Source organism: Paramisgurnus dabryanus, chromosome 15 (genome assembly GCF_030506205.2).
Source record: "Paramisgurnus dabryanus chromosome 15, PD_genome_1.1, whole genome shotgun sequence".
NCBI classification, from domain to species: Eukaryota; Metazoa; Chordata; class Actinopteri; order Cypriniformes; family Cobitidae; genus Paramisgurnus; species Paramisgurnus dabryanus.
In genome coordinates, this window is record NC_133351.1 from 9,424,730 (window position 1) to 9,568,908 (window position 144,179).

Genomic DNA, 144,179 nt, shown 5'->3' on the forward strand with positions numbered 1-144,179 from the left:
CATGAATTAGCATGAAGCTAGCACGATGCTAACATGAATTAGCATGAAGTTGGCACGATGCGTACATGAATTAGCATGAAGCTAGCACGATGCTAACATGAATTAGCATGAAGCTAGCCCGATGCTAACATGAATTAGCATGAAGCTAGCACGATGCTAACATGAATTAGCATGAAGCTAGCATGAAGCTAACATGAATTAGCATGAAGCTAGCATGATGTTAACATGAATTAACATAAAGCTAGCATGATGCTAACATGATTAGCATGAAGTTAGCAAGATTTATTATGAAATTAGCATAAAGCTAGCACGAAACTAGCATGAAGCTAGTATGACTTAGCATGGAGCTAGCATAAGGCTAACATGACCAAAAGACCCAACCCCCATGTCTCTATGATGTTCGGATCCAGAGATATAAGGCTTTGTTTATTATGTTGCTAGGGTGCTCATATTTGGTTGCTAGGGGCGTGGCTTAATACCTCAAAAAGAATCCTCCGAGACTGATTGGATGCCTGAGTAAAATGAGCCCACCCCCATGTCTCTGTGACACTGTGCTGCAAAGATATCCATCCGGGCATTTTATAATGGCAGTCTATGGGATATGTTGCTAGGGTGCCCAAAAATGGTTGCTAGGGGCGTGGCTTAATAGCTATGGGGCGATCCTGAGAGACTGATTGGATGCCTGACTAAATTGAGCACACCCCCATGTCTCTACGACACTCTAAAGTGAAGATATTCCATCTGGGACGCTTTTATTCCCTTATATGGGCATGTTCCCTCCCCCATTATAAGTCAATGGGGCAATTTGGGTGGTCCTTACGCCCCAGGGGTGAAACTTACACCCCAATGTGATGTATGTTCTTACACAGTCTGCCAGCCTCTTCAAATGTGGTAACCCACAAGTTTCTACAAATTTCTCGCTTGCAGCTATGACCCGTCAAAGTTTGTCGCAATGTTAAGTCAATGGAAAATTTGGGGTGTTTGAGCGCCCCGTTTAGGAATTCGGTAGGTCCCATCAGTTAGAAAAGTCATAGCACCCATCTACAGACCAGTCTTAAAAGTTTTGTAAAGTTTTGTGGGTGTAGCTTGAAAGCTCTAGGAGGAGTTACAATTGGTAAAAAGTATGAACAGAAGAAGAATAATAACTAGATAGAAAAGTTTGAAGACAAACTTTATGTTGGCTTGACAAAGCCTAGCCTGAACGTTTAATTTAAAACAAGTTTAGTTTAGTATTATAACTTTCCGTAAACATGATACCAAAAGTTACCATGTTAGCATGTTTAGCACTAAGCTAGCATGATGTTAACATGAATTAGCATGAAGCTAGCATGATGTTAACATGAATTAGCATGAAGCTAACATGATGCTAACATGAATTAGCATGAAGCTAGCATGATGCTAACATGAATTAGCATGAAGTTAGCATGATGTTAACATGAATTAGCATGAAGTTAGCATGATGCTAACATGAATTATCATGAAGCTAGCATGTTGCTAACATGAATTAGCATGAAGCTAGCATGATGCTAACATGAATTAGCATGAAGTTAGCATGATGCTAACATGAATTAGCATTGTGCTAACATGAAATAGCATGAAGCTAGCATGATGCTAACATGAATTAGCATGAAGCTAGCATGATGCTAACATAAATTAGCATGAAGCTAACATGATGCTAACATGAATAAGCATGAAGCTAGCATGATGCTAACATGAATTAGCATGAAGCTAGCATGATGCTAACATAAATTAGCCTGAAGCTAGCATGATGCTAACATGAATTAGCATGAAACTAGCATGATGCTAACATGAATTAGCATGAAGCTAGCATAATGCTAACATGAATTAGCATTGTGCTAACATGAAATAGCATGAAGCTAGCACAATGCCAACATGAATTAACATGAAGCTAGCACGATGCTTACATGAATTAGCATGAAGCTAGCACGATGCTAACATGAATTAGTATGAAGCTAGCACGATGCTAACATGAATTAGCATGAAGCTAGCACGATGCTAACATGAATTAGCATGAAGCTAGCATGATGCTAACATGAATTAGCATGAAGTTAGCATGATGTTAACATGAATTAGCATGAAGCTAGCATGATGCTAACATGAATTATCATGAAGCTAGCATGTTGCTAACATGAATTAGCATGAAGCTAGCATGATGCTAACATGAATTAGCATGAAGTTAGCATGATGCTAACATGAATTAGCATTGTGCTAACATGAAATAGCATGAAGCTAGCATGATGCTAAGATGAATTAGCATGAAGCTAGCATGATGCTAACATAAATTAGCATGAAGCTAACATGATGCTAACATGAATAAGCATGAAGCTAGCATGATGCTAACATGAATTAGCATGAAGCTAGCATGATGCTAACATAAATTAGCATGAAGCTAGCATGATGCTAACATGAATTAGCATGAAACTACCATGATGCTAACATGAATTAGCATGAAGCTAGCATGATGCTAACATGAATTAGCATTGTGCTAACATGAAATAGCATGAAGCTAGCACGATGCCAACATGAATTAACATGAAGCTAGCACGATGCCAACATGAATTAACATGAAGCTAGCACGATGCTTACATGAATTAGCATGAAGCTAGCACGATGCTAACATGAATTAGCATGAAGCTAGCACGATGCTAACATGAATTAGCATGAAGCTAGCACGATGCTAACATGAATTAGCATGAAGCTAGCACGATGCTAACATGAATTAGCATGAAGCTAGCACGATGCTAACATGAATTAGCATGAAGCTAGCACGATGCTAACATGAATTAGCATGAAGCTAGCACGATGCTAACATGAATTAGCATGAAGCTAGCACGATGCTAACATGAATTAGCATGAAGCTAGCACGATGCTAACATGAATTAGCATGAAGCTAGCACGATGCTAACATGAATTAGCATGAAGCTAGCACGATGCTAACATGAATTAGCATGAAGCTAGCACGATGCTAACATGAATTAGCATGAAGCTAGCACGATGCTAACATGAATTAGCATGAAGCTAGCACGATGCTAACATGAATTAGCATGAAGCTAGCACGATGCTAACATGAATTAGCATGAAGCTAGCACGATGTTAACATGAATTAGCATGAAGCTAGCACGAAGCTAACATGAATTAGCATGAAGCTAGCACGAAGCTAACATGATTAGCATGAAGTTAGCAAGATTTATTATGAAATTAGCATAAAGCTAGCACGAAACTAGCATGAAGCTAGTATGACACAGCATAGAGCTAGCATAAGGCTAACATGACCAAAAGACCCAACCCCCATGTCTCTATGATGTTCAGATCCAGAGATATAAGGCTTTGTTTATTATGTTGCTAGGGTGCTCATATTTGGTTGCTAGGGGCGTGGCTTAATACCTCAATAAGAATCATCCGAGACTGATTGGATGTCTGAGTAAAATGAGCCCACCTCCATGTCTCTGTGACACTGTGCTGCAAAGATATCCATCTGGGCATTTTATAATGGCAGTCTATGGGATATGTTGCTAGGGTGCCCAAAAATGGTTGCTAGGGGCGTGGCTTAATAGCTATAGGGCGATCCTGAGAGACTGATTGGATGCCTGACTAAATTAAGCCCACCCCCATGTCTCTACGACACTCTAAAGTGAAGATATTCCATCTGGGACGCTTTTATTCCCTTATATGGGCATGTTCCCTCCCCCATTATAAGTCAATGGGGAAATTTGGGTGGTCCCTACGCCCCAGGGGTGAAACTTACACCCCAATGTGATGTATGTTCTTACACAGTCTGCCAGCCTCTTCAAATGTGGTAACCCACAAGTTTCTACAAATTTCTCGCTTGCAGCTATGACCCGTCAAAGTTTGTCGCAATGTTAAGTCAATGGAAAATTTAGGGTGTTTGAGCGCCCCGTTTAGGAATTCGGTAGGTCCCATCAGTTAGAAAAGTCATAGCACCCATCTACGGACCAGTCTTAAAAGTTTTGTAAAGTTTTGTGGGTGTAGCTTGAAAGCTCTAGGAGGAGTTACAATTGGTAAAAAGTATGAACAGAAGAAGAATAATAATAACTAGATAGAAAAGTTTGAAGACAAACTTTATGTTGGCTTGACAAAGCCTAGCCTGAACGTTTAAAACAGATTGAGAGAAATTTAAAACAAGTTTAGTTTAGTATTATAACTTTCCGTAAACATGATACCAAAAGTTACCATGTTAGCATGTTTAGCACTAAGTTAGCATGATGCTAACATGAATTAGCATGAAGCTAGCATGATGCTAACATGAATTAACATGATGCTAACATGAATTAGCATGAAGCTAGCATGATGCTAACATGAATTAGCATGAAGCTAACATGATGCTAACATGAATTAGCATGAAGCTAGCATGATGCTAACATGAATTAGCATGAAGGTAGCATGATGCTAACATGAATTAGCATGAAGCTAGCATGATGCTAACATTAATTATCATGAAGCTAGCATTATGCTAACATGAATTAGCATGAAGCTAGCATGGTGCTAACATGAATTAGCATGAAGTTAGCATGATGCTAACATGAATTAGCATTGTGCTAACATGAAATAGCATGAAGCTAGCATGATGCTAACATGAATTAACATGAAGCTAGAATGATGCTAACATGAATTAACATGAAGCTAGCATGATGCTAACATGAATTAGCATGAAGCTAGCATGATGCTAACATGAATTAGCATGAAGCTAGCATGATGCTAACATGAATTAGCATGAAGCTAGCATGATGCTAACATGAATTAGCATGAAGCTAGCATGATGCTAACATGATTAGCATGAAGCTAGCATGATGCTAACATGATTAGCATGAAGCTAGCATGATGCTAGCATGATTAGCAGGAAGCTAGCACGACGCTAACATGAATTAGCATGAAGCTAGCACGACGCTAACATGAATTAGCATGAAGCTAGCACGACGTTAACATGAATTAGCATGAAGCTAGCACGACGCTAACATGAATTAGCATGAAGCTAGCACGATGCTAACATGAATTAGCATGAAGCTAGCACGACGTTAACATGAATTAGCATGAAGCTAGCACGACGCTAACATGAATTAGCATGAAGCTAGCACGACGCTAACATGAATTAGCATGAAGCTAGCACGACGCTAACATGAATTAGCATGAAGCTAGCACGACGCTAACATGAATTAGCATGAAGCTAGCACGATGCTAACATGAATTAGCATGAAGCTAGCACGATGCTAACATGAATTAGCATGAAGCTAGCACGATGTTAACATGAATTAGCATGAAGCTAGCACGATGCTAACATGAATTAGCATGAAGCTAGCACGAAGCTAACATGAATTAGCATGAAGCTAGCACGATGCTAACATGAATTAGTATGAAGCTAGCATGATGCTAACATGATTAGCATGAAGTTAGCAAGATTTATTATGAAGTTAGCATAAAGCTAGCACGAAACTAGCATGAAGCTTGTATGACTTAGCATGGAGCTAGCATAAGGCTAACATGACCAAAAGACCCAACCCCCATGTCTCTATGATGTTCGGATCCAGAGATATAAGGCTTTGTTTATTATGTTGCTAGGGTGCTCATATTTGGTTGCTAGGGGCGTGGCTTAATACCTCAATAAGAATCCTCCGAGACTGATTGGATGCCTGAGTAAAATGAGCCCACCCCCATGTCTCTGTGACACTGTGCTGCAAAGATATCCATCTGGGCATTTTATAATGGCAGTCTATGGGATATGTTGCTAGGGTGCCCAAAAATGGTTGCTAGGGGCGTGGCTTAATAGCTATGGGGCGATCCTGAGAGACTGATTGGATGCCTGACTAAATTGAGCCCACCCCCATGTCTCTACGACACTCTAAAGTGAAGATATTCCATCTGGGACGCTTTTATTCCCTTATATGGGCATGTTCCCTCCCCCATTATAAGTCAATGGGGAAATTTGGGTGGTCCTTACGCCCCAGGGGTGAAACTTACACCCCAATGTGATGTATGTTCTTACACAGTCTGCCAGCCTCTTCAAATGTGGTAACCCACAAGTTTCTACAAATTTCTCGCTTGCAGCTATGACCCGTCAAAGTTTGTCGCAATGTTAAGTCAATGGAAAATTTGGGGTGTTTGAGCGCCCCGTTTAGGAATTCGGTAGGTCCCATCAGTTAGAAAAGTCATAGCACCCATCTACGGACCAGTCTTAAAAGTTTTGTAAAGTTTTGTGGGTGTAGCTTGAAAGCTCTAGGAGGAGTTACAATTGGTAAAAAGTATGAACAGAAGAAGAATAATAATAATAATAAGCTTAGATCGAAGAACAGTATGTTGGCTTTGTCAAGCCAACATAATAACTAGATAGAAAAGTTTGAAGACAAACTTTATGTTGGCTTGACAAAGCCTAGCCTGAATGTTTAAAACAGATTGAGAGAAATTTAAAACAAGTTTAGTTTAGTATTATAACTTTCCGTAAACATGATACCAAAAGTTACCATGTTAGCATGTTTAGCACTAAGTTAGCATGATGCTAACATGAATTAGCATGAAGCTAGCATGATGATAACATGAATTAGCATGAAGCTAACATGATGCTAACATGAATTAGCATGAAGCTAACATGAATTAGCATGAAGTTAACATGATGCTAACATGAATTAACATGAAGCTAACATGATGCTAACATGAATTAGCATGAAGCTAGCATGATGCTAACATGAATTAGCATGAAGCTAGCATGATGTTAACATGAATTAGCATGAAGCTAGCATGATGCTAACATGAATTAGCATGAAGCTAGCATGACTTAGCATTAAGCTAACATGATTCTAACATGAATAAGCATGAAGCTAACATGATTTAGCATGAAGCTAGCATGATGTTAACATGAATTAGCATGAAGCTAGCATGATGCTAACATGAATTACAATGAAGCTAGCATGATGCTAACATGAATTAGCATGAAGCTAGCATGATGTTAACATGAATTAGTATGAAGCTAGCATGATGCTAACATGAATTAGCATGAAGCTAGCATGATGCTAACATGAATAAGCATGAAGCTAGCATGATGCTAACATGAATTAGCATGAAGCTAGCATGATGCTAGCATGATTAGCATGAAGCTAGCATGATGCTAGCATGATTAGCATGATGCTAGCATGATTAGCAGGAAGCTAACATCATGTTAGCATGATTAACATGAAGCTAGCATGATGCTAACATGAATTAGCATTGAAGCTAAAATGAATTAGCATTGAAGCTAACATGAATTAGCATGAAGCTAGCATGATGCTAACATGAATTAGCATGAAGCTAGCACAACGCTAACATGAATTAGCATGAAGCTAGCACGACGCTAACATAAATTAGCATGAAGCTAGCATGATGCTAACATGAATTAGCATGAAGCTAGCACGATGCTAACATGAATTAGCATGAAGCTAGCACGATGCTAACATGAATTAGCATGAAGCTAGCACGATGCTAACATGAATTAGCATGAAGCTAGCACGATGCTAACATGAATTAGCATGAAGCTAGCACGATGCTAACATGAATTAGCATGAAGCTAGCACGATGCTAACATGAATTAGCATGAAGCTAGCACGATGCTAACATGAATTAGCATGAAGCTAGCATGAAGCTAACATGAATTAGCATGAAGCTAGCACGATGCTAACATGAATTAGCATGAAGCTAGCACGATGCTAACATGAATTAGCATGAAGCTAGCACGATGCTAACATGAATTAGCATGAAGCTAGCACGATGTTAACATGAATTAGCATGAAGCTAGCACGATGCTAACATGAATTAACATGAAGCTAGCATGATGCTAACATGATTTAGCATGAAGTTAGCAAGATTTATTATGAAATTAGCATAAAGCTAGCACGAAACTAGCATGAAGCTAGTATGACTTAGCATGGAGCTAGCATAAGGCTAACATGACCAAAAGACCCAACCCCCATGTCTCTATGATGTTCGGATCCAGAGATATAAGGCTTTGTTTATTATGTTGCTAGGGTGCTCATATTTGGTTGTTAGGGGCGTGGCTTAATACCTCAATAAGAATCCAAAGAGACTGATTGGATGTCTGAGTAAAATAAGCCCACCCCCATGTCTCTGTGACACTTTGATGCAAAGATATCCATCTGGGCATTTTATAATGGCAGTCTATGGGAGATGTTGCTAGGGTGCCCAAAATGGTTGCTAGGGGCGTGGCTTAATAGCTCTGGGGTGATCCTAAGAGACTGATTGGATGAATGAGTAAAATGAGCCCACCCCCATGTCTCTACGACACTCTAAAGTGAAGATATTCCATCTGGGACGCTTTTATCCCTTATATGGGCATGTTCCCTGCCCCATTATAAGTCAATGGGGAAATTTGGGTGGCCCTTACGCCCCAGGGGTGAAACTTACACCCCAATGTGAGGCATGTTCTTACAGAGCCTGCCAGCCTCTTCAAATGTGGTAACCCAGAAGTTTCTACAAATTTCTCGCTCGCAGCTATGACCCGTCAAAGTTTGTCGCAATGTTAAGTCAATGGAAAATTTGGGGTGTTTGAGCGCCCCGTTTAGGAATTCGGTAGGTCCCATCAGTTAGAAAAGATATAGCATAAATCTACGTACCAGTCTTAAAAGTTTTGTAAAATTTTGTGGGTGTAGCTTGAAAGCTCTAGGAGGAGTTACAGTTAGAAAAAGTGTGGACCAGAAGAATAATAATAATAATAATAACTAGATAGGTACATTTCCTGAAGAAAATGTGAGTGGTGCTTGCCGTGGCAAAATTCTGGGGAACATATATTATTATACTCCAAGCCAAAAGTAAAACAATCCAACTCCTGTGTCTCTACGATGTTCTGATGCGAAGATATTAGGCTTTGTTTACTCTGTTGCTAGGGTACCGTATTTGGTTGCTAGGGAAAAAATTGGCATCCCATAGTGATTACACTCTGAGTCACGAGTCAAACGGTCCAACCCTTGTGTCTCTACAATGTTCTGATGCGGAGATATAAGGCTTTGTTTACTCTGTTGCTAGGGTACTGTATTTGGTTGCTAGGGAAAAAATTGCCATCCCATAGTGATTACACTCTGAGTCACGAGTCAAACGGTCCAACCCCCGTGTGTCTACGATGATCTAATGCAGAGATATAAGGCTTTGTTTACTCTGTTGCTAGGGTACTGTATTTGGTTGCTAGGGAAAAAATTGGCATCCACTAGTGATTACACTCTGAGTCACGAGTCAAACGGTCCAACCCCCGTGTCTCTACGATGTTCTGATGCTGAGATATAAGGCTTTGTTTACTCTGTTGCTAGGGTACTGTATTTGGTTGCTAGGGGCGGGGCTTGGGAGTGGCCAATGATGTGACCAGTTGCTACACTCCGAGTCACAAGTAAAACGGTCCAACCCCCATGTTTCTACGATGTTCTGATGCGAAGATATAAGGCTTTGTTTACTCTGTTGCTAGGGTACTGTATTTGGTTGCTAGGGGCGGGGCTTGGGAGTGGCCAATGATGTGACCAGTTGCTACACTCCGAGTCACAAGTAAAACGATCCAACCCCCGTGTTTCTACGATGTTCTGATGCGAAGATATAAGGCTTTGTTTACTCTGTTGCTAGGGTGCTCACATTTGGTTGCTAGGGGCGTGGCTTGGGAGTGGCCAATGATGTGGCCAGTGATTACCCTCCGAGTCACGAGTAAAACGATCCAACCCCCGTTATTCTACGATGTTCTGATGCCTAGATATAACTGTTTGAATTTTATGTTGCTAGGGTGCTTAAAAGTGGTTGCTAGGGGCGTGGCCTAATAGCTCTGGGACTATCCTGATAAATTGATTGGATGTCTGAGTAAAATGAGCCCACCCCCATGTCTCTACGACATTGTAAAGCGAAGATATTCCATCTGGAACTTTTTTATTCCCTTATATGGGCATGTTTCCTGCCCCATTATAAGTCAATGGGAAATTTCGGGTGCCTCTTACACCCCAGGGGTACAACTAACACCCCAATGTGATGTATGTTCTTACAGAGCGTACCACCCTCTTCAAATGTTAGAACCCACATGTTTCTACAAAATCCTCGAGCGGAGCTATGACCCGTCAAATTTCGGTCCAATGTTAAGTCAATGGGATTTTTGGGGTGGTTTTTCGCCCCCCTTTCGGAAATCCTGCACCCGATCGCTTATAAAAGTCATAGCACACCTCTCCTCAATAAACCGGTCAATTTGAGCCCTCATTCATGTGTCTACGACAAACCGTGCGGGACGAGTTACGCGCCGAAATTTTGTCCAGATATAAAAATAATAATAATAATAACTAGATAGGTACATTTCCTGAAGAAAATGTGAGTGGTGCTTGCCGTGGCATGTTTCAAGGGACAATTTATGATTATACTCCAAGCCAAAAGTCAAACGATCCAACCCCCGTGTCTCTACGATGTTCTGATGCGGAGATATAAGGCTTTGTTTACTCTGTTGCTAGGGTACTGTATTTGGTTGCTAGGGAAAAAAATTTGCATCCACTAGTGATTACCCTTTGAGTCATGAGTCAAACGGTCCAACCCCCGTGTCTCTGCGATGTTCTGATGTGGAGATAAAAGGCTTTGTTTACTCTGTTGCTAGGGTAATGTATTTGGTTGCTAGGGAGAAAATTGGCATCCACTAGTGATTACCCTCCGAGTCACGAGTCAAACGATCCAACCCCCGTGTCCCTACGATATTCTGATGCGGAGATATAAGGCTTTGTTTACTCTGTTGCTAGGGTACTGTATTTGGTTGCTAGGGAAAAAATGGCATCCACTAGTGATTACCCTCCGAGTCATGAGTCAAACGGTCCAACCCCCATGTCTCTACGATGTTCTGATGTGGAGATATAAGGCTTTGTTTACTCTGTTGCTAGGGTACTGTATTTGGTTGCTAGGGGCGTGGCTTGGGAGTGGCCAATGATGTGCCCAGTGATTACACTCCGAGTCACAAGTAAAACGGTCCAACCCCCGTGTCTTTACGATGTTCTGATGCGGAGATATAAGGCTTTGTTTACTCTGTTGCTAGGGTACTGTATTTGGTTGCTAGGGGCGTGGCTTGGGAGTGGCCAATTATGTGCCCAGTGATTACACTCCGAGTCACAAGTAAAACGGTCCAACCCCCATGTCTCTACGATGTTCTGATGCGGAGATATAAGGCTTTGTTTACTCTGTTGCTAGGGTACTGTATTTGGTTGCTAGGGGCGTGGCTTGGGAGTGGCCAATGATGTGCCCAGTGATTACACTCCGAGTCACAAGTAAAACGGTCCAAACCCCGTGTCTCTACGATGTACTGATGCGGAGATATAAGGCTTTGTTTATTCGGTTGCTAGGGTGCTCAAATTTGGTTGCTAGGGGCGTGGCTTGGGAGTGGCCAATGATGTGCCCAATTGTTACACCCCTAGTCACAAGTAAAACGGTCCAACCCCCGTGTCTCTACGATGTTCTGAGGCCGAGATATAACTGTTTGTATTTTATGTTGCTAGGGTGCTCAAAAGTGGTTGCTAGGGGCGTGGCTTAGTAAGTCTGTAAGGATCCTGAGAGACTGATTGGATGCCTGAGTAAAATGAGCCCACCCCCATGTCTCTATGACACTGTGGTGCAAAGATATCCATCCGGGCATTTTATACTGGCAGTCTATGGTATAGGTTGCTAGGGTGCCCAAAATGGTTGCTATGGTAACCTTACACCCCATTGTGGGGGACGTCCTGACAGAGTCTAGCACCCTCTTCAAATTTAGTAACCCACATGTTTCTATGAAATCCTGACTCGGACCTATGACCCGTCAAAATTTTTGCAATGGTAAGTCTATGGGATTTTGCCCCATTGACTTTTCATTGGGGCACTTTTGGGCACCTCTTACACCCCAGGGGTACAACTTACACCCCATTGTGATCCATGTTCTTACAGAGCCTACCACCCTCTTCAAATGTTGTAACCCACATGTTTCTACAAAATCCTCGAGCGGAGCTATGACTCGTCAAAGTTGGGCGCAATGTTAAGTCAATGGGATTTTTTGGGTGGTTTTTCGCCCCCCTTTCGGAAATCCTGCACCCGATCGCTTATAAAAGTCATAGCACACCTCTCCTCAATAAGCCGGTCGATTTGAGCCCTAATTTATGGGTCTACGACAAAGCGTGCGGGACGAGTTACGCGCCGAAAAAGTGTCCAGAAAAAGAAGAATAATAATAACTAGATATTAAAGTTTGAAGACAAACTTTATGTTGGCTTGAAAAAGCGTAGCCTGAACGTTTAAAACAGATTGACAGAAGTTTAGTTTAGTAGGCTATCTGGCAGTTAGTATGTTTAAGTATGAAGCTAACATGATTAGCATGAAGCTAGCATGAAGCTAACATGATTAGCATGAAGCTAGCATGATGCTAGCATGATTAGCATGAAGCTAGCATGATGCTAGCATGATTAGCATGAAGCTAGCATGATGCTAGCATGATTAGCATGAAGCTAACATGATGCTAGCATGATTAGCATGAAGCTAGCATGATGCTAGCATGAAGCTAGCATGATTAGCATGAAGCTAGCATGAAGCTAGCATGATGCTAGCATGATTAGCATGAAGCTAGCATGATGCTAGCATGATTAGCATGTAGCTAGCATGATGTTAGCATGATTAGCATGTAGCTAAGCATGATGCTAGCATGATTAGCATGAAGCTAGCATGATTAGCACGTTGCTAGCATGATGCTAGCATGATTAGCATGTAGCTAGCATGAAGCTAGCATGATGCTAGCATGATTAGCATGACGCTAGCATGATGCTAGCATGATTAGCATGAAGCTAGCATGATGCTAGCATGATTAGCATGAAGCTAGCATGAAGCTAGCATGATGCTAGCATGATTAGCATGAAGCTAGCATGATGCTAGCATGATTAGCATGAAGCTAGCATGATGTTAGCATGATTAGCATGAAGCTAGCATGATGCTAACATGATTAGCATGAAGCTAGCATGATGCTAGCATGATTAGCATGAATCTAGCATGATGCTAGCATGATTAGCATGAAGCTAGCATGATGTTAGCATGATTAGCATGTAGCTAGCATGAAGCTAGCATGAAGCTAGCCTTATGCTAGCATGATTAGCATGAAGCTAGCATGATGCTAGCATGATTAGCATGAAGCTAGCATGATTAGCATGAAGCTAGCATGATGCTAGCATGATTAGCATGAAGCTAACATGATGCTAGCATGATTAGCATGAAGCTAGCATGATTAGCATGAAGCTAGCATGATGCTAGCATGATTAGCATGAAGCTAGCATGATGCTAGCATGATTAGCATGAAGCTAGCATGATTAGCATGAAGCTAGCATGATGCTAGCATGATTAGCATGTAGCTAGCATGATTAGCATGTAGCTAGCATGAAGCTAACATGAAGCTAGCATGATGCTAGCATGATTAGCATGAAGCTAGCATGATGCTAGCATGATTAGCATGTAGCTAGCATGATTAGCATGTAGCTAGCATGATTAGCATGAAGCTAGCATGATGCTAGCATGATTAGCATGAAGCTAGCATGATGCTAGCATGAATAGCATGAAGCTAGCATAAAGCTAGCATGATTAGCATGAAACTAGCATGATTCTAGCATGATTAGCATGAAGCTAGCATGATGCTAGCATGATTAGCATGAAGCTAGCATGAAACTAGCAAGATTAGCATGAAGCTAGCATGAAGCTAGCACGAGGCTTGCATGATTAACATGAAGTTAGCATGAGAATAGCATGATTAGCATGAAGCTAGCATGATTTAACGTGAAGCTGGCATGATTAGCATGATGCTAGCATGATTAGCATTAAGCTAGCACTATTTAGCGTGCAGCTAACAAGATTTAACATGAAGTTAGCATGATTTAGCATGAAGTTAGCAAGATTTATTATGAAATTAGCATAAAGCTAGCATGAAACTAGCATGAAGCTAGTATGACTTAGCATGGAGCTAGCATGAAGCTAACATGACCCAAAGACCCAACCCCCATGTCTCTATGATGTTCAGATCCAGAGATATAAGGCTTTGTTTATTATGTTGCTAGGGTGCTCAAATTGGTTGCTAGGGGCGTGGTTTAATACCTCAGTAGGAATCCTAAGAGACTGATTGGATGCCTGAGTAAAATGAGCCCACCCCTATGTCTCTATGACACTCTGGTGTAAAGATATCCATCTGGGCTTTTTATAATGGTAGTCTATGGGAGATGTTGCTAGGGTACCCAAAATTGTTGCTAGGGGCGTGGCTAAATAGCTTTGGGGAGATCCTAAGAGACTGATTGGATGACTGAGTAAAATGAGCCCACCCCCATGTCTCTACGACACTCTAAAGTAAAGATATTCCATCTGGGACGCTTTTATTCCCTTATATGGGCATGTTTCCTGCCCCATTATAAGTCAATGGGAAATTTGGGGGGCCTCTTACACCCCAGTGGTATAGCTTACACCCCATTGTGATGTATGTTCTTACAGAGCCTGTCAGCCACCTTAAATGTGGTAAGCCACAAGTTTCTACAAGTTTCTCACTCACAGCTATGACCCGTCAAAGTTTGTCTCAATGTTAAGTCAATGGAAAGTTTGGGGTGTTCGAGACCCCCGTTTAGGAATTCGGATGGTCCCATCAGTTAGAAAAGATATAGCACACTAAGTCAGACCAGTCTGAAGGTCTGTGGAAAATTTGGTGCATGTAGCTTGAAAGCCCTAGGACGAGTTAGTTGCCGAAATTTTGGGGGGAGAAAAAGAATAATAATAATAACTAGATATTAAAGTTTGAAGACAAACTTTATGTTGGCTTGAAAAAGCGTAGCCTGAACGTTTAAAACGGATTGACAGAAGTTTAGTTTAGTAGGCTATCTGGCAGTTAGTATGTTTAAGTATGAAGCTAACATGATTAGCATGAAGCTAGCATGAAGCTAACATGATTAGCATGAAGCTAGCATGATGCTAGCATGATTAGCATGAAGCTAGCATGATGCTAGCATGATTAGCATGAAGTTAGCATGATGCTAGCATGATTAGCATGAAGCTACCATGATGCTAGCATGATTAGCATGAAGCTACCATGATGCTAGCATGAAGCTAGCATGATTAGCATGAAGCTAGCATGATGCTAGCATGATTGGCATGATGCTAGCATGATTAGCATGAAGCTAGCATGATGCTAGCATGATTAGTATGTAGCTAGCATGAAGCTAGCATGATGTTAGCATGATTAGCATGAAGCTAGCATGATGCTAGCATGATTAGCATGAAGCTAGCATGATTAGCATGTAGCTAGCATGATGCTAGCATGATTAGCATGTAGCTAGCATGAAGCTAGCATGATTAGCATGAAGCTAGCATGATGTTAGCATGAAGCTAGCATGATGCTAGCATGATTAGCATGAAGCTAGCATGATGCTAGCATGATTAGCATGAAGCTAGCATGATGCTAGCATGATTAGCATGTAGCTAGCATGAAGCTAGCATGATGCTAGCATGATTAGCATGAAGCTAGGATGATGCTAGCATGATTAGCATGAAGCTAGCATGATTAGCATGAAGCTAGCATGAAGCTAGCATGATGCTAGCATGATTAGCATGAAGCTAGCATGATTAGCATGAAGCTAGCATGATGTTAGCATGATTAGCATGTAGCTAGCATGAAGCTAGCATGAAGCTAGCATGATTAGCATGAAGCTAGCATGATTAGCATGAAGCTAGCATGATGCTAGCATGATTAGCATGAAGCTAGCATGATGCTAGCATGATTAGCATGAAACTAGCATGATTCTAGCATGATTAGCATGAAGCTAGCATGATGCTAGCATGATTAGCATGAAGCTAGCATGAAACTAGCAAGATTAGCATGAAGCTAGCATGAAGCTAGCACGAGGCTTGCATGATTAACATGAAGTTAGCATGAGAATAGCATGATTAGCATGAAGCTAGCATGATTTAACGTGAAGCTAGCATGATTAGCATGATGCTAGCATGATTAGCATTAAGCTAGCACTATTTAGCGTGCAGCTAACAAGATTTAACATGAAGTTAGCATGATTTAGCATGAAGTTAGCAAGATTTATTATGAAATTAGCATAAAGCTAGCATGAAACTAGCATGAAGCTAGTATGACTTAGCATGGAGCTAGCATGAAGCTAACATGACCCAAAGACCCAACCCCCATGTCTCTAAGATGTTCAGATCCAGAGATATAAGGCTTTGTTTATTATGTTGCTAGGGTGCTCAAATTGGTTGCTAGGGGCGTGGTTTAATACCTCAGTAGGAATCCTAAGAGACTGATTGGATGCCTGAGTAAAATGAGCCCACCCCTATGTCTCTATGACACTCTGGTGTAAAGATATCCATCTGGGCTTTTTATAATGGTAGTCTATGGGAGATGTTGCTAGGGTACCCAAAATTGTTGCTAGGGGCGTGGCTAAATAGCTTTGGGGCGATCCTAAGAGACTGATTGGATGACTGAGTAAAATGAGCCCACCCCCATGTCTCTACGACACTCTAAAGTAAAGATATTCCATCTGGGACGCTTTTATTCCCTTATATGGGCATGTTTCCTGCCCCATTATAAGTCAATGGGAAATTTTGGGGGCCTCTTACACCCCAGGGGTATAGCTTACACCCCATTGTGATGTATGTTCTTACAGAGCCTGTCAGCCACCTTAAATGTGGTAAGCCACAAGTTTCTACAAGTTTCTCACTCACAGCTATGACCCGTCAAAGTTTGTCTCAATGTTAAGTCAATGGAAATTTTGGGGTGTTCGAGACCCCCGTTTAGGAATTCGGAAGGTCCCATCAGTTAGAAAAGATATAGCACACTAAGTCAGACCAGTCTGAAGGTCTGTGGAAAATTTGGTGCATGTAGCTTGAAAGCCCTAGGACGAGTTAGTGTCAGAAATTTTGGGGTAGAATAATAAGATATAAGTTTAATAGCAATAACAATATATTGGCTTTTTCAAAGCCAACATAATAATAAGTTTAATAGCAATAACAATATATTGGCTTTTTCAAAGCCAACATAATAATAATAATAATAAGTATGCAAGATAGTAATAGTGATGCTTTGCATAAATGCAAGCACCACTAATAAGCTTAGATCGAAGAACAGTATGTTGGCTTTGTCAAGCCAACATAATAAGCTTAGATCGAAGAACAGTATGTTGGCTTTGTCAAGCCAACATAATAATAATAAGCTTAGATCGAAGAACAGTATGTTGGCTTTGTCAAGCCAACATAATAATAATAATAAGCTTAGATCGAAGAACAGTATGTTGGCTTTGTCAAGCCAACATAATAATAATAATAAGCTTAGATCGAAGAACAGTATGTTGGCTTTGTCAAGCCAACATAATAATAATAAGCTTAGATCGAAGAACAGTATGTTGGCTTTGTCAAGCCAACATAATAATAATAATAAGCTTAGATCGAAGAACAGTATGTTGGCTTTGTCAAGCCAACATAATAATATCCCTGAGGAATAGTAATAGTGATGCTTTGCATAAATGCAAGCACCACTAATAATAATATCCCTGAGCAATAGTAATAGTGATGCTTTGCATAAATGCAAGCACCACTAATAAAAAGCCCAGTAAGAACAGTACAGCGCATTTTCAATGCACTGTAATAAAGTATGTAATTGTTAGTATGTAAATATCCTTCTTCTAAATACATCATTACCTTTTATTGAAAGGTCAGATAAAAAAATAGCACAGATAACTACAAAATTATATAAAAAACATATTTTGCTTATTTCCATTACTTCCCTTATATGGAATTTTGGAAAGAGAGCCTGTAAATTATAGGAAGCTGAACGGAGTGGGTGACAGTGAAATGCAGACAGAAAGAGTAATCACTGTTATGAATCAGCTCTCCGAGGAATGACATTGGAATGACGTGAACTAATTAAATGGATTTGAGTAATAATCTAAAGATGTCCAGAACTATTCACTGCACCAGCACACGCACCACTGTCTATTTCCTGAGGGATGGACTGCTTGAACGCCTCATATATGAGGATCAGAGCAAGACAGATAAATGTGTGAAATTGACTTTAGAGACGGGTCTCCTAATACCCACGATTTCTGTATGCATTAATATCTCGGCATCACACAGCTAATGGTATTCCTGAACCATAATGTGGTGTGCCAAATAATTAAAGGAATATAACTTAGTTCACTCCAAAACGAACATTTTGTCATCATTTAATCAGGCTTATATTGTTCAAAATCTGTGGGATTTGCTGCCTGAAACAGCAAGAAATTATTGGGAATGTGTGGATCTGTTGTTGTTTTTAGAAAAGTCACATGGAGTACACGATGATAGGATGATAGAATCTTCAGCCGTAACATGCTTGCATCGATTTGCAAGTTCAATGTGGGCTTTGTTTTGACCAACCAATTTCTCGGAGATCTCCTGTTTAAGACCAAAAGGATTTGGTTTTGAATTGGGTAAATGCTCCCCCTCCCCAGAATTGATCGATGCTTTCTCAGAACTCACATTTAAACTCCTCTGGGGAAATGAACCGACGAAAATATCTTCTATGACCTGCAGTTCAAGTGATGCTGTTCAAAAAAACTCTGAAGATAGATGCAGCTTTTATCTTCAAAAATGATTCAATTAATCATATAAGAATGAATTAAGCTTTAACCTGTTAACCCGAACATCCGCTTAAAAAAACAAAGAAGAAATGCCATAGCCAAACTAAAATAGATGCAGTTCATGAAGCCTATAAAAGAATAATTTGGTCTCATTTGAAAGAAAACACTTGGTAGTCAAATTTATTTATTGTATAATTAATTAAATTATAAAGAGCTTAAAAATGCATTTCTAATTACTTCACAAAACATATATGAAATATCTTTATAAAAAAAAAATGAAACTGTTCTTGTATCAAAAAATGCACTGCAGATAAAGCCACAGGTCTGACCATGTTCTGGTTAAAAAATTAAGACATTAATGTCACTATAGGATTTTCAGAAAAAGGTAAAAACTGAAAACTGAAACTTAAGTCTTAGATCTTTTTATGATGTATTGTTGTTTGAGGTAAGTACATTTAACTCATTCGGCGCCAGCTATTTTTTTTTTTTTTTTTTGAAAAGTTGCCCGCAAGTCGCCAGCATATTTTCATAAAAGTTTCACAAAATGCATTCCAGTGAAAATTTATTCTAAAAATATATAAACATACAAATATATAAAATGAAAGAAGAGACACTTTGCTTTCAAACAAACAATAAACAAACAAACAAAACGGGAACAAAACGTTTCATCCTATTTATATATTTTTCTCTGCTTATAAACGCTTAAATGGGTAAATTTCTTTGAAAATATTTTTTTAGCAAAAAGCTGAAATAATTGCATTCATTTTGAAATAAAATTCATTTTGTGAAGGAATTTTGTTAGAGATCAGATTCAGAATGATTATCAAAACATACACAGAGTTTAAAATTACACTGAAAAAAAATGATTAATTCAATTTACTCATTTTTTTAAGGTAAGTGATTGCAATCAATTTATTTAAGCTACATTTTAACAAAAGTTTTTTTATTTTATTTTTATTTTACTAATCTTTTTTTGTTTAAATGTTGCTTAAATAAATTGATTGCAACCACTTACCTTAAAAAATGTAGTAAATTTTCAGGGTATTAAAAAATGTGCTTTGGTCTAGTGGACAATCGCGGTATTACAGATTAACATAAAACCTCATCGGGAACACATTTTTATGGAGATGTTTCTTTTAATTGACGAGATAACCTCCGCACTCAGATAACTTGTCAATGGTGGGGAAAGAGTTAAATTAAAAGTACTTTGAACTAACATTAAAAGAAAATGCTTCAGGATGTCCTTGTGTAGGTTACAAGCGGAGAAATGTGTCATTCTCCCTCTCTCCCCTTAGGTGAAGATTCCTCGACATGTTATGGACTGTAAAATTGTCTGCCCAGTTTTCAAGCAATTTCAGATGTAGGTAGAATTCAGGTAAACATAGACACAAGGTTGATTTAATCAACTTTTTGATGATATTCTAATTATGTATATTTAAAACTATATTTAGTAAAACAGGTTCATTTAGAGCAAAAGCATTTAAAAAGTGTGTGATAAATGAATATTACTACTGTAAAATGCCTACATTATTTGATTAGGGAATGCAAATTATCATCGCAACGGATCTGAATTTGGACACTAAGGCTTAGTTCACACTGCAGGTCTTATTGCTCAATTCAGATATTGCTGTGCGAACCCTATACGGCTTTGAATTGACCTGCATGCGCAGAAGCTGCCGTAACATCATCTTCCAGGCTCTTGCACAGAATTGTGACAGATTTATGTTGCATTTCAGTGACGACAAAGTCAGATGAAATGTGAAATGGTCTTCAGACTGAAGTCGCATTGGGAAACATCAGATATGTTATCGATTAAGGACCAAATACAAAAGTGGCTCAGGTCTGATTTGTGCTGTTCAGACTGTCAAAGTAAATCATATATGGGTCACGTTTGGGCAAAAAAGTCATATTTGGCCACTGCATTGTGAATGTAGCATAAGCGCTGAAAACTCTGTGGGCGCTATCTTGTGTATGGTAAAGGCTAGCCAATCAGTGTACATGCGTTATTGCGGTGCATTATGGGTTTGAATAAATGCACTTGGTTATATCCACTATAATTTTGACGCAGCATCAAAGTGTGCCCTATTAAAGGGTGTAGGGGGCTATTTTGGACGCAGGTGTAATTTGCAAAGCATTATGGGAGCTGCTGCTTAGCTCTATTCCTACAGTTTCCATTTCCATACAATGACTTGTCTGAATGGCAGTCTCCTGTTTTTGAGTTTCAACATGGCCTGTTCAATATGTAAGGAATGATAAGTGTTGAATAAGATTAGGTGTTAAATAAGATTCAAAGCATTAAGATGCATACAAATATTTGCACTTTGAGATTAGACTCGATTGCAATGCTTCATGGGAATGGATTGTCACTGCTATGCTCTTTTGCAGCTATTTTTATTTCCATGGTAACAGCTGCTCTCTGTTTGGTGAAACAAGTAATCTCACTGTTTATTAAAAAATGAAGGTGTCACACAAACATGTAAGTTCTGCAGAAGAACCTTGTTTCTTACCTTACTACAAGTCTGCCATGAAAGGTCTGTTCAGTGTTCAGCAAAATATTAGCTTAGATCATTTTTTTATGTATTTGATGTTTGAGGTTTTAACCATTACTGCATATACTGCTGCATAGTGTATAAAACCTTGTACTACATTTAACCTCTATACTGCTGCATTACATGAAATGTGACGTTGCTCTTGTGTTTGGACATTTACATTCAGCACCAGGATTTATTCATATAGTCAAAATAATTATGAACCCACAGCACAGCCCCCATTTCTCTCGGTCTATTAGTTTTGCAGAGAAAGCAGAGGAAGTTTTTCTTTTGAAATGCATCAAATTGGTTTCCAGCTGCTCTGCCTTCACGCACGTTTTGCATGCAGCAGCAACAAACAGCCAGCAGGAAGAGCTGCACGTGTGTGCAGGAAGACTTGCAGCCTGCAATGCTAAATTATTTTTGAGACAATTGAGCAGCTGAGTATGAAAGATCTCACATAAAAACCTATGGGTTGGGTGAACAGAGTTTTGGACCCTCATATTAACATTCCACAGACTTAAAGGACAAGTTCGGTATTTTAGACTTAAAGCCCTGTTTTCAAATTGTTTATGGTGAAATAGAATGGTTTTGACTGAAATTTCGACATTTGCGGGTGCCCTGAGAATTTTGAGAGTTTGTGTTTCAGCTCAGACATCTACAATGGGTTTAATGGTGCACTGGAACAATCCTTCCTAAAATGCATTAAACTTTCGTTTACAAAGACGTGAAACTCACCGAGTGGTCAGGGGTGTTCACTGATATGCTCACACAAAAATCGCTGCAAAAGATGCTTTCCAACAGCTGTTTTAGCATTCGTTGTTAACTTGTGGACCTATTTTTCCAAACGCCTCACACCCGTACATTCTTCCGCTTAGAGCTTGAATAATAGACACTCCAGCCCAGGTGGTGGCGCTAATCCGCCTTTGCCAATTACAAGAATAGAAACAAAGTTCCCGGCGCGGAGTAATACCGTACCTCACAGCACAACTAATACAAGTCCATGGAGCTGGTAAAAACTACGATAAAACCTGTTGGAATGCGTCTTTTGGAGCGATTTTTGTGTGAGCATACCAGTGAACACCCCTGACCACTCGGTGAGTTTCACGTCTTTGTAAACGAAAGTTTAATGCATTTTAGGAAGGATTGTTCCAGTGCACCATTAAACCCATTGTAGAGGTCTGAGCTGAAACACAAACACGCGAAAATTCTCAGGGCACCCGCAAATGTCGAAATTTCAGTTAAAACCATTCTATTTCACTATAAACAATCTGAAAACAGGGCTTTAAGTCTAAAATACCGAACTTGTCTTTTAAAGGAAAGGAAGTTGGATGAGAAAATCAAGATTGCGTGGACAGAGGATTAAATTGATAGCTTATATTTCTCCACTTTCCATAAACACTTAAAGGGATAGTTCACCCAAAAATGAAATTTATGTCATTAATGACACATCCTCATGTCGTTCCAAACTTGTAAGACCTCCGTTCATCTTCGGGAACACAATTTAAGATGTTTTATATTTAGTCCGAGAGCTTCTTGAGCCTTCACTGAAAATCTATGCACTGTATGTCCATGTCCAGAAATGTAATAAAAACATCATCCATGTGACATCAGTGGGTCAGTTAGAATGTGTTGAAGCATTGAAAATACATTTTGTGTCCCCACATTTAGTCCTTGAATTTGAGTGCATTGGACCTGGAAAGCCCTTGAAAAGTCCTTGAATTTGAAGTTAACTTAGGTGTGGGAACCCTGTCATTAGAATGCAATGTTTAGGGTACATGTAAACTGTACTGTTGTGTCCTGCAAGCGGATTAAATTCAGTCGGATTGACAAAATTTTGTGCATTTAAACAAGGGCATAGATAGTATACATTTGTATACATTTGGTACCAATATGTGCATTTAAGGTACGAATATGCCCTCATCCCAGTGACAGCTACAAGTAGGTACCATTTTTTATTATTTTATTTCTGACAGTGTCAAGAAGATAGTCCCTGTAAAACAGAAAATGTTTAAAAATAACGTGGCACACATAATATTTATATATAAATATAAGATTAAACGAAAGTATAACGTGTACTCATACCAAAAACAAAATAAAAAATGTCAGAAAGAGACATATCCAGGCAAAAAGGAAAAATCAATTTTACAGGTGCTTGTCTATAAAGCACAAAACATTCACCACGCTGTTGCTCCTAGAATTAGTTTGTTACCTCTGAGAGCAACAGTTTGTTGACTTTGTGCTTTTTCATTCAGTAACGGCTTTAACAATTTGTTCGGATAAAGTGGGTATATAAAGACAACACACAGATGTTTTTTTGCACACAGGTTCATTTCTGCAATGGGGCTTTTTATTAATCTCATGCATGCAGAAGCTGGGTCTGTATATCTTAACACACACTCAAAAAATTGTTGGGTTTAATTAAAAATATTATGTCAACAGGTTTCACGCAATTTGTTTAATTTGTTTAATCTCAACAAACAATAATTTACTTCTTTTTACAAAAGAAGTTTGAGTAAACTCAACAAACCTTAGTAGAGTCAACAAATAAAAATTGAGTTAATTGTACATAAAAAATGTAATTAATGATGACAAAAATTTGGAATAATGCCATTTTATAAACTCCACCCCCTTTAATAATTTAATAAGTCCATAACTCCCAATAAAATCAATCAAAGTGCAACTGCTCAATACAACTTATTAAATAAACCTTTTTTTAAAATACAGTTAATCAAACATATCACAAACATATTTGAAATGCAATGTTGCATTCCAAACTGTTTGTTATATCAGAACAAGTTAATTAACTCATTCTTGGCCACTTATTACTCATGTATCTATCTAATGGTGCTACACTTCTGCAAGAGGGTGACAGAACCACAATAACCCATAATACACTGCAAAATCCTCAGCCAATGAGATGCAAGTTACTATCTAGTTACTTTTATGCAACAATGATGCAACAATGTTATGTTGCCTGAAGAAATAAGTTTTAAGTAAAGCTGACAAGACACACTTTTTTGTTGAATGAACTAGATTAAATTAAGTTCACATTGTTAAATAGATTTTTTTAAGTTATCACAACATGAAAGAATTAAGTAAAATTGGCAAAAGTGAAAGTGCACAAAAAAAAACAATCAATGCACATCTGCAATAATTGAATAACACCATTCCCACACTGCAGACTAAAGGCCAGATTTACTAAATGGAGGAAATTAAAAAAAGGCTGATGGGAGTGGTCATATCTGACGGTAATTTACTAAAATGGCATATATTAAATAACACAGACGCAACAGCTGATTTTCATAATGACCGATTTCAATTTACTAAGAGCGGCACAAATTAATTCAAGGTCAAAAATAATCAGAGCTGATGAGTTGCGGGTGATCCACTAGCGCTTAATGCCCTTAAGTTCAGCACCACGGACATCCCAGCTACTGTAACAAAGCCATAGTACTCTGAAAAGAACTGGAGGACAAAAAGATGAAGGTTTACAAGAATTTTTAAAACATCTGTTATTGTGTGACTTCTCCTAGTGTCTCTTATTTTATTTCATCCAGCAAAAAATATATATATATCATGGCTGGACAAACAATATTTTTGAATAATATGTTCCTCTGGCATTCCAAATAAACTGTTACCTTCGGAAAAAAATCAACAAGCATTCTGCTATCAACAAAAATTGCTGCTATTTCAAGCGCAAAATGATATAAGACATGCTTTTTTCGGCATTAAATAATGGTGGAAATACCAGTAATATCACATGCTCAAACATTAGTAAATAATCTATCATTAAGTTTGCATCTGAAAGGGAAACTCCTAGAAATGCATAAGCAATAAATAACTAGACCACACCTTTTCAGCACTAATTATAGTTCACACTGCGTGTCTTTAGTAAATCCCGACAGTTGTTTTAATGCCAACATGATGGTTTGCGCTGCCGTATGCTGTTAGTAAGTCTTGCCTTAAATTTTACACAATGTTTTAACCTCATTCATGTTGGAACAGATGACAGTGATCCACTGCAGGGTGATGTTTCAAACACATTAAGCTTTTGTGGTAATTAAAGATGCCATAGGTGATTCTTCTTTAGTATTAAAATGCAACTGTCTGACAGATGTCACTGAAATAAGTGTCATGAGAAATCACACCTAGCTCCTGGCAGCTCTATAAACAGCAAACAAGCATGAGGAGCAGCCTGACTTTTTTTCCACAGATGCTTTCTGTCTGTCAATCATTTGACTAGTTCAGGTCTGCTATCATCTGACTGGCAGATGTGATTTTGGAGGGCAAGGTTTTAGAGAGAGGGAAATTGTAATATCAAACTGAAAATGTAAAACTCGCATGCAAAAGCAGCTAAACGCCACCTCCGTCAAAAATAAGATAGCCTACTGACAGAATGCTCTTGGCATTATAGGCTCATCAAATACCTTAGCTTTGAATCTGTTTGTCAGAAATACCACTTTGTGGGCAGAATCAATTTAATTTCACAAAGATTTTTCAGCAAAAGTCCTCTTTATTCAGTTAGGAGGGACTGGGGGCTGGAGATTTTTCCCGAAACGCTTGTATGCACTTAGAGGGTTTTGCCGCAAAAGACAGTCAAATTAGTTAAAAGCTGTCATTTTAGTTATTGACTAATAACTTTTTCATCGCATTGAAGTGACTGAACCTAATAATGCTCATTTACAAGAAAACAGTTTTGCATTTAAGCTCTTCAAATGTACAACTGACAAAGAAACCTGTCTCTTGTGTTTCCAATGTATTTTGACAGCCATGGTGGTTTATACATGTTCATTCTTAAAGCAAATCTTGGCAAAGGCACTCTGCTGCAGTCAGGCACAGCAGTTATTCCAGAGTGTTTGTAAAAACCTGTGTCTCCTGATTGGAAACTTGACTGTGAGGTGACAGTTTGCAGACTCTTTTAATGGCAAAAAGGGGATTGAGGTAGAATTGTTTTTCTCACTTTATCGACTATCCCCACTTATTCTGTCTGACTCCTTGAAAAGTAAAGATCTGTCTCATTTTCTGTTGTAGAACGCATTTGCAAAAAGTTTGTTGCCCCTCTTGGTCCTAGAAAATTGGATCAACAAAAGAAAACAAGTGATTTTTGAAGTTTTTGTCAGAGGCAGCGAATGAACCTGTTTTAACAACCAACAGGCAGATGGTTCATGTGATAAATACTAAGACAATTTTTTTTAAATGAAGCTATAATGCGAATAATCACCTAAAACATAATGGCTAATGACAGCTGTGATAGGTAGACATTATAGCAGGACCCATCCACAAAAGTCTCTGCCAACCGCACTGATATACAATACAGCAGTTTAGCAGAGAATATAAACACTAAACGAATATAAAGAATTAAGATTTTGTTCTAGGGCTAGTTATAAAAGCTTCACTTACCTGTATCCTCTTCTTTATGGCTAATGAATCCCTGCCAGTGTTATTGATTTATTCCAGCACCCCTGAATACACCTGCATCTCCTTCATCTTTCATCTTGGGCGGCAGCCATGTGATGACTCTGGGCTCGGGTCCAGATACAGTTGATAAATGGAGGTGTCAGTGATGCATGGCTAAGCACTTTGTCAAATTTCTGGATGAGGCATCAAAAAACCTGGGAAAGAATTTCACAGAGATATCAAAAGGAAACTTCTGGGTTTAATACGGACACGGGGCGCTGTTTACTTGCCTGGTAAAGGCCTGTTTACATCATACTGTTAAAAGGCACATACAATGCGAAATCCACCTTTATAAGGTGTTTGGACATGTTTGTTTGCCACTGTATAAAACATGGACGTAGTGTCCGTGACGTCAACCATAAGTTTCTGAAGAGCGTTTTGAAGCCAAAAGTTGGCGGAGCCGGTGTCATGTGCAATTCTGTCCCCTTAGGAACCCGACTGATTACATTGGCTGAAAAAACTCCTCATGGATGGTCTTTTTTAGCGCCTTATTATAATTCCTACAAAATCGTGTTATGATTTATGTTGTTAAAACGTTGTTAAAATTACAATTGATGTTTTTTAAATTATATGTTTCACATAGTAATATATACATGAGTTATGTAAAAGTTACTAAGCTGCATTGTGTGCATGGTTTGTTATATTATAATTATCAGTGATCTTTATTCACTGTTCTAAATCAGTATGTAAACAGATTAATTACATGTCAATTGATGTCCTTTATTATCTCCCTCTCATAATATCGGTGTTTCTGGAATATCAAAGGCTATATGGTAAAATGAAAGTTTATAAGCTATGATTACTATACTTTTACTACACTAAAAAAATATATTCATTCAATTTACTTATTTTTTTAAGGTAAGTGGTTGCAATCAAATTATTTAATCTACATTTAAACAAAAATTAAATATTTAATATTATAATAATAATAAATTAATAAAATAAAATAAAATAAAATAAAATAAAATAAAATAATAAAATAAAATAAAATAAAATAAAATAAAATAAAATAAAATAAAATAAAATAAAATAAAATAAAATTAAATAAAATAAAATTAAATAAAATAAAATAAAATTAAATTAAATTAAAAAAAATTAAATTAAATTAAATTAAATTAAATTAAATTAAATTAAATTAAATTAAATGAAATGAAATGAAAAGAAAAGAAAAGAAAAGAAAAGAAAAGAAAAGAAAAGAAAATAAATTAATTAGAAAATAAAAGAAAAAAAATTGTTTAAATGTAGCTTAAATAAATTGATTGCAACCACTTTTTTTAAAAAATTAACAAAATGAATGAATATTTTTTCAGTGTGTAAAAAACTATTTCATAAGGTTGGTTAATAATTTTTTTTTAAATATTGTTTTTGTAAAGCAGATGATGGCACAAAACTGCTGTTGTGTTTGCAACATGAAGATTAGTTTATTATATTATTTTTTTGTAAGCTTTTATTTAAAAACATTTTGTATGCTTCTATTTTGTACAAAGTAATTAGCTTGCTAGACCGTCAATGCAGCATTGATTAGCCATTAGCAACAAGATATCTCTAAGACAAATTTTTAGTCGGGGTCCTAAAGGGGCAGAATTTCGCCATCTTGGCAAACGTGTCACCGCTTGTCACTCCTAGATAACCGAAAATAGCCAAATAGGCAGAATATGGGTGAAGCTGAATGGACAGCAGCGGCAATTCACTTGTCACTCAACCGGCCACCCCATTAGCTCTTTCCTCCCTGTTCACAACTTTACACGTCAATTAAAAGAAAATGACAAATTCTTATTTCCACTATTATCCACCAAGTGCCGCTCTTATGGCCGTTTCACACTGTACGCGGCAACGACGAAATCGGCACGCGGCTACAGCTTTTCTCGTGTAGTGGAAGCGTTTTGTGCAGCATTTAGTGCCAATATATCAAAATTTATAGCAATATGTTTTACAACGCATTTGATATATTGTATGTTTATATAGGCTATTTAAAGCAGAATTTTTTTGGAAGGCATTTGAAAATCACAAAAAAAATGCTGGTGCTGGCTGGCAACTTTTTTTTAAAAATGCTGTCGGGGAAAGAATTAATTATAACAAAATTTTACAACAAAATTCACCTCCCTAATAGTTGTCCTGAAGGAAAGCAAAGAAAGCAAAAAATAGCTATATAGAACAAAAACACTTTCTGTACCAGGATGTAAATGCATTATTTTCTGCTGTAAAGTTGGGCATTTTAACATGGGGATTGACTCCCTTTTGAAGCCTCTAGCGGCCAGTCATTGAATTGCAGTTTAAGTCACTTCCATGTTGGCTTCATCAGAGAGATTGAAAGGTTGCTCCTCTGTGTTGGCAGTGTGTGAACACAACAACTCTACAATTAAAAATCCTCCCACTCCTTTTTAATCGCCATTAAACTAAAGCAGTCTCATTAGAAACACTTTTAGAATGGATGTGTTAAAAACAATACATCAGAATTAGTTTCGGGAAAACACACAAATGCATTATCCCAGAATCCACACATCTTTGTGTTATTATTGGAACAACACATTTTGTTATTTCACTTGTTTTTTTAACACAAAATGACACATAATGTGATAATAGCATAACACAAAAAATGTGTAAAAATAAATAACACATCCTTTCTTATGGCGCTTTTCCATTGCATAGTACCCCACGGTTTGGTTTAGTTTGGGTCGGGTCAGCTCACCTCACTTTGGCGTGGTTAGCTTTTCCATCTAGTTTGGTATCACTTCGCAGTGGGAGGGATTATAGGCGTGTTATATTTGCGCTGCCTACTGCTGTGACATCATACAAGTGAGAGCGTTGTTGTAAATTCCCATTTATTTATTTCTCAGTCCACCACAAAATTAAAATTGGCCACCACAGATAGATGTTTCCTGATCGCGTTTATCACTAACATTACCTCTGTCTCACATGACAGTTTCTGTTCAAACACCCGTGGCGTCAGTAGTTGACGCACTTCACTGAGCCTCATTAAAGTTGCGTTTAAGCATATATATAATGTAATGACTTGTAAAAGACGGAAGCAAACGCAGGTGAACAATATAACAATGTTTATTAAATGTAAACAAAGAGAGAGTATTCGGAGTTAATGCGGAAGTAATCCAGTCCGGTGTTGTTGAAGGCAATGGTGACGATGACTACGGTGGAAGTTGGTGCTTTGAGTGCGGCGTTGGTGGAGTGGTGAGCAGTGGTGAAATCCAGGCTGACACGGAACATCCACACGAAGACGACGACGACAATAAACATCCAACGGTAACACGTAATCCAGAGAGCACGAAACAACCAAGCAACACGGAGACTGAGCAAACAATAGAATCTGGCAGGGAACAGAAAGTCAGGTGAGTATATATGGAGATGATGTAATGATGAGCAGCTGGAGCGAGACAATCAACACACAGGTGAAAGGGATTGCTCTAACGAGCACATGGCAGGGGTAAGTGAACAACACACACACACACAAACATGACACGGAGGAAAACACTGGATTTTCCTACCGTGACAGTACCCCCTCCCCTAGGAACGCCCCTCGGCGTTCCCAGCCTGCTTTACCTGTTGATTGAATTCATCAATAAGGCGGTGATCCAGTATGTCCCGAGCAGGAACCCACCTTCTCTCCTCCGGACCGTAACCTTCCCAATCCACCAAGTACTGAAATCCGCGTCCCCTCCGTCTGGAGTCCAGAATACGGTTAACCGAATATGTGGTCTCCCCATTAACGATACGAGGCGGAGGGGGAACCGGGGCAGGCGGATTAAGGCGGGAAAAAATCACCGGTTTAATTTTGGAAACGTGAAAGACGGGGTGAACCCTCCTGTACGCAGGAGGAAGGCTAAGACGCACTGTTACCGGATTAATGATTTTGGTAACAGAAAACGGGCCAATAAATTTGGGAGCAAGTTTATTCGAGACGGAACGCATCGGAATATTCTGGGTTGAAAGCCACACTCTTTGACCGACGACGTATCGGGGAGGCTTCGACCGGTGGCGATCGGCCTTGGCCTTGGTGCGTGACCTTGCCTGGAGCAGAGCTCTGCGAGCTCTGGTCCAGGTGCGGTGGCACCTCTGGACTAGTGCGTTTGCGGAGGGAACCGACACCTCGGATTCAGTACTGACAAAATTAGGTGGTTGGTACCCTAAACTACACTTAAATGGAGACATGCCCGTAGATGACACCGGCAGAGAATTGTGTGCGTACTCCACAATTGAGAGTTGCTGACACCAGGACGAAGGATTCTTGGAAACCAGACATCGCAACACCCTTTCGACGTCCTGATTGGCTCGCTCGGTTTGACCGTTGCTCTGGGGATGAAACCCGGACGAAAGACTAACAGTCGCCCCTAGCAATTTGCAGAACTCTCGCCAAAATTTGGACACAAACTGGGGACCCCTGTCAGAGACCACGTCTGTCGGGAGGCCATGTATTCGGAAGACGTGGTCAATGACAGCTACCGCTGTTTCCTTGGCTGATGGTAATTTGGGCAAGGGAACGAAATGGGTCGCCTTCGAGAACCGGTCCACTACGGTCAAAATCACCGTATTCCCCTTAGAGGGTGGGAGGGCGGTAATAAAATCTAGCGAAATATGGGACCAGGGTCTCGAAGGGACAGACAGCGGTAAAAGTAACCCATCAGGAGGACGATTGGAAGTCTTACCAACGGCACAAACCGAACAAGCCAAGACGAAGTCGTGGACGTCACGAGCCATACCAGGCCACCAAAATCGTTGCTTGACTAGAAACCTAGTTCTACTAACCCCTGGGTGACAAGCAACACTGGAACCATGACCCCACTGGAGGACGTCTGACCGTAACCCTTCTGGCACAAATAAACGGTTCGGTGGGCAGCGAGCCGGGGGCGTTACCCCTTCTAAGGCTGTCAAAACCTTCGATTCGACCTCCCATCTGAGCGCGGAGATAATGATTCTCTCCGGTAAAATGGGCTCGGGAGTGGCAGTACGATCGGAACGCTCAAAAAGACGGGATAAAGCATCGGGTTTGATGTTTTTGGAACCCGGCCGGTAAGAAAGTGTAAAATCGAAACGACCGAAAAACAATGCCCACCGAGCCTGCCTGGAATTAAGTCTTTTGGCAGTTCTAATGTATTCGAGATTCTTATGGTCCGTCCATACAATGAAAGGTACACCCGACCCTTCAAGCCAGTGACGCCATTCTTCCAGTGCTAGCTTGACCGCCAACAACTCTCGATTGCCAATGTCATAGTTAACTTCCGCAGGAGATAAACGATGGGAATAATACGCGCAAGGATGAACCTTTCCATCTGAGGATGCGCGCTGGGACAACACTGCTCCTACCCCCACCTCTGACGCATCGACCTCCACTATGAATTGACGTGAACGATCAGGGGTAACGAGAATGGGAGCTGAAACAAAGCAGCTTTTCAGTTTGGCAAACGCAGCCTCAGCTGCGTCTGACCACCTGAACGTCAAACTAGGGGAGGTCAAAGCGGTCAGAGGTGCGGCTAGTTGGCTGAAATTGCGAATAAAACGCCGGTAAAAATTGGCGAACCCCAGAAATCTCTGCAGGGCCTTGCGAGACTCTGGGGATGGCCAATCTACCACAGCCTTAACTTTCTCAGGATCCATGCGAACACCCTCAGTTGAAATGATGTGTCCTAAAAAAGAAACCGACTGTGCATGAAAAACGCATTTTTCCGCCTTGACAAAAAGCCCATTCTCTAGCAACCGCAGAAGCACTCGTCGTACGTGTTGCAAATGTTCCTGGAGAGACGAAGAAAAAATCAATATGTCATCCAGGTAAACATATATGAACTGATCTACCATGTCTCGCAACACGTCATTAACGAGTGCTTGGAAGACTGCTGGCGAGTTCGTTAGCCCGAAAGGCATCACGCAGTACTCGAAATGGCCACGAGGGGTGTTAAACGCAGTCTTCCATTCATCCCCCTTCCTGATGCGAACCAAATGATATGCATTACGTAAGTCCAATTTAGTGAAGACGGACGCTCCCTGCAACCTCTCGAAGGCTGAAGACATCAACGGCAAAGGATAGGTATTCTTTACCGTGATGTTGTTCAACCCTCGGTAGTCAATACAAGGCCGCAAGGATCCGTCCTTCTTACCCACAAAAAAGAACCCCGCCCCCGCTGGAGATGAGGAAGGGCGAATGAACCCCGTTGCCAGAGAATCAGAAATATATTTCTCCATGGCCTCCATCTCCGGAACGGACAGAGAGTATAACTTGCCCTTAGGCGGAAACGTACCTGGCAATAAGTCTATCGCACAGTCATAGGGACGGTGAGGAGGAAGAGAATCAGCCCGCGACTTACTGAACACCTCCTTCAGGTCGTGGTACTCCGCGGGCACGGTAGACAAATCCACTGCTTTCCCCTGAAACACAGACTCAGAAACAGAAACACAAGCAGAGACAAGACAGGACTTATGACACTCCTCGCTCCAGCTGGTAACAGAACCCAGTTTCCAGTCAATTCTTGGGTTATGGGAATGAAGCCAAGGATGTCCAAGAACTATGGGGGAGAGAGCAGTGTCAGTAATAAAAAATGAAATAGTCTCTGTGTGGTTGCCGGAAGTGATGAGTGTGATAGGTGCTGTGGTGTACTTGATAGTGGGTAACTGATGTCCATTGAGGGCGAAGGGCGCAATCTGGTGGGTGAGTGAAGTGAAGGGTAACTTGAGCTTACGTGCTAGTGAGCTGTCGATGAAGTTGCCCTCCGCCCCCGAATCCAGCAGTGCGTGCCCTGAGTGCGACATAGTGGCCCACCGTAGTCTCACCGGAAGGAGAGTAGATGTAGTAGAGGTCTTCTGTGCGGAGATCCTGCCCGATAGTAGCCTCTGTTTTACTATCGGGCTTGGTCTTTTACCGGGCACCTCTGGCATTGGTGACCCGACTCGCCACAGTACATGCAAAGACCCAAGGATCTCCGCCGCTTCCTCTCCTCCCGGGGTAACCGAGCTCGACCCACCTGCATGGGTTCCGGATCTGAGAGACCACCGGCGGAAACTTCGATGGGTTGATCCATGGACTCTGCCTGACGTAGGGACGGACCTAGAGTCTTCCTTCTGGCAGCGGTGGAGAGGCGTGCGTCAACCCGGATCGCCAAGTCCACCAACCCGTTGAGCGACTTAGGTAATTCCACCGTGATGATCTCTCGATGGATCCGATCCGCCAACCCATGCAGGAAATGATCCCACTGCGCTTCCTCGTTCCACCTGCACTCCGCCGCCAGGGTACGGAACTCGATGGCATAGTCCGAGACCGACCGCTCCCCCTGCTGGAGATCCGTGAGGAGACGGGCGGCCTCCCTCCCGGCGACGGAGCGGTCGAAAACCCTCTTCATCTCCTCTGCAAGCGAGGCGAACGAGGAACAACAGCTGTCTTGGTTTTCCCATACCGCCGTCCCCCAGAGGGCAGCCTTGCCGGAGAGAAGCGAGAGCGTAAACGCCACCTTTGTCTCCTCGAGGAAGAATGTCCGGGGCTGTTGGGCGAAATGTAGAGAACAATGAGAGAGAAAAGTACGGCAATAGTTGGGCTCACCGGCATATTTCTCCGGGATAGGTAGTCTCGGTTCCTGGATGAAACTACCCCCTGGAGGTGAAGATGGTGCGGGCGGCATGGGTGGCGCAGTGGGAGGCGTGATGTCCGGAGATCGCTGAGAGAGCTCGGAAACCTTCGCCACCATTACCTGGACGGCCTTCCGCATATCTTCGATGGCTTGATCCTGAAGATCCATACGAGCCAGCGATCGTTGGAGAAACTCCTCCAACGCGGAGATTGGTTGACCACCTGCTGCTTCCATGTTGGCCAGATTCTTCTGTAATGACTTGTAAAAGACGGAAGCAAACGCAGGTGAACAATATAACAATGTTTATTAAATGTAAACAAAGAGAGAGTATTCGGAGTTAATGCGGAAGTAATCCAGTCCGGTGTTGTTGAAGGCAATGGTGACGATGACTACGGTGGAAGTTGGTGCTTTGAGTGCGGCGTTGGTGGAGTGGTGAGCAGTGGTGAAATCCAGGCTGACACGGAACATCCACACGAAGACGACGACGACAATAAACATCCAACGGTAACACGTAATCCAGAGAGCACGAAACAACCAAGCAACACGGAGACTGAGCAAACAATAGAATCTGGCAGGGAACAGAAAGTCAGGTGAGTATATATGGAGATGATGTAATGATGAGCAGCTGGAGCGAGACAATCAACACACAGGTGAAAGGGATTGCTCTAACGAGCACATGGCAGGGGTAAGTGAACAACACACACACACACAAACATGACACGGAGGAAAACACTGGATTTTCCTACCGTGACATATAATGCTGACGTGCTCGTCGCGAATGTCCCGCCACAAACTGCAAGTTTGGAAAAAAATTGTATGTTGTCCCTGATTCTCAACCTGTGGATGTTTTTCATCGTTAAAAGGGAGTTTGGGAACTTATAGCAGAGCACAGATGACAACATGTTTGCTCGAGCGCAAGCTAGAACTAAAGGTAAAGCTAATCTTTACATTATAGCGATGACGCGTAGTGACAATTCTCTCTGACCAATCAGTGATCTACTGTGTTTTCGCGTCACGTTTGGTATCAGCTCGGGTCGCTTGGAACCCCAAACCGAGGTGGTACGAAAAAAGTATCGGGTACTACGTACTGCACTCAATGCAAAAGCTCCCAAAAGTAAGCTGACCCGACCCAAACTAAACCAAACCGTGGGGTACTATGCAATGGAAAAGCGCCATTAAAGTGCATGCCGTTTTCATTCTCTTGTTAATGTGACGTCACACAAACAAAGCCCCGCTCACGGCCACTGACTGACTGGTTAATTTTACCCAAAAGCTTTTCTAAATGTGTTTGTTAGCACATTGTAGTGCTAATGCGACTAAATATACTATTGTCCCAGATTGTATTCACAGGAATCAGATCTATTTTTAACCAAAAGCACTCAGTGTTTAAAGGTAAGGGAGTGAGGGGCTGTAGCTCATTTGCATTTACAGGTATACACATGAAATCAGTAACACTTAGACACATTCTAGGCATATCTAAGACATATTGCATCTTGTAAAAATTGGCACAGTATGTCTAACATGATGCAGTTTGCAATTTTAAATGAGCAGGCCCCCAGTAAAATGATTCCAACGATATCATTCCTCTGTTCTGCTATTGTTATAGTTTTGGTGTGCACTTTACTATTGCTTCAATTCTATACATTTTTATACAGTTTAAAACCTTCATAGTTTATCATTTTGAAAAAAAAATATACAGTAATCGTCTTGGGTCTTACTTGCAATTGAAAATTATTTTCTGTGAGACATCTGACTGCCACACCAATCCCTTTATTCTACAGCGCTTTGTGTTTCTGTTTCATTACAACTACTGTATAAGATCTTAATGCAGTTTACTGTCACACATTATTCATCTCCAGATTTACAGAGAGAGCATGAATCTGTTGTTAAACTGGCATGTGTGTTGTATAAGTTTTCAGACGGTGAGAGACATTCGGTGGGCATACTGTCATGGGATTAAGTCTCAGTGGTTGTAGCTCACAAAGGCTTTCCTGTCTGACTGACATATCAACAAAATGACTTGAAGCAAAGCCTGCTGTGTCTGAATGAAGCCTGTCTCACAGTGGGATGCATGTCCTTGGCCGACTAAGCAAAGGAGTTTTTTGTACCTGAAGGTTTTACATGGGTACCTTTGGTCTGCTTTAAATTGTCAGTAATTGTTTGTTTTGTTTTATTTTGGTAAGACAAGCATCTCCTTTACTTTACTTTCCCCCTAATAAGTATTAAATACAAGCGCACATGTTTACCAACTTAGCATTTATTTTAGTAAACAATAAGGGTGATATTGCAAATAATAATTAATGTTTAAATTAACTCTATTTTAACAAAACGTTATTTTTATATAACATTAAACTTATGCAGTCTAATCATTTAATATGATTATACCATCTTTAAGAAAGCATGCTTTATGAAGGGTGGAAAATACATTTTTTCAGCATTTCAGTACTTTCGATAATACAGTGACTTGGGAGAAATGCAAGTCAAAATAGATGAAGGCTATTTCATACACTGCTGTCTTGAAGAAATCAAACCGTCAGCACAGACATACTACAACAAGAAGACAAGAACTTCAAAGTCTGTATTTCGAGAAACAACCCCTCACTGGAGTTCTGCCACCAGTTTCATTGAACAGTAAACACCAAACATCAGTTTCATCTTCAACAGTGAAGAGAAGACTTGGATTATGGCCTTCATGGATTTCAGAGAAAAAGCTCTGACACTGAAGAAAGATACAGAATGGGCAAAACAAAGATTGGATAATAAACAATTCAAAAAGAGCATTATGGATGATCCTACTCAGACAGCAGATGACTCTGGGTGCGGATACGACCCGGAGTCGTCTGCTGTCTGGGTAACACCTTGCTATAATGCTATACATTCCAGGCAACCTGGAATTAAAATATTTCCCAGCTAAACCTGAAAATGATGTCTGGAACGCTGATCTTTTAAAGAGCAACTATGGTGCAATTCACGATTTTACATTTCCTTTGGTTTGTAAGTGTGTATTAGTACATGTTAACGATATGCAAAAGGTACATACTAGGCATGTGAATCGATGCATCACGTTCCCATTAAAAAGACCTGTCTAAAATCGATTCTGAATCATAAGGCTCCGATTCAGTGTTTCATGCACAGCTTGTGCATGTACTACGGCTCCGTGATCAGTAGGAAATCCTTATCAATCTAAAATCACTACGAGTTTGACTCGTTTATAACGTGCATTTAAAAAAACAACACTCGTCAAACACAATCATTCAAAATATTCTCTATTATCATGAAAATACCTGAAACAATCTGAAGAACAGCGATATAAATATGTCTGTAGATATTTCCTGGAATAGTGTTTGTAATGATACTTCTTCTGTGGCAAAAAGTTTCTGCACGAAAGCGCCATCTGGCTTTTGAATGTTTTGTACAAAATCAATGCTTTTGAGGAAAGCAGGATCTCTGGAGCTACAAAAATGTACGTATGAACAGTTTCCGGAAAATAATGTGTTTTAACCATAAACCATGCGAACACATTGTATTATACCAAATACACAAAATAACGTTTTTCAGCAATGAAATAGGTGCTCTTTAATGTTACTAAATGCTTGTTTAGTAAATGTTTTGATGTTACGAAGTAATTTGCAATCTTAACGTTTTAATGTTATCTAATACTTGTAATGCTACCTAATTCAAACCATTTCCGGTTTTGAGGTATCCGCTCTGGCTCCCTAGTCCGCCGGCTCCGCCCTGGCTTCTGCCTCTGGTCTCACATGTTACAACAGCATGCGATCAGATTCAGTCATACTGTACGCAGTGGTCAGGTGTAGGGCTGGGCGATTCGTCCCCATAAAAAAATCTGAGATTTTTTTATAAAAAACTCGATTTACGATTCGAATCGATTTTTTTTCCCCGACCCCATTTAAAACAAAATAATTGCAAACTGTATATATTTTTTAAATATATATTTATTATATTTAATTAAAATGCATCAACAAAAAATTGGGAAGGAATGAAGATTGGCGAATGCAAAATGTATGTCAGTGTTTCCCACAGATCTGAAATTTACTTGTGGTGGTAGCTGGTGAAAAGGGCAATCATTATAATCCACCAACAAAAAATGGTCTACTATACATGTGACACAGAACTAATAATGTGTGACACAACACAATACTTTGAATTATTGAACATTAATATTAATTTCACATTATAGTTCATTAATCTAACCACCCCAAACTTTCTTTGTCATGAACAAAGCTGACACTGTTTGTCAAAGCACCACGAAAACACTTTCTGTTTTTGCACTGGTATATGAAGCAATTTGACGACCCCTTTTATCAAACTCAATTATATACAATACTATGTATACTATAGCCTATATAGACAGTGCAGGTCTATAGATTATAAATGTGACTGATGTTATAATGGTAATAATTTCTAGAGATAGGCACTTTTACTGCTTCTGCTTTCTATTTCTCTTTTGCCGATTAAAAAAGCTTAATCCACTTATTATTTCAGATTTAAAAGTTTACTTGCTGTCCTGATGACAGACTTTACATTACAGCTTAGCGTTTTTTTATATCCTGAGTCAGCTTTAGCTTTGCTCGTTCAGTGCAATGGGCTTGACATTAGCACTGCTTTTTGCTACAATCTCTGTGCAAACTTTTTAGATTTTAGAAAAGATATGGTCTATTAATAGTATAGATTAGATTATAAAAAAATGGATTAAAGAAAATGCAGCGCGTGGGCGCAACAAGAGCCAGTTGTCATCACCATAGAAACCGGAGGCACGCTGAAACTTCACTCGAGCTTTAGGTAGCGCTCACGGCAGTTCTCCGGTCGAATCGGGTTTTACACACAATATTAATCATACTTGGGACTCAAAGTAATAAACTAGGACCGACCCGGACCAGACTGACCATTTCTAATATAAACCCGGAACCGTATGGGTCCTCTCAGGGAAGAAAGACCTCTAATGGTAAAACTCTGCTCAAGTTCAGAAACATAAAGGATACAATGTGACACTGAGCTTGCTTCGCGTCGCACCCAATTCATTGAGAAACGAAGAGCACGTGAACGGACACTCAACGGGAGAGACACAACGTGCTTGCACGCAAAATGAAGCCAACTTGGATGCTATAAACACATATGCACATAAGCATATGCGACCATTTTGGTCGCAGTGTAGTTCCCTGGCTGCTCAGTTACCTCAGTATGTGGTGCAGTTGATCCAGTTTGCCGCGCTGGATGATGAGTTTATGATGCGCTGGATAATGAGTTTATGACGCGTGCATCTTCACGGGCTCTCTCAACAAAACACGGGTCATCCAGTCGAGTTCAGAAAATACAGAAATTCGTAAAGTGATTTTTTTTCCTGGGCGGGTCCATATTACCTGGGCGGAATGCCCAGTAGAGCCTATGTTTGGGAAACACTGTATGTACTGCTCTATACTGCAGAGGGGGAGAAAAAAAAATCTTAAAAAATCGATTTTTTTAAAATATGAATCGATTTGACCTGCCAACTCGATTTTAAAATCAAATAGATTTTTTTCCCAGCCCTAGTCAGGTGAGACAAATCATCCTTTACTGAACTGCACCAAGTGCACTGTCAGACGATGTCAAAGACATTAGGGTGGTCCTTATTTTTCAACTTTTAAAAGTTCATGCTCTCACCTCACCAGTATGTTTGAATAAAATAAATAAATAAATTTTGCAAATTTTTTTCAATAATAATTAATATTTAGAGGTTGCTCAAGACCTTCGCGTATTATGTGACACTTTGTGCTATGTATAATTGTTTAATAATATACACTTATGGCAGCAATGGACTTATTTGACCATGCTCCTTTCAATTAAAACTCCTTAAAGAAAGATTCAATGTGAATGAAGCACAATAGACAATATACACTGAGACAACACGAAGCAAGTCCGATATGGTTACTTTGGATCAGAAGAGACTGAAATAACTGGAACAAAGTTACCCTCTAAGAAGCAAGTTTTATGTGTGTTGTGCATTTTTAAATGGTACAATTTTTTGCAAAAATATGTAATATGCAAAAAAATATATGATTTTGGAAATATTCAAAGGCTTTGAGCAACCTCTAGATATTGTAGGATCAATTCAAAATTGTTTTTATTGATATCCTAACACATTTAAGGGGTGAGAGTTGAACATTAAAAAAAAATTGACCCATTATAATGGGCCACCCTACAAAGACATGCAAAATAATAGGCATGTACATGTATCCAGAAGTATTATCAGAATTTGATTTAAATACTGTATAATATACAAAATATTAATATTAAAAAAGATAAAAAAAAGATGCTTTTATCCAAAGCGACTTACAAAAGTGACAAAAAATTGAGTAAGGGAGGAAATAGTATGGGAATGGCACTTAAAGGGATTTCACCCAAAAATGAAAAAAATAAAATTATTTGTTCTGATGAACACGAAGGAAGATTTTTTGAGAAATGTTTGTAACCAACCCGTTCATTCCCTTCCAGTAACACTTTATTTTGATACTCCACTTTAGACATTTTACTAACTATAACTAACTTTGCAGCTACTTATCAACTACCGATCTTTAGAGAATTAGTAGAATGTCTGCTTAATATCTACTAACACTTTATTGTGATGCTTTTTCAACAGACATTCAACTGTCTATAAGTATCTATGCAGGTGCATGTCAACTTATTCCAGTAACCTAAACCTCTTCCCTAACCCTAACCCTTCAGTCTACTAATACTCTAATGACAGTTAGTTGATGTATAGTTGCAAATTATTGAAAGTTAGTTGACATGTAGTTGCAAAGTTATTTATAGTTAGTAGAATATTTAAAGTGGACTATCAAAATAAAGTGTAACCTCGCTTCCATAGTATTCTTTTTTCCTACTATGGAAGTCAATGGGGCTCAGGATTGGTTTAGCTACAAACATTCCTACAAATGTCTTCCTTCCTGTTTCATCAGATCAAAGAAATGTATACAGGATTGTAACAACATGAGGGTGAGAAAATTATGACACAAATTTATTTTTTGGGTGAACTATCCTTTTAACGCTGACGGGATTATCCAAAATCTCAATTACCAGGTATCACAGGAAGAGTAGGATTAAACCCTAATTGAATATCTTCATAAGTTCATCTGCGCAGCTGTGACAGATGCCACAAGTCATATCTGGACATCTAAACAAAAGCTATGCTGGACTCCTTTAGACGTAAAAGGTATCACGTAGCATCCCATATAGTCCTGGACCTGGCCTGTAGACCCGTTCGCAATTTGGTGTTGGGGGAATTTCTCACTTGAACTGAGCTAGTGGGTCCCTAGACATGAAAAATCACTGAGGTGCTCATCCGCCATAGTGCCACGAATTACATAATAGTCAAGTCAAATATGTCCGCCATCGGATGATGATGAAAATCTAACTTCTTTGTTTCTGATTGTTAATACACATGTAATACCACTAATTTGACTAATTATGGTATGTAGAATTCATTTCAGCCAATGATATGATCATATTGGGTGATTCTGACCTTGAAAGGGCATGGTCAAGGTCGTTTTCCTATTCTGAAGAATCTCAAAAGACATGTACATGTGAACTACAACCCCAAATCAGAAAAAGTTGGGACACTGTAGAAATTGTGAGTAAAAAATGAATGGAATAATTTACAAATCTCATAAACTTATATTTTATTCACAGTAGAATATAAATAACATATCAAATGTTGAAAGTAAGATATTTTGAAATGTCATGCCAAATATTGGCTCATTTTGGATTTCATGAGAGCTACACATTCCAAAAAAAGTTGGGACAGGTAGCAATAAGAGGCCGGAAAAGTTAAATGTACATATTAGGAACAGTTGAAGGACCAATTTGCAACTTATTAGGTCAATTGGCAACATGATTGGGTATAAAAAAGCCTGTCAGAGTGTCTGTGTCTGTCAGAAGTCAAGATGGGCAGAGAATCACCAATTCTCCCAATGCTGCGGCGAAAAATAGTTTTCTGAGTTTCTCAGAGAAAAATTGCAAAGAGTTTAAAGTTATCATCATCTACAGTGCAAAATATCATCCAAAGATTCAGAGAATCTGGAACAATCTCTGTGCGTAAGGGTCAAGGCCGGAAAACCATACTTGATGCCCGTGATCTTCGGGCCCTTAGACTGCACTGCATCACATAGAGGAATGCTACTGTAATGGAAATCACAACATGGGCCCTGGAATACTTCCAGAAAACATTGTGGGTGAACACAAACCACCTTGCCATTCACAGTTGCCAGCTAAAACTCTATAGGTCAAACAAGACGCCATATCTAAACATGACCCAGAAGCGCAGGCGTTTTCTCTGGGCCAAGGCTCATTTAAAATGGACTTTGGCAAAGTGGAAAACTGTTCTGTGGTCAGACGAATCAAAATTTGAAGATCTTTTTGGAAAACTGGGACACCATTTCACCGGACTAAAGAGGACAAGGATCATATGCTCCCATTCAGACATCGTCTCTTTCAGGGAAGACCTTGCATATTCCAGCATGACAATGCCAGAACACATACTTCATCAATTACAACATCATGGCTGCATAGAAGAAGGATCTGGGTACTGAAATGGCCAGCCTGCAGTCCAGATCTGTCACCCACAGAAAACATTTGGTGCATCATAAAGAGGAAGATGCGACAAAGAAGACCTAAGACCGTTGAGCAACTAGAAGCCTGTTTTAGACAAGAATGGGACAACATTCCCATTCCTAAACATTGGTCCTTCTCCAGCTGTTCCTTATATGTACATTTAACTTTTCCGGCCTCTTATTGCTACCTGTCCCAACTTTTTTTGGAATGTGTAGCTCTCATAAAATCCAAAGTGAGCCAATATTTGGCATGACATTTCAAAATGTATCACTTTCAACATTTGATATGTTATCTATATTCTATTGTGAATAAAAAAATAAGTTTATGAGATTTGTAAATTATTCCATTACTTTTTTACTCACAATTTCTACTGTGTCCCAACTTTTTCTGATTTGGGGTTGTACATGTCTGCCCTTACTGTGTATTTGTACAACACAGAGTTCACAGAAAATAAGAAGACATGGTATCTTGAAAAAAGCAATGTGCTAAAGTTCAGACATCCTGATCTGTACCGGCGCTTCTCTATAGGCCATTGGGTTGTGCAGGATTGCCCTGGCTGGTTCTGTGTTGTGAGAGGGACATGTCATGAAGGTCAAGAAGACCATTCAGCGAGTGTCAAAGGGTCCTGTACGTCACTATATAGTAGGAGCCACACACAATACAAATGCTGTAGCAGAGTTTTAGGTCTTGTTCCATGAGATTGGGATGATCACTGATATCCTCAACTATATCACCAACAACCAAACTTTGAAACAGACAAAATGCCACTGGTGAGAGGCGCCATCAAGCAGTCTCGTGTCTTGGAGCGTCACTGTCAAAGACAGTGATTAAACCAGATATCCTGACTGAAGATGACTGTATGCGCAAGGTGGGGACTAAACATGCTGCTATGATATCTGACCCAGTCCAATACTTAGCCAACATTGGAGAGGCAGACACCTTAACAGAGCAAGATGCAGCGTTGGCTGAGAAGTACTTTGTGTGTGTCTGGGCCGGGGCCATGTCAACAACAACAGCTAAAAGATTTGATGACTTCAGAGTAGAAATCTGCACCAGTGGAAGTACTGGAATTGATGCTCTCCCTCCCACAAGTAGTGTGATCAGATGCCACATCCGAATGGCTTTTCTGGTTCATACAAAATGCCACTTCCTTGCAACAGCCAAGGAACCCAAAGCAAGACTAGAGCCAACGGAACATGGATGGAAGGAGCACTTTGGCAAACTCCTGCCATCAAAATGTCTGAAGCCCTTATCATGAATTCTGCTCACAGTATGTAAGTCTGCAGGCAAGTGTGACTATCACCGATGTGGCTTTCATGCTGCTGGAGATTCATGCACTGTATCCTGCCATGGAAAGTCATCCTGTAAAAACCCATCCCACTAACATGCATGCACACACACAGTACACTTTGAGAGAAATCAGATTATATGTGCAATTTTAGTTAATTTGGTAACATGTAATTTGTATCATTTTTATAGCTACATGATTTTATTTGCACCCAATTATTTTATTTTATATCAGGGATGTTATCACGTCAATTAAGAGAAAAAGCTTCCCTGCCAAATGACAAGTTTTTCCGGCTTTCCGCAATACAGCTATTATCCACAACTTATAAAACCCGGAAGTATCGCCCTAGGCCAAGCAGCTGCATGTCCGTATATGTTTTAAGGATTGCTCTGAATCTGATCTCTATCAAAAGTCGTTCACACAAATTATCTCAGCTTTTTGCTCAAAATTTTGTGTTTTTGAAGAAACCTACCCATGTTTGAGAGGTGATAAAAAGAGAACAAAAGAAGGTAGGATGGAACAGTTTCAGGAAGGCATTCAATTTTTGTAAAAATCATGAAAAATGCTGGCGCTGGCTGGCAACTTTTAAAAAAAATGTTGGCGGCGAGAGAGTTAATGTTAAAAACAGTATTAGCAATGATAGTTAAATGTCAGATTAAGTAGAATTAGACTTATTGCATCTGGTTTTTATTCCTAATAATGGCCAAGTTATGGTCAAGGTCTTCAGAATAAAAAAATGACCTTGACCATGACCTTTTAAGGTCAAAAATCACCCAATATATGGCCACAACAATATCAGAAATGTATTCCAGATACCATAATAAGTCTAAATGGAGATATTATATGTGTATATACATTTAGAAACAAAGAAGTTGGATTTTCATCACCATTCATCGGCAGCCATATTTGACTTGACTATTACGCAATTCGTGGCACTATGGCGGATGAGCACCTTGATGATTTTTCATGTCTAGGGACCCACCAACTCAGTTTAATTGAGACATTCCCCCAACACCAAATTGCGAACGGGTCTACAGGCCAGGTACTGGATTAATAACAACCTCTTAGATATCTTAGCAGTGACCAATAATCTCTGTAACTTAATTGAGAATTGCATTAGAAGCAGAAAGGTGCAGGTTTGAATCCTCAGGAACACACATACTGATTAAATGTATACTTTGAATGGTTCAGTAAATCAATTTGGATAAAAGCATCTGCCAAATACATAAATATTAAAAGAATCGCACTGGCAAGTTTTGCAAAAACAAGCATAAATCGCATCTTCTTCAGAAAACATAAAATCGAGTTATTTTATAAATTTGTGTGTCTATTTCGATCAGCACATAAACTATGATGCCACCGCATCTCTCTCGGCCCAACGCTTTGAATTTAATCCGCATCACTATGATAAACTTGTTTTATTCGAGCGTAATTTGATATAAAATCTGACCCTAAGGAACGAATTTCTTGTGATGTATGACACATTTCAATTTCCAATTACTCAGTCTGTGTTCATGGTTAGATGAACCATCTAATCAGCCGTCCAGAAATGCAGGTAGCCTTCTCTGACTGTGGCAGCTCATGATTAGAATATAAGAGCGTGAATTACTGTAATTCACTCTGACACGCTCTTAAAATCACTCTCTAATAATTTGACATAGCAGGAGCTTTGCCCTTCAGAAGTAATTAGGACTTGTGAACAGAGAGGTCGCGGGTAACATATTTTTTTGTATCTACAATAAAGTCTGCATGCCGAAAATGACTCACAGATAACTCAGATTCACTGAATGATGAAGATGTTATTATTTTATTAAGCTTCTGACAGTGACCCAGCCTTTTATAATGTATTTACATATTGAGCTGAAATGGTCTCATGATGCATTACAACTATGAGACAACTCTGCCCCCTAGTGATGCGTTCAAAACATGTGACCACTGAGGTCTTTAATGACTCGTGCACAGGAACATGCAATAATTTCTGCATTACTAGGCCTGGATACAGAGAAAATGTGTGAATTTATGCACGTACGTATTTAAATATGACAAAATTAGTAAAAAACATTTCGAAAAAAGCATATCAGCTGTATTTAATAAACTAACATGAATAGGCTGTGTTCAATTTTGTCCATACATGCATTCACGCAAAGAAAATCTGTGACTTGAGTATTACAGCTGAGTTTACAGAATCTGCTAAAATATCTGATAATTCTTTTTACGTTTAAATACCCCTTGCTCTTAATGTGTGCATATCATTCTTGAGCATCAGTGCATGTTTGTATCTTTTGTTATAGTTCTGTACGAGTCTCTCAAAAGTCCTGAAATTATGAATTTGAACCTATATAGAGTCACTTTTGGAAAAAGGGGTCAAACATGCAGAAGATGGCGGAATGGCAAACAATGGCCCTGGAGGATTTCTCTATAGCAGTGGTTCTCAAACTTTTTCAGCGTGCGGACCCCCTTATGTGCGGTGCATTCCTTCGCGCCCCCCCCCCAAAAGAAATTTATGACAATTTTGTTCTAAAACATAACATTTTATTTAGACAAAATATATTAAAGTATACAAAGTAGTGATGTTGGTTAGTACCTTATTTTCTTTAGGTTTAATTACACAGAATTTATGAAAAATTAATGTATTTTATAAAATGTCATAAAACTGGGGCGCCCCTGGCACCATCTCGCGGACCCCTGGGGGTCCCGGCCCCCAGTTTGAGAACCACTGCTCTATAGAATGGTTGATAGATTAATGGCTCATATTGAACAAGAGACCCATTAACACCTATCACAAAACGGTAAAAAATTTATCAATCGCCCATCATAAAGTGTTAAAAATCAAGCGGATGCAAAGTTTTATGAGTTACTGAATAGGCTTATACTGCAGAAGGGGTTGTGAGAATTTGCAGTAATGTTCAATATGCTGCCATCGTATGCAAATTAGCTTGAAACAAATTGTTTAAAATAATGATCTCTGCTAATAACTTGAAAAGATGTTGTACCTTTTATTAATGGACTTTATTTTCTTGACAATCTTTTGCAATATTTCATATAAGAGAACTAAATTAAAATACCATGTGAGAAACCAATGCTATATCAAACATAAAACACGTTATTGCAATATTAACCTCAATTCCTATTTGTATCCTTGTTTTATATGACACAAATATTATTTTCTATGTGATGACTCATGAATTACGCAACTCATTCAAAGGGTTACTTGGATCGGTTCGCTTGTCGTTGTTGGTGAGCGGTGTGTGGCATACAGTGTTAACTTTCTCCACCGTACCTCAGCAAAAAAATACATGTGCGTCATTCAGATAAAGGAAGTTTGTACTGTAAGGAACAGCTAGAAAATGAAAGAAACAAATGATAGGTGCAGAAAAGGCCGTAGTCGGATGTATAGATGTCTGTATGTCATTAAGCTCAAGGGATAAACAAGAAAAATACATTTGTTCTTTTTGACAAGTGTTGAAGCGATAAGACCCAACACCTTTCAAGGGGAACAATTTAAATTCTGTCCACTACCCTTCTTACCCTGCAGATCTGTGCAGTAAAAACACATGCAGTTACAGAAGTTGTTCTGGCATGTTTCAAATGTTTTCTGAAAGTACGCAGGACCTTAAAACTTTTTATTAGCCAATAAACAAAAAACCTTACTAGTTGTCTCTTAAGTGCATATTCGTGGCACGATGATATAAGTGAAGTTTATGTTTGTCCTCCAAATCTGTCCTGAACATAAAGTTGAATTTGTAATATAACCAGAGCAGACACCGAGCTGACAGCGAGATTCATCATAAACCAACGCAAGATATCATTTGTCGACAGGGCCTTTTTAGGAATGAGCTCCTCCACGCCCATTCGGTGACATCATTCATTATTCCGAAAGAAGCATCATACATCATGAGACGGCAAATAGATCATCATAAGACAATAAAATCGAAGCGTCTCAACATGGGGGGCATTGATGTCATCCTTTTTATTTTATTTTTTGCAGTTTGCGTATTAATAGAAACAACCACCAATTTAAAAAAAAGAATGAAGTGAAGAAATAACCAAAACAGAATTCATTTAAAATGGCATTTTATGTTATTAGGATTTTTGAATGAATTTCACTTTGTACAGCGGGGAAAATAAGTATTTGACACATCAAATATTTCTAAGTGGGCTATTGACACAAAAATAAAATTTCAATTCAATTTATCAAGCCAAATATTGAATTCATACAAAGAAATCAGGACATTTAAGTATACAAGTTGAGTCATAATAAATAAAGTGAAATGACACAGGAAATAAGTATTGAACACACTTTATTTAATACTTTGTCGAAAAGCCTTTGTTGTTGATTATAGCTTCTAGACGCATCTTGTATGGAGAGACCAGTCGTCTGCATTGCTCAGGTGTGATTCTGGCCCATTCTTCCAAACAAATGGTCTTTCAATCTTGAAGGTTCCTTGGGCCTCTTTTATGAACTTTGACCTTCAGTTCTCTCACTGAGCCATTCAAGGAACTTGATTTTCTTTCTTTGAAACCACTTCATTGTTTTCTTGGCCTTGTGTTTGGGATCATTGTCTTACTGAAATGTCCACCATCTTTTCATTTTCAGCTTTCTGGTAAATGGCAGATTTTTATCCAGAATGTCCCGGTACATTTCTCCATTCATCCTGCCTTCAATAATATGAAGTCTGCCAGTACCCCTTGCTGAAAAGCAGCCCCAAACCATGATGCTTCCACTCCCAAACTCAACTGTTGGTTTGGTGTTCTTAGGGTGGTGGGCAGTGCCATTTCTTCTCCAAACAAGGTGTGTAGATTGACCATACTATAGCCAACAAATAATCAACATGCAGGCTTCTCCAAATGCTCTTTTGAAAACTTTAACTGAGCCTCAACATGCTTTTTGTTCAGCAATGGAGTCTTGCGTGGTGAGCGTGCATTGATGCCATGGCGGTTCAGTGCTTTTCTTATAGTTTTCTTTGAAACAGGGATCTTACGTGGAGAACCTGATCGTGGCCGGTTTATGGTGAAGTGATGTTCTTTCCATTTCCGGATAAGGACCCCCACATTGCTCAAAGGAACATTCAGCATTCTGGAAATGCGCCTATAACCATTCCCCCATTCAACCATGAGATTACGAAGATCTTGATAGAGTTCTTTACTTTTGCCCATCATGAAGTCTTTCCTGTGTGCCTCATAGGTAATGAGAAGCCTTTATAGGCCATCAATTAGGACTAAAGCAACTGATATCAATTACTGATTGGGGGCAGCGTTTCTCTCTCAATACTGACAGATTTCAGGTGATCTCCTGGCTTTCTATGCCATTTTGCACCTTGTTCTTTTCATGTGTTCAATACTTATTCCCTGTGTCATTTCACTTTATTTATTATGACTCAACTTGTATACTTAAATGATTTCAATATTTGGCTTGATGGTTACATCTGGTGGAAATTTTATGTCAATAGCTCACTTAGAAATCCCCTTACTGATAAAAATGCAGATGTGTCAAATACTTATTTTCCCCGCTGTAGTTGACACGAGTTGTCAGGCAGTTGTAAAGAAATTGATTTTATTTGACCCAACAATGGGTTAAAACAACCCAGCATTGATGGGTTGAAGATACTTCAACTTTTCAAAATGCAACATTGGAAAGAAGAAGCAAAGTGGCGTGGATGCGTTTTAGATGCAGAATGTGAACTGCCCCTAATGCGTCTGCATTGGCCCTTGAAAATGTTCAGCCTCTGCCCCGAGCAAAGGCAGTGACATGATGCAGACGAATAATAACTTTTACAGTGTAGATATAACTAGACATCTTACATTGAAATGGCCCTTAAAGGAAGAAAAAATGTAATGGGGTGTTATATTTCATACAGATTTTGCAATAATACCATGCACAGAAGTATAAAAAGCATAACATTTTAGCAACAACATCATTAAGTGCACCCCAGCACCATAACCCTAAAAATGCGAAATAGTGACTGTAGCTGGACCACTATCATAAAAGCTATATTCAAAGAATTTACAAGCCCTAAGCTAAGCTAACGTTAGCACTCTCTACCCAACAGGGCGATGTGTGTGTGTGCCATCTGCATTTATGCTTTTGTTGTGTATCACCCTGTCAAACATTACTAAAATAAATTGCAAATCGATTCTCCCATGTGGTTTGTTATTTGTGCAGCAAACTGATGTGGAACGTCCCGTGACGTTTAAAACGTTGCCTCAGGAGTCAGCTGACTGTGTAAGCGGTAGGCAGCGAGACAAGATACGTTTTGAAGCAGATCCCTCGAATTAATTTGTATTGGATTATGTATGTGCTCCTACCCAGAGAAATACCAAGACATTAATGGCTTCACGTGCATCCAATGGTGAATTACAGCGTAGAGAGAAACGGCACATCAGAGCAGATCAAGACTCCCTCGAAAGGCGGTCAGAGTCGAGCAGGTCCTCACTATCAGAACAGACCTTTTTAAAGCCTTGCCTCAGGGCCCTCTCTCCAAGACGCTTCGGCTGAGCTGAGGAGACACGTGGACCAAATCCAAGAGAATCAGCACAGTGCGCTGCCGTCTGACACAGACTGTGTGAGCTGAATTGTAAAGCTCTGCCTTCAAGGGTTGAGAGAGATTTCGCTGTAGAAGCTCTTCTCACCCCGCATTCATCTCTTTGGAAGTTCTCCATGGCGGAGAATTTTTGATTGACACGATGTTGTCTGTTCTGCTTCCCGGACCGGAAGGATTTAGTTTACAAAGACTCATGATCACATGACTCTCCTTTTACAAAAAGTCTTGTTTTTGGGAGATGATGTCAGGCTTGATAGCCCACATTTTTATTTCATAATGAAGGGATGTATGCTGTAGTTTATGTGAGAAAATGATGAGTAACTGCGCCGGGCTAAAACTAGCAAAAAACACTTGCGTTGCGCTTTGCGCCGGGTGTATGATAGGGCCCGTAGAGTTATTTGAACTATGGTCAATGGGTTTGATACTGTACAAAGTATAATAGCAGAGAAACAACAGGAATAGTTGCACATAATGTTTGTTGTGGTGGCATAATGAAATTAGGATTTATGCTCAGGCCAGTGTTTCTTTTTCAGTACTGAAAGATCAAATTAAAGCTTTTAAAATGCATCTTTTATACTGGATTGACCAGTGTCCCTGGATATCTACTGCCCTGCTTCCCTGGTTACATATTTAAACAGTCTTTCAATTTAAAAAACTCTACCCAAAAGTAAGTTTTTTTCTTTAATATATTTCCCAGCATTCTCTGCAGCTTTTGCTAATTGCAGCCTATTGCAAATGTGATATCATCATCCGGCTAGCTCAAGCCCATAATGCATTGCTTCCAGCCTCTTATGTGGCTGAAGATAAGGCAGTGGCCAGCCGCAAGGATCCGCTGGACTGTTATGGTACCAAAGCTTGGGGTCACATAAGCTAATTGGTTTGTGCACAATGGGAACAGATCATTAACCATGTCAGTTCTGAGAGAAGTTTTTCTAGCTCCGAAAGGAACTTTACTCTACTATTAAAACAACTATACATATTGTAGACAGTGGAACAGTTGAAACAAGCTACCGTTAATGTGAACTATTATTTTGATATGGATCAAGAGCTTTAGTAATACCTGCAAATGATACTCTGTGCCCCAAGGAGCGTTCAATGTCATTTTGAAAGCAATATTACAATTTAGTGCATTTTAATAACGGTCCAAGTACCGACAGCACTTGGCACACTGATTAGGCCGCGTTCAAGAAGGGTTTTCAGAGTCATTAATATAATATATATATATATATTATAAGACTGCTTCTCTTTTCAGTTTTAAATCAAGAAACTAAATTACTTGTACTTAAAATGATTTTGTTCCAGTAAATGAATTCATAAATGATAAATAACGGTACAGTTAGAGGTCAAACCAGATGCTTGTAATTGAGCATGTTTTTTAGATGTGTATTTATGATGTGGAGATAAGGTGACGCAGTACTTGGAGGAGTTAATTAGGAAGAGATCAAATAGGGCAGACTGATAGATTGCTCTTCCTCATCATCATTCCCTATCATCACTGCAATCTAATGGTGTTGTGTCTAATGCTGATGTATGGGAATTTATAAATGCAAAGCTTTATCGGAGGTTGTGGGCTAAAGGTCATCTGAATATGACACATTCCACCAAATAAGTGCCAATTGCATGTTGTAACTCGTCAAAATTGAAGTCATTTTTTAAAATCTTTTTCTTTTTAACATTAAATGCATATTTTACTCTTCAAAATAATTTTTGGTCAATCTCGGGTAACTACAGTAGTTTATTTTATTTGTTATCATGATTTGTTAATGGAGGATGGAGACATTTGGATAACAGGACTGAAAGACACAGAACTTTTTAGCATAGATTTAGGAAATACATAAAATATAACTGCATTAAATATGTGCTAATAGCATGAAGACACTCAGCAAAATCTAGTGATTTACCATTTTTTATTTTAAAATAAACTGATAACATCAAAGAAATAATATACTTTAGGAAACAGGACCGAACATTAAGATTGAAACCAGTGGCATAGCAAGTCAGTCGCGGGCCCATATGCAAAAAAAATTATGGGCCCCCCTAAGCCAAAGCCCCCCCCCCCCAACCTTGCCCGTTGGCACTGTTAACTGTGGCGCGGAGGTCTGTTAACAACATATACTTTTAATAAGGTAGTCAAATATTTTTACTTTACTTTTTTACTTTAAAGGGTAGTTAAATGTTTTGGGTAGTTTTTGACTCGTGACAAACTTCTCTGCCCATGTTTATATTTGTCCATCCTTAATGTTCATGTAGATAGCCACTATAGTAACCTCTCACACTGTGTTTTCTTTCTTTATTTATTTTTTGCCGTGGCGATGTGTCATGTAAAAAAAATGATGGCGTAGTAGTCTACGGCAGTCGCAGAGTGCAAAAAAATAATAAATGCCAAAAAGAAATGACGGAGAAATTAGACATTATGGAGAAATAAGAAATCACTACACATGATATGCATACAAAATTATATTTATTGCGGCCACAAATAAAAATTATATAGACATTTTTTTTTTATTAAAAGCTGGGGCGGGCCCAGGGCTGGGCCCCCTATTGGCCCGGGCCCATTTGCACGTGCATACCCTGCATGCCCAGACGCTAAGCCACTGATTAAAACTTCTAATCATAGCGCCAAATAGCATAAAATATACAGAAAAGAATATGAGAAAGTAACTTTTGATCTTCACATGGCCTTCAGAAGATCCAGATGTTGGGCTGCCACGATTATGAAATTTGTCTGATGGTTAATTGTCTAATAAATTGTGACAATTATGCCGATGAATTGCCTGTTTAGGGCTTTGACAGTTATGATGATTAAATAATTGTCTGTTTTTATTTCTTTGACATTTAATTCTCTTTTTTGTTTGTTCATGAAATAATTTTCACACATTGTTGTGATTATTTAAATAAAATATTTTGCCAGGTTTACCTGGAATTAAATATTCTAAAATATTTCAGTGCCCCTGTTGTGTCTTAAGATGCACACCAGTATTGTTTTATGTTTTTTAAAAACTCCTTGAGGAGTGGTTTCCCGGACAGGGATTAGACTAGTCCTAGACTAAAATAAATATAAGAGCTGTCCGAACTGAAAACAACTTGCACTGACATATCTTTAAATACATCAGTGCCTTTTGTTTTGCCTCAAAATGCACGCCAGGAATGTTTTTAGTAAGGCAGGTTTGTTAAAAGTTATATTTCCTTATTAAACTAAGGCCTAGTCCTGGTATCAGCTAATCCCTGTCCGGGAAACCACCCCTAAATGCTCTAATATAACTAAGGCCTAGTCCTGGATAAATCATGTCCGGGAAACCGCTCCCATGTCCTGGCGACAGAAATCGCACCAATTCGGTGGAATGGCCTTATTGGTTTATACAAAGGCCTGCTATATGATCTTGTCAACCTACGGTGTTTTAAATGAAATGCACAGTACATAGATCAGTAGCGAACCGTATTAAATAATGATTTGCTGGCTATTTGTTCTTTAAAGCAGAGGTTAGACCGTCGCTATAGGCGCTGATGTTTTCTTTAACACATCTTGCTCTAAATCTGTCTCCGTGGATTGAACGTTTCATCAGCTTCATTTACACAATCCCTGCCTGCAGCCCCTCTACAAAGGGCAGAAGATTTTCAGACAAAAGACCCAAGGCATTTTGTCAATATTTTGGCACCTGTATCAGCCCAATTACTTAGCAGCCTCATCCGTGCACAGGGTCTGAATGTCTTCCATGGCAGATTCCCGTTTCGCACCTCATCACGGTGTAATTAGAGAGAGATGGCGCCGATTGAACTGGCGCGGCCTCGTCTTCAGAGCTCTCACTAAGGGAAACGGTGTCTGGTAATTGAGAGTTTAGCTGGGAAAGGAGTGGATGTTGAGGGAGCGACCGGATAGATGACTCACTCAATGCAGGGGGCTGATGGAGTCGTACAACAACAGGATACTTCATTAAGAGCTTTTTTGGCACCTGTGGCTTCTCCCAGTGCATCTATCCTGCTTTGATATTTTTCCTCGAAGAATAATGAAACTGGCAAAGATCTCAATCTCAGATAGCTTTCAGCAGCTGCCTAAAATGATTCAAGCTGAAATATTGATATGAAATTATCCATCCTTACCCGCTTCCTATCCCTACCGTATCTATATATATATAAATATATTTTAATTTCTCCCAAGGGTTTTTGTCCTTCTATGAGTTTTTCCCACCGGGTTTTCTCCTAGGGGGGTTTTCGTCCCAGGGAGAGTCAGCCAACTTTGGCTTAACTTAGCACTTTACTGTATACGTGACATTATTAATACGCTCGCGTGTATGGTTTAACCTTAGTCGCTATATTCTACTTCTTATATTATCTATTGATTTTTTGTGTTCTCCTCTACATCTACTCATGTAAAGCTGCTTTGCAACAATTAACAATTATGAAAAGCGCTATATAAATAAAATTGAATTGAATTGAATTTTTGTAAACTCAGATGCTCTAGAACAGGGGGTTTAAACATTTTGATGCCAGGGATCCACCTTTTTGTGAGCAAGGGCTACCACCATGGACAAAACAATCTGGATGGCTACGTTTTGATATAGTCTACTTAAAACTTTTTTGTTTTACTTGTTGATATGTTTTGTCATTGTTTAAATTGTTAACTCACATAAAAGAAGCCAAGCTAACATAAAAATATGGTGGGCACCATGTTGGAGACCACTGTTATGGGGCATCCCAGTTTGAAAACCCCTACTCTAGAATGTGAATATTACTGAATGATTAATATTTATTTTTTATCCAATCAGAATGTGAATAATAGGAAAAACCCTCCCTTAACACATCCTTTTGACTAATGGTTCACAGCAGTTACGTAAGCTACAGTAAAGCTTCGTGGTTATGTTTATAGTTATGTCTGTCAGGCAGGCAAAGTGATTTATGTGCCTTTCGTTCACGACACGAGCAGTTGTCTGCATAATACGCCTGCAGACATTTTAACACGATTGTGAAATGAATACGGAGGAGCAAACATGCTGTATCTCCCTCTCTCTGTCTATATCCCAGGCTTTTCAGATTCAAGTTTTATCTGCATAATGCCAGCACTCAATATCCCGGTGTTATAAACAGATCGCTCCTGTATGTGAGGTTGCACATCGCTATCAGTAAACATAAGCATGACAGAGAAATTTCATTCTGCAGGTGTGTTTATAGTAAAGTGATTGAAAACCAGCTGTAAAAAGATGCAACCACCAGGGGGCATCCCATAATTACAGTTATAAGCTTCATCAATGTCAAACAACACAACCAATCAGGCTTAGTTAATTACAGTAGCCGAGGCATGCTGCACTAACAAAAATTAGTATAAATAGTTATCTGTAAAAGTACTATCATGATACTGTTATTATACCTTACCATGGCAATTCCATGTATTTATTTGATTCATTTTTCTTTTATATGCATCATGCGACTGAAATGTCATGCAAAGTGCACTGATATTATCATCTGATAATAAGTATTGCATGTCCACAGTGTAGTTAACAGATACATGTAACTCAAAAGCCTGCTGCTGAATATGCGTTTGTGCATTTAGGTATATTAGTGACCCGCTGGACCGAGCATATAAAGTGAGAGCTTGATCTCATGCACTGCTGTCTAGTATCTAACGTACACTTCCTGCCCTCATGTTTCCTCTGACTTCCTGGAAAAATGTAAAGGTCAGCATTACTGAAGTGATGAGTGAATATGTAAGTAAGTTTGGTTTTGTTTATACTCTGTATAACTACATTTACCCTATGTTTTACATGAGCAGACAGTGTCAGATGGGTTAATTTGAACAAGCCCAATTCTCTGTAACTGCTAAACCCCCTTGAGTTGCTTATATAGTATGTGACATTTATATCATATGCGGTTATTTACCATTAGGCTACAGCCATTTCCATTTACGTCAAGCAAAAGCAACTTCTTAAAGGTGAAGGAAGTTAAGATATACTACATAAAGGACTTGTCTGACCTTCTGGGAAGATTAAGCTATTGATGGGAAGGAAAGCTTTGGGATGTACTATGAACTGGAAACGAACTGGTGAGGGTTCCTATCTTTTTATACAGTCTTGCTTTGAAAACTTTCGAAAGGTCAACTGCGTAAAACTTTGACAGGAGGAGTAATAGGATGTTTTTGGTATATTTTAATAATAATAACAGCATACAGTATAAATGTTTAACTTAAAGACAGAGATACTTTAAAGAGAAAAACTTTTGAACCCATCTCATCGTGAAGTGCCACAAAGAAAAGTCAGAGGTTAAAAGTGCTAACGTTGTTTACACAACCCGGTTATATGCGACTAACAGCATGTGAGAGTAAAAGGTCACATGCAGAAAGACAGTTTGTACATGCTAATGAAGGTTCAGATCCTGTGAAGCACACGTGCTGATGTTTCTAAGAAACAAAGCTTAAGGAGCCAAGCATGTTGTATGCACGCACACACAAGATTACAGGCAAAGCTGAACTGCTGTCCAGTTAGTGTTGAATCATCTCACCATCGGATGTGAGAGATAAAATGTTATGTTGGAGTGGAAGGCAAGGTCATCATTACCAACTTACAGCAGAATTCTGGCAAACGCTGTGTTTTTAGTCATGCTGGATCTGTACGATTTATACAACCCTAAAAGTCTTTCAAGGGTACTATAGGGAAGTTTTTTGCTTAAGAATATATAAAAACTTTGCACAGTACACTGTTAAAAATGCTGGGTTATTTTCAACCCAGCTTTGGGTCAAGAAGAGACAACCCCAGCCGTTGGGTTAAATGTTTATATTTGACCAACCCAGCATTTTGGGTTGAAACAACTCAGCATAGGTTAAAGGGATAGTTGACCCAAAAATTAAAATTCTGTCATAATTTACTCACTCTCATGTTGTTACAAACCTGTATAAATTTCTTTTTTTTCTGATGAACACAAATGAAGATATTTTGAGGAATGTTTGTAACCAAACCCATCAGAAGCCCCATTGACTTCCATTGTAGGAAAAATACTATGGAACTCAATGGGGCTTCTGATTTTGGGGGTTACTTTTCCTTTAAACTACAACAGGTTGAGTGTGTCCCTTTTGGACCAAATACTGGGTGGAAAATAACAGCATTTTTAGTGTACAGATAGTAGATTTCTGAAAATATGTTGTGTCTATCCGGTTGTTAAGTGATGACGTAAGGAAAACTGTTTCCGGGCCCAACCTCCACTCATTTCAAAAGAGGATATTATTTAAACATCCGATTATGAGCAATATTTATTCATATCTAACATTTAAGCGAAAATTTTATAAACTCACGATAAACTGCAGTCTCAGGCTCCCAGAATCAAAGACAGCACTTATTGATAATTCATAAAGTCCATAAATCCATGTCTGGTCATCTAGGATTTTGTTATGGAGATAAAAATTAGGATTGGGTGTTTTTGGTTTTTCATTATGATACGAGTGTATTATAGCCGTGATTTTTTTTGTATATTGTGCATTTCTCTATGACATCTGTGAAAGGTTGGAACCAGAAGTGGCTCATTACGTCATACTTAACAACCAGATAGTATACAGTAGTGTTCGAATAAGAACGTTTTTTATTTTTATATTTTTTATAAATCAATTATTGTATACTAGGAATGTTCAAATTTTGGGTTAGGAGGTGGGTCACACAAAGTCACTTGGCTGTTGCGGTGAATGGCACACAATAGTCAATTATTGATTAATATTTTGCATTTACATTTATTCATTTAGCTGACGCTTTTATCCAAAGCGACTTACAATTGCAATATATGTCAGAGGTTGCACGCCTCTTTGATATCTAACCATGGTAACATGCATTTTATATTTCATTCAATGACAAGAAAAATACACAACAAAATTAAAAACTACAGTCTAAAAGAGAACAATATTGTATTCCCCCATATTTTCATTTAGAAATATTTCAATGGGGCTTGAGAGAGATTCTTTTTGGAATAATAATACATATGGAAATGTGGCATGACATAGTTAACACTTAACAATAAGGTTGTATTTGTTAAAAACTAGTTATTCTATTGAACTATCAATAAACAATACTTCTACTGCATTTATTAATCTTGGTTTATGTTAATAGCATTTAACACATTTAAACTGTTGACTTTAGTTAATGCACCATGAACTAACATAAATAATTGTATTGACATTAACTAGCATTAACACGTATGAATAAATACTACGATCTATATTGTTCATTGTTTGTTCATGTTAGCTATTGCATTTACTAATGACAAAAACAAAACAATGGCACCCACGTCAACCTAAAGTGGGTGCTCAACTAAAAATCATATAATTATCAAATTATTTCACATAGCTTATAACATTTCGAGCATGCAAGCTCTTTATTAGACAACCAAAACCACAAAAGAGCCACACTTTATACCTCCAGGTGATCACCAAAGATCACATGAAAACACAATACCAAATAAATAAATCTCTGCGGAGGTGATAATAACAAATTGCTTGTTAAGAGTGAGGCTTTTTTGGATTTTTAAACAAAGACTTTGATATTCATCAATTTCTTTGAACAATTCTTGAAATAGGATTTTGTTTTATTATTTGAATATATTGTTTTGTGCAATATAACATTTAACATTTTTGCTGAATTGTATATTTTGATTTAAGACAATCGCATGGTTTAATTTAATTTCCCCTGTTTTATTTTCTTTTTTGGTTAACTTAATTTGTTTTGTATTGTGGTGTAGTTTGTCATCTGATCTTTGGTGATCACCTGTTGGTATGTAGGGTGGTTCTTTTGCGGTTTTGATTGTCTGATAAAGCACTTGCGTGCTGGAAACATCACACGCTATGCGAAAGTCATTTTTGATACTTTTGGAGCTTTGGTGTGTATATGTATTTTATTCTAATGTTTACTAGTACAACCTTATTGTAAAGTGTTACCATTTCATTTTCATTTCAGCAACAGTTTAAAAAGCAACATATTTTAATTGCTAATAAACTGATTTTATCCAAAGCGACGTACAGGGCATTAAAGCTCACATTTATTATCAGTATGCGTGTTCCCTGTGAATCAAACCTATTCCCTTTGTGCTGCTAATGCAATGCTCAAATAGCAAAGCTAAAGAAACACCTCCTGTTTGTGTTAAATGTGTTGCCTTATATCTATAAAATGTGTTGCACAATACTCTGCCAGTAATCCTTTTTTTTTTTTTGTAGTCACTGTAGTTTTGTAATGAGCTCAATAATTTGCCTAAAAGTCTGTTTATGAGTGGAAGTGGTTTGCTGAGATAAAGGTACAGTGAAGTGAGTATTTGATAGTCATATCTCACCTGGCTGATGACAATACCACCTACACAATACTGGAAGCCCTGCTTAACACAGGCAATCTGCAGGTAACACGACCCTACAATCCCCAGAATAGAGTTTTTTTCACAGCCCACCTTTACCTTCCCATATATGACTTCAACAGATGGGAGGGGGTGTGGGGTTGTATGAAACATGTGGTCTGGGGTGTCATACGCACAGGGTTGCTTTTTAACACTCTGAGATCCTAAAAGTGAAGAATCATAACCAAACGAAATGATGTTTGTTTGTTTTTTTGCTTTGACCTCGTCTGACCTTTTATTTTCTTCAAAGCCAAAGCAACTCTGCTGGGTTATCGGAGGTGACATGCAGCACTGCACTGTTGATGTCAAGCTATAAAGATGTTGACACTTTGAACGATGTGACTTTTAATGTGTGTTCCACACTTAAAATGAAAAGTAACACTTTACAGTGTTTACAGTCAGAACTGTTATCATTAGCAATAAAGGTCATAGCAGGATGCTTGCATAGCACAGTGTTACCCAGAGGAAGAGTTTATTGCTCCGATTGCTCTTATGTTTAATGTATTTCCTTCTGAGAAATGAAAAAAAAAAACACATATTGTTGACATGTAGTAAGAATACAAAGATGTGCATTAATGTGGAGAGCATTGTTCAGTAAATTTGAGCTTTTGATGAGAATTTGATGCAAGTTCGTATTGAGATTTTTGAATTTTGAATGCAAACTCTGGAATCTTGGTACATGTGAGCATTGATGAGACTTTTTCCTAGAGGACCATTTCTGCAAAAAAGTTCCATAAAACGTGATTGGTCAGTTCACATTCATTAACGGTACGGGACAGAAACGTTAACGCTTGACGGAAGGCTTGTCTGAAGCGTGGCCAACAGCCAATCACAGTGGCCACAACACATGCTCCAGGCTTCCATAAACGTAATTGGCTGGCTCTGCCTACATGCGTAAGCGAGCTGATTGGCTGACGCACGTCTTGCCGCTTGAAAAGTTGGGAAATGTTCAACTTCTTCCGGGAGCAACGGCACAGAGCCGACGGATCCACAATTCAGTTCGGCAAAACATGACGTCACACATTAAAAGTGAATGGGAAGGGTTAACGCTTACACCCCGTGTGAAAGTATCGTAAAGGGGCGTGTACAGTACACCCAGGTTTTTGGCGTACATTTTCAGTTGTTTTCAATTGAAGGACAGCGTCATTAGTTGAAAAAGTTTTGAGTTGAAAAATTTTCAACTTTGGGTGAAATGGTCAGCTCATCAATGTTTCACTCAGCCATCCAATCACAGTGGAGGAGGGGGGGACAAATACCACAACAACCAACCATTGTTCAATGACTGATAAACAAAACAGAAGTGTCATAGCAACCAATGCGCTTAGCTAAAGAAACGCTGGCAAGCGCCCACAGTTGGCATCCGTCTGGGGATTTCAGCCTCATTTACATGCTTTGGTGTACTGTACGCTCCCCTTAAGGGCCAGATTTACTAAATATGGTAAATTATCAGGAGAGTGCATTTCGAAAAAAATTATTGAGTGGATGGTAGTGGAAATTTCCAGCCTGATCTCACAAGAATGCATACACTCTTAAAAGGATGTGTTAATTTTTACACATTTTTTGTATTATGCTACGTCTTTTTAACACATTGTGTATCATTTTGTGTTAATTTTGTGTTCAAATAAATAAAAGGGACAGCAAAAGATGTGATAAAAACAACACAAAATGTGTTGTTCCATTAATAACAAAGAGATGTGTCTAGGTTGGGATAACACATTAAATGTGTTGTCCCTAACTAGACACAAAATGTGTTGTTTTAACACAGCGGTTTTAAGAGCGCACCCCTAACCCCGCCCCTAACCCCAACATGGGTCTAGGCAAATCATACAAAAGTAAATGTGGTTGTTCGAATTAATACGAATTAGGCACCTGCTATAAACTCTGAAAACAAACGGTGCTAAATAGCACCAAAAGTGGTTCTTGGCTCGTAATCGTAGGTCAACCATTTTAAGTGCCATAGAGCAGGGGTTTTCAAACTTTTTTGTGTGTGGACCACTATTTCAACCCAGTCTCACCCCATGGCGTCAATATTTGACGACACTTGACCATGCGTCAATATGTTGACACGGAGGGTATACCTTTCGCGTCATTTTTTGACGAACTGGGGACTTCAATACTATTAAGTCCGTTGCATTCTCTTTCCTATTTTCTTACCATTTTCGCGTCGGTTTAGGGTTAGATTTACATAATGACATCCCTACCCAAACCTAACTCTAACCCCAACGCCAGGTGACAACTGTTTAATTTCGCGTACCTAACTCTAACCCCAACGCCAGGTGACAACTGTTTAATTTCGCGTACACTGTTTAATTTTGCGTAATCTAACCCTAAACCAACGCAAAAATGGTAAGAAAATAGGAAAGAGAATGCAACGGACGTAATAGTATTAAAGTCCCCAGTTCGTCGAAAAATGAGGCGAAAGGTATACCCTCCGCGTCAACATATTGACGCATGGTCAAGTGTCGTCAAATATTGACGCCATGGGGTGAGACTGTGTTAACTATTTGTAATCAAGAATTTTCGCGGACCACCAATAGGCTTACTAGCACTAAAACTATAACTGGTCATCACATCAGTACAACAGATTCTTAAAACATATTCTTAAAAAATATATTTTTCTTAAAACAATATATTATTTTATATTTTATTTTGCCTTAACACTGACCACCTGCAGTACCCTCACGGACCACTAGTGGTCCGCGGACCACAGTTTGGGAATGGCCGCCATAGAGCACCTATGTACCTGTGTAGAACCATATTGTGCTATATAGAACCATATCTGGTGCTATAGTGGTGTTATATCACCCCCAGATGGTTCTTCATAGGTGCTATATAGCACTAAAAATGGTTCCCTTTATAATAACGAGCTTTTAGTGCTATTTAGCACTATTTTTTTAGTGTACCATGGGGCTATTGAATGCTTTATTCTCATTGGTTGAGAAATGTTCCACGGGTGTTAATTATTTTTCTATTAAATGCACACTTGGTCAAATATTTTAAAATAACCACCAGAGCAATGTTTGTGGTAACCGTGCTATAAGCGGACCCCTGTCCTTTGAATTATTTAAAAATAATGCACACCCGTTGTGTAACGGCACTCCACATTACCACCTTGGGTGTGCATCGTCAATTATTCCTTACGTAAAATATCTATGAATTCCCATGAGAAAGCGTTAAGATTTCTACAGGTGATTTATGTTTAAGAACACAGGTGCAACATTTAATTACCATAATGTCCTACTCAATTTAAGGCTTTTGGGTGTTAAATATTGTCACAAATCCCAACTGATGAGCACAAACATTAATAAATCACATTGCGTGTTTCATTAAAATGCTCCCCTCCCTTGAATTTTGTGTCTGAAAGGGAAACTCCTTTTTCATGTGCAATAACATCAGTCATAAAAATAAGTATGTCCACACCTTTTCAGAGCTAATTTTTCACTACCTTCTAGTAAAACCTGACAGTAGTTATTTTATCCCAAAAGATGGTTTGCGCTGGCGAAAGCTAGTAGTAAATCTGGCCCTTAAATCATTGATAAGATATAGCAAATGTTTTAATGTCATCAACAATAAGTAGGCACTTTGTAAATGCTCGATGAATCTAAATAAACTTTGTATTTTTGTATTTACATTGTTAAGACTTTACTCTTTAAAATAAAGGTGCTTAAAGGGTTCTTGAGAGCGATGCCCTAAAAGAACCTTTATATCACTACAAAGAACTTTATTTGAAAGGTTGTTCAGATGTTAAAGGTGGTTTGTGTAAATTTTAAATTGCGAATTGCAGCCAACAGATCACGCCTAAATTTCAAAACAAACGCATATGGAAGCCGCCACAGGACAAACATGTATTTTTCTCAGACAACATAGTGACGAAACTCACTCTGTAGAGCAGTTTGTCCGTTTAGGGCTACTGTAGAAAATGGCGGAGACTTACATGTAAGGGTTCACGCTGTGTATATTATATAAATATTTATGTATTTGGCAGACACTTTTATCTTAAATGACTTACAGTGCATAAGGTATAATTTTTTTTTTTATCAGTATTGGTGTTCCCTGGTTTCGAACCCCTGACCTTTTGCGCTACTAATGCAATGCTATAGGAACATGCATGTAGATAAAAATGACTTATTCTAAGGTAATAAAAACAATACAGTTCATTATGTAAGGTCTTTATACACCACTGATAATATAGTTATGTATATTATATTGCATTTCTGTCAATAGATCCTTCTAAAAGTTACACAATGCACCTTTAAAGAAAGGTTATTCAATGGAATCAAGAAGCCCACTTAAATTAAAGAGTGTAACTTTCTAAGAAAATCTGTATTCTGACTTAATTTCAAACAGAAACAAGAGGTTTTGAGAAAGTCAATACATTAAACATTTTCAGTCAATTCACACAATAAACTCATCTCTGTTCTCGCCTATAGTGAGAGTGAGTAACCTTTCTCCAAGTCTCTACCATGAATGGATAAAAGGTGTGGATAAAAACAATCTTGATGTGTGGCTAACTGTGGGAGGTTCATGACTCAATACTTAACCAGTTGTCAGTCCAAGCCATGAGCTAAACTGCTTTGTGCATTTACTGTAGGGACCGTTGCCTTTAACTCAAAACCCCACCACTATGAACACAGCAGGACTTCTTTGAAAAGTCTTACAACGAATGCACCAAACTTGAGGGGGTTCCAGTAAGTTTTCACGCCAATTAGTCTTCAGATTGTTACTTTTGGAAAGTCCTGTTGTAGTGTCATTTTTATCTAAAAAATCCAGACTAAAGTCTCATAAATTCTGAGATTAGGAGCATCATAGTTTCATTTCACACTGATTTCACATTAATTTCAATCTTTTACACGATCTTGCTCAGTCAGTAAAAAAAAAATGACTTCAGATGGATTTTCACACGCAGGGTCACATTTACGGTATGCATTAACAAGTTTATTTGTTCGCTAAATCAGTGATTCTCAAACTTTTTCAGCGCGCGGCCCTCATTGAATACGGTTCATCCTTTCGTGGCCCCCCAAAGAAAATGGATGGCATTAAACATTGTAAAACTTAACCTTTTTATGAAACAAAACATATTAAATTATTCAATGTAGTGATGTTGGTTAGTAGCATTATTTTCTGAGATTTAAATACGCAGCATTTATGATAAATTTATTTATTTTTTTAAAACTCGTGGCCCGCCTGGCACCATCTCAGGGCCCCCCAGGGGGCCACGGTCCCCAGTTTCATAACCACTGCACTAGATGTGCATCAAATGTGACCCTGGACCACAAAACCGATCATAAAGGAAATTTTTTTAAATTGAGATTTATACATCTGAATAAATACGTTTTTCATTGACGGTTGGTTTGTTTGGACAAAATTTGGCTGAGAAATAACTTTTGAAAATATGGAATCTGAGGCTGCAAAAAAATCTAAATATTGAGAAAATTGCCTTTAAGTTGCCCAAATGAAGTCCTTAGCATCCCATATTACTAATGATTAATACATTTTTTTATATTTATGGTAAAAAAAATTTTTAGAAAAACATCTTAATGTAACATGATCTTTACTTAGAAGACACTCCACTTTTTTTTAAAAAAATATACTAATTTTCCAGGTCCCCTAGAGTTAAACATTTTATTTTTTTTCCGGGTCTTGGGGTATCACTTTTAGCATACCTTAGCATAATCCATTGAATCTGATTAGATCATTAGCATTGTGCTAAAAAATAACCAAAGTGTTTCAATAATTTTCCTATTTAAAACTTATAATCAAGGACTTTGCTGCCGTACCATGGCTGCAGAAGGCGCAATGATATTATGCAGGACCCGAAAATAGTTCCCTGCTATTGAAAGTTACCCAATGGGACTACTTTCAGGTGCTGTGTAATATAATTGCGCCTCCTGCAGCCATGTTACGGCAGCAAAGTCCTTGATTATTATGCCAGAATAAGAGTATAGTTCCTAGTCATATCTGCCTAGAAAATCGCAACTTTAAATATTCTATCGGTTTTAGTACACGATGTAACCACAGAAGAGTCAAGTTTTAAATAGGAAAAATATTAAAACTCTTTGGTTATTTGTGAGTGCGATGCTAATGGTCTAATCAGATTTAATGGATTATGCTAAGCTATGCTAAAAGTGGTACCACCAGACCCAGAGATCGGCTGAATGGATTGCAAAACTGTAAAAATCAAATGTTTAACTCTATGGGAGCTGGACAATGAGCATATTTTCAAAAAAGTGTCCTTTTAATATTCTAAGGATGTTTAGCACAAAAATGTATAATTTTTACAATGTATTTTTGGCTATTGCTACTTATGACTGCTTTGATAAAGGGTCACAAATGTTATCTAAGGGTCTCTACCAGTAGAGCTACAGGAAGATCACCTATAAGTATTGTGATCTGAGATTCATAATTCACATTCTAAGATGCTAACCGAGAACAAACTAACATCAAAACAAAGATGGCAGGTGGCGAATACATTAGTAAAGCATAAAAACGTATCTGTTTCTCATCAACAGCAAGGGTCTGTACAGTATTTCTATTGGAGTTGTTAAATGAAGCATTATACAGTTTTCATGCATTTCATTTATCTCACAGCTGGACCTAGATTTCATTATAGAGTGAGACATAACCAAAAATATAAGCTGTGGATCTTTTTCTTGGAGTAATGTGACCTCAACAAATGACTACAGAAATGACAGATTTTTAATATCATAGCATTAACCCTGTAAAAAAATGAAGCATATTATAAACAACTTGGTGTTGCAAGTTTTCACTTATGATAGGTTGATGAAACTTATTTAAATCAATTTGAAATTGTTTAACTTAATTTGTTAAATATTTTGTTTATGTATTTATTTATTTAATATTTTTTATATTATATATTTTTATCATTTTTTGTAAAAAAATTGTATGCAGAGAAAGTCAGTGTACAAGAAAAGACCATGTTGATCATAAACAGTTTTTTTAACCGTTGTGATTTGGTTAGCTTGCTGCATCCTTAGCAAATCATAAAGGTTTCTCTCACTTTATGATGTACATTCACATACCTTTAAAATAGCGTTTTCAATTTTGTGTGAAACGAAACTTGTTCCAAAATAAGTGATTTTTTTATTTGTCTGTTGATCATTGCTTGATGCTTAAAATTAAGTGGCTGATTTTGTGCACACATTGTGGGAAAGATATACGGTAGATGAACCCACACCATGTTCAACTGTATTTGTCAAGATGGAGCGCTCATGTCTATCAGTTGCCGTCTTTCTGAATGCGGTGCTGATAAAGAAGGCGATGGTAATCGTTTTTGTGGTCTCTGTGACTCGCAGTGCCTGTGGGTCAACATATGAACATTTGATCTGATAGTGGTACAGGTATAACTAACTTTAGGGTCTAGCTGTGACTAATGCTTGACTTCTGCCTCACTGCAGGATACTTTAAAGAGTAACTTTAGAGATCTAAGAATGTCTCACACTAATTTGTAGCTTAAAATAGCAATGCTATTAATTTACAATAACTACATTTCTCAGTGTGACGGTGTTATGGATCTAGGCCTGGTTTTACAGATAAAGATTAGCTAAAGGCCAGGACAAGGCGTTAGTTAAATAAAGATGTTTAAGCATCTTTTATAAAGAGACATTACTGGTGTGTATCTTAATTCAAATCAATGGCACTGGCATATTTTAAGAACTGTCAGTGAAACTTATTTTCATTTGAGACAACTTAAACATGTGTTTTAGTCCAAGACTAGCCTTAAAGGGATAGTTGATCTAAAAATAAAAATAATGTCATTTATGACTCGTAAAACTCGTAAGACCTCCGTTCATCTTCCTAACACAGTTTAAGATGTTTTAAATTTAGTCCGAGAGCTTGTTGACCCTCCATTGAAAATCTACGTACGGTATACTGTCCATGTCCAGAAAGGTAATAAAATCATCATCAAAGTAGTCCATGTGACATCAGTGGGTCAGTTCGAATGTGTTGAAGCATCGAAAATACATTTTGGTCCAAAAATAACAAACATTACGACTTTATTCAGCATTGTCTTCTCTTCCGCGTTTTTTGTGAAGCGCATGCGCAAGATTTAGGTCACGTGACTGCAGTGACGCGGATGACATGTTATCCTCAGACATGTTTGCGAAGTTTTTTTTTTTAAAAACTTACAGCGTGCTCTTCCTCAGACTGTAAACGAAGCCCAGGCGCACAAAAAAAACCAACAAAACAGCTGGGGCGCACCAGATAACACGTCAGCCACGTCGTACGTCATCCACGTCACTGCAGTCACGTGAATTTAGTCTCGCGCATGCGCTTCACAAAAGAGAAGACAATGCTGAATAAAGTCGTAATTTTTGTTATTTTTGGATCAAAATGTATTTTCGATGCTTCAACACATTCGAACTGACCCACTGATGTCACATGGACTACTTTGATGATGTTTTTATTGCCTTTCTGGACATGGACAGTAAACCGTACATAGATTTTTAATGAAGGGTCAACAAGCCCTCGGACTAAATATAAAACTTCTTAAATGGTGTTGCGAAGATGAACGGAGGTCTTACAAGTTTGGAATGACATTATTTTCATTTTTGGGTGAACTATCCCTTTTTGCCTTGTCGCAAAACCGGGAGATAGTGTAGATTTTAAAGCAGTAAGCTACTTTTACCAAAGTTTTTTTTTTTTTTTTGACTTTACACTAATTTCCTTTTTTATTACATTGGTGTATGCAACCTAACAGGCTGGTGAGTAGATTATGCTTTTCTTATAAATACTGTAAATGAAGCAGTTTAAAAAACAAACCATTATTGCAGCACAAATGTTCTCACAATGCAATAAGATGCAAATCTTATTTTTTGCAACAGCAAATATTAGCAGATAAATAAAGCTCTGGTTGCAAAAGAGGAAACTTTCATAATCTGATTATTGCCCACCACTGCCAATTCATGACGTCTTTTACAAAATGTGCTGCATCTGTCCTCATATACAGTATCTGTAACTCTGATCTCACTGGTTTGGGTGTTCATGGTCAATATAGGAATATTTGCATATATTATATGCCACCCAGTTGGCAGCTTAGACCTAATGCATGTAGTCTGTTTCCTAACAAGGTCTGTAAAGAAGTTGTTTTGATTTCCCAATGTACAGACATTATGTTTAGCCTGCTGTATCTCTCAGTGTTGCACATCTACTTGACTCTAGATGTCTTCCAGATTGTGTCTTACATGCCTTTGGGCAAAACCCCAGCTGAGATATGAGATACGATTTGAAGCTATTCTGCAATGCAGTTCGTCTTTCCACACTTCAAAACAAGCTTGCATGCATTATGTTGTGAAACTAAATCATTGTGTCTGGCTGTAACAAGGTCCTATGCACTGACTCTATGTATTCTTGTTTGTGTGTTAAACCGTTTATCTTGATTTTGAGAAACGTTAAGCTCATCATCTGCCACCCCATTCCTTCAACACAGATATTGGCAAAACAATGGATTGGGTGCGGCTGGATCAATGAGGCAGTCAGGAATGCAGACGTGAATGTCTACAGAAAATATGTCAGGGATTCAGGACAATTATGAAATGAAATCATTAGCAGCACAACCTGATCACTATAAAATTTAAAAAAAATAGTATGGAAGTCAATGGGGCTTCTGATTGGTTCCTCAAAATATCTTCCTTTGTGTTCATCAGAACAAAGACATTCATACGGGTTTTCAACAACATGAGAGTGAGTGAATGGTGACAGAGATTTCAATTTTGGGTGAACTATCCCTTTAAGTGTTTTTTCATTAGTATATGTTAAAGATCTCTGTCTCAGATAACAAGCATTGCTTTAACTTAACAACAATGCAACGTTTGTGTTATATGTTGTAAAGTCAGATAACAAGCACGAGTTTAACATGAATGATTTTTGCTTTGCATACGGTTCATTTATCTTTGAAGAGGAGGAGGAAGGTCAGAGAATTAAGTTATTTATCTGATGAAACTTAAGGATGTCAGGAAATCAGCTAAGGAAAACATGCAGGCTTATCGCTTGGCATGTTTTGTGAATACTGATTTTTTTTAACTGAAGGATCTGAAAGACCAATAGTGCCATCTAGTAGCTACCAAAAACCACACATCTTTGGCCTAATAAAATACAAAACGAGAAACATTAACTCATCTTGGACATTTTCTTATTATGGCCTGACAAAATGTGTTGCCAAGATGCAATGCTTTTTTCATTTTTTGATGTTGAATCCTTATCTCCTGTTTGTCAAAAGGTCGAAAAATGTAAGAAAATATTGAGAAATATTTTATATTTGTGATGGACACAAATCCAATGTTTAGGCTCTTTTGTAAAGTGCTATGTGTGCTACAAACCTTACACATCATATTGCAGTTTCATACTGGTGTAGGGTTGAAAAAAACAGGAATTTGTTTCTGTGTGGCAACCCCCATTCGATCATCATTTGTATTCCGGAGCCCACCGGGTTGGCAAAGACTATTGGCAAAGTTAACAGTGAGGGTTAAAGGTGGTCTTTTAATTTGGTTAATTTGATTGTATGAGGTTGGTTTTAGTTACAAGGTCAATTAAAGGACTTAAAAGTAATGTTGAAATTGCGCTAGCTCATGAGAATTACATAATATAAAACAAGACTACACTTTAAAACCTTAAAATATATAACATTTCTGTAATCATTTAACCATTTTGTAATATTTAATTGTTTGCCATGACACACAAAAAGCGTTTTCTGCTATGCAGTCTTTTTCTATGCAACAATAACTGCACCAAAGCACAAAAGATGTTAATTTTATTAATCCGCTGTAATCCACATTTTTAAAATTCTTACACTGAAAAAAATAATACGCTGGATTTACTATAAAAATTTAATATATAGTGCATCATTTTTGCACTCACTTTTTTAAGTAAGTTTTACATGAAATTTTAAGCAATTTAAGCAATTGCAATTTTTTAGTAAGTTTAACATGGAATTTTAAGCGGTTTAAGCGTAATTTTTTTAAGGAATTGCTTAAAATTCCATGTGAAACTTGCTAAAAAAGAGTGACGCAAAAATTATGCACTATATTTTTTAATAAATTCAGCGCATTATATTTTACAGTGTACGATTTCGAGGAACATATCCAAATTCATCCCTTTATCCAGCGATCTTGATCCCAGTTCCCAGATCCCAGTTTGACCGTAAACGTCAAATCTCGCTTTCGCTATGAATTCAAACCCAAATATTGCATCTCAAGAAGCTTTATGGCACATTGCTTTATGGCACTGATATCAAACGCTCATCGGCTCTTGCATGCCACGTCACAGATTTGAAACATTGCTGTCTTCCAGTCGATGTATTTTTGAAATGCACGCCTTGACAGAGAGAAGCCGGATTAACATTTTCATAGATTAATAACTTTAGTATTTCTCTGTACTTCATATATTCAAATACTGTACTCACATCATCATTTTTACTAATTTTGGTACTGCTTTTGAAATTTCGCAATAAATAAGTTATTGTGCTTAATCTTGTCTGTTTGTTATGCTTTTTTATTTATAACAGTACATGATTTAAATAAACTTTTTTGGGTAAAACTGTATTAAAATATCTTTTAAATGCTATATTGTTAGTATTGATAAAAAAAAAAATTCTTACAAATTTCTGTCCATTGTTACATATTATACAAATAATACACTATATAATAAAGTTTGGGTTTAGGGTAAGATTTGGGGGTTATAACATAATTGATAAACTGGTTATACCGCATCTTTATGGTATGAAAGATTTGTAAATATTTTAAGGTTTATAAAAACTTAAGAATGCTATGATTAAATGTTGCAAATATGTCTTGTACACTTCAGCATCTGTTTTAATGCGAACCCTCTTGGCTGCTATCCTTGACCTCTGCTTAGCTCCTTTTCTTTCGTCTTTCTTTCTATTATACTTTATTTCTTCCTCTGTCCTCTATCGATTCATCTAATATGTCATACAGATACTTGTACACATACTGTTAACTATTCCGTGCATTTATAGTGTAACAATTTCAATTGTAACTTTAAGTCTGTACGGTAATTAAACCTTTTCATTTATAAATCTGCTAACTAGTTTTGATTTAAGGTTGCACAAGCTACCTATTGCAATACAACATATTCATATTCTAGCAATGCTCGCTCACATCTTATCTGCTATAAGTAACAGAAGGGTGCAATTACAGTTTTTCTGAATGCTTAAACCCTAACCGTGATTCTTATAGCACATTTTCTAACATTAATACCTATAGCAAAACCACTCACTGAATTTGCAAAAGTAAAAGCACAAACACTGCTTTGCACTCAATTTGCACCTTTGTAAAACACACTTTGCAAAACTGTATGTACAATCCACTGCACAACACTCTTTTTGCGGAACTGTACACACAACTCGCTGCTTTAAACTCAATTTCCAAATGATCAACACACTAATAGCAAAACTATACACATGTATGACTATTATTTACACTATTTTGCCAACTGTCTGTCACGCTGTCGCTGTCACATGAGAAAACTAGTTCACTTTGCAATCAGCCTAAGCATTATAAATAAGCCCCATGTGAGCTGTTTGTGTGGACCAGGAAGAGTGAAAAGAGTGAGAATTAGATGAGGCCAAGGAAGAGGACATGGAGGTGAAGTAGGAAGAAGATGAGGAGGAAGAGGACGTGGAGGTGACGATGTGAGAGGGAGAGGATGACGAGAGCAAGAAGGTGAAGTAAAAGGAAGAAGACAATGTGGAGCTACATGTAGAGGCAGATGCCATGGGTCATGAGATGAGGATGAGGCAGGTTCTAACCTCACTTAAACAAGGAGACGTGGCAGGAACATTATTGGACACCGTGCCATAATCAATGTCCCAGGACAACGTGGTAGTAACATAACTATATGTGTAGTTATAAGTCAAAATGGTGTTGTTCACCATCATGCAACCCTAGGCCCATATAACTGCAGACATTGTTACATATGTGGACACCTTACATGACATGCTCACTAATGTTCAGAGACCAGAGCAGACCAGATATGTCATCATATGAGACAATGTTAGTTTCCATAGGGCTGCTTTGGTCCGCAACTGGTTTACAGATCACCCTTCAATGTAGACTGATTTTTTTTCTCAGTGAAATTATTGTTTTTTTTTTTACTTTTGACATTTGTGTTTGTTTTGATGTGTTTAAATAAACACCAGTGCATGAAGTTTGGATCCTTGTATGTATACAATATCTATGATAAAAGTATGACCTCAAACTGACACAGATTGCCTTGTGCACAGAGAAAGAAAAGCCAAATGTGTTTTTTATTCATACCATCAGTGTGTAGTTGACACATGGTGTGCTTATTAAGGTGAAGGGTTGTGTTAATGGTTTGATACGAAAATACCATTATTACAAAGGTTTCAAGAGTTAAGCAAGGTTTATTAGCTTTTGCAAGAGAACTACAATGTTTTGCTGATTTGGTGAAGGGTTTTCTTACTTGTGTGTAGAGTTTTGCAAAAATAGTCAATAGTTACAAGAAATGTGCTTAAGCCATCAAAAAAAAAAACTGTAAGAAAAAAATACATCTTGCTGTTAACATTTCTAACAGTTGCATGCTCCAAATTGTCTTCTCGGTTTTTAGTGTATCTCTGTGGCAGAATTACAACGGCACATAATGGTCTGGCATGTACACTTTCGATTTGAGTCAGTTTCAGGGGTTTTGTGTGTATGCAGATATTTCTTGAGACAAGTTTACAGACTTTGTTTTAGAACGAGGAACACAACTATTAAATATGGAAAGCTCTGGCTTCGTGTGCCTTAACTCCTTAGACCCGAGCTTGGGTTTGGCTTGCATTTTAGATTTTTTTTCCAGCTATTTGGGGTTACGTTTGTGTACAACAGGTTCCAGTTACACAGAATTAAGTATTATGGTTCAAACAACAAAAAAATATGATGTCCACGTATTTGGACACAACAGGGGTCTCATTTATAAAGCGTGCGTATGCACAAAACGGGGCTGGAAAAGTTCTTACGCCAGTTTCCACGCGAAGGTTGTGATCTATAAAAAAACTAACTTAAAGGGAAAATGGACACGCAGGGTGGGATCTGCGGATGATTCATGTACGCACAATTGCAGGTGATCTTTGATTTATAAAGAGAACATTGCTTTGTTTTATAAGTCTTAATATTTTTTTGGCGTATGCCATTTTTGGCTTTTGTGTGTATGTAGACCAGTGGTTCTCAAACTGGGGTCCGGGGCCCCCAGGGGGGCCGCGAGATGGTGCCGGGGGCCCCCAATTTTATGACATTTTATAAAATACATTAATTTATCATGAATTCTGTGTAATTAAACCTAAAAAAAATAAGGCTACTAATCAACAGCAATACTTTGTATAACTTAATATGTTTTGTTGAATTAAAATGTTACATTTTAGAACAGTTTTTTGTCATACATTTTTTTTTGGGGGGGGGGGGGCGCGAAGGAATGCACCGTAAACAAGGGGGGTCGCATGCAGAAAAAGTTTGAGAACCACTGATGGAGACTTTTAGTAAGGATCCTACGCACAGTTTTATAAATGAGACCCCAAGTCTTAGGACGTTAAAGGTGCTTTGTGATGCCGTAGAAGAACCATTTTTGTCTAAATTGTTCTTAAAAGAACATTTAACATCAATAGAACATTTCTGTTTTTTTTTGGTGATACAAATTCTTTAGATTATAAAAAGGCATAAAAGAAATGTTTTTTTTTTTCTAAAACTTTTGACTAAAATGTTCTTTAAAAACCAAAAATGGTTCTTTAATTTGAAGAACCTTATAAGTAGCTTTATTTTTAAGAGTGTGTACAACATTTCACAGATTAGTTTAGTTGGATAAATTGGATTGAAGTTTGAGCTTTGGTCACTCCAGGACATTTATCCTATTGATATAAATAAACACCATTGTGATTTCTTCAATATGTTGCGGGTCATTTTCCAAATGCCAGTACCCTTGAGGATTTCAGCTTTCAATCAGTTTTCAGTTTGCAGCTCTGTTTATTCTTTCATCCATTTTTATGAGTTTCCAGCTTAGAAAGAATTTTGATGCACTTTTGGTATACCACAGTGGTTCTCAAACTGGGGGGCGGGCCCACCTTATGGGGCGTGGGATGGTGCCAGGGGGCCCCAGTTTTATGACATTTTATAAAATATATGAATTCATCATAGCCAAAATAAGGCTGCTAACCAAAAAAACATAAAATATGCTTTGTTTAATTGAAATTCTAAGTTTGAGATCGTTTTATGTCATGAATTTTCTTTGGGGGGCTGCAAAGAGATGGGCGATACGTTTGAGAACCAATGGTCTACAGGGACTGCAATCATCCCTACTGTTATTTTCATTTTCATCACAAAGTGAGACAAAAAGTGCACAGTGGACACTTTTTAAGACAGTAGGGTGTATATGTTGCCAGCTGTATAGCTGTTAGAGGTGTGCTGCTTTTAGTCTTAAGCAGGAAATGACTTTCTCCTGTGAAAGACCTTGGGTTGTTTCCAGTCTTGGGTACGAAGACGTTTCCTGTTTAAAAGTGCATCAGTGGTTGTTGAGAGGAGCTGATATGCACCCTGCACGCTTTCAAAAGATTTCTCACATCTTTGGCCATCCAAACTTTGTACAGGGCTCATATCCAACCCCCTGCACGTGTTCTCAGTGTGGGTGTCTGAAACTCGAAATCTATCTGAGGTTTTTGCTTTGGTTCTCTTTCTTGGTGCAGCTAGCATGCTTTTGGTGACATAAGAACCTGTGGTGAAAATACAGGTTTATTATGAGTGTGCGTGTCTGTATATGTTTGGTTGTGTATGCATAGAGGGATAGATGTTTTATTGGGTTTACCAGGATGCTTGGGTAGCAACACGAAAGCAATAGTGCAGTTATTGCAGATACGTCTAGTTGCATATCATATTTTTTTTTATTTGTGTGCTTTGAGGTATAGAGAGGGTTGGAAGCTGGGGGAGGTGAATGCAGAAAAAAACGACTAAAAAACACTCACAATTAGAATATGAGGAAAATGAGGCCTGTGGTTTAGACTGTTTTTCTAATCAGTGGTTTTGTGACACATTTAGCTATGTGTTGCATGTTGTTATAGTTGAGTGCATCAGTGTTTGACTGATGAAGATGAAACGTATTCCTTCATTTCACTTTTGAGCTAATAAAACTGTAAAAAATGCCTTTATAGGAACATTTATGTATCTCGCATTATTATCCAAAAGACCCTATTGTATGTACATCTGTGACATTCCCAATCATATTTGAATCGTTTCAAGAAACTAAATCCTAATGTACGCAACCACGCTTTTTCCATCCACTATAGAGAACAAAATTCTGTTATACGTGTATGATATGTATACATGTTAAATGCCGCTGCAATATAACAGATAAATTGTACATTTTGTTAAGTAAAGGCATTGCTGAAATTAATCATTGACAGGTAAGGATTGGTGGTTATTAGAAACGGTAATAGACTAAAAACAGGACCATTAAACTGGCATTTGATGCTATATGTAAGGTGCAAGAAGACACACCTCAGTAGTTCTCTCTAAAACACCTGCTTGTCTTTACACAAAAAAACATTTCCATATCTATGATGTCAGTGCTGTTAAGAGTGCAAGGTTGATATAAGTTTAATAATTAAAAATAGCTACATAGAAAATTTCTCATTGGTAAAATGAACACATCTGCCTACATTTTGAAACAAGCTTGCTTTTCCATTTTGCTTCAAGTAAATAAATGAATAAGTTTTCATTTTAGTCATTTTCCTTTTGTGAAGTATATGTATATTTAAATATTTTATTTTGTTAATAAATAAAAGCATATTTTCTGTATGTGGGGTGCATGAGTGCACGTTTCTTTATAAGCCATTAAATAGTGTTTTACTGAACCTTTAACACCCTTGACATACAGTATGTTACCCTTGATTAAACCAGCACAGGATGTACAATGAACTTCATGCTTCAGTTACTGTTGCTCATTTGCTTTTCGCTTTTCCATTGTGAATATCTGCTCTGACTGCTCAGTCTGATGTACTGTACAGTACAGTCTTTATATCATCAACACGATTTTATACAACTTAATGATGTTATGTTTAATGTTAGCAGCATTCTGACTCTTATATGCACATTGAAGTTCCTTGAATCTTACGTTATTTTATATGTTGTCTTATTTAATAATCTTCATTATTTTTAGTTTATTTATATTGTTTTCATGTTTGTAGGAATTTGATGTTTAGCTTTAGTGTTCAATAAATACAGTACATTTTATGATGTAATTTTTAAGGGTATTTGAGATTGTGTTAAAAAAAAGTTATATAAGTTTATACCTTTAGTAAATATGTTTGCTGTTTAAATCATGTGTTGTCCAGTTGAACTTACAATTCAAAAGTTGGGTAACAATTTTAGATTCTGTTAACAGATGCATTTTCAAGTGTGTAATTTAAAGGGATAGTTTACCCAAAAATGAAAATTCTGTCATCATTTTGTTCTAAACCTGTATGAATGTTTTTTTTCTGATAAACACAAAAAAAATACATTTTGATAATTGATGGTAAGGACACACCTGATTGTAACTATTGACTTCCATAGTAGGATAAACAAATACGTTGGAATTCAAAGGGTACTCAAAGGGTCAACTGGGAGCTTTCCATCATTTATCAAAATATCTTCTTTATTATTTATCACAATACTTTCATAATATTTGTTTTCCTACTATGGAAGTCAATGGGTACTGTCAGTTGTGTGCTTACCATCATTTATCAAAATATCTTCTTTATCATCTATCACAATACTTTCATAATATTTGTTTTCCTACTATGGAAGTCAATGGGTACCGTCAACTGTGTGCTTACCATCATTTATGAAAATATCTTCTTTACCATTGATCACAATACATCCATAATTTTTGTTTTCCTACTATGGAAGTCAATGGGTACCTTCAGTTGTGTGCTTACCATCATTTATGAAAATATCTTCTTTATCATTTATCACAATACTTTAATAATATTTGTTTTCCTACTATGGAAGTCAATGGGTACCGTCAACTGTGTGCTTACCATCATTTATGAAAATATCTTCTTTATTATTGATCACAACATGTCCATATTTTTGTTTTCTACTATGGAAGTCAATGGGTACCATCAACTGTGTGCTTACCATCATTTATCAAAATATCTTCTTTGTCGTTTATCACAATACTTTCATAATATTTGTTTTTCTATTGAAGTTAATGGTCTTGGTAACTGTGTGGTTACCATAATTTACCAAAATATCGTCTTCATCATTTATCACAATACTTTAATAATATTTGTTTTCCTACTATGGAAGTCAATGGGTATCGTCAGCTGTGTGCTTACCATCATTTATCAAAATATCTTCTTTATCATTGATCACAATACTTCCATAATTTTTGTTTTCCTACTATGGAAGTCAATGGGTACCGTCAACCGGGAGCTTATCATTTATGAAAATATCTTCTTTATCATTGATCACAATACTTCCATAATTTTTGTTTTCCTACTATGGAAGTCAATGGTTACGGCAGCTGTGTGCTTACCATCATTTAGCAAAATATCTTCCTTTGTGTTCATCAAAACAAAAAAACTCATAAATGTTTAGAACAACATGACGGTGAGTAAATGATGACGTTTCATTTTTGGCTGAACTATTCCTTTAAATAATGATTAAAGGCATACTGTAAAAAATTCTGTAGAAATACTATTTCAATCAACTTTTAGTACTAACTACATTCTGCAGCAATTTCCTGTAGCTTAATGGCACTAGTGACACCAAAGTTATGGATTTGATTCCCAAGGAATGCACATGCTGATTAAATCATCGGGCAGATGCATAAATGCAAAATTATTGTGGAAACCATTCGAAAATGACTCAAGTAATCCATGGATGGCTGAAAACTACAAAGAGGGGTGGGGGTAGACATAAATGTAAAACAAACAACAGATAAAGAAGTATAAGAGAGGTTGGCTGAGGAGGGGGTGTCTAACGGTTCATCCTCTACTTCAAACAGTGCTCTTTAAACTATGGAAAGTTAACTAGCAGGTTCTCAACAAAAGTAACTGATTGTTATCTGAGGATACTTCTACAAATGAAAGAGTTGATGGTAAACAAACAATGCAGCTTCAAAGAACGCAGTTTATGTAATTGAAACAGTGACCTGATTAAGTGGTTTATAGCATTTTGCTAATGTTCCACCAAATCTCTTTCAGAAATTTTGTAGTTGATATCAAACCATGTTTGTAACAGTAAGTACTATAACAGGGGTCTCCAGCAATCTAGAGGGCTATTCTTTTGATGTAGTCTTCCCAAAACTTTTTTTCTTAAACTTTTTATTGTATTTCACTTGTATAACATACATAAAATAAGCCAAGCTAATATAAAAATATGTAATCAATAAATATTAAAAATGAGGATATTAATAAAACATGCTCACATACTCAGTGCACCATGTTGGAGACCACTGTACTAAAACAATCATGTTAGAATCACAAATCATGTTTTCTGTTGTGCAATATTTGATTTATGATTTATGTTGTTATTAATTTCACATTTATTATAGTTATTTTATGTAAATTTTCTATGTATATGGAGAGAAGCACAATTTTTACTCACCTTTACTTATATCATTATTACTCTCAGCACATACAAATATACAGACAGACAGATTTAAATTATCTAATATAAATTAGATATAAACAACATTATTAAAATTGAAAATATTTTCAACTCTTTTCAAATTCACTTACAGTAATAAATGTTGAAGCATCTCAATCTTCAATTTACTGTAAACGAAGCAATGAAAAATCGGAAATGCACAACCTTTCATGACTAATACGATCTGCTCCAGTTCTTCCTGTTATCATTTTAATGATACATGTCATTTACACAGTTATGAAATCATCTTAACCATAGACAGCACTGATTCACCCTCTTAAGATCATAATGAAAATGGCAACACCAGTGGTTTTACTGATTGTAGTACATTCACAAGTGTTTTATTGTTCATAGGTCTGATTTAAAAAGAATGGTAGTCTAACCTGAGAAGATTCTTATCTGATATGTATAGTAATAACATACAGTTTAAAAATGAGTGATTTCCTTTTCAAAGAGCATTGTGTTTGACTGACATCACTCTTCTGCACAGATCTGACAGGAATCCAACTAGGTCATTTGAGTCCTTCACTTTCCAACCGGTAGAGGGAGCCCATGAGAAAATGTACAACCCTGGACTTTATCCAGCTAAATACCAACCTGCTGGTTTGTATGGCCACATCAAGTGACCGTGGTGTAAAAATTGTCTCTTGTTTTTCCCACCCACTGATTTGAAATTGATCATAAAAATAAAAAATGTATCTTGGTGCCTCCACATATAAGTGACACATCAGGTGAAAGATGTGTAACAAAAGTTTGGAAGTTAACAAAATTATAAGATTTTTAATTATAATAGTTTATAACATTTGTCAATTAATCCTGCAAGAGGGTTTTTACATCTGTCTTCATTCTAACTTCTTAAGTTTATTTTCTATTATTAGTTTGTATTTTTATTATTTGGGAGACGCTTTTATTCAAAGTTACTTGCAGTGCATCCAATATATACATTTTTATTATCTGTGTGCGTGTGTGTGTGTGTGTGTGTGCGTGCGTGCGTGCGTGCGTGTGTGTGTGTGTGTTTCCATGGGTTCGAACCCACGACCTTTGTGTTACACAATGCGCCACCAACTGCGCAACAGGAAGAAAGTAGCCTAACTCAGAGTTAATCAAATTAAAACTAAAAAATATTTAAGTTCACAAATAGATGCTTTATATTAAGGCGTCTAATCGATTACCGAGCAGCACCGACAGATCCGTTTCTCTGTGTCAGCCGGTCGCAGCTGTCCGTTCTGAAGATGGAGGAAGCAGGCGAGAACTGTTGCTGCGGTTATATCGCACTGCAGTGGATACCCGGCATCTGAAACCCACACTGTCGTCAACTCCACATCCGATGAGATGGATGTGTGTCATCCCTCGACATGTTAAAGGTAAATATACATGAGCAATGCGGATGTTAAGGCTTTTTCTTTCTTAAGGGGTCTGGACTTGAGCACTTGTCAAGGTAAGATGTACGTGCGTCTGTCTGTTCTGGGCTTTGACAGGTGCGGAACCGGCTTGAATCACTTGTTTGAATGTCAGTAGTTAAGACATTGCTGTCTTTATTGTGCATTATTAAGACGAAGCGTCTGACAGGCGCGCGCGTGCTTATCTACGCGTACAGGCTTTTATTGGTGTGTTTAAAATGAATACTTATTCATGCAGTTATTTGCACGTGATCCATAAAGAATGCATAGTGACAACCTTCGAAGAAGTCTCAGACAGGTGGAAATCTTGAGCCTATTGTAGGCAGTTCCCATCGTTTCCTTATTTATGGCTTAATTCCCTTGGAACCGGTGGATCCAGTTGAGTGTTTCTCCTTTCGCCTGAGCCTGACATCGATTGACCCAGCTAGGTGTTGAGCAGGTTTCAGTTCACTATGTTGAAGCAGTTTGAGATCAAAGGAAGAAATCTAATAGTCGGGGGGAAAGCGTTTAGACGCGTGTGAAATGGAAAAGCTGACGGGCTCGTTCGGCGCAGAGGAAGTCGCCAAACCATACAAACCCAACAAGCAGCTCGCTTCCTAACTTTTTTCTTCTTTTTTTCGTTTTGGTGAAAGATCGTCCCCTGTTTGTGGCTAATATGAACTCCAGTTGAACATGACAGTCATCAGAGGACTTCATCATCACACTAGCCTCTGAAAACCTTTGGTCATTGGAAATAATTTAACTCGTTTCTTTCATTTACGCAAGGATTTCGTGGGACACTCAAGCGACTATTCATAGGGGGGAGACTAAAAAGGTAAAGGTTTTATGCCAAACTTTTAATATATTAACCCCTCGGTTTATTTACAATATAAGTAGGAGATGATAGATCATGTATATTAGAAAGTAAATCAAATTTAAAATAGTTTAAAATGTTTTTACCATTACCATCAATGCTGTCAAGATAGCTACACATTTAATACTCTATCAATACATTACACTTACAAGAAGAGTTAAGTTATTAAGTTAATGAAAGGATCCATATTGCAGTCTGTGACTTACACCATGAGGGACTGGTAGGGAACAGTATTGCAGTGTTGAATGTGAAGCCTGTCAGCGTGCGCAGACGCGTTCACTGATCAGGGTGCGCGCTGGGGCCACAGGAGACGCGCAGCGCCGTACTCGAGGACAGCTTAAATTTTACATTTTATAATTTCATCAATCTATAGTTCTGTGTTTTTTTTTCTTTGTTTTCTCTTTTCAAGTTTACTTTTTGTATTTAATTGGGTGTAGGCTATTACTATTCAATTCAGCTTTCATGTTAATTTAAGAAAGTTCACCTCAAAAGCACTTTGTGTCAAAACATTTTTATAAGTTGCTCGATTTAAGTAAATATGGCTTATTATATGTGTTACCTAATACACGCGTCTGTATTGGGCTACCTCGAGACCAAAAAAATAATGTCACTTTGTGACTTTTAACGTAATCCTTGACGGATTATGTATGTTAGGTTTTTAATTGCATGTAAGCTAGTTAAACGAAATAATGTAGACATAAATCTAGTTACATTTGCTTTAATTTTTTTATTGATCATATCTGCCTTGGTTTAAAGTGTTTCATCATCTCTAATTAAAAGCACATTTGTAAGATTTAGGCTTCTTCATGTAAACTACTTAGTTTGTTAAACACACCTTTTACCAAATGTAAAGCAAATGTAAGTGTTTTACACATATTAATGCCAGTTCTTTACATCACTTAAACATCACATTTACCAAAAATATATTTTCCTAATTCTTAAACGTACAGTGCTTGTAGGAAGATGCTTTAAGAATCATTTGGGTCCAGGCCTGTAGATTATATATGTGTATAGTACTGTGTGTAGATTGAGTCATTTTTCCTTCTTCCATCAGCATAACAACTTGCAATAGATCTTCATGTGATGCTTCACAAACGTCATTGGAATTTCTGCTTAAATCCGTTAACATCTGTGAAAATTATAGTTTCCCATTTAAGTCTATCTAATGATTGAATACATAACCATGTGATTTTTTTTTCTTGATTAACCTTCTTATGGTGATTTCACAAGTTTTCCTCTTTTCTCAGACTGTTTTGATTTAGTTTAACGTGAATTTAGGCCCATCTGTTGTACCAAGACTGAACAATATGTTTCTTTCTAACAATGAAAATGTCCGATACATATAACTGTCTGGACCTGAAACTACGTGGCAACACATTTTTTGCGTTTGCATGTATGATTTTTGCCTATAACCAGGAAGTTATAACTTTATCTCTTACTTCCCTAATAATACACATGACAATTTATAAATAAATATGCGTTGAATTTGATACACAACATGTACTTAAAATGATGCATGACAGGGATATCGACGATGGCATTCAGTTCAGAAGAGCTAAAAAGTGAATAAATAAAAAAAGTTTAACGCTGAGAAAAAGTTGTGCCGTTGCTTGGTAGGTTTAGAGATGCTTGTGCATTGTATATGAAACATTTTGAAGAAAAAAAATTAAGTGGCATATTAAACTTTAAAAGGCTTGTTTCTATAGCTTTTCAAGAGGAAATTGTATAATTTAATTGGAAAACAGAAGTGTGCACTAAACATTGAAAAAAAGTCAAGGTATTTTATAATTTCTTGGCTAATGAGATGAACACTTATTGTTTACTACATTCTAGGTTTTACTTGATTTTTGAATATCTATTGCAGTTTTTTAACATTTAAGGAAGTCCATCAGTAAATCGTGTGCTTAAGTGACGATTGTGACATTAAAGTGTGGTGTGCCTGTAGCTCAATTGGTTGAGCATTGCGTTAAGAGAATGAGGGCCATTGGGTTTGTTCCTATTCAGGGAATAAACATACTGATAAAATGCATAGCTTGAATGTCCTGAAAAAAGCATCTGTCAAATGTGCAAATGTAAATGTGTAATACAGAATCCATCTAATTTACCAACTCGCTTTATCCACAGTTCTGCCCCCTGAATATGGACATGGAGTCGTTGAATGGCTATACTGCAAGTAAGTACATCTGCATGTCCACATTTACCAAAATATGATGTGTTTGTACACTTTTATTGTATACTGTAGGAAACTGGGAGTTGTTCTCTCTAAATTACTTTAAATGGCATACATATTTTGCATACATATTTTATTTTGTAAGTATTGCCTTTGCTAGAAATGTGTTGAAATGCTCATTAGAAATATTAGGAGATAAATAGAAAAATACGATTTCAAATGTAATCTAGATAAAAATAACCTTGCTGTTTGCCATTACAATGATTATACCTTGTCGCCTGCCTCTGAGTCTGTATACGACTAAAACTTGATGGACCTTAAAGTTTTGCATATTGACAGTTTTTTTCTTTTAAAACGAGAGGAATGTCTTTCATTAAACATTAAAAAACGAATGCTTTTTAGTATATAATACATTTCTAAACTTTATGCATTAAAACATTATCCATCATTAAGTTTAAACGATTGTAGCAAATATTTGCTTGATTTATTCTACATCCATATTGATTCATACACTATTTTTGATATGCTATCTAAATCCGGCAGCATACTGTGGGAGTGTGTCTGCAGTTGTACACCCAGTTCTGCATTATAAATAAGTGCAGGAGACAAGCACACGAGATCCCATTGAAAAGTTAACTGCTTTAGTTTGGCTCCTCTTGAGATTTGTTATCTGGATGGGGCTTCAGTACCAGGTGCACAGTGGTACCTTCCCGCCTGCTGCCTCCCCCGACAGATTCCCTCAGATGGAACATGCTGATAAAGTAATTCGTCTATAATTTTTGCAGGTGTCTTGGAAAAATAAAAGTTTACAGTTTAGTTCGTTCCAAAAACAGAAAGGCATTTTTCCTTTTGAAAGGGTTATGATTTAATGCTCATCGACACATCACATGTTTTCAATAGTTTTGCTTGTCACGTGTGCATCAAGCATCTCACGTTCCTTATTTTCGAATCTGTTTATTTTTAGCAGTTCTAGCATATTTATGATACCACCAACCTGATCTCACAAGAATTCGTAACTATCTTATGTGCCTATTTTTGAGTTAAAGTATACAAAAATGTGTGCTTATTAGAGAAGCCACACCCCTAAACCTAATTGACACAATTGGCGCAAAAGCACTGAAATGTAAAAATTAGAACGTATGAATTCATACAAATATCCACGTTGTAAAATAGTTACAAATCGTAATCCATGAGATTGACTTGGTTGAATGGTTAATAAGGTGATGCTTTAACTTGGTGTCTGTCTCGTAGGCGGTCTCTTAACCACCTTAAACCACAGGCTAATACCTCAACCTTTTGTGTCTGCCATTGATATGCTAATAAGACCTTGTCCACTTCAACATATCCTTTTAAAGAAATGCAATTCAGCAATGGCAGGTGGCAAGGAGCGTGAGTGGGAATGTGTTTTGTGTTTGATGTGGAAGGATGGTTTGGAGGTGTGTAGACGGACAGGATAAACCTGATCTAAACTCAAGCTTGAGCGTCTACAACATGCCACAACCAATCGCTCTCTTTCCTGGGAGAACTGATCCTGGTAAAAAGTCCCCTTTTTGTCTTGTGTTACTGCTGTGGTGCAGAACCGGCCTCTAAGCTCCGCCCCTTCTGTACTGGAATAAAGCTGCTGGAAACACTGAGGTGCAGATGAGTTCAATACCCAATCAGTTTTGGCCATTTTGTTTAATGGTACTAATTGCACAGTATCACAGTGTTTTATATGCAAGGCAATTGATAACAGTTGTTACTGCTGATGAGTTTAGGAGATAATTTGGATGTACCCCATGCAGGCAATAATTTGTATATTAATATTGAACCTGATTACATTTGTATATACAGTATAAATGCTAGTCAAAAGTTACATGCGTTGTAGTTTGCACAGATTTTGAAATGTAAAAGCAAAAGAGAGAGATAGAGAGAGAGAGAGAAAGAGAGAGAGAGATCGGTAAGGCGAATTGGAGACTTTAAAATTGCCCTACTGTAAATGTGTCTGTCTATAGCAGTGGTTCTCAAACTTTTTCAGCACCCCCCTTATGTACGGTGCATTCCTTCACTGCCCCCCCCCCCCAAAGAAAATGAATGAAAAATTTGTTCTAAAACGTAAAATTTTAATGAAACATAACATATTAAATTATACAAAGTTGTGCTGCTGGTTAGAAGCCTTATTTTTTAGGTTTAATTACACAGAATTCATGATAATTAATGTATTTTATAAAATGCCCCCTAGCACCATTTTGCGGTCGCCCAGTTTGAGAACCACTGGTCTATATGGGATAAACAGTATAGTAAATGGATGTTGTCCTGTCCTTCACTTTGTCATTGAATATCACATTTGGGACCTTCTTGGACCATGAGACCAACTTCTCCCAAACATAATGCCAATTTCCTGAAAGCAAGCTTTAAACGTTCGTTTTGTAGGTTGCTGTCCCCCTTTACATTGGTGTACGCCCAGCCTCATTGAATGATCTGAGTGAATTTGGATCTACTTCTGACTCAGCAGTGTCTCAGTCCAGACCTGTAGTCACTCCTGTAGTCTCCAATGGGCCTACAGATTTTCAGCTTGCATCACTATCCGGGGGCTGATGGAAGCCTTTATAAAAAAAACTTTGCGGTAGGCCGTCATCCTACAGTGTGGGAATGTCGGTGTGATTTAAAGAGAAGAAAAAAACAAGAAGAGTTTGGTTCCAAAACGCAATAAATCCATTTTGACTAATTTCGGTAAAAACGTGTTTTCTATACCAAAAAAGTGACAAGATGAAAACAACTATTTTCTGTTACAAACTTTCACATAGCATCCAAAATTTGAGTTTCAAAGTTTTTATGCTATAAATCTATTGAATCAATATATAAATGTGCATTCATCTTTGCCATGTTATATTCATTTTGATTAACAAAAATAAACATTAAATGGCATTAATCAAAACACTTAATTTGTTTTATTAAGAACACTGTCATTGCTGCTGTCATCCTTGGGACGTCGTTGCTGAACTTTTTTGACAGCGATCAACTGTAAAATGTTTTCTTCCTGCTCGATTTTCGTTGGCTTTGTGTAAAATAATGGAATAATAAAGTTTTTCATAAGATCCCCTGGGGTCAATGTGTTAGCATGACAGAAGCTTGATGCAGTCGGGAGAACAAACAACAGCCGGCATTTTTCCGTCTCTCGAGTGCCTCTCATGTCAATTATTAGATGTTGCTGGCTTACGTTTCTGTCCTGTCACAGAAAACCACCACAGGTTTATCAATGCCATCAATGTATTATTTAGTTCCCTTTCAATACGGTTCACTTCGCATTGCGTCAGTTTGCTGACGCTATGGGGGAAACTCCTGTTTACTCCGTGATTGAAGCCTATTGGTTAACGTCTGTAGAAAATACAGACCAATGACGTTTGAGCCCGCGCGGGGGCGTGGCACACGTCCCTATATAAGCCGGTGAAATACGTCAAGAGCTCATTACTTTTCTCCTTCAGCGCGAACCTTCTCGCTGCTCCGAAGAAGAAGCCCTTACTCGCCGTCGATCCAAGCACTGCAGCGGACTACAACACACCAGCGTGTTCCCCTGCCGCTTTCCGGTGAGCCTAAAAGAGAGTATCTAAAAGAGCAGAAGCGCGTTGAGATAATGTCGCTTCGGCATTGCGGCTCCTGCCGAGCCCCTTTGCCTGTGGAGGATTTCCACAAGGAGTGCGTCATCTGTCTGGGTCCTGCCCACGCCGAGGCCGTACTCGCCGAGGCGGGCTGCGCCCACTGCGAGCTCCTTCCTATCGCGGTGCTGCGCTCCCGCCTCGAGATCTTTAAACGGAAGGCTTCCCGTGCTCTCCCGCCTAAACAGCAGCGGAGCCGTGAAGCTGGAAGACGCCCTGAGACCGAGTCCACGCCGGCTCATCCCCCGCGTGCTCTGTCTCCCCGCCGTCACCCTGTCACCTTCGCCCATGAAGACCTGCGCCCCCTGCCGAGTGCTAGCGGCATGGTTTCCTTTGGGTCCGGTGACAACTTGGAAGTGATGTCATCCTCTGAGGAGTTAGAGGATTGGGCGGCTTCGGATGACGACGCCCACGCAGCCGCCGCTGATGAACCTACCGAGTCGCGTCCTCACGACTCTGAGCTCATCCGCATCTTGACGCAAGCTACGGCGGAGCTCAACATCAAGTGGTCGCCGCCGTCAGAGCCTCAACTCAGCCGGTTGGACGAGTGGTTTCTGCAGCCCGGGCGCCGTCAATCGTCCCGCCAACGGCCGGCGCCGTTTTTCCCTGAGGTTCACCAGGAGCTCACCAAATCTTGGCGTGCTCCCCACTCCACCCGAGCTCAGAGCGCCGTCTCCCACGTCCTCTCCGTAGTGGACGGCGCCGACGAACACGGCTACTCCAAGATGCCGCCGCTCGAGGAAACTGTCGCCGCCCATCTCTGCCCGTCTTCAGCCGGCGGATGGAGGGCGAAGTTGAACCATCCATCAAAGCCCTGTCGCCTGACATCGACCCTGGCGTCAAAATCTTACGCCGCTGACGGCCACGCTGCATCCGCTCTCCATACGATGGCGGTGCTGCAGGTATACCAGGCAAAGCTCCTCCGTGACATGGACGAGACAGGTCCGGACCCGTCGACCTTTCAGAACCTGCGCAGCGCGACTGATCTGGCCCTTCGCGCCACTAAAGTCGCCACTCAGGCTGTAGGAAGAGCCATGGCCAGCCTGGTTGTTCTGGAGAGACATCTGTGGCTGAACTTGACGGAGATAAAGGACACGGATCGGGTTGCCCTTCTTGACTCGCCCGTGTCACCGTCGGGGCTCTTCGGCTCCGCTGTGGAGGGGTTCACCCAGCGCTTCACTGAGGCACAGAAATCGTCGCAGGCTATGCGGCATTTTCTACCTAAACGATCTGCCTCAGCGTCTGAGACCGGCCGCCCAAAACCGCCGCCAGCTCAACGCCCTAAGCCAGCACCAGCTCAGCCCCAGCAGAGAGCTGAACCGGAGGTCAAGCGCCAGCGTCCTGCACGACCGACTGGCCCGCCTCGACGCCGCGGTCCCCGTCCTCGGATTACGCTGGACCCGACGCCGGCGCCGCCTCCCTGAAGAGAGTCTGAGGAGGAAAAGAGGCTCTGGTCCCGCTTCGGCCGGCCCGCCCTCGAAAGTTCTGCGTGTTTCAGTCCCCTCGGGCGCTGGACACACCCTCGCTGTAACAGCGAAACACAAATTTTTACCTTTTCACAAAAAGAGCAAATTTCCTCCTCTGTACACACAAACACACACACACGGCTTAACGTCCATAAGCATATCGACGCTCGCCGTCAAATTTCACGTTTGGCAATCCACCCCCGGTATGCCGGGCTGGATTCTAAACGTAATCCAATACGGTTATTCACTCCAATTCGCCCGGAGACCACCCCGGTTTCGCGGCGTTCTCTACACCACTGTCCCAGACGATCGTATGCAGATCCTCAGGGAAGAGGTGCGTTCTTTATTACTAAAAGACGCGATAGAGACGGTCCCGGCGGATCAAAGCGAATCAGGCTTTTACAGTCGTTATTTTCTCGTTCCAAAGAAAGACGGCGGCCTCAGACCGATATTGGATCTACGCGTTTTGAATCGCGCTCTTGCCAAACGGCCATTCAAAATGCTTACAGCCAGACGAATCATGGCGTTAATTCGACCGGGCGATTGGTTCATATCAGTGGATCTGAAAGACGCTTACTTTCACATTCCGATAGCGCCACGTCACAGGCCGTTCCTAAGATTCGCGCTCGACGGGACAGCATACCAGTACAAAGTTCTGCCCTTCGGATTATCTCTGGCACCACGCACATTTACCAAATGTGCGGATGCGGCTCTCGCCCCTCTCAGACAGAGCGGCATCCGCATATTGAATTACCTCGACGATTGGCTTATTCTAGCACAGTCAGAGAGGGAAATTACTGCGCACAAGACCGTTGTACTCCAGCATTTGGAGAATTTGGGGTTCAAAATCAACCTCCAGAAGAGTTTGCTCACCCCCACGCAGCGAATCGCGTTCTTAGGCACGACGCTCGACTCATTAAAGATGCGGGCATGGCTTACACAGGAACGCGCGCTCACGGTCAGACGCGAGGCGGCATCGTTCAAAGCGGGTTCACATCTCCCTCTCAAACGATTCCAAAAAATGTTGGGTCTGATGGCAGCAGCATCCCCACTAATACCGTTGGGAATGCTGTTCATGAGGCCGCTTCAGTTTTGGTTGAAAGCGAAAGTTCCGCCCCGTGCTTGGTTGTCGGGCCGCTTATTAATCAAAATCACGTACAGCTGCGTGAAAGCGCTTTCGATATGGACATCCCCTCACCTTTTCCTCTCGGGCACGGAGCTCGGCTCCGTGAGCAGGAGGAAAGTGGTGACTACGGATGCGTCTGCGACGGGTTGGGGCGCTCACTGCGACGGCGAGCTCGCCTTCGGTGCGTGGAACAACCAGTTGTCTCAGCTACATATCAACCACCTCGAGATGTGGGCGGTTATCTTGGCGCTACGACACTTTCGACCGAAACTCCAACATCAACACGTTCTAGTGCGGTCGGACAGTATGACGGTGGTTTCGTTCATAAACCACCAAGGAGGGCTGAGATCTCGCTCCCTATCCAGGCTGGCGAAACGGCTTTTATTATGGGCTCACGCGAACGTACGTTCGTTAAAAGCGACTCACGTACCGGGTGTAGCCAATACGGGTGCAGACATTCTCTCGCGCAACGGTCCGCCGCCGGGAGAATGGAGACTGCATCCTCAGACGGTCGAGAGAATATGGACCGTCTTCGGCCGGGCGGAGATCGATCTGTTTGCATCAGACGAGAACGCGCATTGCCCGATCTTCTTCTCGAGACATCACGATGCCCTGTCGCAAGCATGGCCGGCGTGTCTTCTGTATGCTTTTCCTCCGGTGGCCCTGTTACCACAGGTCCTTCAGAGGATAAGAGAGATGAAATGCGCGATAATTCTGGTTGCCCCGTTTTGGCACAATCAACCATGGCTCCCCGACCTATGGCAGCTGAAAACATCAGCACCATGGCCAGTACCGCTGAGGAAAGACCTCCTATCTCAGGCGAGAGGGACGATATGGCATCCACAGCCGGAGCTATGGAATCTACACGTTTGGTCTCTGAACGGCAACCATCACGCCTTTCAGGACGAGTGTTAAATACTCTAACTGAAGCTAGGGCCCCATCTACCAGGCGCCTTTACGCTCAAAAGTGGTCTATTTTTTCTGATTGGTGCACGACGAAAGACTTAAACCCAAACACCTGTGAAGTGGAGCATATTCTCTCCTTTCTGCAGGAAATGCTGGACAGCGGTCGCGCGCCCTCGACGCTTAAAGTGTATGTGGCGGCGATAACGGCGAATCACGCCCTTATCGCCGGTCGCACCGTGGGAAAACATGATCTCATCATTAAATTCCTCAGAGGCGCTCGCAGACTAAACCCACCGCGACCTAACACGGTCCCGTCTTGGGATCTGTCCACGGTCCTGAAAGCGCTGCGCGGCCCCCCTTTCGAGCCCCTCGAACAGGCTGACCTGCGCGCTCTCTCGTTTAAAACCGCTCTCCTCCTGGCGTTGGCATCGGTTAAACGAGTGGGCGATTTACACGCGTTTTCAATTGACCCGTCGTGTCTGGAATTCGGTCCTAACGATAGCAAAGTGATCCTTAGACCGAGAGCGGGATACATTCCTAAAGTTTTGACCACGCCATTTAGAGTTCAGGTGGTTTCACTTCTCGCCCTTCCGACGGCGGACGGCGAACAAACCCCGAACACGCTCTGCCCCGTCAGAGCGTTAAGAATATACACGGACCGTTCTGCCTCATACCGCAAGTCAGATCAGCTGTTCGTAAGCTTCGCGCAACATTCCTTAGGTATGCCGCTCACTAAACAGAGGCTATCTAAATGGATCGTCGAAGCCATTGCTTTGGCTTACGCCTCCCTGAATGAACATTGTCCAGTTGGTTTAAAAGCTCACTCCACAAGGGGTATGGCTTCATCTTGGGCTTGGTCTACAGGGATTTCTATCGTTGACATTTGTAACGCGGCCGGCTGGTCCTCGCCGTCTACGTTTGTCAGATTTTATAGCCTGGATGTCCCTGCCTTACAAGCACAGGTCTTATCGGCTTAATGATTCACGCGACTGCGTTTCTGTATGCTTTCACGGTGCGTTGCTAGCTCACCGTCATGGCTACCTATTAATAATTCACGCACAGCTCGCGGCGCGCTCAGGGAACCCGCCGTCTCGTGCTCTATTGTATATGCATCATGGTGCGTTTAGAAACTTCACTGTATGCGTATTACTGTCTCATATATGGTGCTTACACTTGCGCTCGCTAGAGCTATGTATATGCTGGGTTAGGGCCACATGCAGTGTCTCTCCGGTAAGGGCACCTCAGTCCGTTGTGTATGCACGGCGGGATGGGATTACGTTCCCCCATAGCGTCAGCAAACTGACGCAATGCAAAGTGAACCGTATTGAAAGGGAACGCTTAGGTTACTCACGTAACCCCGGTTCCCTGAAATAACGGGAACGAAGCATTGCGTCGCTGGCCGTGCTACAAACGTCTACGCAGCGAGTGTTATTCGGCTGCGCGCTTCAGTCGAATAATAATGAGCTCTTGACGTATTTCACCGGCTTATATAGGGACGTGTGCCACGCCCCCGCGCGGGCTCAAACGTCATTGGTCTGTATTTTCTACAGACGTTAACCAATAGGCTTCAATCACGGAGTAAACAGGAGTTTCCCCCATAGCGTCAGCAAACTGACGCAATGCTTCGTTCCCGTTATTTCAGGGAACCGGGGTTACGTGAGTAACCTAAGCGTTTTTGTTTGTTTGTTGATCACAAAGTACAAGATGAGGAAAACTAGGATTCTGTGTGTATTGCGCTCTGATTTGTTGAGCAGATTTATTGCATTCTGCAGAAAAGGGGGAGGGGCGTTTATTGCGTTTTGAGAAAAAAAGGAGAAAAGATGACAAAATAACACAATGGATATTGTATTTTGCGTGAAATTAAGGAAAAAAATACTTTTAACCCTGGAGAACTCAGGAGAATCCAAACCCCCATTTCTTCTATTGAACAAATTTGACCTCATGGGTTCTCCAGGGTTAAAAATTGACCTGATACAATACTGAGTTTGGCAGTAACTGTTTTTTTTTTTTTTTTTTTTTTTTTTTTAAATGGCGTTTTATCGCGTTTTGGAACCAAACTTTTCAAGTCGAATCAACGCTATCTTGCGAAAAAAGAAAAGTGCGTCAAAGATTCTTAATCTGATATATTTATTTGATTTCTGTTTAGGTCAGGAAGGGGTCAGGGTGTTTTTTTGTTTTAATTTCAAATGAAATGGTGCACCGAAAAATGGAAGTATAGTTATTTAAATGAAAAAAAAAATTGCTTTACCAGGTTAATCTATGTTTCTTTAAAGAAAAAATAACATTTGTGAAAGAAAATTAATACTTAATGAGTACTGTAAGCTTATTTCAAGAAACCTAAACTAAAGCATATCAACACTAAATATAAACATGGGGTGCATTGCTAACTTTAGATCTCATTGCTTCTTGAATGTATCGGGACAAGCTTTTACATATTTCATCACAAGACCTGTAATTTATTTATTTAAACAAAAAAGACAAGAAAATTAATCAAATTGCTGCTGGACGTGATCCTTATCCTGGCTTTGACAACAACTGGTTTGGAAAACCCATCGTTTAATTTACTATTATAATACAGATTTGCATATCTCTAGTTCATATCTAGGATAGGAGAGCTCTTTCACAGAGTTTGGTTTACTCTCACCTAACCTAAGACGGCATCAGACCCACGGCTCTGTTATGGAAAAATCCTCCCTTCGGCCGTCAGTCAAATCGGAGTGGCTGCTTGTTTCCCGTTGCCAAGGGACTGCCGGTTACCTGAGATTTCCCTCAACCCCGGCACGGTAACCAGAGACGAGCTCTGGGATTGTGTAATTGACTGTGGTTTCTCTGTCGGTCAGACTGACAGTGTATGTCCTGTAGCGTGACGGCACAGATATCAGCCTACCTTAAAGCTCTCGTCTCACTTCTGTACCCTGACACACAAAATCAAATCATTTAGATTTATTTGTATATTACTTTTTGAAATACATACAGCTTTACAGATAAAGATGCATCATAAATCCATAAGTTACAACTTCCTAGAATGGTTTGGTGAGTCCTTCTTTGCCCCCAGTAGAAAGGATTCAATTTATGCTAAACAAATCTTAAAATATAAATACATTCTTTAAACTGTGCAGCTTCGGAATAAAATAGTTTTTTTACAACAAAATAGCCAGAATAAACTTTTTGATTTTGAGTTTATTGTCGTTTGACACACTTAATCTGCTACCCAACAAACCTGTTTAAAGGAGGGACCGGGTTATGTTTAAAGACGAACATTATTACAACATCTCAACTATGACATTCCAGGTACTTTCCGAACGCTTTCAGTCACAAACCTAGAGTTTAGGGAATGATGTAAACCCTAATACTGCCCTTGGTGGTTGTGTATGCATTATGCAAAGATTTAGAGCTGTCTAATGTCATTGCTGTTGTATTGGGTGTTTGGCTCTGAAGGGGTCAGTGGGTAATGGGATCAGGGAGCGGGATTCGGTCCCCCTGAGTGGAGTCGCTGAAGCCGTATTATTTCCCAAAGCCTGCGCGCAGCGGGTGCGGAGAGATGAGGAAATCCTATCTGGATCTTAAGGATGTGGCTGAAAGCTTAACAAGCTCTCCGCACATGAGATGATGGCACGATGCTTCAGTAAACCGAAGTGTTGAGCTAGACACTGACCCTGCTGGAGAAATTTCAGCTCTGGTAACGGAGATGGGTGCTATTAAAAACAGTTAAGTGTATACAGCACCTGAAGATGAGGGGGATATGGTGCCCTCTTTTGTTACAGTAGGAAGTATACTGGAGTGTTAAAATAGGCTTTTGGGTATATTAGAGGTAGAGTAGTATTTTTGTAGGAGTATTAAACAGAAGGGTACTACTATTGTATTTTGTATTTAAGTATTTCAAAATTACATTATGGAGTTTATTTGAATATTATTAAGAAACTATTAAGGATTAGTTCAACCAGATATGAAATTGTCTCATAATTTACCCTCATGCTATTCCAGATGCAGATCAGTTCAACATGAACAAATAATTTAATATTAAATGCCATAATTTTATCAAGGTTCAACAAAGCATGCACATCCATCATAAAAGAAATACAAATAACAGCAATTCAAATACAATAAATTCAAATATGGCGGCACGTTGATAACATTGAATCTCATTGGCTCTTGTGAATCTTGTGATAAAACCATAGACTGTAAAAAAGATGGACGTAGTGTCCGTGACGTCACCCAAAGATCGTTTTTGAAGCTTAAAGTAGGCGGTGCCTGTCGTTGCCGTCACCGTACATCACTCGCAGATATTCGAAAATGGGTAAAGAGCCGGGGCATGAGTGAAGCTGAGGTTGCGGGTTGCCGAAACCACACCCACCTAGCCCGACCCTAGTGACAGCAGTGGCTGTTCAACCGTCACTCAAGTGGCCACACCCTTAATTATGCAAAACTTTAAGGCTTAATATAATTTAAAAGGATGAGTTACAAAAAATGCACCCCCCCAAGAAGTCATGAAGGGCAAAATTGGCTATACAGACTAAAAAACTATATTTGTACCAGGCTGTAAACATATAATTTTTTACTGTAAAGTTGGGCATTTTAACATGGAGGTCTATGGGAATTCACTCCCTTTTGGAGCCAGCCTCAAGCGTCCAGTCAATGAATTACAATTTAAATTACTTCCGTATTGGCTTCATCTGAGAGATCCGAGGGATGCCCCTCGGATAAAAAACACATATGACAACTAGTCAAGAGCAAGCGTGCCGCACAAGCCCTGGAAAGTGAAGCCAAAATGTCTTGATCGCCCCCCAGTGACTGGTCCTAGTATAGCTCATAAACCCCGCTTCCCCCATGTTATTCATTTGGACTTGAATCCAACCAATCAATTTAATTATACTTCAATTATCTTGTGTAGTTTTACTAGTGTAGTTTTTATCACACTGATGTAAATTCAAGTATTTGTTTTTTAAATAAGTTTGTTTTTAGTTAGTTATTTAATGCTATAAAAACAGTGGTGTCACGTCATGATTGACAGCTGTGATATGCGCATTCTGCGTGAGGGAGTGCGGGGTCTTGATTTCACGGCTTTACTTTCCTGACTGGTCCCGAAATCACAACTGCGCAGACTCAAGACCCAAGATGTCAGCGCCGTATCGGGACACTGGCGGCTTCACTTTTTACCAATGGAAGAGTGCGAACGGGCGTCGTCCATCTTTTTTTACAGTCTGTGGTCAAGAGACACGCAAGCACCAATGAGATTTGACAATATCAACATGCTGCCATATTTGAACCGGGTTGATCTATGACCACACACTGCAAATGACAACTGCATTTAAATGCGGGAGTAAATTGCCTAAATGATCTCACTCCCAAAAATTTTATTATTGACACAGAATTAACCATAGCCATCTCACATGGTTGCTATGACCAAAGTTATTTCACAGTATTATGTTTTGCAATTTTAATAAACCTCCATATTGGTGTTGTGCGTTGTACGCATTGTGAGGCTGCTTTACAGAGCGCTGTCTTGAAGTGTTGCCATGTCCGCATCTTCTTTGGGCTAACATACCGTTGTGGCGCTTAACTGTATTTGGACCTGTCTCGTGATCAAGCGATCAAGTTTTTGGTTTTATTAAAGAGGAAAGGTGCCGGTCTCAATATTTTGGTCTTTGGGGTTAAACCATTTGGATATTTTTTTGTCTGCTGTTTTTTGTGCAATATTTGGCAACACTAGTTAGCAAAAGCTCTTACTTCTGTAATTTTCTGCACCGTGCATACTGAAGACATTTTCCACTGTGCTGAATTCCTGTACATGCGGTTGCCACTACATGCATTTTGCAGGAGTTTAATCGGTTGGAGAATGCAGTTGTCACTTCTCAGTGGAAAGCAGTGTTGCCCCACAGCAAGTAGGTCCCCGGTTCGGGCCCTAGCTAGGTCAATCGGCCTTTCTGTGTAAAGTTTGCATGTTCTCCCTATGTCAGTGTGGGTTTACTCTGGGTACCGTGGTTTACTCCTACCGGCCAAAAACATGCATGTAGGTGAATAAGAGATGACAAATTGATTGTGTATTAACCAATTATAGCTGAAATGACATTAAGAATAAAGAAACAAACAAAAGGTGAAAAGACAACCGCACTTAGCTGCAGTGTGTATGGAGCATATATGTTGCCATAGATACACAACATACTGTAGCATAGACTTCAGAAGCAATATACAGTATTAACCCATTGATTATTATTTTTTTAATAATGGATGTTTGAGCTTTGCCATGTTGGCCCCCATATGACAGAATAACATGACAACATTTTCATGTTTGTGTTCAACTGAAGAAAGGAAGTACATTTGGGATAGCATGACTATATGTGTGTTATATTTCCATCCGGCGAAGTCGCTGATAATCTCCATTTGCATCGACAGTGCTTCAGTAGCTGTTCCTTGAACTGTCTGCTTGTACAGATCTGTCTGTTTACAGCAGTATTCAAGCACAATAGCCGCGCTGCCTGAAGCAAGGCAATGTACTCAGTGCACTTGTTTCTGTCTGTCTCCAAGGTAACGGCGACTGCTCTCCTAGGAAAGAGAACTCGAGAATGCTGGTGGACCTGTCGACCAACACACCCAATGGCCAACATTCCCAAAGTCCTGATTCACCTCCTGGTGAGTTGGCCAGTACTGCATTTTTATAACTAGTCTGTCAATAGTGAATGTCAAATGTTTAACACCTCTCCGAAAAGGAGAAATGAGTGAGCATCAGCATGCAGAGGGGCAGGGGAAGAGCTCTTATCTTACAGTGTGAAAAAAGTTTCAGTTATATCTCTGATCTGATGGGATAGGCCCAGTCTGTGACATGTCTCTTCCTCAAAGTAAACTGATGGTTAGGCTGAGGTCTCGTCAGCATGATGGTGCATACTGAGAAAAGGGAAGCGCTCGCTACTAAAGGATGGAAACACAGACCAGAATCCCGGATTGAGATTGTTCTCAGAGATAAATTATGGGTCACGTTGCTCAGGAAATTGAGAAATATTACTGGGTAAAGAGAAGTCCAGTCGTAACTAAACACATTTCGTTTAGTTAACCCCATACTGACCATGAATATTAGAAAATGCACCTTATGATTTAAAAGGTGCCAGACAGTGCCAGTGTCTTTGTAGTATAAAAAGGTGTAGACCCTTTTGTAGCACCTTAATATTATTCCTAAAATAAATTTGACACCCTTTTGTTATGATTAATTGTTATCCCCGCTAAAAGAGGTGGTTTATCCAAAATATTTAACTCAACCCATGACACTTTAAAACCCAGACAACTATAAATAACCCATGAATGCTTTTTTGTGTGTGTGTGCCGTGCCTCCATTCATCCTCTTTGATGAGTTGAGGATGAGAACGCTAAAGGATTCTGTATGTTGTCCCGGCAACCGTTTCAAGTTCACTCCTCTGCAGCCTTCACAGACACTCCATAATGTGCACGCTAGAGGAGATATTAAAACACAGACGCCTCTTTCTTAATGATTGATGGAGAGTATTGGAGTGTATTTCGCGCCGGTCTGAAAGTGTCTGTCGAATTGACACGATGAGGTAACACGATTTTAACTTTAAGACGTGTACATGCATTTGGTTATCTGTTCCAAGCGATTACGTATTTTGAGATTTAAGGCAATTTTTTGAAAGTGGAGATCTCTTGTGCAATGTTAGGTAAGTACACATGTAATGATGCGCTGTGAGTGCCAGTGTGTAAAGTGAAGGTTATCGCTAGGTTCTGCCACAAAAGAGACTAAACAGTCTTTTTAACTAGTTTTCACTATACTGTAATGCAGTAATATGTTGGATTTTGTCTTATGGTGTCCAATTGCTCTGATGCAATAAACAGAGAGGACACAATAAGGCTCTTCATACTTTAATCCTAAATTACGTCACATTTCTAAATGTCGATACCTTTCGTATTTTTACATTTTACGTTTACATTTATTCATTTGGCAAACTAAAGCAATTTGTGCATTAAAGGTACATTTTATCAGTATATGGTTTTTTTCAAGGGATTGAACCTATGACCTTTGCGCAGCTAATGCAAAGCTCTATGAGCTACAATAAACTGTATATTATATTATAATTGCATTGATCGTGCAAATGCATGACACAATAACTGTTTGTCTTGTGGACAGTTTTACCATGTACTTCTGTATAGGTCAGTGGTAGAGCGTTGCGTTAGCAGCGCAAAAGATCACGTGTTCGAACCCAAGGAACTCACAATGAAAAAAAATAAATGTATACCCTGAAATGCATTGTGGGTTGCATTTGATAAATGTGACCCTGGACCACAAAACCAGTCATAAGTAGTACGGGCATATTTCTAGCAATAGCCAACAATACATTGTATGGGTTTTTATGCCAAAAATCATTAGGATATTAAGTAAAGATCAGGTTCCTTTAAGATATTTTGTACATTTCTTACTGTACATATATAAAAACTTTATTCATCATTAGTAATATGTGTTGCTAAGGACTTTATTTGAACATCTCTAAAGGCGATTTTATTCATATTGTAAAAAAAAATCACCTTCAAATCAATGGAAAGCTTAGACCCTTATCACTGGTTTTCTGGTTCGGGGTCATAAAATGTGTCTGCCAAATGCATAAATGTAAAATGCATATCATCTCTGGTTTTCTTCTGTTGCTAAACAACTGGCTATCATACAGTATACCAGAACTGTACTGTTTCTTAAAGATCTGTAAAATATATCTGTCTCTCCAATATGCTTTTATATCCAACCCTTTCATAAAGTGCAGGTAAAACCAGTCTTTGCCTTGGGTTTAAACAGACGTTTAAGTATAGTTTGAAAAGATGGGAACTTTTGACCAGAGGGATTCGAGATTTCAATCATACCTGTATACTAATAGACGGTAATGAGTAGATGGCCTGAGGGATCACACTCACGCAAACGGAAGGACATAGGTGATTCAAAGCTTAGTCTCCAGCTCTCGCCCAGAGATTAGACTGGTGGTAAAATAAACAAACAAAAAATACAAACAGGTTTGTCTGGATGGCGGAGAAAGGCGCCTGCTCTTTTTCCACCTGCCGAGAGAATCTGGAGAGTTTGGTGCGTGCGTGGTTGAGACGGAAAAGTCGCGGGCCGGGCTTTTGCGTGTTTATGTGTCGCTATGTGTTTATGTGTCCCTGTTGCATGTCTATTTTTGTCACGCTCTATGTATCGCAGCATGTGGGGGTGGCGTCTCTGGAGGCTCTCTACAGCCTGCACACTAAGATAAATACAGTCTCCTACCCAGACCAAAACACCGGCCCTTTTGCCTAAACCCAGTCTCCCACTTTCAGTCATGTTTCACTACACCTGTTCATTGTTTGGGCACCTTAGAGACTACAGCTGCTAATGCTGTACTCCTGTTCGCTGTTGTTATCGTGTCGGACGACAGATTTCTTTGTCACTGTGCTGTCATAGTAACCAGTGATTTCAAATGAAATGCTGACATTGTGCTTAATGTGCATTTGGACATTTATATGGAGGCTATAGTTTTTTTTAATACTATTTGAAATATGCATGTTAGGATCTAGGATGAATGAGATTGTCTGATGTAATAAAAGCGATTTAAACAAAACAAAAACACATTTATTTTATGCTACTGTATGCTACTACACTTAAAGGGATAGTTCACCCAAAAATTAAAATTGTGTCATCATTTACTCACTCTCATTTTGTTACAAACCTAAATTTAGTTCTTTGATCTGATGAACACAAAGGAAGATATTTTGATAAATGTTTGTAATCAGATCGTTCGTGGACCCCATTTTCTTCAATAGTATTGTTTTTGCATAGTATTGAAATCAATGGGGCCTACGAGGGATGGTTTGTTTAGAAACTTTCCTCCAAATTCCTTTTTGTTCATCAGAACAAAGAAATTTATATGGGTTTGTAACAACATGAGAGTGAGTAAATGATGACAGAGTTTTCATTTTTGGGTGAACTATCCCTTTAAAGAAATAAAATGAGTAAACTATATTAAAAAAAATAATTCTTGTTTTTTTAACCAAAATAAAAAATCTGATTCATTGAGTAATTCTCAAATTCCAAATACATTATTAAGTAAATTCAACTTTTTGTTAAAATGTATCATGTACAATCCTTTTAAATTTGTAAGAAGGAAATTAACTTAATATTTTTGTGTTGAAACTACATGAATGATTTCGGTAGACATAATTAACTAGGCAATAGATTTGTAGTTACCACTTACCAGCATGCTTTGCATGGGACTGCATTTGGAGTAAAATTTTAAACTAAACGCTATTTATGTGTTTTAACTAAAAAGAAAAACTTGTTAAGTGTTCATTTATCTTTGAGACTAAGAAGAGTTTATGTTTCATCTTTTAGTTTTGTAGTTACCACAGTGTAATTTTACTTAACTAATTTACATAAGTGTGAAATGTACTTATTACTTGTAAAATATTAGTGCAAAAAAACTTAAATTAAGTAAATTCATTGTACTTATTGCAACATCTTATTTATAAAGTTACCATTTTTAATGTACTCAGCCTAGACTTTATTTCACTTTAAGCAACACAAAAGTAATTTTTCTATGATTTTACATTAACATTTAGGAATTTAGCAGACACTTTTATTCCTAAGGATATACAAGAATGAACAGTAATAAAGGGATAAGTCAGTAATATGAATTTAAGTGCTATAGGCGGTTTCAGCAGTAACAACATAAACAAGCGGCTTCCGTGGTCATCACGTAACTTCTGGTAAACTCTGCTAAGAATATATAATAAAAGTCCTTTTAAAGTAGTTTATTTATTTAACAAGCAAAATAGACAACACATAGATTACCTAGGAAACCAAAACATTTGTTATTTTCGACGAGGTATTTGTTCAGTTTAGCAACTAGTCACACCAATAAACAAACACAAACCAGAAGTAAAGTTCTGACCAGACACGCAATTGCGTGACCGCACGTGCGTCTGATGAAACCGTCTATGCAAAGCTTCGCGTTTGATTATAAGAGTTTTTTTCAATAGCTTAATAGATTTATCATGTCTTTAATGATAATTATGTTGCTTAAAACTGATTTTAATTGTTTTACAGCCCTTACGATCAAACAAGAGGAAGGTACTGAGGAGGAGACGGAGAGGCGGCCGATTGGTCCAGATGAGACGGGGCACAGTGGGGAGGAAGGATCCGGATTGGAGGACCCCATGATTGACAGTCCAAACAACATACAAGACGCTGGGCCAGGAACAGAAGCACAAAATGATATAGGACTAAGACAGCCTAATGGTAAATACATGTTTTATTTCAAAATAGGTATAGCTAACGTATTTCAGTATTTATAGAAGGTCACAATTTACTACACGGTCAAAAAGGGAAAAAAAATAATGGTCCCTAGCTGTCACTAGGGGGTACCCTTTTAAAAACTACATATTTGCATCTGAAGAGTTCATATTAGTACCTCAGAGGTACATATTGGTACCAAATGTATACATATCTGTACCTAAATGCTACATATTAGCATTTATGACATCTTGGGACATTTGTTTTAACAGTGTATAGTGTATATTTTTATAAATATTTCATTAGTTTCACTTTTTCAGTGGTTGTGTAAATCAGCATGTGTGATGTGTAAAGTCACCTCCAATAGTTGCGTAAAGTCATTGTGTTATCACCTAAGTTGATCTACAGGAACAAAAAAGTGTGTTAAAAAGATAAAAGATCAGATTTAGCTTATTTAAAAAAAAAACTTAGTTTAAATCTAACAATGTAATAAACAAACACAATCTAACAATGCACAGTTTAAATGTTTGCCGCAATCCATTGTGACACTTCTCCAGTAAGTTTCGACAGAAAACATTTCACTGACTTCCCATTAAAATGGCAAAACTCTGCCGTGACCAAGGTCTGTCGCTCATGCATTCTTCCTTTTTCAGTGTTAAAAGGGTGTGGAGAGAGTAGCTGTTCAGTAAGTAGACAATAGTTAAGAATTATTCTCAGGGAAAACATCCCAGGAATCTTCCACAACCTGTTCCCAAGCCCAGGGCTGACGCTGATACCGCCTGACGGCACGATAACAGGACTGGCTCATGTGTCGCTTTTCCAAGTCTTTATCTCGGCACACAATGAGAACAAATTTGACTTTATCGAGTCACGGCAGCATCCTTTTGACCAACAGTAGGTGGGGTTGACAAAACAGATGATGGATAATGTGTTCACCAAACCTTTAATTGAGAGTCAAGCTATATTTAGAGCAGGTGCTTACAGTACATCACAGGTCTCATGTATGAGTAATCCAATGAATTTAAGACGACAACAAAAGCTAAAGAGATCGTGTCTTATCGTAGAAGAGAAAATGTGAAAGCTCGTCTTTGAAATGAAGTCCGCCTTCAACAGGGAAACACTTCAACAGTGGTTTAAATGTCATGACGGAAGTCACATGGTTTCATTAGAAAGAAACTATTGGAGACGTTAACAAAATAAATGTGTATTAAGAAAACTTAATGTTTAATTTAAAACCCATATATTATAATAATGGAATCATTAATGTATTTAATATATCGCACAGCTCTAATTGAAAATAAGCAGTGGTTTTATGTGCTGTGGTAGAAGGTCTATTTATAGACAGCTACCTTGGTAGGACTGCAGTACGTGTGTGTGTGTTTGTGTGTATATATACAGTGCTTACAAAATTTATTAAACCACCTGTCTCTGTTCGTCTCAAAGACTATCCAAGATCGTGAAGTGCTTTAATGTGGACTCTTTTCTTTTCAGAAAGTTGACGTTTCACCATTTTGAATTTGTGTTTTTATACCCACATGTGAGGCGGCGCATTCAATTTGTTCTTTAAGAAGTCAGAAATGATTCAAGCATGACATTTAACCATTAAAGCTTTTTTTCTATTATAGACTGTAAGTAATTAACTGTAATTGGGCATCTGAATAAAAATAAAAATAAAGTGCTTTACTCTTTTTTTTTCTGCATTTTGTTAAATTCGAAAATTCACGTATAACAATAATAATACATTTTACGTAATTAGAAATACTACTGTGACTAAAGACTAAAGAATGCATACTGCTTAGTTAAAGTCGCCATGAAATGGAAGTAGCGATTGTCTTATTTTCCCCATGGTGACGTATAGTGAAACGGCTTCTGAAAGAAAAAAGGTAGGGCTGGACTTTAATTCGTCTGTTGATTGATTGGATTGTTGGAAGTTGAGTCACGTTGCTAATTGCTAATCGTTGCGATTTTTCCCGGACCCCGCCCACCTGCCATACCATATGACCTGAGGTAAAGAGAGATCACTTCAAGGAGAGGAGGAGATTTGTATTTTTGATTAAAGATTATGAGGACACATACTTTATTTTTTTTTTGTAAACAATGCCACAATATTTAAAAAATAAAGTTTTTTATTTCAATTACATTGCGACTTTAAACATTACAGAAACATAAAAAATTATTTTCCCCATGGTGACGTATATCCAAGTGAAATGGCTCCTGAAATGAAAAAAGATGGTGCTAGACTTTAATTAGTCCGTTGATTGATTGGATCGTTGGAAGTTGAGTCATGTTGCTAATTGCTAATCGCTGCGATTTTTCCCGGACCCCGCCCACCTGCCTTACCAAATGACCAGAGGTAAAGAGAGATCGCTTCAAGGAGAGGAGGAGATTTGCATTTTTGATTAAGAATTATGAGGACACATTAATTTGAATTTTTTTTTTTTTTTTTTTTTTTAAATGCTACAATATTAAAAAAAGTTTTTTATTTCAATTACATTAATAATAATAATAATAACAATACATTTTATTTATAGTGCACTTTACATCAATTCAATGACCTCAAAGTGCTACAAAACGCACAAAACAACATAAAAGACTAAAACAACTTTAAAGAAACTTTGCGAATTTAACCATTACAGAAACATAAAAAATTATTTTCCCCATGGTGACGTATATTCAAGTGAAATAGCTTCTGAAATGAAAAAAGGTGGTGCTAGACTTTAATTTATCCATTGATTGATTGGATCGTTGAAAGTTGAGTCATGTTGCTAATTGCTAATCGCTGCGATTTTTCCTGGACTCCGCCCACCTGACATACCATATGAACGAAGGTAAAGAGAGATCGCTTCAAGGAGAGGAGGAGATTTGCATTTTTGAAGATTATGAGGACACATGATTTTTTTTTTAAATGCTGCAATATTTAAAAAAAATTGCAATTACATTAATAATAATAATAATAATAATATATTTTATTTATAGTGCACTTTACATCAATTCAATGACCTCAAAGTGCTACAAAAAGCACAAAACAACATAAAAGACTAAAACAACTTTAAAGAAACTTTGCAACTTTAACCATTACAGAAACATAAAAAATTATTTTCCCCATGGTGACGTATATCCAAGTGAAATGGCTACTGAAATGAAAAAAGGTGGTGCTAGACTTTAATTTATCCGTTGATTGATTGGATCGTTGGAAGTTGAGTCATGTTGCTATTTGCTAATCGCTGCGATTTTTCCCGGACCCCGCCCACCTGCCATACCAAATGAGATTTGCAGTTTTGATTAAAGATTATGAGGACACATTCATTTTTTTTTTTTTTTTTGTAAAAAATGCCACAAATATTTATAAAAATATTTTTTTTTCATTTCAATTACACTGTGACTTTAACCATTACAGAAACATAAAAAAAAATTTCGGTAATTAACTAACAGTATGTTAGTTAAGGGCAGTCAAGGTGGTGCAGACCTTACATTGGGTGGTGGTCTTACTAATTTGTCAGTATTTACAGTCTATAAGAGACTAAAAGCGAGCGAAAATTACATCTCTGCACTACTCTTTCGCTTAACGCATATACATTAATGTATAATTACTTTTTTTCTCTATCCATCAGGTGAGCGGCCATTCCAGTGTAACCAGTGTGGAGTTTCGTTTACTCAAAAGGGTAACCTGCTGAGACACATCAAGCTGCACACGGGAGAGAAGCCCTTCAAATGTCCTTTCTGCAACTACGCATGCCGTCGGCGTGACGCTCTCACCGGACATTTGCGCACCCACTCAGGTCAGCCATTTTTTTTACGAAGAGATATTCATCCGTGTCCTGTTGGTTGTTTGACATTAATACGTGACATAGATAAATTATTGCGGTTCTGTGACCACAGCTGACATATTCTGGAAAAACCAACCACATCTGTCCTGTTCTGAGCTTACCCGGGTCGGCTCAGAGGGACGTGAACAGACAATCTAGTAAGCGCTGTGGTTAGGCCTCTTAGGACACTCTTAGCTGTTGTGTTGCCTGCAAGCCAGAGGAAACGCTCTCTGTCAACCAAAGGGAAATGTCACTTTGGTGAAGCAGCAGTCTCTAACCCACTTTCATATCAGCCCACCATCAGATGTCTAGTCCTCATGTTAAAGATCCAGGTCAGGCGATACAATCAGCACTCACTTCGGGACTTCACGAGCTGTCACTCAGGGACGGACTTGTTAGAATGCATAGGGAGAGGAACAGGACCGGCCTATCGCTCAAATCGTGTTTTTTTGCTTCGTTTTTGTCATTTCCTGTTTTGCTGCTCTGATCTCTGTGTGCAGGGATAGTGCAGTTTTTAGGCCAGGCAGCTGATGTCTGTGGTGTCCTGTTTTTGTGGGCAGCATGTCTTGAAATATTACTTAAAAACACAGCTAAGCTTTGGTTTCAGAGAGGAGCCGATGGTCGTAATGAGAGAGATGATGACCGCCGCATGCTTTTGTTTGCACGTAGACTAGCAGACACACGGTGTACTAAATTTTTGGCTCTTTGCTGTTTTGATGAAAATGATAATTAGTTTTGATATAGATAATGATTTGGATTGGATAGTGAAGGACGCAATTGCTTAGCATACATGGAAATTTCTACCTCATGATGTTGGTTGAGAAAACGCCCAAAGCTGTAATCTAGGGAAAAGGTGATTTCTCTGAAAAATCTCAAATGTGAGTAAGAATTATTGACTAATGGTGTCGATCCTCCATCATTTAAACAGCTAACTATGCAAAATGCGTGGTGGATGTGTGTTGTGGTCTATCATATTGCTATCAAATGTCAATGAGAGAGCTTTTACCACCGAAGCCTACGCACACAGCTATCTCACCGAACTTACGATGTTGAGCATGTCAATATTTGTGGCCAATGAGATGCAATAGATCATTTGCATATCCTTTTCCATAGGCATCACCAGGAGACACCACAAGAAAGGTATGATCTACCACAGCGTGAGACACGTTACGTTGTAGTTCATTTTATTGAGTAATAGCAACAATGTTGTCGATCCCCACTCATTAGTGACCGTGTGCCTTCCCATCAGCCACCTCAGGTGGAGAAGAATGAGAGGAACTCAGCAGGTCCGACAGCTTCTTGTGTAAGGAGCGCCACGTGAAAGGACTCTTCCCGTTTTAGCTCCTGGCAATAGGGGGATTGGTGACAAACGGTTAAGAGAGGGATCAAAACACGCAAACATATCAGCCAGCCAATGGTTCACCGACAGTCCAATACGTTCGCATGCACGCCACAGACTTGTTTCAGCTGTTTTGTAATAGATGAAACTGAAACATCATATATTCCTCCACGGTTTTAGGTGTGTGTCATTATGTTGATGAATTTGCCTCTGTTTGACTTGGCTGTTTTTGTCATTCGATTTACACAGTTGATGTTTTAAGATGGTGCGTGTTGAGTAAGTTAGGTACTTGTGCTGATGCACTACAATTGATAGGCAGTTACTTGAAATGAAATGTCATCCCCATAGCACAGCTTCCTGTTTTCAACCCGAATGGATGCGGTTTAGAGGGCTTTAACGCCATCTGCATGTATTTGCATTTGAATAAATGCTTAGGCAGGGATTTTTTCTGAATCGTCCAAACTTTGCCACAAGAAGCCGAAGGGTCGGGAACAGTTCATTCGGATTTAGGCAAATTTGGAAATTCTTGTTTATTAAAGGTCACGGGTTTGCTTCCAACGCATATTAGCATGATTGTTTGTCCCAGACTTTACAGTTTGCAGGTGTCTTAACAGTTCATTGAACCAAACATGTCACTTCTTTTTTTTGTATCCATTTATAGTGCAGATTTGTACGTCTGGATGCACATATCCTTCCAAATGTTTTCGCTAAACCATTTCTGGTGCAAGACGATGCAGACATCCAAATTCCAAAAACCTCCTGTTAATTAGAAATATTGAAAGTGTGACCACAAATGACTCTTTCACCAAGTGAAAATGTTTCTAATCCAGTCATATAAAGACCCACTGACATATAAAGATCCTTGAACCCTACATCCCCTGACTACCTGACATTTACAAAACTACATCGAAACCCAAGTTCACAAGAGGTCGGGTTATCAAGTAATCTTTAAAGTTGACGCGTGATGAGAATTCCCATTAATGACTTAGTTATTAGTCATTAAAAAGGTTTCGGGTGTCTTAAATATACATTTATAAATGTGTGCTTGATAATTTCAGTATAAATATGACGTTTTGAATTTTCTATATCTAAGTTTAGCATCAAATGATTTTGAAATCGGAAAAAAATAGCAGATATTATTATGACCACTCTAAAAAGTGCTAGGGGTTGTTTTAAAAGATTAGTCCATTTTCTTAAAAAAAAAATCCAGATAATTTACTCACCACCATGTCATCCAAAATGTTGATGTCTTTCTTTGTTCAGTAGAGATGACATTTTTTTTTTTTTATGGAAAACATTCCAGGATTTTCCTCATTTTAATGGACTTTAATGGACCCCAACACGTAACAGTTTTAATGCAGTTTAAAATTGCAGTTTCAAAGGACTCTAAACAATCCCAAACGAGGCATAAGGGTTTTATCTAGTGAAACGATTGTAATTTTTGACAAGAAAAAAAAATAAAAATATGCACTTTTAAACCACAACTTCTCGTCTTTCTCCGGTCATGTGACGCGCCAGCGCGACCTCACGTATTTGCGTAGTGCCGTGGAAAGGTCACGTGTTACATATATGAAACGCACATTTGCGGACTATTTTAAACAATAAACTGACACAAAGACATTAATTAGTATCATTCGACATACAACAACGTCGGAACGGTCCTCTTTCTCCACACTTGTAAACACTGCATATGTCATCCGTGACCTCTTGACGTGATGACCTATTGTGTGAGGTTGCGCTGGCGCGTCCCAGGACTGGAGGAAAACAAGAAGTTGTGGTTTAAAAGTGCATATTTTTATTTTTCATGTCAAAAATGACAATCGTTTCGCTAGATAAGACCCTTATGCCTCATTTGAGTCCTCTGAAGCTGCAATTTTAAACTGCATTAAAACTGTTACGTGTTGGGGTCCATTAAAGTCCATTAAAATGAGAAAAATCCTGGAATGTTTTCCTCAAAAAACATAATTTCTTCTCGACTGAACAAAGAAAGACATCAACATTTTGGATGAAATGGTGGTGCGTAAATTATCTGGATTTTTTTTTTAAAGAAAATTTACTAACCCAAGGTTGGGTCACTATTGGATAGACCACACTGCTGGGTTAAAATGACCCAACTGCCAGGTAACAATAACCAATAAAACATTGGGTCATTTTAACCCAGCAGTGTGGTCTATCCAATACTGACCCAACCGTGGGTTAAAACAACCTAGTATTTTAAATGCTAGGGTCAAAAAGGAACAAATCCAACCCTATGCTGGGTTGTTTGAGTCAATTGTAGAAATTATCTGGGTTAAATTAACCCAGTGAATTGGTTTTGTGTCTTTTTGACCCAACCCTGATGGGTTAAAAATAACCCAGCATTTTTAAGAGTGTAAACTGATGGAAACAAAGATGCTACATGATGAATACATAATATGAACATCTGCAAGCAAACCAAAGCAGATTTTTTGAGTCAGCCATTACCGACATATGCAATCCCTCTTTTTTCCCACAGAATTGGTGAGGTGTGTTACTCAACATGCATACATGTGAAAGGTCACTTTATACTGTCTTGTTCAGTAGCTGTCTCACTTTCACTCTTTGCTTCAGACTGAAAGCACTACAGTGCTTTGAAGAGCGTTACTGAAATGTGTCTGGGGTATTTTTACAATTGGCACGCTTTACAGGTAATCCCACAGGCTTGCTAGTAACAGGTGTGAATGTTCACTATTTTCTCACGTGCAGCAGAAGACTGCTCGCATGGAGTATGAGTCAAGCTCGTTTCGCTGCTGAGCTCTTTATGAATAATTCTGAAAGTCCCTTACACCAGAAGATTGACCACAGAGCTTAAAGAAGCCTTTATATCAAATTCGGGTTTTTGGCTGACATAACAAAAAAGAGGAGAGGTAACGGTGGGCTGCGTTCCGACTCCATGCCGATGACTGAATCAGAAAACATGACGGATCGTTGAATGAATCAGTCGATCTGTGAATGAAACGTGAAATGAATCAATGAAAGAAGCGTTCCATTAGCTACTGGAAAACTTGCAGGGCACGGCCTCTGTTTCTGGAGGCTAAACCTTCACAGCCACCTTCGTACTCTCCTCTGCCCACGGTGGAAGGACACGGTGCTTGTTCCTATAGCTTTTGCTTTGTTTGGAGGTTTGGTCCCTTGCACTGACCTAGTCTTAGTGGAACCGAGACGGTGAATCACTTCACACCTTATCCGGTTGAGAAGAAACACTCCTTCATTTTTCTGTTTTTGTTCAGAGACTTTCCAAGTGATCGCTTGTGGCTTGACTGAGCGTGGTGCCAACAGCAGATCGATGTAGATTTTACGCGCGGCTACTATCGTGTTATAGTGGTTTCTTGGTGTGCGGGGTTGTTTCTTTACAGGGTTCGACGTCTCGATCGGTATCTTCTGCTCGAGACATCTCGCCCTGGGGTTGCATCATCGCAAATTCTGAACGTGCCCACTCACAGGTTTACTCAGTCAGAGAGTGAAACTCGGTTGTGTGAGCGGTCTGAATGAGTTGTTTTGCCTCCTAATGCTTATTTTTCTGTTCTCTGATTGTCTCTTTCAGTGGGCAAACCACACAAGTGCAACTACTGTGGGCGGAGCTACAAACAGCGTACGTCATTGGAGGAGCACAAAGAACGGTGTCATAATTACTTGCAGGGCGCCGGCATGGACTCCGCCTCCAATCCTGGCCCCTATCCAGGTGTGTGGTTCATACATACTTCATTGAGAATGTTTTGCACTTCATTAATTGAGTTCAACTATGACTTCTTGTGAAATTGTTTGTTGTTGTGATGTTCCTCGGGTGTGTTCCTTGGAAGCTACTTTTTTTATTTTATTTGCCTTATGCGGTAATACAGTTCCTATTTTAGTTAAATTTAATTTCTGCTTTAAATGAATAAATAATTCAAAAGCTTTCGAATGTTAAAAAGAAACTGCCACCTTAAATAAAGCGCTGCCATCTCACACTTAAAATAAAGTCTCTTGCGGTTTTTTTGCTCGGGCTGCATGCTTCCATAGAGAACCATTAACGTCCACATCACCATTTGGTTGCCTAACAGGTTGTTTGTAGTAGTAGAAAGGTAAAAAAAAAAAAAATTTTGGGGGGGGCCGAAATTGTCTTTCTGTGGCATCACTGTGAAGAGCCCTTTATAACACCTTTATTTTTAAGATTTGTATCCGGTGCCAATGCATTGGTATTCAAGTGTGTAAATTAAAGCGTACACAGTTTCCTGATCAGGTTTGCAGCAGTCACACTTTTATGTGATGAGAAAAAAGCCCATATACTAGGTAGTAATGCCATGAAAGCATGTCTTTCTGTATTAAAAGTCTGAACAAATTACTCCTAACCTGTTCATAAGAGTGAATCAAAAACATACAACACAACCAGCCTTGTAGCGATCACAGATAAAATTATAAAAGAATTTATGCATATTATTTATGCATATCTAGCATGTCCCGATTTGAGCTTTGCCTACTATAATCAATAGTCCCAATGAGTTGTTATATGGATACTTTATTTTATTTAAATATTGCATTGATTTGAAAAGAAAACCTTGTTCACATTGACCAAGGAGAAAAAACCCTCCATCAGTCAATGGGTATCAGGTGATCCGGATTGTTCATATCTTTCTTGTGTCATTCTGTGGATGTAAAGGTTGGACAGGGGTGGAAGCTTGTGTTGTTGTTTTGATATTTTATTGTTAATTTATAAAAATTCATGTCTGCGTTTTGTACTGCTATTAGTTCAGCAGACGTGCATTAACCTCTCAAGACCCGAGCTTTGATTTGTCTTTTTTTAGATTTCTTCCAGCTATTTTGGGGTTAGGAAGAACCAATAAATATAATAACCAAATATTTTTCTTGAACATGAAGCAGTTATTGTCAACGTTTGTGTACAACAGGTTCCAGTTACACAGAATTAACCTTGGAGAACCCACGGGATCAAATTTGGCCACTGTTAATTGCTGCTACCCAAAATGTTTTTTGGGTTCTCCGGGGTTAAATATTATGGTGCAAAAAAAAGTGATGTCCACATACGTGGGCATCCATGTCTTAGGACAGGGGTTCTCAAAGTTTACATTCAGAGGTCCAAATCTGAATTCTCATCATTTTCATAGGTCCGGAAATCAACACAAATAGTTTGGGGGGGGGGAATAAGTGTTTTTTGCATTTAAAGTAATTTTTTTTTAAACAAACACAAAAAATATGCCAAAAGTAACCAGGTGCAAAATACAGAGCAACCTACTTAGAGAAATGGCACAGTTTGTTCTCCATCAGATGCATAAACCATGGCAAAAAAGTGTGGTTGGTAGGCAGAGACACTGACCAAAATTAGGGGTGCTCCTATAAATTGGCTGATGATGCTTGCTTTGCTTCTCAATGAATTACGGTGAAATGCTGCTACATCCAAAAGCCATGGGGGGGCTCTCGGGCAGAAACTTAATATGCGCTGCAGATGAAGAACTAGACACACGCATCTCCAGGAAATGTCTTAAGGATATATTTATATTGCTGTTCTTCAAACCTTTTCAGGTATTTCATGATAATAAAGAATATGTATAAAGATTATGTATGCCGAGTGTTGCTTTTTCAAATGCATGGTTTAAACGACTCAAACCAACAGTGATTTCAGATTGATAAGGATTTACTGATCAAAAGCCGTAGTACATGAAGTAGCTGTGCATAATATCTGGGTGTGATGGCTACAGCGTTAGGACATTTTTGAATAACTCGTTTTATTTTCGGAATCGGACCAGAAATACTCTTAAATCTAAAAAGGAAAAAAAACTAAACGAATGGTTAACAAGTTTAATATGCATTTGTAAAGTAGCAAATGCACACATTTAATCAATCACATAGAAATGAATGCACTTGTAATATGAAGTGAACGCGGGTCCGGATCAAGTTCCCGTCGAGTCCGGATCCGGACCAGAGTCCGGACTTTGAGAACCCCTGTCTTAGGATGTTAAACCTGGCACGAAAGATTATTTCTTCACAGCTTTATTGTTTAAGTATTGCAAATCTGCAACAGTTTATACTGTTTGGTGGTGTTTGGTTTTAATTATTTTGACATCATATAAACACATCATTGGGTTCGTTGTAATGGCCACTTTTCACAGCAGTTTACTCCTGTAACTCCTATAAAAAAAATTAACCATGGTTTTTATTACATTAATCATGATAACCACAAATAGTAATTGCAAATTTATCATTGTCACACTTTGGAGGGATGCACTGTATACAAGGGGGGGGGGGCATGCCGAAAACGTTTGATAACCACTGTTCTAGACCAGTTTTCACTTATCATTCCCCTCTGATTTTAGGGTTAATTTATGGTTAGGGTTACATTAATCATGATAACCACAAATAGTAATTGCAAATTTATCATTGTCACACTTTGGAGGGATGCACTGTATACAAGGGGGGGGGGGGGGGCATGCCGAAAACGTTTGATAACCACTGTTCTAGACCAGTTTTCACTTATCATTCCCCTCTGATTTTAGGGTTAATTTATGGTTAGGGTTGGGATTTGGGGTGGGTGTAGGTTTTATTTAAAAAAAAAAAAAAAGTTGTTGTCCTGAGGACATCTCTCACTTGGCAAAATCAGGTCGAGAACGAAAAAAAAAACATGGTTACACGGTTATAATAAAATCAATAAAACCGTGGTAAATTTTTTATAAAGCAAACAACGAAAATAATTTTTATCCAAAAATGCACGCTTTTATCCAAAGTGACTTACAGTGCATTTCATGGTATACATTTTTATCACTAGGTGTGTACCTTTTGCTGCTAACGCAATTAATTTTGCTTTTAGTTATGAAAGCCAACACCAACTCTGTGTATTAATATTACTGCACTAAGAACTTGCAGTGTAACCTAAATCTTATCTGTTTTTCTTGCTTTCTCAGGAGAAGTTCAGAAGGACCAGAGACCCCTGGATTCGGCTGGCATGGCAGCATTCGACCGGCCTCCTGTAATTGAAAGATTGCAGGGGAATGTAGGTAAACGGAAGAGTACCACGCCACAGAAGTTTGTGGGTGAGTGTCACCTCAGCAGAAAGTGTGGTTGAATCTACTGTATGCAACACATTGATCTTCAAAGTTTTAGCGGTGCTAATGAATGTAGGCAGGTCACATGGTTCAAAAAACCGAATGTGATTCAACCTCACACATGCAGTCACTGTTATAAATGTGGACGCGGTGATAACACTGCGTGGGAACGTACTCAGAATCACTAGTGTAGTTTTTCGTTGTCGTCTCCTGATTTGAAATAATGTACTTTGCACGGGCCGATTCCCGTCTTGTAGGTTACATTTTTTTTTTAAGATGAACCAGATTAAAGCAGTCTGGGATAATTTGCTGTGACTGTCGAGCATCGCTGCACCGCAGCGATCCAGAGACTTCAATCAGATGTTTATTAATGTTGAAATTTTGTGAGCAAGGTGCAGTCTTTAAAAGACAGCTTGCTTGTGCTGCAAAGAATGATAATTGTGGCACATTATTATAATACTTATGTTCAGCATCTGGTTAAACTGGATTATTTAGTGAGATTTTTGTTTTTTGGTTCATAATGCTACATTTCTTCATAAGATAAAATGGAGCAGCGCTCACATTAAAATGAACAATCGAAAATGCTTTGAATTTTAAAGGCTGCATGTAATATCTGCATAAATCAACAAGTATTAAAGTGAAAGAGAAAAAAAAAGTTTCGAGTAGGAGTTGTTGTTTTTTTCATTCTGTGGTTTTTGCACACCTGTAACTTTGCCATTGCTTTTACTGAGTACGCCAGAGCAGCTTACCGCATCCATATTATGCAGGGGTTAAATTTTCGCACTCTGGTCTCCAAACGGGGCTTTCCATCATTAATGCTCGAAAAAACATAGTAACAGTATTTTCACTGCAGTAGATTTTATTTTCATCTTACAGTAAATTGCTGGGTAGATGAAGTAGATTTGTTTATCGCAATGGAAACTTTGCGGGTGTTAACGTGTGTTTTATTGTGCTGTTTGTTTAGGTGAAAAAATGGTTCGCTATTCGTACCCTGAGCTGAACTACGAGATGGGCCTAAAGTATGAGAAAGAAGCCGAATTGATGCAAGTCCAAATGATAGACCATGCTATTAGTAATGCCATCAACTACCTGGGTTCTGAATCCCTAAGGCCTGTGGTCCACCATCCGTCTCTATCCATGGCCGAGGTGGTACCTATGGTGAACCCTCTCTTCCATCCCGTCTACCCACTGGGACCGCGCATGGACCGGCCCAGCAGCCGCGAGGCTCCTCATTTGCCCCACCCTAACCATGAGTTCCCACACCCGACCAATGGAGCGATCTCATTGGTCAGACCCAAGAATCCTCAGTCAGCCCGAGATGGCTCACCGTGCAACAGCGGGCAGGATTCCGCCGATTCGGCACGGAGCAGCCCCCGGGACAAGCTCAGTATCAACGCCAGGTCCAGATCCAGCCCTGGTTTCGGAAGGTCGGAGGAAGGCAGGGCGATCGACGCCACCCGCATCGCCCCGAGGGATGGGGTCCGGGTCTTCGGACGCGAGGGGCAGGAGCTGAGGGTGTTCCAGTGCGAGCACTGCCGCGTTCTGTTCCTGGACCACGTCATGTATACCATCCACATGGGTTGCCACGGTTACAGAGACCCATTGGAGTGCAACATCTGCGGCCACTGCAGCAAAGATCGCTACGAGTTCTCCTCGCACATCGTCCGTGGGGAACACACCTTTCGCTAAGAGCCCCAAACACAGGGCGGCATGTAAGGAGGCAAAAACGCTCACCTGAAGCATTATGTGAGCACCATATAACAGATATATGAAGGTTTGGGTCCAATAGAAATGGAGCTGTTTGAAGATTTTTGTTGTGGTGTGGGGATGAGTACGTTTATGATGTGAATGTTTTGTTTTGGCTCATTCACCCTGCTTTAACGTTTGTTAAATACGACAGCCAACATGTTGGTGTTTGTTAAAGCAGCATTTGTTAGCCTTATTTTTAATCCCCCTATATAGACATTCCCTATGTTTGTTTTTTGATTGTTGTGTATGTACTGAATCTTTCAGCAGAGCAGCTATATGTTATCCTAAGTTGTGAAGTTCTTGACCTTTTGTTGTCTGTATTTTTCGGAGTACCTCAACGCATGCTGTCGCTCCTGTTACATGGACCATGATTTATTTTACAGGACAAAGGACGTCACCGGAGGACCACTCAAGAACTAAATAATACTTAGTGTAGTGAAAAACGAACAAAAAAAAAGACTGTATTCATGGCTTCATGCTGCTGTGGCTTCTCAGTGCCTTGCTGATGTTTTGAATGGCACAATTTGCCTTTTTATGGAGTATTTTTTATCTTTCTTTATCAGCCATTCCCTTTCTTTCAAGTTCCAGACAAACTCGTGAGTTTTCATTAATAATACATATTTTTATTATTTTTTATGCGATGATAATATCTCAAAAGAAGTGCTGTGGGTTGATACAACAACTCGGACAGAATTTGATGAAGCGTTATCGACAATCTCCAGTGTCTCGCAGATCTTAATGGGGGACACGAAAAAACTATCAGATGAAGACAGATGAGTTTCGCGTGCCGTCTTTTGCTGCTGTTGTCTGTCGTCTCATGCGCTTAATATGCACTTGGCTGAAAGCAAGCACATGCCTTGATAAACCTGCTTTTTGCACTGTTAGCTTGAGGCCTTGGGCAAAAATCTGCTATTTTCATGCTATTGATAAAGGAAACAAAGGTCAGAGTGCAGTTTAGCTATAAAGTCACTGCACACTATATTGTCATTGTATGTATGATTCAGCAGTCGCAGTATCGATATGTATACCGTATATAACCTGCTGCATATGTAGTTTCACTTCTTTTTAACATGCTTCAACAACAGGGTTGCCATATACCTTTGGGTGAAATCGCCGAATTTCATTCAGCCTTCAGACCAAATGCCTCATTACTGTCTTTGAACTATCATCTTGAATAATAGGACTTCTTTTTTTATTTTCGTATTGCACAAAGTCTATTTTCAATACAGGTCGACACACACGCCTGCCACAAAATAACGTGTTATTAAACTTTCACAGGGCTTCTGAAATATGCACGGATAGTTTTGGTTAGCTTCTGGTTAGAAAGTGCATTTTATTTGAACGCAGTAAACAACACGCGACCTGAGCGAGTTTCGGTTAGTTAACAGAACAAAGCAGATCTTTAAAATCAGATGGCGTGACAAATACGTTTTTGAGTTAATAGATGTCAAAAGATTGGAGAGATTTCATCGCTTGGAAGCTTCGAGAGATACAAATGCGGTTATTTATCTTATTACCCCCCCCCCCCCAACCTTTGTACTTTTTCTGCATCAAGCATGTGAAACTTTTTGAGAATTGTTAACTACCGTCTTCACAATTGTTGATATCAGCGTTTAAAATATTTACCAAACTGTTTAAGGGGTTGTTTAGCCAAACGTTGATCCAAACCTGTATACATTTCTTTGTTTTGCTGAATAGGAAAATATTTGTAATCAGCTAGGAAATAGGAACACCACTGACTTCCATAGTAGAAATAAAATACTATTGAAGTCAATGGTGCTCCAATACTGTTTGGTTACCAACTTAAATTGGAAAAAATTAAGGGTGAGTAAATGATTCATTTTTAGGTAAACTACCCCTTTCATTTTCGTTTCTGTTACCTCTTTCTTAGTTATTTGTAAATATTGTTTAAAATTACATAAGCACTCTGTAGCACAACCCATAAATCGAGCTTTAATGAATGTGGACGGCTCAGCACAGCCTTCACGACTGTCAAAATCTCCTTTTGCACATTTGATGGGCTTTTCCGCCTTACCGTTGTGTGTCAGTTCTGAAAGAGCCTTACACCGCTATCTTGCTTTAAAAAAAATTATATAAGACTTTGCTGTGCCTATTGTAGTTTTGTAAACCGTTTGAAAAGCTTTGCTTCTGCCTTTATTGCTTTGTGAAAAACCCAAACAACTGTGAATATGCCCTTTAAACATTCTGTGGTAAAATACGACGAATAGCACTGATAGAGACGCATTCATATTGTCTGAACGTTTATGATGTTCTTTTAAAAGTTGTTTTGCTTTTTTTCACACGCGAAAATATCACGCACACCGCCTCTTAATTCCTGGAACGTTTTTTTGAAGAAGTTATTTGTTCTTGTGAAGCATGAATATCGTTGTGCATTTTTTATTTTATTCAATTCGGTTGGTGTCACATGCAGGCGTGATCATCGGGCATGACACTGAATGTGCTCCACGATTCCAGGGCATTTATATGATCATACCTTATTGTATATGTTACTTTTTTCCAAAAACAAAAAAAAAACAAAAAAAAAACAAAAGGAACAAGGTGAAGGACACAATGATGTAAAACTATGTTTACAACACGAACAAAGCATGTTCTTATGAATCCACATAAGTGCATAGTACTTGAAGTTACGAGAAAGGCCCTCTAAAGTCAGGTTTCACTTTTTACCTTAAAGTGTATGGGACTGCTATTTTCTCATCTGTGTAAATATCTATTTTCGTGAGTGAACAGTGTTTTTTAACTGTTCTTATGGACTGTGGACCTTACAAGCAGTACAAAAAAAAGGTTTGCAGTGTATTTTTATAACATGTGAACAAATGTATGGATTACATACAGTATATTTTGGTTAAAATGTTGGGGGTTATCTTTTGCTGTGTGTTGGTTCGCTTTTTTGGGTTTTCTCAGGTAAAGTGTTGTCAAAATAAGTTAGATAACGGAATTTATAAGGAAGTTTAGGAAATGTGAAATTATATTGAATTGTTTGATAATATCTGACTTAAAATCCAACGTCAGATATCCAAATCTATCTATAAATATATATTTTTTATTTTTTAATTATATGAATCTTACAAGCAAGACCAGGTTTTATTGATATAAAACGTTGAAATTTGTAACGTTGAGAAAATTGTGTCGTTGTATGTTGGTTTTTAAAGCATGGGCTTTTCTGCATTAAACTCAGTCATCACCATAAGCTGTGGCTGTCTGTTTCTTTTCAACTTCGATTCTATTTAATGTGTGTGTGTGTGTGTGTGTGTGTTATATTGTTTCTGGTGTGAATTACTCTTTCGATTCTCTACCGAGCGTAGATGTGTTGTCTTATATAGACGGAGGCCTTTTAGAGGACTTGTGGTTTAGTCAAAGGCCGTTTCTTTCCTTTACACTGTCCTTCGCTGGTTTGCAAAGTTGTTCAGCTGAATGTCACACCAACAAACACACGCAGTGTTACAGGAAAAACAAGCCGGAGATTGATATTATTCTTACTGGGTGATAAAGAATGACTGGGTTTCTTCTTTTAACCAAATTACCTGCATGAGACATTCAGACTCATACTTTGCAAATCAGTGTGTCGTTGTTAATCGCTGAAATTAGAATTAATCAATTTCACTTAAGTTTGACTAATGTTTTTCTGTGGCCACTGGGTTATGTGATTGAATCATTTTGAGTCATATATTAATAATCAAGTAACTGAGTTATGAATCCTATTTCCTATTTCTTTTATTCAGTCAAAGCGTTTAGTTTTAATTTAGATATTTTATGTTTTTTGCATTTTTTAATTTGTGTTGCCATGTTGATGTTTTGTCAGTGTGGGTAAAATTATCCAAAGTTTTATATGTTTATTAGCCATTGTTTAATAAAAAATATATTTCTGTAATAGACATGAAGTTCAGGTTGATAAATGAACATTGTTGGGCAATTACCCAGATTAGTCCAAGGCTAAAATTGCATGTTATTTTATTTGCAAACATATCAACATTATTGTTTTTGTAAGGTAGTTTTTGTTTATAAAACTAATATATATATAAATGTCGTAATATAACTAAAGCCTAATCCTGGATTAATCTAAAACTTGAATAAAGTTTTAGATTAATCTTGATTGTATGAGGTGTAAAGTACAGGTATCAAATTACCATCCTGTAGTCCACGAAATACTGTCACCATTGGTTTTATAGTGAATTTCTGTGAAACCCACAACTGGTGGTTATTTTGCATTCGATATTTATAATATAGCACCGCCTTTGTTTACCTCAACATATTTTAATCACTATACTTTACTGCTTTTAAATACAGAGTTTCACAATGACAATTTTGACTGGCAGGCATACAATTTTAAAAATGGAGTTTACAAAAATGTCCTTTATCGGGCTGATGGTTCCATAAAGTACCTTTAACATCCATAGCACCTTTCTGTTCCACCAAAGCTTCACTGTAAATCTTTTTGCACTTACATTTTTAAATTTAATCAACCACGATTTAAAATTCATTCAACTATCAAGTTGCTAACTTAATTAAATCGAGTGAATTTGCTTAGTTAAACTTTATTTTATAAGTTACAGCAACTCATCACTATTGCATTAAGTGCAAAAATATTATTACAGACTATAAATTAGTAATAGGAACCTTTGCCTAAAAAGGTTCTTTGTTTGCCACTGCAAAGAACTCCATTAATTTTTTTTTTAAAGCGTTTAAGTGCCTTAAGTATCATCACAGGTGTTATCTCCCGACACAAACACCTGTTTAAGCAGGACATCTAAATGTTTTATACGAACACAGACAAATGATCGTATTTATTGTGCGTCTGTGTGTTCTGAAAAGCCCTTGATGAACCCATAACAGCAACGAACCCGCTGGGACTTTACTAACATTGCATAAACGCTGCTGTTTGCCAAGTCCGTGACCTTTGCTCATGCTTGTGCGTTTGGTCCTTCAGACAGGGTGATGCTCCGAATGCCAGGTGGCGGTGGGTACCTCCTTCTTTGTGGCTTTTTATGCAGCAATGCTGGCATCCCCTAGAGCTCTCAAAGTCCACATGCATCAAAGTGCTGGCTCGACTCTTTGCGCCTGCAGCGTCGAAGCCCCCCAGAGATAGGTACGCTTGCAGAGAGATGAGAGAGATATGTCTGCGTTGAAGGGGCTGTGTTGGTTAAGAGCTGATTGCAACAGCGCATCTCTAAACCTCCACTTTGCCCTCCCTATTGTTTGGGGTTTTGTCAGTTTGCTACTGTCTCTCTATCTTTTTTTTGTGCGAGTTTCTTGGGCTGATCTTGTCTGAGCATGACTCATATCCTTAATGGTGGAGGTGAGCTTTATCTCTCTAACTGTCTCTTTGCCTTGCTTTGATTTTAGGAGCCCTGCCAAAGCCTTGACTGACACACTTTCATTGGCTAATGAACTTTTTAAGAGACATAGCATGAGGCTTTATGCTGAAAGGTATTGCATTCGATTCCCAGGACATGCATGCATTGTGAAAATGTAAAGTCACTTTGGATAAAAGATTCTGCCGTATGCACACATTTACAGTTCATTTGGTTGAAAATAGTAGCTTAGTCTGTACAGCATACGAAGCTACTTTCATACTACTGTAAATATAGTTAAATGAACAGTGTTGCGCTTTTAGTAAGTAACAGCTTAACACTTGTTAATGCTGAGGGTGGCTTGTGCACCAACAAGTGGGGATGTTCATGTCTCAAGTTATATTTGTGTAAAATCTTAGGGAAGCTGCACATCAGGGTTCACCACAGTGTGAAGGAGAGTTAAAACTGAGGTGTGACTTGTGCCATAAAAATGCGTTTGGCCTTTAGCCCTCATGCTGCGGCACATGTACTTAAGCCCTCAGATAGGTGTGAAGTTACTCTGTGGTGTATTTAAACTTCCTTTTTTGAAATTCTCACACAACTAAAATGGTAAAATAAGAATTTTCTTTATATACCCTTAATAGATTTAGATGCGGAGGTAGTGCGACTGGACGTCAGACTATTTTATTGTATATTTGTCGTGATTGGTTTATAAAGTTTCATTTATCTAGATACAAAGTCCTGGCTAGTTAATTGAACACTTATTGATGTTTTAGCTGTCACAATCTCTATAGGATGCTTTATTAAAATATAAACACTAAATACTGTTAAACATTGTTAAATACAAAAAGATAATGTACCTAAACCGTTGCAAAGCCAACCTTTGTTGTAATAAATACACATATATTCAGTGGTGGCCGGTGACTTCTCTTCCAAGGGGCGCCAATTCAAAATATGTGTTTGGAGTGTCATGTGTGTGGCTTGTCAAGTCAAAATATGTGTTATCGATGCGTCATTTGAAACTACTGTTCGTGCATCATGCATCATCTACATGCCTGCTGCACGCACGTCAAAGGGGTTTATGATTAAAGAGACACTTTTTTATCATAAACCCCTTCGAAGCATCATGCACATAAGTTCACGTGATGCACCAAACGTATATTTTGACACACACATGATGGGCTGAATACAGGGTTGCGCCCTTTAAAAAGAAGTCACTGGCTGGCAAAGTGTATGGCTGCGTACGAAAACCTAAAAGCAGTAGGTGAGAAGTATGTGCGAATTAATAGTATTTCAAAAACAGAGAGAAAAGTACCCAGATAACCTACTACTTTTGGCAAGATCCTTAAGTGTTTATCTGATGGAGACTTTGGTATCCGGTGAGAGGAGTTATCCATTGAAGAAGACAGAGGGGCGTTGTTTTATTCAAAAATGTCCAAAAGCGATACGCAGCTCTATTAAAATGCAAATACATGTATTAAAACAGCTGTCCCTTGTGGTTAAATTGCGCTAGTTTAACGTAATACCAGCAGAGCCGATCCTGGCCTTCTGGGGGCCCTAAGCAAACTTTGTGAGGGGGCCCTGTCATCGCGTTTTTAAAAAAACATTCACTGTCTCTGCTTTATTGTAGCTATAAACAAAATGTTAACTAAAACACGTATTATTTTATTGCTGAACATTTTGGCACATGTACACTACTGTGACACTCATGAGAATACTTCCTAGTAATAAAATTGACACGTTTTCTGAAAAGCCCTTAATCTGTTACATTAGTACTTAGAAAACATGGTCTACTGCCAAATATATTATTTTTTTAAGAGATGTAGATTATCAGGGAATTTAAAATTATAAATAAAATAAAAACAAAATAGCCTTTAGATAAACTATAACTAATAACTCAACAGATTTTCCAATTTAAAAACTAAGGCATGATAAGACATAAATCATTCTCTAAATATGCAAACATTAGACCTAATGTGCATTGTTTTAAACAGTCACACAACATCTTGCATGAATAAATGTGTTTATTTTTTAACACGTATACAAGATTTTGATTATTAATGTGTACAAGCATTTCTAACAAAACACACTGAAATAATCTATGGATTTGGACTGCAGTGTTTGTTATAAATCCATTGCATGGTTATTCAAGACTAAATAGGAATTTTGTGTTCTTAATCTTTTTACTTCTCCTTCATGGTGCTTGTCTTTCCTGCTCCGGGCGGATAGCTTTAATATCCGAATGAAGACGCATGTTGATAGGCGTGTCAACCGCATGCGGAGCTGCATAGATGGACTGACAACTGCAATTAAAGTATCGTGAGATCAGACTGCTTGTTATAAATTCGAATGGCTCCTGCGGCCCGATGTCACTCACCAGCTGGTCTGTGCAACGCTGCATGAAGTTAAAAACAAGGGGGCCCTCTAGTGGTGCGGGGCCCTACACAGCTCGCGTAGCCTGCGTATAGGGCGGATCGGCTCTGCATACCAGTTAACGACTGACTTCTTATGACAACGTATGTCACGTGATGTAATAACATGCCAAATTCATTTATACTATCCATATTCATACTATATAGACCACACGTTTTTAACCGTTGATGAGTAGGTACTTTATCTATTTCAGTAGTTACAGTACTGTCACAGCAACATGATCTCACAAAGTTCCGTGGTATAGTCACAGAATATTTTGCTCATTTATCCGTGTCATTGTCACGGATCTCCGCAATTTTTCCGTAGCTGTACCACAGACTTTCTTTCCGTGTCATTGTAATGGTTTGGTTACTCAACTGTTTTTTCCTATTTTCAAATCGCTGTCGCTTAGGTTTAGGGTTAGATTTCTTGTTTGTGTTAGGATGATTTATTTTTTTTATAATTTCAAATTTTTTAACCATTGTCGCCTGGCGTTAGGGTTAAGAGTTGGGTTTGGGTAAGGATGTCATTTTATGTAAATCTAAAGGCCGGGGCATACATTTTTTCCGCATCCGCGTCCGGCTCGCGTGCGCACGCGACCGCGCAGCTTTCCAAGTATACTCCCTGCGGCTTAATGCGGATGGGCGTGTTTGACACTATACGCAATACAAATGATTTCTTGTTCAAATTATTACTCTACCAGGCCGTCAGGGCAGCACTGATTTGGCGACATTTACAATACATTAAAACTTCAGGATAGGTGAAGAAAAGTAGCCGATCCACCATTGCAAACACAGTTTAGAACAAACAAGAAGACAACAAAGAACAGGAATCAAACATTATGGTAACCAACATGCTCCACAGCTTTCTGTGCTAGGAAGAAGTACAAAAACTGTCTATTTCCTTTGTATAATTGTTTGTAATTGAGTGTCCTGTCTAAATATTTTCACGCGCATGCGCTGTTTTACGCGGACTGCACGCGCACTGTCCGCGCGGTCTCAAATTTTGGGCTGCACGCGGACGGTCCGCGTGGACGACCACGGACCCTCCTGATGAGGAAAATGATGTCATGCGGACGGCGCGCATACACGGACGTCCCTAGTATACTTTCAGCTTAACCCTAAACCGAAGCGACAATGGTAAGAAAATAAGACAAAACAGTTGAGTAACCAATCCGTGACAATTACACAGAAAAGAAAGTCTGTGGTACGGCATGACATGGATAAATTAGCTAAATATTCTGTGACTATACCACGGAAATTCGTGAGATCAGGTTGGTCACAGTATGCGATTTCGGATGCAGCCCAAATTGACCCTGATATATATTAGGCTATACTAATTAAATTCATATTTAATGCTGTAATATGTAACTTTTGCCTCTCTATCGCCATCTCTGTCTGAAACATAAAATTGCAGGTAACTTTACAGACTTTTTGAGAAACAACTGAGATTTCCCGCAAAATCTGACCTGACAGCTTAACTTATAAAACATTAACTAAGCTTACCATTATTATAAGCTTACCATAGTGTATTGCGGTAAAGAGACAGTTTTGAACATTGAGGGGCGGTTTCCCAGACAGGGATTAAACTAGTCCTTAGACTGTTCAAACTGAAAAAAAAAACTCTGTTTTGCCTCAAAATACATACAAGTAATGTTTTTAGTAAGACATGTTTTTTTAAAACTAGTTATATTTCCTAATTAAACTAAGGTCTATAGTCCTGGTTTAAGCTAATCCCTGTCTGGGAAACCACCCCTGATTGTTTATGTAAGCTTGCTGAATAACTGATTTTAATTTGTTTTTAACCAAAAAACTTCACAGATTGTAGCTTTGCAGAATAAAATGTGACAACTTGCCCCTGCATTTGTGAAAATCTGTTCTTTTCAATAAAATTTGATAATTTTTATTATAAAAATGTATTATATATTTGACTCTAGCCCACAAACCCTGGTCTGTTTAAATTTTTTTGCAAATTTGACTTTCTCTGTTACACAATGGATGTCACTCATTTCCTGAAACTTCCCACTGTATGAACTTGATTCATATTTTGAAATATCCAATTTCCCTCCATTCTCCAACAATCATAACCAATCACGCAAGTCTACTTCTCGAGATCTCCGGTGACTCATGCTAATTTCGAATCTTTGGTGTTGTATTGTCAGGTACTAACTGATCATTGTGACCCAGAAATATCTTCAGGATTGTTGTGCAATCATCACAGGTGACTCCTATTCCAGTTTTTCCAGCTCAGCAATGTGGGGGTTGCATTAGCTGGTGCTTTGTGCCATCCACTGCATTGGAGAACACACCCTGTCAAAAATGCATGCCTTTATAAGTCCATTGCTCCACACACCTCCACACCAGGATTCAGAGCACGCCGTGACAGAACGTCCAAAAAATGTACGGCACACAAACTGTAAGAGTCGTGACTCAAGTACATTCGAAAGACAGAAAGTTAAGAGATTTACGTGGGAAAAACAACGAGCGATTGTCATGCTGTGTATTAGCGCTGGGAGTGTCAGGAGAATCCAGCTCCACAGGTGTGGGTGGTTTGCTGACCGTCATGAAGTGCCAACAGCCAGTATCAATTCTCACAAAGCCCTAGGAAAGCAAGGCCACTGTCTTAAGAGCCTAAAGCTATTGTTGAAATCCTACACGAGCTCATGGGAGATGAAGATGTGTGAGAGAAAAAGGTTTGTGCTGTCAACATTCTGCCTCGGGCCGGTTTCATAAAAAAACAAACAAGGAGAGCTTGATTTACAGAGGTGCATTTGAGCAATAGTTGAACCAAAAATTTACTCATCGTGCCGTTTTCCAGTTTTTGGTAAATGCAAACTGAGCTGCTTGAATTTGTAATGTGTACTCCATACATGCTGGCTTGTTTTAACCCATGGTTGGATAAAATATGGACAAACCCAAACATTGGGTTTAAATTAACCAATGCTGCTGGGTCAAATATGGTTTGGTTTGGTTTTGTCCATATTTTACTCAACCATTGGTTAATACAACCCAGCACTTCTTAGTATAGGCCTATTTATAAAATAAAAAGCACCATAAAACTTTAATAAATGTAGCATATCTTCAATGTCATGTTATTTACTCATAATCTTACTGTAGTGGGTTTGACATCCTTGAACAAGATTTAAGAAGTAGGCTACTTGGAATATATTGCATAAGTCTACTTTTATGAAACCTTTATTATGTATTATTTCCAGAGCTTGGCAGAATAAATAACAATAAGAAAACAAAGCAACGCTGTTTCAGATCTAATGTAATGTTTTATGGAAAAAACAACAACCTGTCCCTAAAGAAATTACAATGCAATATTGGTTGGATTGCGCAGAAGTATATTGGATGCTATGTGTCAGATAAATTCTCATACTGGCCTGACCCATACTGGCCTGTAATATCACACATACGTTTGCTTAGCTACGGGGATGCTACACCTCCATCTTGGGTTTTTGAAGGGGCTGAGGAGTGCTATTTCCTGTGCTGAGTGTGAAAAAGAAGAAAAAAAAGAAGAGAGAAAGAGGGAGAGAGAGAAAGAAAGAAAGAAAGAAAGAGACTGCTGCAAAGGCCTCTGGGTATTGACAGGCTGGTTTGTGGTTAGGCGAGCTAGGGCGCAATCTGAAGCGAGAGGAGGAAGAAGCAGCGGGAGGGGGCTTCCACGCTCCTTCCTACCGCTCACCAAATTCATACAGCCACTGCCATGGGGAAACTCCCGAACCGAGACCCATTCAGGACAAATTGGCCAAAACATGTACAGATGAACGCCGAGCTCCGAAACATGCAGAGAACTTTGCTCTCGGTTAAGGGGGAAGGATGAACTTTAACGGCACAAGTAGAAAACCGAGGGTTGTGTGTCTGCACCTGTGAGGAGCTTGTGTGAAAGGAGATGTGTGGAAATAGACATCTGTGGAGAGATGTGGAGGAAAGCGAGAGAGACTCTGGAGGGAGCTGAGGGCGTGCGGAGAAAAAGAGAGATAACTGGAGGAAAACTGTGAAACAGTGGTTTGATAAAAATGGGTGCACAGCTGCCAATAGCTGAAGTGAAAACAGGAAACGAACGAATATGACATCTCCCGATACATCTGACAACCCCATGATGACATCGAGAAGGTATATTTTAGGATGAACAAGGAAAGATCATGTAAAGGCAGATGGCACCATGCAAAAGCTTTGACCACAGGCTGAGCTCCTCTGTCAGGTTTCAGCAAGCATTAATCCTCAGCGTGTTAGTTGCATGCACACTGTGTTCACACTCTCACATCCTGAGCAGTCGTATGAGCGTTGCGGACTGAAAAGGTCAGTGGAACGTAACCGCAGTGGAGCTGATGGAGCCAGTTTGCAACCAAGGACAGATGCTGGTCCTGTGTCTCTGAGCGGAGTGTGCTGTCACTGCGGCTGCAACTTACTCAGCAAGCCTTGACCTCAGATACACCACTGACACTGTGGATGCATTTTCAGAAGCTTGTGAATGACAAATCTGCATAAAATCATGCAAAATAACGTTTGTTTCGTATTTAGTTTTCATTTAGCATGCTTTAGCTGAACAATATGAATCAAACTTTTATGGGACCCAGAAGTAAAGATACAAAAATTATGCTTTTTTTTTCATCTTTGACATTTTAATAGAATTTCTTCTATAGTAGTCACACTTTGCCAAGTTTACACATGAGGTATCCTACAGAAAAAATGGTCAAAATATGTACCCCAGCTATTTTAAAGGTACCATTAGGTACAAATATGTATGCATTGGATACCAATGAGTACCTCTGATGTACTAATATTAACTCTTTAGGTCCAAGCTGTACTTTTTTGAAAAGGGCACCGCCCCAGTGACAGCTATAGGGGGCTTTTTTTGACAGTGTAGTAGCTTTTAAAGGATATACCATGTATATCAAGCACATTTTCGCTGCTTTTTCTTTACTTTATATTTAAAATAATTACAATTTCAGTTAGAAAATAAAATAAAAAAGCATAATGTATTTTCAAAAAACTAATTTTAAGCATTCGAACATACAGTTTACAGTCAAAAGCTTTTTTTAGATGAGAAACATCAGTTCAGTTTAATGTGTCCGCACTTTTGATATGGTACCTTACTGTAGCTCTTTGATGACATCACTGTATAGACCACACAACTTTACGATATGACAAACCAATTCACCTCTTTAATTTGATATTGTGCCTCCTTCTCCAAATGTCACTGTGGCCGCTGTTTTCTCCACTGTAGGCCTACTGTAATGTGTAGGAAGACTTTTGGTAGTAGTATGTGGATGAAGTAGCGTGTGTGTGGGATGGTATTGGTAGTATGGCACGATCAGTGTGAGGTTAAGACAGGTCAGACGTAAACTGCAGGTTTAAAAAAAACACTTAAGCAAGTGACGCTGAAAGGGTGGAGTGTTATTTAAAAGCAATTGCTTCTGCCCTGACAGGAGGATCCAGATCTCATCCTGTGAGCATTGCGGGTGCAAAAGTGATATGGGATTTTCCTGAACTCAAATAAATGTTTGCACAAATATGACTACAAGTAAGGATTAAATCTGAAAATGTAAAATAGGCACCAACATGTAATAATCTCTAGGTTTTAAATGTTTTGGTTACTAACAAAACACCTTATATAAAAGTCATTGTTAACTTATTATTAGTTACCAATAATTTATTTTCAAAATACGAAGTTTTGTAAGTAAGTTATTGATTAATGTAGAAAAAATAAAAGCACATTAGGTGCGTAATTGATGATCTTTGTATTTTACCATTCTGATGCTGCCACAGAGAATGATGGGAAATGTAGTTTTCTAATGCATAAATAAAATGAATAGATGTCTAGCATTTTCTTTACAAGCTATATCTTTGTCTTTATTTAAAACATACTTGAATAAAATTGTACCATCAACATTTACAATTAAAACTGTATATAGGTTTATAGGTGTCTCTGACACTATGATCTGTGTGTTTTCTGAAGAGATTTTCTTCACAGACGTACGTGTTGAAACTGACAGATGGTCAGGTGGATGAAGAACCACACACACATAAACCCCCTCATTACTACCTTCTAGGCCTCATGTGTTCCTGTATTGTGGTGGTTATATTCAATTTGTAAAAAAAAAACATTAAACTGATTTACGAGTAAAATATGATTTAGAATTTTTTTTTTGGACTTGTTTAATGTTTTTATTTTACTGAAATGCACTTATCTCTTTCTTCAAAAGGTGCTACATCAATACAGTAATATTAATACAACATCTCAAAGACTGCTAATTGATTTAATATATTGTGTAGTTGTATTGTTAATAAAACAAGTTTGAAACAAAACTTTTGAAACAGTTCTTCAAGTTAGATATTATATAGTAGCCTAAACCTATTCCTCATTTACATAAAATACAGTATGGGGAACAATATTTTAGTAATTATAGTTTTAACAGATACAATATAACATTTAAACCAGTGTTTTAATGTGTTTAATGTTCGTCTTCTTAACTTTTAAAAACAGCTTACTTCAGTGTAAATTAAGGGAAGATTTTCACATTTTTATTTTATTTTAAAATTTCTAGAAAAGTAAAATGTTTTACTTAATAGCACAATTTAGGAATTATCTACAACATAAATTACATTTTAACCTCCAGCAAAATGTTAAAGTTGTTACATGTTAATAAATCATAACTACGTGACCATATTGTTCTGCTATTGGATGAACTGCGATCACGTGATTTACAGGTGGCGAGTCAGGTGCCCTCTTTAAATTTCTTCTGCAAGGTTTCTTCTTCGAAGTTGACAACAAATGTATCCATATATAAAGAAAACAGTCGATAATTGTAAACAGTATGAAGAATGTACTTTGCACGTGCAGCTGTGACCACTGACGTCATCCATTTAGTGTCAAGTGTTTCGCTTTCTGTGTGGGGCCTTTCATCACAGCAGAAGTTGGTTGACGGTTCGGGAAACTGCGGAGGGTCTGGATGAGAAGGTTTACAGGTCGAGATGATTCGGTATGCTTTAAGTGTACAGAAAAAACCCACACAAACTGACACTTGCAAACATGCACACACGCGACCATACAATGTCAATTTTCCGACAAGTACGCACGCACAGGCGCAATGATATGAACTCTGGCATGATGAATGCACGCGCTTATCTTGATCGTGAGTGGAGCTGGTGTCAGTAGGCTATCTGTAGCCTATATAAATAGTGATAACTGAGAATGCTTAAGCATCATCATCATTATATACCCTGAACCACGTGAGACCGCAGCACTGTGTTCTCTGTCTTTTTATAGAGATGCACAGGCAGTTCTCAGAGCTTTTGTGAGAATAAGATATGCGCGTGGCTTTCTTCTATGTGGCTTATTTTACTCCGACGTTAAAGATAACTGGCTGAGCTTAAATGATTTGTATATCCATGCATTTTTATATATCGTGGTTATTACAGACGTTTTAGTGCTGGAAGACCTCTACCCTAGGCTGGTGCTGCCTCCATGTGGCAGAGGCTTTATACTGTACCTACACCTAACTCTTCGTAATATTCGGTGAATTCATGCTGTTTGGGATCATATCAATGTCAAAGAGTCTCCCAAACTTCGTTAATTCTTCTAATATATCCTGTTTTCAAAGTTTTTTTTATCTATTACTGACCGCACACTACTATTGAAGTGTTGTTTTTCTCAATGTCCAGCAGATGTCATACTTTTACACTTTTTAGAAGCACATTTTGTTTTAATGGAACTATTTCCCTCAAACAGTTCATTTTTACAAGTGCAAATATTGTGGTTAAGATGTTCTGTTTGGCATGGTGCTCCAGAAACCACGTTTCACCTAAAAATATATTATTTGATGTAATGATTATAGTGTCATTGCATTTCTTTGTGAGATCCAATTACTTTAGTTTTGAATCAAAGCAAGATATTTTGAAGGTATAATGTCAAGTCAAAATCACAGTGCGCCTTTCTTAACCTATCCTGATTTTTTTTTGTACAAGTTAACAATAAGATAATGTCTTATTGTTAACTGTTTACCTGACAAGGTGTATCCTAGTTCCAGACTAAAATGCATCATGCACATTTGAGCTGCCTTATTTTAAAAACATCTTGCATTGACATATCTTAACATTTATCAGTGCCATTGCTTTGTCTCAAGATGCATATCAGTAATGTTGTTTAGAAGGTATGTTTGTAAAAACTACTTAAATATCCTAATATAATCTAAATTAATACACATATATTTGTTAACCAATAATTCTTCATCATGTAATAATCTTAATTCCAAATAGTTCAGAATTTACTTACATTTTTTTTTTATCGAGAATTGTAACTGTTAAGACTGTGCATTAACCAATAAACGTGAACAGTTGCATTGGGATTTACATTAATAAAAAAAACTAATAAATGCTGAAATATTATATTACTCATTGTAAGTTCATGTTTGGTAATACATTTACTAATATTATAACGTGCAACCTTATTGCAAAGTGTTAATAATTTTTATTCATTTGGCAAATACTTTTATCAACAGCAATGTAAAGTGTTATCTTAAATTGTCTGGGGGGTGGGAGTTTCCAGGGCAGGGTTTGTTTTACATGTTTGTAAAAACTGCTTAACTGACCTAATATAACTAAGGGCTAGTTCTGGATTAATCTAAACCTTGTCCGAGAAATGTTCCTTAAGTACAGTGACTCATTGGTAAAAAAAAATCCTGTGACCAAAAACAGTGCAAATGTTTATGGGTATCAAAACTAAAATGTTTTGTGTGTACGTATGTATACACAACTTGTTTTTTAATCAAGTTGTTTATTTTTATTTTAGGAGTAGATGCAATTTCTTGCATTTTTATTCTTTTTAAAAATTTATTTATGACGTTGGGGCGGTTTCCCTGACAGGGATTAGACTAGTCCTAGACTAAAATAAATGTAAGAGCTGTCCAAACTAAAAGCAATTTGCACTTATCATATCTTAAAATACATCAGTGCCCTTTATTTTGCCTCAATGCACACAAATAATGTTTTAAGTAAGTCATGTTTGTTAAAACTAGTTATATTTTCTAATTAAACTAAGGTCTAGTCCAGGTTTAAAATAATCCCTGTCCGGGAAACCACCCCATAGTGTATGAGCTGCAGCGTCTGCATGTAATTCCCATGTAGTCCTGTAGATGGCAGCATCCTATTGTGTATTCTGTCGTTAAGAAAAATAAAAAATTTTTATAAGGCCTATAAAACATTACAACAGTATTTCATCAGTCCATTAGATAATGATTTCTTTCCTTATTCAAATTTCACTGAGTCACATCCAGTGAAAATTATGTTTAGTAAATAATATTTAAAACCCAATTGACATCATCTTCCCAAAAGCAGTATCATTGCACGGCCGATTCACCAGCTTAACCCTCTTTTACACACTCTTATATATTCATACTTCATGTGCATGTTTTAGTGGGTAAATATTTGTTTTGAAAGGTCTGAACGGATGATCCAGTACCGTTTACAGAGTTTAAAAACTCTTGCGATGAGATGGCAGAGAGAGCATCCACCAAATGGAAAACAATTACACAGTCACTGAATCCTCTTCTATGTTCTGATGAGGGCAGTTAGTGGTGGCAGTGGCCACGTAATGGTGTGTGTGTAATTCGGTAATGTCTTTCATTGCTCAGCGACTCCAGATCTAAGCGGCCTTAAGAACACACAATTTGTCAATTGACTCCAGACCATTAAAAAAGTAACACATCATCAAACTTTGAGGAGAATTTAGATTACTTAATGCAGACTCATTCAGAAAGCATAATTATGTCATAATTTAGCAATTTGCACATTGTGATGTATTGATCTCTATTAAGGTCTATAAAAGAAATTAAATTACTGTGCCATTCAACCTTGGTATTTTCTCAGAAATGGATAATGCTGACATTCTGCAGCTCGCCGTGGACCGTTTCGGTCGATTCGGTTAAGAATTAATGATGCAGGTCTTTTTCTAATACTTATATGCAGAAATCATCTCTATATGTAACATTTATTTTACTTATTCTAGGCGATTTTTTCCATAAACTTTCTTATCACTTTTATAGTGTTTCTCATTTCACTTTTGCTAAAAAAAAGTAAATTTATTTATTTTTGCCTAGGCCTGTAAGTTTGTATATATAGCCCAAGTTTGAATGTAGCCTTGTTGGTTGCACTCTCCACATGTAACGCATGTTTTGTATTCATTCATTTTAACTGGGCTACACTTGCTTTGAAGATAAACACCTAATATTAATTGCACATCTTGAACATCACTTCTGTAGCATTAAAAACACTCCGTGTGTGAATGAATCCCCTGTGATTTCCCATTCTGATGGTCTGTTGGGAAATTGCACTTAATGTAAATAATTTCGGTGGTCTTATTCTCTAGTAGTCGATAGTTTTCGTCAGGCTGTTAAGAGGTGGTGTTTGAATGCAGGAAGTGTAATGGAAGATAGCGGGGGAGAGAAAGACACCAGTGGAAATAGGCTCTGCCTTGTTGATAAAGCCGCTTCATTACTTGGATATTGTGTGTCTGGAATCATTATGCATAGGAGGGCCTTCGGAGGCTCAGGTTTTATTGGCGGCTCTTGCACAGCTAACTCTCCATTAGACAAATCATTCAGTAGTGTATTAGATTAGATCTAAACCTAGCATCGAGACTGTTTTTGCCAACCGGGGGAACCTTTGCGATCACTCGTCTAATGCGGAGAATGAATAATGCGATTGAGAGCATCTGGAAGACACTGTCATGCATAGAGTACCATTCTGAGAGATTTATTACAGGAAAGACATCATATGAATATGTTGTTGCTTGATCGTATAGTTCTGTGTAGATCTTAAGGGTTAAATATATAACACACTAATTGTTTTGGACTCATAATGGGTAAATATTGGACAGAACACATCCTGGGTTAAAAATGACCCAATGTTTGGTTGTTGTTATGCAACCATGGGGTATAATAACCCAGCAGTTGGGTTAAAACAATCCAGCATTGGATCAATTTTAACCCAGCAGTGTGTTCTGTCCAATTTTTACCCATTATGGGTCAAAAATAACCAGAGTGAATAAATCGCTACTTAGTTACTTATTATTATTATTATTATTATTAGATGCAGAGGACAAGCTTTAAATAATAATAATAATAATAAGATGCTAATGTCATACAGTAGCTGTATGTATGCACGCTTCGGAGAAAGCAGTTTGATCTCCTGCTGTTAGTTACCCTCGGTAAAGTGTGGTTATGACTCCCTCCTGTGGCGAAAGGTCATTACTACAGTAACTATGCAGATATGTCACACACCGGCAGAACAGGCTGACAAGCCTTTCGTCGACTCCATCAGACATAGATTATAAAAGAGTAGTTTAGAGGAATCAAGGGCACAGTGAAAGGGAAAGTGAATACGATTTTTTTCTAGTTCAACTCTAGGTCAAGGTTTTCATCCACTTTAAATCACTTAACACCAGGGTTTTTCATGCACTCCCGAGGGTCAGAAAAATGTCCTGAAGAGAATTTGTGAACAGAAATATATTAACAAGATTTTCCTATAAAATGTATTCTGCTTACATTCGATTGTAATATTGTTTGGGGTTGAGTCTGGGGTGGGAAGGTCACTGGCTCTGTAAAGGATGAAATCCCAGACTTGATGAACTGCAAACTTAATATTGTCTGCTTTTAAGTATATTTTTTACTCGATATGGGTTGTTGGGTTGTTTAAACCCATTGTTGGGTCAAATATAAAACATTTTCTGGGTTTATTGAACCTCAATTGGTACTTTATGACCCTACGTTGGGTTTTAAATAACCCAGCATTTTAGTGTGATTATCAATTCTGTGATACAGTAGTGTGAACTGAATATAATTAAAATATACATCAAAGTAAAAAAAAAATAGGTACAAAATACTTTTAGCATTGTTGAAAACCACAGATGTTTTTTATTTTTATTAAACAAATAAACCAAATTCATAAGTCTGTTCTGTTGATTCTGCACTAGTAGAAGCGCGTGACCTGTCTACTGTAGTCTACCTATAAATGGGCGCGTGTGAAGCATACCAGATGTTTTAAGTATGGTTGCGTCTGACTGTCCTAATCTTTAATGGCAGGTGTGAAGGTGGAGATCGCAAACTAAAGCACTTAGTGTCAGATTGTTGCTGAGTAACCTACTGTATACTACACCACCTTAATAACATTGTAGTACTTTTTCTGTAGAGCTCTACATAATTTTACACAAGTGTGGAAACTTTTTTTAATGAAAATTATTATTAAATGAGACGTTTAGAAATCTGTTTAATTAAAATTTTGTGTTTTTTATTGTACTAAATTGCGTCATATTTGAGGAAAAAAATGTGTTTATCCATGTCCATGTTTGTGCTTATATTTTATCCTGCAATAAAAACACGAGACAGGTGTATTCAGAAGCAAGCGCCCAACGAGCCAATCATAAACTTACGCTGAGCTGTGGAGGGAGAGCTCGTGTCTAATTCTACAGACTTTGAGCCAATCAGATTAGCGCAGGGCGGAATGTTGTTCGACGGGGGCGTGTCTCGGGCTGTGTGCCGTAGCAGCGCTGAAGAGCGCGTGAAGAGAGTAATGGCATGAGCTTTGCGTCGAGATCCCGTCAAACCACCGTAACGCGAATTTCTCGCACCTGAACTTTCACAGTTTCCGAAGGACTATTTGACCCATTAAACGGAGCGTCTTGTTGAATTATTTGCATCAGCAGCAGCACTTCACAAGTCACTCCAGAGCACTTGCGTACCTGCCTTTCCAAGACATTTAAAATAAAGAGGATATGATATTGGACATGTGAAATACAGGAGGTAACTTAAAAAATGAAGCTGGCGTCTTGTCTGTGTTGCCTCGGCGTTCTTCTCACTTCAGTGGCGGTCCGGCTGAGCCGTTCGCAACAAGGTGAGTAACTACTGACCATCGTCTCGTGCGCAAAGGTGCCTGCGTCCTCGTGTACGCACCTGTAAGCTCAATTTACTTTTTGGGTGGATGCAACCTTCGCATTTATAAATGTTTATTGCTCATGCATTAAGTCAGAATTTTGCAACCTGTCTGAATCAAAGATGCATTTTTGTGATATACTGAGTGTCATTTGTTCTCCGTACACAATGGTGCACATTTTAGATTTCATGCATTAAGTCTCTATGGGTGTTTGTGTTGTAGTAGGCTGGCATACAGTTGGAGCAGTGGCACTGATAGCGCAGAATGGCACTGTTGAAGTGGCACTGAATGAAAGGAGCATTCAGTGCTCACTGGACGTTGTTTTGTTATTCTTACCCCGTACACTGTCTGAGAAAGACTTTAAGCGGTCATTTGTTTCCCTGTGTGTAAAATGTCACTTCTGTTGACGAACCTCTGGCGTCTGTGTGTGTTGGTTACTGGATGACAGTTTAGTTTAGTTTTTTGTGAGATGAAAATAATATTGAATTGTATTGAAAATGACATCATGTATCATCATCTTCAGATTTTGCATTTAACTCCATTTACCATCTTTGCTTTATCATGGTTTAGATTTATTTATTCGTTTTAAATGAAAGCGCATTTGTTTGTAAACTCTATAGTTTTTTTTATACAATTTTAGCTTGCATTCATGGTTTATTTATAATGTGTTTATTTTTTTCAAAGCAAATGGTGTTTTAGAACCATAATGCAAGTAAAATTAAGGAAATATATCCTGTTTTACCACTTAAGATTAACCTGAATGCATATCTATGTCGAGCCAGATCTCCACATGGTGGTGGTATGAACCGAGATACTCTGAATCATCTCTCTCTCTCTCTCTCTCTCTCTCTCTCTCTCTCTCTCTCTCTCTCTCTCTCTCTCTCTCTCTCTCTCTCTCTCTCTCTCTCTCTCTCTCTCTCTCTCTCTCTCTCTCTCTCTCTTTCTCTCTCTCTCCTTCACATTCTCCCCCTCACTTTATCTCTCTTACACACATCCATTGATAAATTATAGTCATCGTGGCTAATTTTTAGACGTAGATCCATCAGAATAGGTAAATTCATCAATATAAAACAGCAGTATCGATTACAGTCGTATAAATGATGGTGTGGCTATCGATTTTTTTCCATCAAAGTCTGACCTCATTTAAAACATCCAAGTAAACTTGTAAAGTAAAAAGCAAGACATTACGCCGTTTGATTATTATTTTTTGAAGGTTGAACAACAATGTCAGACGTTTAGTTTGCTGTTGTGTATTGTGGGTGTTTTGTAGCCAATAATAGTAATATTTGTATATACAAAGACACCCTTATCAGTAACTACATTTAGCACAAAGTGGAAGAAGAGCACGAATTCATCTTTTTGGTTCATTTCTGATCTCAGTGTTGCTGGAAGAGAAAGCGCGCTCCGCTGCGCGCACACACACGCATAGGGAAGATGCGCTGCGAGACGAGACGCTTATCGGGATATTACATGAAATAAGACAAATCAACAACATTCAGTCGGATCTTTGATTTGGATTTTTCAAAATGAAATGCGAAAGTGAATAATAAATTATCATAGTCTAATAGCCTTTCCAAGTTCAATGTGACATCAGAGGTGTTGAAGGACGTTAACAACTAAAAAACAAATAAAATAACACACAAAAGAGTTTTTATTTGAGCTAAACCTGCATTAAGCCATGGTTTTTAGAGAGTACATGCATGCACTTAAAAAAGTTATAAATAAAAAATGTCCCATGCTTCATGAAATATTAAACATGTTACATCAAAATAACTTATTAAATCAAATACCATAATGTGCTGAATATTGTGGTTGTTATCTATGATGTTTCAGTTAAATGTGGACTTGATGAAAGGTTTGATGATAATGATCCACTTCATATATGACCACTGCTGTCCTGTTTAATTTGGCCTATTGCCCTTTATCTGTATCGGTTATCATTTCTATTTTTCTGAAGACGGCCCTGTCTGTTTCCTGACATTTAGAAGTTGTGTTAGTAGAACTATACTTGTGGAGAAAAAGAAGAACACAAATATCAGTCTGTTAATCGGGTTAGGTTTGGATTAAGTCCTGACAGTGACTGAAGAGACTGGCCGTTGATGAAAATGAATCGTTGGGCAATTAAACTCTCCTCTATCTGATCTATATCCTTTGGCTAGATTTCCAACTACAATAGCGCTTTATAACATTTGAAAGCATTGGTGAAGTGACTGATAAGCTCTTAAGAGAAGATGCTAAAAATGGTTCTTTGCACTGAATCATTTTGTTCTTACCTTTTTATAGTATAAAGCTCTTTCCACTACAAAAAACCTTTTGGATAACAGAATCTGTGAATGTACCTCTTAGAAACCTCTATATATTTATGCATGTAAGTGTGTATAGTGCAAACAGCACCGGAGAAGGTTGTTTGGGTTGTAGCAATTGCAGATACCTTTTAGGTGCTGCTAAATAGCTTTCATTTATATGGTTTATAAAAAGCTCTCTTTGAAAGTGCAGTTGTAAAGAAACAAATCTCATTAAAAGGCCTATTCATGTTAAAAGTTTAATTTAGTACCTAATGGCAAAGCTTTTAGAGTGATTAGGTAGTATTTATTTGTGTTGAATGCTTTAATATCGATTTGTGCGGAAGTAAAAAGAAAATATTTCTTGGCTCAGTTTTGTCCGGTCTGGCCTCTGAGAACTCATTCAAGATTTTGATTGACAGGGCCCATATGAGGCCAAAGTATCCCACGGGAATCCTCTCTCTTGCCCTACTTTATCATAATAGTATTTTTTTAACATCGCTTTCTGCAAAATGTTATCACTTTGTCAAATGCATCTTTTTCTTCCTTTATGTAGTTTACTGTTGTTTATCTTTATCCATTTAACTCTTTCAGTCTGGGTCTGCCATGACCCGTGTTGTATGTTTACTTCCCTAGACACACATCTCAAGTTCACCGTACATCTAAATGTTTACATAGTGTAGCTCGGGCGAGGAGCCCTATTAACAAGAAGGGTAAAGTATTTGCTTTCATCGTGGTTTTCGGAGACCAACATCTATCGCTCCCTTTTTATTTAGTCAAAGTAAGAGGCCACGGCGCTACAAACGCCTGCCTACACAGCAATAAGCCATTGTCTCACAAAGCCCATTTATTCCATTTCTCTCCATCGTGGTCCAAGAAAGGCAAGCTGACCTCTGAGCTTGTGTGTTTCAATGGGAAGAAAAGCAGCCTTTGATTCTGTTAGTAAGCGCCAACTCCTGCCAAGCGAAGGCGGGTTCCTGCGCGGCATGCATGCTGCTCTCCGCTTCGGCTCTGAGTGTCTCACTGGATCTGCTCTGACTGACTGTTGCTGTACATGCTTGGCTTAGGAGGAAGGTGCAGTCTCATCCTGACTTACTCTGTAGTGCAGGGAAGCAAAGACTGATGGGAATTAGATACTTCTGAAAACACATTTGATTTTTTTGTCGATTTATTTGGCTCGCAATAACTTACTGATTTTACCACCGTTAACAACCAAACCTAAGTGCTTGCCACTGAGATCAACATATGCTTAATATCTTCTTCTTAATAAGTTCCCTAACAAGACTTGTGTTTATTTGTTTTATGCACATTGGTGCCTCGCATTAGGATACAGAACATGCTGAATCATCTTGAAATTTCTGGTTTTATGTGTCTCCCCATTGGCTTTTGAAGTGGAGTCAGCTGGGTTTTAGGAACTTGAAGAAAATGAACAAAACAGAAAATAAATTTTGGGACTGTTAAAAAAGTATGTGCATAACCTAATAAGACTTTTGAGTCTTGTATAACATAAGGGCCTCATATTTATGTCTCTGTTACTTCTCATATGCTATCGTTTATATGGTAACACTTTACAATAAGGTTGTTAACATTAGTTAATTCATTACAGTAGCTAACATGAACTAACAATACTTCTACAGCATTTAATAATCTTAGTTCATGTTAATTTATTCATTTATGAATGCATTGTTTAAATAAAAAGTTGTTTATGTTAACATTAATGAAGGCACAATGAATTGTATTGGCATTAACTAACATTAACAAATTAATAAATGCTAAAAAAAAACTAAATGGCTCATTAATGTTAGCTAATGCATTTACTAATGTCAACAAATGCAACATTATTGTAGTAAAGCTTATAGTATAAACAATCAATATTATTATCAATACTGTATGCTCATTCCCAGAATTCTTTGATTGGCCCATTTTTTATTTTATTTTTATATGCAGATGTGGTTTCCAGAAGGACTTATCCTAGTCCCAGACTAAAATACATGTTTGTTAATTTAAAAACAAATGTATTTGACATATCTTAACATATATCAGTGCAATTGTTATGTCTCAAGATAGACACCAGTATTGTTTTTTGTAAGGTTCATTTGTAAAAGCTACTTAAAGGTGCAGTGTGTAAATTTTTGCAGCATCTAGTGGTGAGGTTGCGCATTGCAACCAACGGCTCAGTCAACTGCTCACCCCTCGCTTTTAAAACGCATAGAGAAGCTACGTTAGCCGCCACCGGACAAACATGTCATGGTCGGAGACAATTTAGTAAAAAAAGTTTGTCAGTTAAGGGCTTCTGTTGAAACATGGCGGCACAAAATGGCGACTTCCATGTAAGGGGACCCTCTGTGTATGTAGATCAAAACATCTCATTCTAAGGTAATAAAAACATGCATTATGAAAGGTCTTTTATATGATCATATAGTTTTGTATAATATTTTGCATTTATGTCAAGAGATCCTTCAAAAAATAACACACTGCACCTTTAAATAAATGTCCCAATATAACTACAGCCTAGTCCTGGATTAATCAAAACCCTGTTTGTTAAACTACCCCTTCAGAAATCTGTTGAGCTAAATATTCTATGGTTTAAAATTTTAACACAACATAATTTTTTTAAAGTAGCGAAGATGGACACCAATGTTGTGTTCTTTCCACCCCAGTGTAAATTTTATTACATGGTCATTTAAAGGCGGGGTGCACGATTTCTGAAAGACAATGTTGACATTTGAAATCACCTAAACAAATACGCCCCTAACTCAATAGTATCTCGACCTTCTTTTGATAGACCCGCCTCACACATATGCAACCCAGGCAATGATGTTGGTTAGTAGACATGTACCTTACTGTTGATTGGCTACAAGTGTGTTTTGGTACTCGGCCCGACTCTCTTTTACAAAGCATTTCTCAAAAATCGTGCACCCCACCTTTAACAGTATTAGCGCCTACACCAAATATGAAATGCCTTTATGAAGCCTAAAGTCAAAGAACTGCACAGATACCTCGCAGTGTTTAAAACGTGCCCTTTTTGCATTCATATGCACATGCCGTGTTTACTTTCTTCTATTGGGTTGACACATTACTGAACTGCTGTCAGTATTCATACATGCAGTGTTTGACCATGGGTAAAAGGGCATGGCAACTCATGCGTAATTCATAACGTAAAGTTGTTTGCAGACAAAACATTCACTCTGCAATAGCTTTTACCGTCTGCAGAGTATCTAACAGAATCGTATCAGACGGAAGCCCGGCTATTGGCTTTTCTAGGTCAGTTACATGGTAAGTCAGAAGTTCAAATCATTTAACCTCCGACTGCAGAGCCCTGCTGGCTGGGGATGCTTTCTTTTTTATCTTGTATCGTAGTGATTGCCTGTTTGACACCTGCTGTTGTCTTGATTCCTGTTTTTATAGGTTTAGTGGTTATGCTTTGAAACTGCAACAATCACACTCAAGAGAATCTAATAAATTGTAATGATTTTGAACTGACAGAGGCAGACAACCGATGCTTCACTCATAAAGAGTCCCATGAATTTTTGTAGTTTATAATGGATCTTTTATTAAAGGTGCAGTGTGTAGATTTTAGCATCATCTAGCAGTGAGATTGTGAATTACAACCAACAGCTCAGTCTACCGTTTACCGAAACGCATAGAGAAGCTACGGTACCAGCCCAAGGACAAACATGTTGTCGACTAAGACAAAACACAGTAGTGACAAAATGCGCCCTGTAGAGAATAGGGCTGCACGATGTGAGGAAAAGTTGCGATGTGCGGTGACATTGTTTAATAATGCGATGACGATGTGAGTTGCGATAAATATTTTATATTTTTTCATGTTTTAGGGGCCATTCACATGTCGCGCCTAAAAACGCGTGGAAAACGCTAGACACGTAGGTTATTGTCACATGATCTGCACGCTGCGCTTGTGTCATTCTGAAAAGTAAAAATGTTTTAGAAAAGCCTGGAAAAATGAGCGCTTCGCACCGCGTGCGAGTCGCGACCGCGGCGCTTCCAGAGCGCACATACTCGCGCGCCTACATTTGAAATAATGAACTTGATTACTGCGCAATAGACGCAATATGTGAATCACCGCTTCCACAGTACCTGTGTTTGCGTCGTCATCTCTCCTAAATCCCAAATAATTCCATGATATAGCTGAAGTGCTATTCCTTTTCACCACAAGGTCTTCGTCTGACAACACAGTTTCCTCACTCTTCTCTCCTTTCTCCGCCATCGTTTTTGCTAACAGGCACAGCGTCGCAACTGACACCTCACAAATCAATCTGTGTGTAGCTGACTTGGGGTTCCCCTGATTGGCCTAATAGCATGAACGCGCAAACCATCAGTGCGTCCCAAACTGCCTACTTCCATACTATATAGTATGCAAAGAGTACGAGAAGTAGTGATTTTCGCCTAGTATATAGTAAATTCGATGTATCGTTCAGCCCTAGTAGAGAAGTTTGTCTGTTTAGTGCTACTGTAGAAACATGGCAGCACAATATTGGCGCCTTCTATGTGAGGGGACCCGCAGTGTATGTAGATAAAAACAGCTCATTGTAAGGTAATAAACATATAACAGTTTATTATGTAAGGTCTTTATACACCACTGATAATATAGTAATGTAGATTATACTGCATTTCTGTCAAGAGATCCTTTTAAAAGTTACACACTGCACCTTTAAATTAAGAATATTGGATATAACAAGATTGTGAAGACAATGCTACGCTCAATATGGCCGCTCTACTGACGGAAGTCCCGCCTTCCAGTTAAAAGAACCAATCATCAATCAAACCTCTTTGGGGGGCTCTGTGGACATTAGCGGAATCGACCTCAAAAACTGTTTAAGAAACAAAAGTTTTGGTACAAAAACTCCTTTGGTCTTTCTCCATTCAAG

General features: G+C 38.6%; 2 protein-coding genes across 6 annotated transcripts in view; both read left to right on the forward strand.

Moving 5' to 3' along the window:
- Positions 1-80,684: 80,684 nt before the first annotated feature.
- Positions 80,685-118,906, forward strand: ikzf2 (IKAROS family zinc finger 2). 4 transcript variants are annotated; one of them, XM_065252095.2, is made up of 9 exons: positions 80,686-80,969; positions 81,638-81,819; positions 83,983-84,031; positions 97,687-97,791; positions 102,227-102,418; positions 106,024-106,191; positions 111,120-111,257; positions 114,466-114,594; positions 115,571-118,906. In XM_065252095.2, the coding sequence occupies exons 3-9, from the start codon at positions 83,998-84,000 to the stop codon at positions 116,293-116,295; spliced, it is 1,491 nt and encodes a 496-aa protein (XP_065108167.1). In that variant the 5' UTR covers positions 80,686-80,969; positions 81,638-81,819; positions 83,983-83,997; the 3' UTR covers positions 116,296-118,906. The 4 variants fall into 4 exon arrangements, with proteins under 4 accessions (XP_065108165.1, XP_065108167.1, XP_065108168.1 ...); XM_065252093.2 differs by lacking the exon at positions 81,638-81,819 and having other exon boundaries at positions 80,685-80,969; XM_065252096.2 differs by lacking the exon at positions 81,638-81,819 and having other exon boundaries at positions 80,686-81,043.
- Positions 118,907-136,641: 17,735 nt separating this feature from the next.
- Positions 136,642-144,179, forward strand: part of LOC135733466 (receptor tyrosine-protein kinase erbB-4) — a 457,412-nt gene continuing 449,874 nt past the window's right edge. For both annotated transcript variants that reach the window (XM_065252090.2, XM_065252091.2), the window contains exon 1: positions 136,642-136,969. In XM_065252090.2, the coding sequence (XP_065108162.1) occupies positions 136,891-136,969 (79 nt within the window). In that variant the 5' untranslated portion in view covers positions 136,642-136,890. The remainder of the gene's footprint in view (positions 136,970-144,179) is intronic.

Excerpts from the sequence above, each read along its gene's own strand:
- ikzf2 (XM_065252093.2), top strand. Across the intron at positions 97,792-102,226 it reads AAGTCCTGATTCACCTCCTG|CCCTTACGATCAAACAAGAG; the intron begins GTGAGTTGGCCA and ends ATTGTTTTACAG. Across the intron at positions 111,258-114,465 it reads CAATCCTGGCCCCTATCCAG|GAGAAGTTCAGAAGGACCAG; the intron begins GTGTGTGGTTCA and ends TTGCTTTCTCAG.